The sequence below is a fragment of the Solea solea genome, chromosome 2 (genome assembly GCF_958295425.1).
Source record: "Solea solea chromosome 2, fSolSol10.1, whole genome shotgun sequence".
Lineage (NCBI taxonomy): Eukaryota > Metazoa > Chordata > Actinopteri > Pleuronectiformes > Soleidae > Solea > Solea solea.
Window position 1 is genome coordinate 19,630,609 of NC_081135.1, and position 144,179 is coordinate 19,774,787.

The 144,179-nt window shown below is 40.7% G+C and overlaps 6 protein-coding genes across 6 annotated transcripts; 2 read left to right on the plus strand and 4 right to left on the minus strand.

Moving 5' to 3' along the window:
* Window positions 1-6,779: 6,779 nt before the first annotated feature.
* Window positions 6,780-10,965, minus strand: gpr18 (G protein-coupled receptor 18). Its single transcript, XM_058622589.1, has 2 exons — window positions 9,835-10,965; window positions 6,780-8,570 (listed from the first exon to the last, which is right to left on the minus strand). The coding sequence occupies exon 2, from the start codon at window positions 8,561-8,563 to the stop codon at window positions 7,544-7,546; it is 1,020 nt and encodes a 339-aa protein (XP_058478572.1). The 5' UTR covers window positions 8,564-8,570; window positions 9,835-10,965; the 3' UTR covers window positions 6,780-7,543.
* A 1,658-nt stretch (window positions 10,966-12,623) lies between these two features.
* gpr183a (G protein-coupled receptor 183a) lies at window positions 12,624-16,729 on the minus strand. Its single transcript, XM_058622308.1, has 2 exons — window positions 16,526-16,729; window positions 12,624-14,908 (listed from the first exon to the last, which is right to left on the minus strand). Exon 2 carries the CDS (start codon window positions 14,883-14,885, stop codon window positions 13,755-13,757), a length of 1,131 nt encoding a protein of 376 aa, XP_058478291.1. The 5' UTR covers window positions 14,886-14,908; window positions 16,526-16,729; the 3' UTR covers window positions 12,624-13,754.
* A 4,441-nt stretch (window positions 16,730-21,170) lies between these two features.
* Window positions 21,171-24,250, minus strand: si:ch211-184m13.4 (uncharacterized protein LOC798560 homolog). The gene is made up of 4 exons (XM_058622713.1): window positions 24,209-24,250; window positions 23,720-24,105; window positions 22,355-22,869; window positions 21,171-22,275 (listed from the first exon to the last, which is right to left on the minus strand). The coding sequence occupies exons 2-4, from the start codon at window positions 24,048-24,050 to the stop codon at window positions 22,111-22,113; spliced, it is 1,011 nt and encodes a 336-aa protein (XP_058478696.1). The 5' UTR covers window positions 24,051-24,105; window positions 24,209-24,250; the 3' UTR covers window positions 21,171-22,110.
* A 15,156-nt stretch (window positions 24,251-39,406) lies between these two features.
* On the plus strand, window positions 39,407-95,597 carry clybl (citrate lyase beta like). Its single transcript, XM_058623015.1, has 8 exons — window positions 39,407-39,539; window positions 69,272-69,485; window positions 81,477-81,665; window positions 85,921-86,022; window positions 87,361-87,454; window positions 88,253-88,420; window positions 92,641-92,765; window positions 94,271-95,597. The coding sequence occupies exons 1-8, from the start codon at window positions 39,496-39,498 to the stop codon at window positions 94,361-94,363; spliced, it is 1,029 nt and encodes a 342-aa protein (XP_058478998.1). The 5' UTR covers window positions 39,407-39,495; the 3' UTR covers window positions 94,364-95,597.
* A 13,478-nt stretch (window positions 95,598-109,075) lies between these two features.
* On the minus strand, window positions 109,076-113,654 carry zic5 (zic family member 5 (odd-paired homolog, Drosophila)). The gene is made up of 2 exons (XM_058623321.1): window positions 112,339-113,654; window positions 109,076-111,195 (listed from the first exon to the last, which is right to left on the minus strand). The coding sequence occupies exons 1-2, from the start codon at window positions 113,387-113,389 to the stop codon at window positions 110,753-110,755; spliced, it is 1,494 nt and encodes a 497-aa protein (XP_058479304.1). The 5' UTR covers window positions 113,390-113,654; the 3' UTR covers window positions 109,076-110,752.
* Window positions 113,655-117,769: 4,115 nt separating this feature from the next.
* zic2a (zic family member 2 (odd-paired homolog, Drosophila), a) lies at window positions 117,770-121,607 on the plus strand. Its single transcript, XM_058623021.1, has 3 exons — window positions 117,770-119,203; window positions 120,272-120,435; window positions 120,568-121,607. The coding sequence occupies exons 1-3, from the start codon at window positions 118,231-118,233 to the stop codon at window positions 120,763-120,765; spliced, it is 1,335 nt and encodes a 444-aa protein (XP_058479004.1). The 5' UTR covers window positions 117,770-118,230; the 3' UTR covers window positions 120,766-121,607.
* The last annotated feature ends 22,572 nt before the right edge of the window (window positions 121,608-144,179 follow it).

The window sequence follows — 144,179 nt, forward strand, 5'->3', positions numbered from 1 at the left end:
GAGAAGCAAACCAAACAACATGGATCTGAGCCCTGCAGACAGACACACACACACACACAAATGCACACACACACACGCGTGCACACACCTCAGCTGCACACACCTAAACACAAAACATCACTTTATGTGACAGAGATGAGAGCTAGGCTTTTGTCATTGTATTCCCTTGTTGAAAGTGTGTGTGTGTGTGTGTTCTTTTTTTTTTCTACCTTTCAGCTAAATAAAGTTGGGTGTGAGCCACGGCTGTGAGATTTAGATGAAAGACACAGCCTGGATGGAACGTGATTAAGAGATATGTTCTTGAGGCAAAACAGGACTTGGCATTTGCTGAGACAAAACCTAATCAAATTAAAGCAAAACACGGCCATTGTTGTGGAGTGTATTCTCCGCTCGTGTCACGTTTGAAATGAAACCCAGTAAAGCAGATATGGGGCTCGTGTCTGCACGGCATCGCCACCACCGTGGTTTTACTCCGATTTACACACAGGCACTGACTAATGATGGTAGTGCCCAATGATGCCTGAAGCACTTTATAGAGCTGTCTGGGTTATAAAAAATGTTTACTATGATGGAGCTGAACGCCTCACTGAAGGAGTATTATTGTTTACAAGTTATTGTTTTAGATTAATTCACTCAGCTGAATTGTTAAATTCTTCATGGAACAGGCAAGGCCTCCTCCACTCCGCTCCTCTGTCAGTAAGGGTTTGCTGTGAGGTCCCACTCTTAACTGCTGCTCCATATTTATTATTAGCCAGTAATGAAATCCAAAGTCCGACTGTTTCTCATTTTGTTTATTTCGAGCGTACACAGACGGTGTCACGTTAAATGACAAGATGCCTCGTCTTCCTCTTTCTCTCAGTGAAGACATCTGTACGACATGATGAAGTTTCCTCTCTGAGTATCAATCCTGTAATTGAGCTCAGGGAGAGGAGACGTGATGTGCACACAGAGGGAGTGGAAGCCCTCTCTCACTCTTCTCTCCATCTTCCCTTCTCTCTGTCTCTCTTATGCACACAGGTTAACTCTGTCTGGCCCCCACCACTCGCCCACCCCACACTACTCCTCCACTCTTCCTCTTTATACCTGCTATTTACATTAAATGTGTCAGTCAGCTCTCCCTCGCTCTCTCTTTAGATGCACATCATCTCAAATGAGTGCATTAGCATTAGCCGCCACAATATCTCTCAGTGTTCAGGATGCACTGCACTGCACAGCCTCGGCCGAGGGGAAGTGGAATCTCATAATCGTGTCTCCGCGAGCTTCTCACAGCGCTACATCCTGAGTGAGACAGCGGCCTGGAGCTATGATGTCTTTACTCATGTCTCTTTATCTGCCGTGTACTGTCGCGCTCCTATTCTGCTCTTAAGATACCGTAGATCATGAGGAAACTGAAGTGAGACTGGATTAAATATTAACACAGCCCGACATAGGCCCCGCCGGAGTGCCGGCGCCACTTCACATGATACAATTAAAAAACATTCCCACATGCACTGAGTGGAACATGCTCCTTTACGGGACCGAAAATAAATCTTATAGTAATCTATGTAGAACCAAGAAAAGAGGAGGCCGCGGTTTCCACTTAGCTGAGTAGGAGAGTTGGGAGAGGGAGAGAGAGGGAGAGAGAGCGATGAGGGCCTTACATTATTTATACGCACTAATGGTAGTCGACTCTGTGTGCGCGAATCAGCAACAGAACAATCTGCTAAAATAGACACAGCTGTAATCAAGGCCATACATTTCCTCCTTTTCTCCCAGTCTCCGCTAACTGTGGGGTCAATTGGAGTCAGCTTAGTAGCATTTGAATCTCTTGCAGTAGATTATCTCCTTTTAATGGAGACAAAAGACAATGTGGGAGCAGACTGCCATTGCCAAAAGGAAAAGATTACCTCTGTAAAGCGATCCCGGCTGAAAATGTGTACAAAGAGGGACTACCTCACACAGTTTGTGCTGCGCCTGAAATACCGCTGTTGTTCACCTACCTGGAGATAAAAAACAACAGCACATGTGCTTCACTTGGTTTTTGTCTGCAAAAGGAACCTATTAGTCTCATTGTGCAGCCCCAAAGCTAAGCATCACACCCGCTGCTACGTCCACACACATGTGCCTCTCATTTCCTATAGCAGTCTGGGAGTATCCTTCAACATCCCATTGTAAAGTTTACCAGGGGAGAGATTCTCTGTATTAAAGTGCCCAGAGAGAAACGCTAAATGATGTAAACGCAGGCAGCTGCTTGTTTCTAATACCGTACAGTAGACAAAGAGGCCCAGGCGAGGCTTGATGTGTACAGTATCTATATAATGTTATGGGCTCTCTTTCATCTCCTCCTGCTCTAATTGGAACAATATGAAGACTAATGGTATAGTAAAAGTGTGCTTTCAACCAAACTGTGACATGTTCTGTTTCTGCTGCCGCTTCAAACACGTTTGAGTGGCAGGTGTGTGTGTTTTCTTTGACATTTAAGTATAAACGTGTTATAAATTAGGTCACATGTAAATATTATTGTGGCTTACACCAGTATAGATATTCAGCAAACTGGTGTTAACACATTATTTAATTTTACACCAATGCTACCTGACTTTTACTCCTTTTGTCTCCCACCTCCACCCAAGTATCCCGAAATCCCAGTTATGTTCTGAATATGAAAAATTATTATATAAATAAATATATGTTGTTACAGTAATGCAGCTCATATTCCTCCACACATGTTAAATAGCCGCTGCTTACTTTGCTTTGCTGGTACTCCCACAACAGGACATTTAATTCAACCATTGACTCTTACTTACTTTGAGCTGTTTCAACTGCTTAACCACGAAGTAACAATAACAAACATTTATTTATAACTCTCAGCTCTTTCACCATTTATTGCCAATACTTTACTAACACTATCCATCCATCTTCTACCGCTTTATCCTCCACAGGAAGCCGTGCCAATCTCAGCAGACAAAGGGTGATGGGCGGGGTCACACCCTGGACAGATTGCCAGTCCATCACAGGGCCACATAGAGACAAACACTCTCACACTCACACCTATGGTCAATTGAGAGTGTCCAATTTACCTAATCCCCATATTGCATGTTCATGCAGAAAGGCCTTTGTTCAGACAAGAGCGCTAACCATGACACCAACTGTGTGGCCCTTTACTACTACTACTGTGGAATTTAATGTATTGATATATGACTGGAGACCATCTATTTCTACCTCTTCTCACCATTTATTAAATAACTGTCTGTATTATGAAGTAGCACACACATTATACATACTGTACATTATACACACGCACGCACACACTCTCACACATACACAGGTTGGTGCAGCTAAGTCCTCTGCATTGATTTACATTTACCAAACAAAGCCGGACTTACCTAACTTTGACCTAACCACAATTCAAATCTTAGCCTAACGCATAACCAGTTACTCAGAAACGAGGTTGTGCCTCAACAGGACCAGGTTTAGACCTCCATGAGGACTCCTGGTCCTGACAAGGTCAGCGTTTATGCCAGAAAAGAGGTAACACACACACACACACACACACATATATTGGGGCTACGGTGGCTCGGTGGTAGAGCGCTGAGAAGTGTGTGAATGGGTGTAACATACAGTAGATGGGCTATATGAATGTGTGAGTGGATGGAGGGGGGGGTGTGAATGGCTGAATGGCAAAAGCAGCTTTGAGTGGTCATTAAGAAGAGAAAAGACCATTTACATACACACTTAGACACAAGTATGCACTTAAGAGTTGAGCAACACCTGTAATCATGATTAAATATTTAAATATTTTTTTACAGAACGCACTATTCAAAAACAGCAGCTACAACAACACTGCCTTTGATCGCCATTTGATGCTGTAGCGACACGCAAACTCTATTAAGCTGTCTTGAAATATGCAAAAATGATATGATTTTACAATGATTACATATTCACTTCCCCAGCTGGCTGGCTCCGAGCGTCTCCATTTGTCATCGACTATTGTGTCCAATTATATGATTAGCTTTGAACACTCCAGCACTTCGAGAGCTCTCGTGTGTTCCGCCGTGCAGAGTGATTCACAAACAAAGTCATTACAACATGTATTCACACATATCAAATAACAAAACAGATGGCCACTGTGCTCGCTGCCTGATTTGTTTTCCACACGAGTGGTAGGAGAAAAAAAAGAAGAAGAAGTATTTTGTCTGAGCTGTGCTTAATGCTGACTGTTTTTATTCCCAAAGAAGAGCAGCTGGCCGCCGCGCTGTTAGATCAGCTCCTATGAAAGACAATCTTGTTTTCATTAATTTCTCTACAACAAAGGCACTTGTTGGGAAGATTTAGAATTACAGCTGGTAAAGCTTCCGGATAATTCATCACACGGACTTGACAGGAAACTTAATTGTTTTAAATGCCAGTTGCTGTGAGCAGCAGTGCTGGTTGTTCTTTGATGTCTAACAGGTGGGACAGATAGATGACCCTCTGATGTTTCATTCAACCTCTGACTCCATGGTTATAAATCCACTCGGAGTCCGACGGCCAATAAAACCATCATCATGTGATGAACTGCAGTTCCCAGAATTCCATGTAAGACGGAAACATAGGAGTCTGCCTCTGATTAAACACAGTGTAAATCTACACCCTCTATGTCCTAATGTAGCCATGAGGATACAAACCAATCGAGAACCATATGGACACTCAGTGCAGCTTATCCTTTTCCCACTAACTCATCTCAGTGAATTTAACTGTGATCGCTTGTCATCCAGTGGTGAGACTGCAGACTGTGAGGAACAAAGGACTCCTGCGTCCGCCTTCCGTTTCCCAAGCGCATCAGGAAACTACAGTGGCCATCATATACCAGAAAGTTTCTTCTTTTTTTTAAGCGTAGTTCAAAAAAAACTCCTCAAGTTCAAAAACTTCAAAATGGCTTTGTTGTCCTTTTAGGCTGCTGTAGAAACATGGCAATGCAAGATGTTCTTGTGTTCTTTGACCACTGGGTTTTACATGTATGAATACCAGCAGACTTCCTCACATGATCTCAGGCAGGTTTCCATGGTAACTGTTTTCTATGTTGGCTCTTTTGACCCAAACAAGAGGACGCCACCAATTCGACTCGCAAGTGTTATGCGCTACATCTTCTATCTTTTTTTAAAATAGGCGCCCTTAGTGGTGCTGTCAATAACAGCAAGCTGGTATGTGCTTGATGTGTTGTCATCAAGTAGCTTCATTGTGGTTTCCACTGGCAGTTCGCCAGTTTTTTTAGCCCTAACCCTAATGGCACTAACTTGTGCCTAGTTGAGTTGAAAAATACTAATACTAAAAACGTAACTCTGGGTCGTATTCAGGGGTTGGCCAAAATGGCCCATAGTGGCGTTTCAGTTGGAGCACAGGTTGTTCGTCCACGTAGGATCCACACGGACTGTGTCAATGGTCAGGTGACAAAATGAATGTCCCTCTGTGGATGCACGGGCGTGGAGAGTATGACTCAGGCGTTATTCGTATTTTATTTTAAGGCGATTATCCGCTTATCTAAAAATACTTATGGGAAGTATGTTGTATTTCTGCCAACGAACCCTTCCCCCAAAATTTGACACGCTGCACCTTGAAAACATGAATAAACAGGTTATCCAGTTGCGTTTGCAGCTGATCTGCAGACACGATAACGCTTCAAAAAATTGTTATGGTAAATGTTGCTTACACCACGGGCAAAAAAGTGCATTGCCTGTCTAATTGCACAAGACACTATGCAGTTACTCAGCTACACTGACTCACTGTCTAATCCAGTTAGCACTGTGTTGGTGTGACACACACACACACACACACACTAACTTGATTATTTTGGCAAGTGGCAACACCAAATCAATTCTCAGCTTGGGTGAGGTTTGTGTGAGGCACCTTTCAATTTCTTTTCGTTCCCTCCTTCATTTCAATTAATCCTCATAGAGAAAGAACGGTCTCATCATGTGTTTGTCATTTGAGGAATAAATTGAAGAATCACCTGCAGGATGTTGCAACATGGTTCTTACTCTACATTCACAGCAGAGACCTGACTTTAAAGTGTTCCCGAGCAGAAAGGGTTTTCTCTCTTAAGGTTAAGGTTGCTTTAAATCTAGCCAATAGCCTCGCTGACATCTCTTGAGGATGTTACTGTAAATGCACTTCAAGTGACTGAATCATTTAACATCTAATCAATATCATTCGCATTGCACCATAAACACACTTCAGTCCCGGTGGCGGAAGCCGTTACGGTTGTAGTTAACAACGTCTTTGCAGCAAAGAGGTGGAAAGATTATTTCACAGCATTAAAAGTGCAAATATGTGCCCGCATGAAAACTGTTGAAATGTATTAAGTGCTGAAATAACAAGAACGAGGATAAGAAACTCTACGAGAGAGAGAGAGAGAGAGAGAGAGAGAGAGACAGAGAGACAGAGACCCAACACAAGCCATATTCGTCTTGATCTAGTGGATGGATGTGATCTAGCTGTGCCATGCTGCCATCACCTGGTCAATACATTTTCAGCAACTTTCAATGCATATGTGGTGTGTTATAATTATACATGACTACACATGCTATATATACTTAGTCATGATGCAACACTCAGGTGTTACTATGTCACAAATATAGTGCAGCAAACAGCAGCCGCCATTAAAAACCCCACCACGATTTCCTGTGGTCGGTCGCCTCATGAAGGCTCTTCATGGCTGTTATGTGATGTGCTGTGAGAAAGAAGAGTTTCAATATTTATACACAGAAACAAACTAAACACCAGGATACCGTCGGCTGTTTTAATTTTCTTTTTTTTTTACCAGCTTTATTTTTCGCCTGCGTTTGTTACACCTGAGCCACAGACGCGTGTGCCGTGTCTGCCAGAGCAAAGAGACGCAAAAAAGAAAAAGAAAAACACATCTCAAGTCTCATGGGTGAGTCAATCAGCTCTGAACACAGATGTTTTTGCCACAACAGCAGCACTCCCATACTGTGAGTGTAAATTACACCGTGGAAATTAATTGCAAATTTTGATCCTTTTGATAATGAAGTATATGTGTATGATACATTCTGTGTTCCATTCAGCCAAAGGGGGGGAAACATCGCATTGAATTATAATTAAACGTTTCCGCAAACCAAGAGAAATGTTGCATTTGTCCGACCCCCCCCCCACCCCCACCCCCATGTTGTGAAATCTGCCACATGAACAGAATACGTACTTAACATATCAACATTTCCCAAGTGAGGTATAAGTTCTCAAAACATTGGTTGTGGTGTTTAAACATTACGAGACATCTGCCAAGCAACACACAAAAGCTAAAGAGCAAAACACTGGAACACGGAAAAGCAAGCTCATATTTAACGTATCAATATAAATACACATATCCTGCTTATGAATACGCAGGAAATATCTATCTTCACCTTAATTTCGCTCTAATTTGCTAAAAAAAAGAAGCCCCACAAGCAGTTAAAACACTATCACAATCTGTGGACATGTTAATAAGAAATGAAAAGTGTCCGACAGCATGATCCTGGCTTTTGCCTGTCCATATACATATATACATATGTACAGTACATGCTGCTTTGCTTCATATCATGGCACTGGTCAGGTTGCTCATTGTTCGGATGCTGCCTGTTTGTGTGTGCCTGCTTTTCCGTCTCACACTTCGCAGATAGTTCCTGTACAGAATCACACTGATCACCCGGTCTTGGAACTGTTTGGAGACGATGTAGTAGAGGACAATGTCCAACACCGTGCTCATGTTCATCAGGAAGGTGGTGAACACCGCCCATGTGTTAAACCCCCCGTCTTTGAATTCTCCCAGCAAACGGAGAACCAAGCAAACATGGAAGGGCACAAAGCACACCAACACTTGGATGATGAGTGTGATGATGATCCGGATAGACTTCTGCTTCACTTTAGGTTTGAGCTTAGAGGTGCGGCCATGCACCAGATTATCCACTATGGTGATATAGCAGCCTATCATTATACACACGGGAACCAGGAAAAAGAAGATAAGTCGCACAAAGTTGACCGGGTTGTCGTGGCGTAAGTGGATGATGTCTTGCATCTTGATGCACGTGGTGAAGTTGGAGCTGCGATCAGGGTCCGTCTGAGAGAAGAGCAGGGGCACAGTGCCGCCCAAAGTCATGAGCCACACCCCCAAACTCGCCACCACGGCCTTGGGGATGTTCCTCAGCTCTTTGCCGTGCTTTGGCTGCACTATAGCCATGTAGCGGTCAGCGCTGATCAGAGCAAACAGCCAGAGAGCAATGCAAGGGTAGAAAATGGTGAGCGCAGCCATGACTCGGCAGAACAGATCTCCAAAGGGCCAGTTGTCCTGGTGGTGGTAAACCATCCTGAAGGGAAGCAGCAGGATGAAGGTGAGGTCCACCACCGCCACATTTATCATGTAGATAGTGACGGACGTCTTCTTTTTGGTGGTGAGAGCAAACACCCACAGAGCAGTGACGTTGACTATGACTCCTATGACGAAGACGAAGCAGTAGAAGATGAGGGCGGCCATGCGGTACTCCGCCGGCCCCTGTTCAGGCCTCACAGCACCGTACTCCTCTGACATGTTGGAGTTGTTCACATCCAACTTCATACTGAAACTAACACAATACAACAGAGAGACCATGAGTTATTGGCACACACTGGTTATAGGCTATCTATTTTGATAATGAGAGGTCTTAGTGATGGAAATCTTTGTTCTGTTTTTTTTTTTTGAAGTTGAAAATGTCCCGAGAAGCATAACTAATTCATTCTCTATTAGTCCACATGAGACTAGAATCTTGGTGAGGAAGCAAACAAATGAACACATTAAAAATGAGTGAGAATTTTAATATTTTGCAATGGTAGAAAATACACAGAGTTTGAAAAGGAAAAGACGTAACAAACAACTAAGTCTTTGAAAGGAAGATGTTTTGAGACAGACAGAAGCTGCTTCTAAATAAGCACAGATCCTGTATTCATTACATGTTACAGTGAGCAGATTTACTGTAAAATACAGAAGTGAGACTGTTAATGCGTTAAAAACTGATGCTGTATGTTGACAGAAATCATGTGACTTCTGGGTTGGTGTTTCACACAATTATCCCCCCCCCCCCCCCCCCCCCGGGTGCTTATGTGTATGTATATGTATGTATATGTATATGTATATGTATATGTATATGTATATGTATATGTTTATGTTTATGTGTATGTGTATGTATATGTATGTATATGTATATGTATATGTATATGTATGTATATGTATATGTATATGTATATGTATATGTATATGTTTATGTTTATGTACATGTATATGTATATGTATATGTATATGTATATGTATATGTTTATGTTTATGTTAATATTTATATTTATATTTATGTGTATATGTATATGTACATGTTTATGTGCATGCACATATTTATGTTTATATTTATATTTATATTTATATTTATATTTATGTTTATGTTTATGTTTATGTGTATATGTATATGAACATGTTTATGTATATGTGTATATGTATATGTATATGTACATGTTTATGTATATGTATATGTGTACATGTACATGTACATGTACATGTACATGTATATGTATATGTATATGTATATGTTTATGTTTATGTATATGTATATACACACTTTAAGTTGAGTTTGGTATGATTGTTAATAGTGGCAACAAAAACAGAAACAACACCATTACTTTAAATATGTGGAATAAAAAACAACAACTTTGTGATAAAAATCTAAAACACACAGGAACCAATATGCACATATGACATAGCTATAAAACCTGACAGGCAAAATAACTTTTTTTCCCCCACTCAATCTCAAAGGTCAAACTGCTTAGGTCGCCTTGCTCGAACAATAAAAAGTCGGCACTTACCACAGAAATCAAACAAACATCTTGTCAGGCTTGCACCAACAGGTTTATGAAGCGGCACAGCAATTTATCGGAGCGCTTTGCTTTAACAGCCAAAACAGGGAAGTGAATGCTTTCGCAAAGGGCAATGTGATGGAAATGGTGGTGAGACTGAACACTAGTGTAAAGCCCCCCCATCACTTCCTGTGTCAACCGTGGGCTGTAGTTTCTGTGCTTCAGATGCCTTTACAGTATCTACGTAGCTGGAACACAAAGGACTACAGCTTTCCACAGTCTGCAATTACACCCCCTTAAAGAAAATGATGTGCCATTAGAAGTGGGAGTGTGTTTGGCAGGCAGAGAGATGGCAGATTTAGGGCGAGTTATTGATTGGAAAAGTGGGGTCTGTCACAGCACATTAGTTCTCAGGGGAGTAATCCACAGCAGGTTGCTGTGAGAAGCATCTGCTGCTGGAGAGAAGTAATTAAAAACAGGATGTTGAGGCAGTTGCCATATAAACAGGAAATAAGATGGTGGTAATAGACACTTCACGCTGATGCTGTGAGATGGTTTTACACCACGTCGACTTAATGGATGCAACGCGCATACTTCAGGTGAAACACTCAAGGTCAGCCTGGACCTGGTTTGAATACAGATGAATGTGTGTGATTAATGCGTGTGTGAGCTGGTAAAAGCTAGGAATTGGGACATTTTGGCTCAAAGAACGTTGTGAAATCAAAACTTCTTCTCACAACTGGTACTTTTCAATCCCAGTGTAGGACTTACACAACAGGAAGTAAAATGGACTTTCCCATGACTTATATCATTTCCACTTCTACACTCTGACTTTCTGTTTGACATGCAATATAAGGTTACATCTCTTTGTCATATATTTTGTTTTGCTGATGCATATTTGCCATTTCCTCCTCTGGACCTTTGCTCTGTGCTTCCAAAAGCAGCGTTTAAAAGGAATTCACACATTCTGCTGAAGTCTTATTCCCGGGAAATAATTATCTATCGACTTGTCCGCTCCATGTGCCTTAAAAATCTCATAGCAGATGGTACTTTGTGTTCTTTGCAATATGTTGTTATGACAACAGTCTGTGTGATTTTTTTACTCCTCTCCTTGATACTTGTCATGTGTTGCCTCGAATTCCCCACTCCATAATAAATCCTGATAAACAATATAACGTTTTTACCAAGAGAAATCCGAGCATCACATGGTGTTTTCTCCTCCACAGCAACGTACTCACACTTTTGAAGAATTTCAAACATACAAAAGAACATTTTCAAAAACAGGAGAAATTAAGTGTTTGTGTCACATGTGTCAAAAATTGTGATAGCATGAATGATGTCTGTCAAAAGCCCATTTTACTTCCATTACCATCAGCTCTTTACCCTGTTTTACACTGTCCTCTACAGGTTAAACGATAAAACTGCACACTTAAGTAACCATTTTTGTTTTTGAATGAATTGATTTTACTGCATATAATTCTGTGATGTCACATTGTTAGCTGATTTGAATCTTCCACTCTGCAATTTAAAATCTTTGTGTAGCAATTTCAACATTTATAATCTGGCAACTAAATTTAAAATAAAAAAGTATTAAGAAATGTTTAAAGGTATGTTAAAACAATATGCTTTAATTAATAAACAGTGGTCTTATGTGGTGCATTCACTGCAATGTTCAATTGTTTATGTAACCTGGAACTGTGTCTGTTGTCACTGTGCCCTACAGCTTTGTTTCTATATATTATACTGTATATTGAACTATGGTCGACCTCCAACGCCCTGCTTGTACGTTTTCCTCCTTCATCGGATGAAAAAAAACAACTGTGAAGCTGTAAACGCACATGAACATCCTGAACGTCGTCGTTCACAGCGAACCTCCAACTGAAGCAGCAATACACAGCACATGACTTTGAGTAAAGACATTCACACAGGAAATGTGAAGAATATATCACTTCCTGTGATACATTCACACTTCAGTGGGGTGGATTGTTGTGTTCAAGAAATACTGTCATGTTAAAGCAGATCCATTTTCATAGATTCATGTAAGGGTGGAAAAAAAATTATATTCATTCTTTTCAGCTTTTCAGGGAATCATGAATCATGAATGTTAAAAATAAAGTGTTGTGGGACTCATGGAGAATTCTGCCGTGCCCAGTTTATATCAGTGACACACTGAGCTGTGCGTGTTAAGTGGCATTGGGGCATTTTGGGTGGTACATGAATAGTATTTTTTTTTTTTTACATAACCATACCAACGTTTGAATTCATCAACCTAGCAAAATATCCAATATGCAGCCTCATATAGTTGTGTCCTTTGTGCATCATATATTTGATATGTACCATTTCTATCTGGGGTTTCTTAGACTTAAATTAAAGGTTTGTAGGTGTGTAGGTTTTTTGTGACCTCCTCATCAAGTTACATATTGCAACTAAATGAGTGGCCTGTTACTCGTCCTCCGCATGCAAGAAGAAGAGAAAGGTGAGGTAGACCTCAGGTTACTTGAAAAGGCCACAGAAGACTTGTATTTGGTTTGTGGTGGTGCAACAGATTCAAGGATCAGGACCCACTGATCGTATAGATATGATTCACACATATACTTTGATTTACTTTGACCTTGGGTGAATGTACATACTTAAAATAAAAAGTTATTTTGGTCTTACATTACAGAAATAAATCAATGGATCAACTTAATCTATTGTGTTCTGCTGTAATGAGAATATGACAGTCACATCCACACATTGTAGAATTTTATTTAAATTCAAATATTGTTTTTTTTTTTTTTTTAAAAAAACGTCCAAACTTTAGAACAAAGATGGCAAAAAAAAACCAACAACATTATGAACTATTTACAAAATATATAAACAGCTGAACTTACAGTGGCTAATTCAATTTCTAATTTATATTATCCTTATCTTTCCCTGAAAATGTAATATGAATTGTATAAATTGTTTGTGATGGGAGTTCAGAGGGAAGGTCACAGAAAACAGAAAACTGCATTGCTTCATTCTTTTTACTGCAGTCTTTCTTTCAACATTGTGCATTTCCTAACATGTTATGTATCATCATGTCTTTTGTTTGTTTTTCTTTGGACGATTATCACATGTTTGGTCATGATGTACACACACATACATACACAACAGGGCATTAAAACCAAACTTATAAATCTAACAAGACACAGAAAGTGTAAATTTGTACAAATAGAACATATGAACAACATCATCGCTTTCAGCGCTGTGAACAAATGAAATGATAACTGATTTTAACACTGCACTGTTGTAACATTAACTGACCTAAAATGGAAGGTTGAATGCCCTTATTATCATAAAACAACAAAAACAGCTCCATCCACCAGCAATTACATAATATAGTTAAGCAGCCGAGACAGTAAGACAGAGATAACAATCAAATCTCAAACAGTATGTTACGCACTGTAAACAACGTGGTTCCTAAAACATAACATTGTGGGAGGAGGTCAGGCAGTTGTGAGGTCTGATTGCAAATATTCAGTTCACTTTTTTTTTCTTTTTTTTTACATAAATATGTTGCTTTTTGGGCCTTTTACAAATGGGTCAACATGGCAGTGCACTCAGTCCTAGCAGCGTTCATTTTGGTCATGCATGAACTTGTAGGTGTTCACCGTTGTCTATTTCAGCTCTTTATCAGGTCATTGTCCACGTTCACAGAGCGCCTCTTTGTGCTCTGCTTCATCAGGTTACAGCCAGGAAACGAGCGTGCCTTATTTTTTTCAAGAAAGCAGCAAAAAGTGGTTCTGTATTTTCCATATTAAAGTTGTGTTGATGTATTTCCTTAATGTAAACTAATGTGGTCTAATACGGTTGGTGCAGATGCAAGGTGGCTGCATGGGAGTCCACAATGAATGAATCCACTTCATTTCAGATTGTGTCCAGATTACATTTGATTACAAGCTTTCTCACATCCTTTGTAACTCATGGTGCCGTTCTGTGAGTCTCTCACTGGTTGCGACTGGAGTAGAGCCGTTGAGGTGGATCTTGTTGGACTCAAGAAAATCCTTTGAGGAGCCTTCAGGTGATGTTCTCACTGCACTGGAGAAGGACACACTGACCTGCAGCTTCAGAAGCTTCTTCAGTTTCCTCTTGTAGCCCTTACAGGCAAAGAAGTAAATGAATGGATCCAGGCAGGTGTTGAGGTTCATCAGACAGACTGTGATATGCAGCGACACCTGAAACGCTGTGAGGTCAGCGCAGCTCGGGCTTGACGCCAGCTTGCGAATCATGTACTGCAGGATGTTGATGTGATAGGGGCTGAAACAGACAACAAACACCAGGGACACACAGCAGATCACACCGATGACCTTGCGGCTGCGTCCAGACTTTTCTGTCAGATGGTTGGTCTTTGCTGTTAAGTAAAGCTTAGAGCACAGGACAGAGTAGCACACCAGGATGGTGATCACAGGCGTGACATAACCCACGAAGACAGCGCCAATCAGTGTGGTGGCGATGTGGTCAATCTTCTCAAAGGTTGGGTATTCCATACAGGTGACAAAGCCGTCGTCTTCCACCTGGGTCAACTGCATGCCGAGGAGGGGGACGGTCTGTGCCAGGACCAGCAGCCAAACGCCAACACAAATGTAACGCACGTTGCTGACTTTCCTGAGGCGGGCAAAGCGCAGAGGCAGGACCACGGCGATGAAGCGGTCTATACTGAGGCAGGTCATGAAATTGACGCCTGCATACGTGTTGATATAGAAGAAAAAGCCCGAGATTTTACACAGCGCCTCAGGCAGAGGCCAGTGGAAACCCAGAGCATAGTAGACAATCCTCAGAGGCAGAGACAAGGCGAACAGGATGTCAGAGACCACCAGGTTGAGGGAATATAAGGTGGTGGAGTTCATTTTCTTCAGATTGGGACGGATGACGTGGAGGGCCAGACAGTTCCCCAGCAGCCCCACAACAAACACAGTGCAATAAAAAATAGGCATGAGGACTCTGGCATAGTCCCGGTGGGCGTACAGGGTGTTGCACTTCGAGCCATTGTTGGTGGGTAAGTAGGTGAAGGTCATAGGAACAGCGGTGGAATCCATCTTGATATTTCAGGAACCAGTTACTGCAAGGAGGAAAACAAAATGTTTCAATCATTTGTGTGCATCAAGTTCAAGGAAGCTAAATAATGAGTGTTTTCTATCATATCACGTCTTTGGTGAAATGAAACTCCTGTCGACTTCAACGCTGGCACAATAGCCCACATGGGTTTAAGACCATGCTTTCAAACAGGAAGTCACAGTACTTTGCATTATTCCTCTCCAGACAACTTGAAACTTTAAGCAGATGTTTATTCCTGCACTTATTATTGTAGTGAGGTTTATTACACAAAGGAAGATATTGATACAATAACAACTATTATAGGTTCTTTTAAATATAACGAACCATAAAATAATTAAAACAAACAAATCAATAAAAAAAGAAGAGTTTTGTAATAATGTCAGTGTCACACGTTGTCCTCCTACATTAATTTGTGTTAGTGATAGTTGGTCCAAAAGGACTTGAATTAATCACATCATTACATTTGAATAAATAAATACATGATTGTAATTATTTATTAGTGTGGCTGTTATGTCCCTTCAGTCAATCAGGTAAAGTTATTTAGTGGTGTGTACTGCCACCTTGTGGACACTTGTGATCAAAGCGTGGTGGGATCAAGATTCGAGGCATTTTATTTAGACATTTAGTTTAGGGTCCTTGATATTTGTAAGAATAAGAAAATATAGTAGATATAAAAGTTGTCATATGTGCTGGGGTTTGGCTGAAGCTGTGAAGCAACTTGACCTTTTCCACTTATTATTGAGCATATTGATCAATAATGTTTGATCTTGCAGAGATTTTTTTTGAAACCATTTTTGCGTTGAGTACACATGAGTGTGACACCACAAAGAAAGAGCCGGTTTGTTAGGGGAAATACTGGCTCAACGATTTAGCACATCCATTCACTGTTTACCACCACGTGTTACTCACAGGACATAGATGTCTGTTTAACGATGTTTTTTTACCTAAAGTGAGTTGGAGGAAGTCTGTGAACAATGATGCTCAATGCAGCTGCAACATTCACACTCCGACTTGTGTCAGAAAAAAGAGTTGGTGTTGAGAGATGGCCCTGCAAATGAGGAAGTGTGCTTCCCCAGGGTCCTGTGCTTCAAAATGTTTGGCAGATGGAAAGTTGCATTGTTTGAGCCAAAATTATAACCAGCTCCTGCTCCGGCTGTCTCCTTGTGTAGTGGAGAAACACATTTCCTGGTATGTTTGGGGCAAACATACTGCAAAACATCAGGCTCTTTCTTTTTTTTTAATGTAAAACATTGTCGTGTACATCATTTTCCATAGATTTACATGATTAAAACATTGATTTTATAGGGTCAGCTAATGTTAATAGATATTGGTGGTATATACAAGATCCAAAGTCAATATATGCTTCCATGATGCTTTAAATGTCTGATATAAACAAAAATGTATTCTGAAATATCCTCATAAAAACATGTTATTTCATATTTCATATTTCATTCCTATCTTTAAGCGAGTGGCTATTGCATCAGAGTGATTTTCTATATTCCAAAATGCATCGTTGTAGTTTTTGTTTGGATAAATTAAACTTCAGATATTAGTTTATCATAATTTTTTTTTTTTTTTTTTAAGGATGGACTTAAAAATAATATATTAAAAATGGACTTACCTTACAGATGGAGAAATGTTTTGCTTTTTTTCTCCCACAGATTTAATGAAACCAAATTCATCCAGAGTGAAATATCTAAACTTGTTGTGTAGTTTATTTCATCTCTAGGAGCTGAGTTAGCGGGACGACTGGCACACTGCACTGACTGAGCGCAGCATAACATACAGAAATCAAGATCCGAATCTGCTGCCAGTAACCATAGTGACAAAATATCCTGTTGTAGCTCTCCCTCTCTCTCTTTCTCATGCGCGTGCGTGCGCCCTCTTTACACATTTGTGTGTCAGTGTCTCTCTACCCCACTACCCCTTTGCTTAACTTTTCAGACTCAACACTAAATTCTGAAACACTGACTATTTGCAATCAAAAAAGTATCTAACGCAATGTGACTGAACTATGTGATGTTTCATTTGAACATGCTTTGAGGCAGATTTTGGGTGGCATTTGGGTTTTGACTAATTCCACCGCATACTACAGGAAAAGAAAATCTAGATTTTATTCAACGTGCTATGCCATGTGAGTACTTTCAGCAGGATGTGGCTTCAGCTGAGTGGCTGACAAACATGTTTGATTTCTCTGAAGAAAAAGCTATTTTACGAATGCCACAGTTGCTCATTTTCATCAACCCTCTCTGAGATCAATTCAAATTCATCATCTCTTTTTCAGTTTCTGAATTTCCCTTTTGACAAAGGCAAATGAGTGACAGCAAAAATGAAGAACTTCCCCTTTGCTCCAGCACCACCTTTGTTTGAGATGCTTTCGGCTCAGAATGACGTTCAGAAAATGAGACTTAGAGTTCTGAAGATTTTTACCCCGAACTGATTCAACCTGAGATTGTTTGCTAATAAATGTCATGTGTGTACCAGTGGTGTTTGCAGGTGTGATGCCATTTCTATGCCCAAAATCCCCAAATGGGTTTCAGTATCAAAAGGCCTGAGTACAAGCTATATGGTTTAAGGTGTAGTAGAAGCAATGATGAAAACAAAAATGTGCTTTGGAGTGAGAGATCAGAGACGTGTTTGTGATATGTGAGATTTGACATTACAAAGAAGTAGAAACAGTGAGCCTACCACAGTAAAGCAAAAGCAAGTTACGCTTTCATTAAAGTTTTCTTAAATTGAGTTTTATTAAGTATTATGTCCTAAAAAACGAGTTCAGCTGTTATGTAGCTCACAGGTGGCTATAGACACACTCATGCTTTCTACACTTAATGTGGTTTTCACACCTTTCAATCAAACACAACATGTAAAAAAAAAAATCAACATCTGTATGATGTAGGCACCACTGTGTTTCTTATCAATCCACTTTTTTAGTTGTGATCAAGAGGAAACAAGAGGAACGTTTATGTGTACGATTTGTAAGCTGAAATGCAGCCGAATACAAAATAAAATACACTATTTATTGACCACAACTTTCCTTTGTTCAAAACAAGCAGAGGAAACAGTGTAACTTCCTCGTGCTCTGGCCTTGTGGGTCTGAGTCACTGGGCTTCAGACGGCCACATCACACCAGTCGCTGACAGACAACACGAGTGGTGTTCTGCCATGGCTATTCATAGAAGACAATGGGGAAAAACACGCATAATGTCTTTGTACTCTGTGACTTCAGATATTAGGGTCTCATTAGAACAGACATTAACGCATGAAATATTAATTATTCTTTCATTTTCTTTCTTATCAGTGTGGGTTGGTCTGTGAGACTGTGGCATTTCACGGAAATTATATCTATCAGTGTATGAGCTTCCTGTGGAATAAAAAGTTCTGAGAGAAAAACAAAATCATTTACCTCCGTCTGTTGAAACATGTGAGAACAGACCGAGGGAATTGTCATAATGCGTTTAAGGTGATGTTTTTAAAAGTGATTTGTGTGAAATATGTATTAAATTAAGAAATTCAATTATAAAATGACCATGATGTGTCACCAAAGATTGAGGATAAATGTTAAATTGGTGCACTGTTGCAGCCACTATATTCACAAAACAGATTTCCATTTGCTGCATACTGTATTTGTGTATTTATAGCATATTTACAACACATCAGATGCCATCGGGGCAAACAGGGTGCAGCTAGCTCCTAAGCTTCAGGAATACAGAATGATACTGAACCTGAAAAACCCTGGTACACCTTTCAAAAATGTCTTCACCATGAGGAGAAGGAAAAAAAAAACGAGGGTCTACAATGGAGACGTGTTATAATACAGGGAGATTAAAGTGGAGAGGTTGCTGTCTCTCTCAGACAGGGAAGCAACATTGGCAACTTTAGCCAAGGTTAACTTAAAAAGCCTCAGAACCACTTAAAAAAAAACATCTCAACCAGTGGAGAAGAAAAGTGAGGGCCTGCAGTGGAGATGCCTTCAAATACAGATGGCTGAAAGTGGAGAGGAAGCTGGCGACAGACCACGACAGACATGCTGGTGTAGAAACTATTCTCCTGGACACAAAAGCGACACTGGGAGAACCAGACGAGATTAGCCAATGCTCTCCCTCCCCTCTACACTTTGTTTGTCTTGTTTTCTTAAAAATAAAACAGATGATGAGACAGTCATGTATGTGGACCTTATACATATAAAATAAGTCAGTACTATAGTAGTCAGTAAGTCAGGTGCTTTTTATTTGGACTTTTTGTTGCAGTGTTGTTCTTTTTGTTTTGTTTTTAACCATGGGGTTTTTTGTTCTTTTTTTCTGGCTTTCTGTTTTACTTGTGCCACACAAGGTTCCAGATTTACTTTGGAGTTCATCAGTGTGTGGGTCTTGGTTACTTTTAATTTCTGTCCTGTTATCCCTCCTCTGATTATCTGCCCCAGCCTAATGTGATTCACCTGTTTTCTATTAGCCCTGCCTCCCTGGCATATTTAATCCCTGTGCTCCCCAGTGTCTTTGTTGGTGTATTCTGTTTAGTTCAGCCTGTTATTTCCTTATTTTTCTGTGTGATCTGGCCCCTGTTCCTGTTCCCTGTGCTTCGGCTTCATGTCTGAAGGTATTGTTCTGTTTATGTTTTACATAATCTGTCTCGAAATGTTGCAACTGCAGTCTAAGCTGTCTAAGATCATGCAACTGCGATGACCTTTTGCTTGGGGTTAGTAAAACTATAGTTCCACGTAGAGCAGAGGATATGTTGTAATGATGAAGTTGTGGCTCTTACTTCATGTAACAACGTTGTGTGATGTTGTAAGACAAGATTAGAAAATGTTTGTGTTTTAAAAAAAATAAATAAAAAAAATAAGTATATGACAGCAATTTTGAGCAGGAGAAGTTAACCAGGCACATGTTCCACAGGGGTGGAGTGGCTCAGTGGTTAAGACTGGTACCCTGTGTGCCAAAGACATCATGGTCGCAATGGTTGCAAGTTCGACTCCACCCCTGGCTGATTGTACTCAATTCCATTGTAAGTCGCTTTGGATAAAAGTGTCTGCTAAATGACATGTAATGTAATATAATTCCTGGAGGAATAGTTCTCTCTACTGGCAAGAGTAGAGTACTGCAGCTGTAGAGGTTCACATACAGTGTAACTCACAGTGGGGGGGGGGAGGAAAACGGCTTCATTCAACTCCTGTTTACATTATCCAAAGATCTGTATTGTTCTTACTCCATTGAGTCACAGGATGGCAGCAATGTCTTAATTGTTCTGTCAGAGGCAAATTGTGTTCTAAACAAATTTAACAATGGAAGCCAACAACATGCAACTGTATCAGATATTTGATCAAATTTCATACAATTTCAGATCAAATGAAATGTTACAAATCCAATATCATATGTATATATTATGTATATATATGTATGTATGTATGTATATGTGTGTGTGTATATATATATATATATATATATATATATATATATACATACATACATACATACATACATACATACATACATACATACATACATACATAATCCTAATCTAGATTCTCACCAGTGACCCTGAGACATGATTTGGTATGGTAATTCTTTCATCTCGTGCTTTTAACACCATTGTCTTCTCTTTAATGGGTCCAGCACCAATTCCTGGATTAAAGATGTTGTTTATTTATTTATTTATTTATTCAAGATGTTTATGTTGGCAATGAAATTGTATGTATTATATTGCTTTATATAATACTGGTTTAATAGTTTAAGTGTTGTGCTGTAGTTGAGTTCCTTGTCCCATTGAACCAGCTGTTGAGGCTAGGTTTTTATGTTGTGTGTGTATATATATATATATATATACGTACATGTGTGGTTTGAGCTGTGCATGTTGTGACATTTATTTTGTTTGTCCTCTAAAACTTTGTTTTTGTATGTTGTTCCAACTCTTTGGTTTAGTTTCTGTCATTGTTTTTTTTTTCCATTTAGTTGTATATCACTGTCAAATGTTAAAAACCTTATTCTATCTTGACCATCAATTTATTGGACAACTTTAGATCCATATCCACCTTATTTCGAGTTTATACTAGAGTATATGAAGGTGGGTAATTTCATGCTTACACAGCCGAGTCCGTACACTTGGCTTGACTGGATCCAAGCATGTTGTTCTTCCAATGGCATCGAAAATATGATGACAGAGACTCGTAAAGTAAAATAATTCATGTTTATTTGATTTAATAGTCTTGGCAAGTAAGTATTTATTTGCGTTGCTTTCTACTTTGCAAACTCAAAGGGAGGCTTCTTGACAAAGTCAGGAAATTAAATCTTTAAATATGGGACTTTGCACTATAAATAGACCATCTGCACCTGCTCAAATGTGGCGCAAGCACACACACACGCACACACACACACACACACACACACACCACCTTCAACCACAATATGTGGGACCCAGGAGGAATGAGACCTGTGTGAGGGGGAGCAGGAAAGGGGGTTGAGGAAGTGGTGTTTTATCTCTACACACCCACACACAGTCAGATGTGGGTATGGAAGGTAGCTGCTTGACATGCTCTCATTTTGGCAAAGTTTGTTTTTTTTGCAAAGTGTACAAACAAAGATACACTAAAACACACAACTAACAAACAAGAGGCTATAGACTTCTGTGGTAACAGTTTAAATGTCAACTAATCAGCATATTACATACGCACTTGGCTTGACTCATCGGTGCAACGATATTTGATCAACATGCATTTTTACAGAAGTGAAAGCTGCTGTTCCACTGCAACATTTACCCATTACGCAATAGGATAAAAAACTTTAAAAAAGATTATTCATCTACTCTGTGCTATATTCTTTCCTTTTTTTTACCCTGCTTACATACACATGAGGCTAGTAGTACACAAACACAACATCTTCATTGTTACTACATGGTCTTTACAGTCAATAATAAAAGTTAAAATGTAAAAATAGCAATATAATAAATGTGGCACACTACAGTATGTACAGGGATGCCATACACTTAAGCAGGTTATATAGATTTTGGGAGGGCCTAAGGGCATTTAAATTTTTGACTTTTCTGCATTCTACCATGCATTTTGTACACATAAACATGCTCAATTATCACAAAATCTAGTCATTTCATGACGACATAAAGTCAACAGTACAAAAATGGGCCTGTGTGAGCCGAAAACGAGTGAACTAGGCTTTCTCTGTGACAGTGGTTGTTGGCATATCTCAGCTGTGGTTTCGATCAGGTGTTGCTGCTGCTGTTCTCTGTCGTCATTTTGGAGGAAGCACCAGAGGTATGTAGATAGTCCTTAAAGAGGCTCAGCACCCGCTTCTTGTAGGTCTTAATGGCAAAGAAGTAGATGACAGGATCCAAGCAGCAGTTGAAGTTCATTAGTGAAACTGTAATCTGCACAGGAGAAGATGGATATGAATTAGAAAATTGGACAACTGTGCGATATCAATTTAAAGAAAAACACAGTTCTTACTTGTAAAGACATCTTAAAGGCCCTCAGATCCGCACAAGTGGGCTTATGGTGTATCTTCCTGGTCATAAACTGCATGACATTGAGGTGGTAAGGGCTGAAGCATGTGATGAAGGTGAGAAGAATGAGGAGAATGATGGTGTTGGCCCTGTGATTCCTCCTCGATCGACTAGTTACAGCGTTCTGCTTGGCTGCAGCTCGCAGCTTCAGGTTGATCTTGGCATAGCAACCCACGATGATGACAAGTGGGCAGCAGAAGGAGAAGGCACAGGCCAGAAGCAGGAGGTACGGGGTGAAATGGGAGCCATCGAAGTTGAAGTACTCCATGCAGGTCAGTCTTTTCTGGTCCTCATGGAGCATGCTGCGGAACAGCAGGGGAGCTATTTGTAGAGAGACCAGAGCCCAGACCAGGCAGCAGACCCTGCGTACCACCCTCACACTCCGTAAAGACTGCAGCTGGTGGGGATGCACCATGGCCAGATACCTGTCCAAGCTGATACAGGTCATGAAACCAATACCTAGTGGAAATATAATGGTTATGCAAGAATGTATGATTAACACATTAAAAAAAGGCTGAGAGAACAAATACATTTCGTAGAAAACAACCAAAGATAGGGATTATAAAAGACTATAATCTCAGCTAACAAGCAGCAACATTTTGGTCATCATTTAATGCCTATTTTATATTATGAATCATGAATTATTGTCAATTTTTAATTCATATATTCTCTTAAAATAGAATATATTATTATATTGTCCTATAGGTTACATCAGATATGTCCAAAGTCTGGCCCGCGGGCCAATCACAGCCCTTGGTGAGATTTTGTACGGACCACAGGTTCAGTTTTATACAATGTATTATTTATGGCTAGGGAGGGACTTGGAGCAAAAAAATCATAGTCGCAAAGCTTTAGCCACACATTATCCCATTAGCTCAGCTTGAAGTGACTTCAGCTTTAAAAACCTGAGTGTGGGGTTCATAACCCACCTGTGACAGATAGATGAATGTGTACTCATCTCTTATTATGTGATTTGACTCCAGATGTGAAAGTGTTTTCATGTTTTCACTCATGCATGCCGTAGATTTGGTTACGCTTCCATTTAAAAATGATAATTGTGAGAATGAAAATGACATTTTCATAAAACAGTGCATTTGTATGATTTTTTTGAAGTGACCATTGGCCCTTGAAAATCTTCACATTATCAAATCTGGCTCTTGTTAAAAAAAAAGTTTGGACACCCATGGATTACATAATGTGGATGCCTTTCTCACACATAGTTTGGAAAGCAAAAGAAAAGATTCAGTAAACCACATTCAAAGATTTGCAGATGCAGATAAAGACACACTTGGACCTACATGTATATTACCTGCATAGGTGTTTGCGAAGAACAGAAGTGTGCTCAGTCTGCAAAGAAAGTCCCCAAAGGGCCAGTCGAAGTGGCGGATGTAGTACGTAATTCTGCCCGGCAAAGTCAGTGTGAACAGGGTGTCAGAGAGTGCAAGGTTGACCAGATAGATGGAGGTGGAGTTGAACTTGTGCTTTCTCTGGCAGATCACATAGAGAACCAAACTGTTGCCGCACGCACTGATCGCAAAAACCACAGAGTAGAAAATGGGGAAAAGAACCACTGCAGCTTTTTGGTACACAAACACATCACAGCCGCTCTGGTTTGGAGAGTTTAAAGCCGAGGAGATCATGATGGTGATGTTGTCAACAGCCAAGCAAACCTGTCAGTTTGAGAAAAGGATCCCACTGAAATTCATAAATCATAACAGACAGGAGAGTAAAGCATGTGCAAAAGAGCCCACTGACTTCTTTAAAGAAATAAAGATTGTCACAATATAAAAATACTTACAATTACAGCTATGAAAGCTCAGTGAATGCAGCTGAATCTTCTGGTTGTGTTTGTCAACTGAGCTGCAACACAGTAAATCCCTCACAAAAGGTTGTATGCAGTGCTCAAATCCCACCTCTCCCTTTTGACATCATAGGTTTTGTTCTGCTGTAACTGTTGAACTTATCTGATGCACTGTTTTAGAGCTTTGTACATTCACACAAATCTTTCATTTAACTTTAGGGGATTAGTGGACACTTGTCATTTGTTTCCCTTCTATTACTTTTATATTTGATTATACTGTATATCTTGTTCCATTCCCCATTGTATTGCCTTTTCATGAGCTTTCATGAGAAAAAAGCCCAACTTTCTTTGCGAAAAGCAACAGTTGCGGTGGTGCTTTTACAAAAAAGTTGGAATGGATTAGATAATTTCAAAATATTAGTGGTTGTTTTAATATGCAACAATTAAAAAAAACATATTTATGATGCAAAATTAATCTATTCATTTAAAAATAAAAACATAATGACTCGTTATAACTTGATATTGTTTGGAGGGCCACATGAAATCGATTGGAGGGCCACATGTGGCCCCCGGGCCGCCACTTTGAGACCCCTGGGTGAGAATAAGATTAAGATTGTTATTAAACTGTAGGTAAGGAGAAGGAGAGATAGATAGATGAATAAACTAGTACAAATTGTGTTTCCTTTCCATTTAACTATTTAAAGTTAAGTTGCTGCATTGGAACATACATTTGATTTGAATGAATAAGTGCACCATTTGATCTAAATTATGATTTGGAACATAAATGCAATTCATTTGTGAATGAAGGTCATCGTATCTAGATAAGATCTAGATATTTAGCACTGACCATGTCACTCCAATGATTTATTGACTGCTTGTGTGTTCTCTATTATAATTTGTATTTTGACTCTTATTTCTAATTTACCAGAATTTAGTTTAGTTAGAATAAGAGGTGAAATGTCTTCAAGAAAACTCCAAGCAAACCCAAGGATAAATGCAATTGTCTTTTGACAACAGCACATAATGTTATATTAAAACTGGCCACAGTTTGCAACTGACAGCTGCTTTAACTGTTGCAGCGAATTAGTTAGTATTTGCATATTTGGGTTTTAAAGATTCTGAACTGTCAGTAATGTGATTTAAAATGTTTTTAAGTTATTTTACAAGGCAGCGGTTTGTGGTATAGTCAAAAAGACACTTGTCAGCCTCTACATTAATCACCGTTAAAGTTGTGGCTAATCGTACTGTGTGCAGTTTGCAGTGGGTGCAGCCTGAATGAGAGAAAGACGGTGAGGTTTCATATCATGCTCCTGCCTGAGGTTTCTTATGTTTGCACTCTGAGGCGAAGGCAGGCAGGCCTGAGGTGGAATTGATGGAAGATATAGGAGGAAGTTGAAGTATTTGCTGGCGCTGGCACAACACTATGATGTGTGAATGAATCACTAACAGTTTTAAGAATGTCACAGCGACACACGTTATATCTCAACCATCAAAAACAAAGAAAGGATCAACTATGCGAACAATCTCAACTGAAAAAAAAGAAAAGAATGGTGTTGGATTCTGAGAAACGTCACGGTGGTTAAAATGTGGCAATATGAGACTATTTCAAGTAAAGGGAAGTGCAGCAGCTTCACCTTTTGCGAACAAAACAGACTTTATTTGGTTAAGGTACCGCATAAGTACTAACTGTATACCTATCATTATAAGGACAGAGGAACAAGGGCTAACATATGTCATAAAAAAAGGAACAACATGAGTAGCACATTCAGTTTGTGCAACAAAGTAGACATAAAAACATAGATGATAATCACTAAAACTCTGACAACTGTAACAGCTGCAGAAATCTTCTCTATAAGTTCATGTAAACACACTCCTGGAAAACCATTAGCTTCAAACCGTTTGTCTTGGTTTGTTGGTATCCATTTTGTTGGTGTCCATTATGGACAAAAAAAAAGCAAATAAACAAACAAAAAACCACTCAAGAGTTCTCATTTACATAACCTGTCCGAGATGTCATGTGACATATTCCTATAGTGTAAGACCAGTACAGTTTGTTTTGCAGACTGACTGCAGAGTATCTCATCTCGATTTCCCACCAAAGACGTCCAGGTTGGTGTAATTGAAATGGATGGCTGCTGGATCGGCAAAAGGTCAGTAATTGTCACCAGTCAAATGTGGTTATAATACACCCCGCTTGGGTCACAATAAGGCCTTCATGTAGACGGTGTCGCCTGCAGGTTGGGAGCCTGCTGCACTTTAGGCCTACATTTCATGCTCCATTAATTTTGTGCACAGAGTTAAACATCTCATACCATCTGAACAGTGTGCCTGGAAAGGAAAGGACAGTTGTTTGTCGAGCACTCGCTAGGTGTCCTGGGGGTGTTTCAGAGTTAAATACTACAGGCACACAGGAGGACATGGGAAGAAGGAGACGATCACTTCTGCTCATGCACACCCTGTGAGGGGAAATAATGGAACATAATTTGCATGGGATGTCCTTCCCCAGAAAATGGGCTCTGTCAACGATGTCCATCAAACGGTCCGAGAGAGTGTTTTTGTGTACGTGTACGTGTGGACAAGCATTTATCCCACCAAACTGTTCTAGGACTGGGCAGCAACATTAACAACTGACACTTTTTGTGTGTTCTTGACAAGTGACAACCAGTCATGACATCACCATTTGGAATTTGAACACTCAAGTTCACAGTCACAGTAACATATTGGATAATACCAGCTGTCTAATCATATGTGATATACTTTAGTGTCTCATTTCCTCTAAATGAGAGCCCAATTTACTCAGGGTAATGCTTACTGACGTTATAAATCAAATGGGACATACGCTCACATAGAATTCCAAGCAAACCAAATTCCTTTTGCAACCAGGGGAGTTGTCTCTTGCTGGTTGTTCAATATATTCTTATTTCCTTGTTGGCCACAGGAGGAAACTGGAAAATTACAGTATGTCCATTCTTTATATAGGTCTATTCCACTTCTTTATGTTTTCAGTCATCATCCAACCTTTTGCAGTCGTCTCACTCTAGTAGCACAATATTGCCATTGCCTGCATCTGTCTTGACATAAAAAAAAAACCCACTTCCTGTGTGGGAATGTCACCAATCCGGGTGACATGAGCTCTGCTACACTGAGAAATACAGAGAGAGTCATGTGGAGTTGATAGGCACTGTGTGAACTCATTTGACATGGGTTTGAATGTAGTGGACTTTTGTTTATATTTAAAAGTTACACGCTACAAGTTTGATCACATTTCATATTTCCATAATACAAAATCTCAACTTTTCAGAAACATTAACGAAGGAGAAGAGGAAAACTTATTAACATCAATCATACAAAGAAGACAAAAAGTAAGGCTAATGTAAGAATAACAGTATGCAATTTCAAAATGTCCAGTTACCAATGTCCACTATTCCACTATCACAGAGAGAACTGTAGTCCTTGTAGGATACAATGTCCACATTTTAAATTCTGTTGTGCTGGGAACACATCCTCAACTGCTGTTCACTCAGATTAGTGAAAATAGTGAATCGATTACAAATAAGTGATTTCATTCTTGAACATCACTGCGTTTTAAACAAGTTAAAACTAAATAATATGAACTTTATTTTCTTGTTTCTAGTTCCCACTGTCACTAACACGGTGGAAATTTGAAATGGCACATGGTTGTGTGCAGCAGTGTGTTTGTAGTTTTTCTGGGTTGATGGGTGTGTGACACGAAAGGTCTTAGGAAATTGAAAGTGACGACCCAGCATGGAACATGCATGGAAGTCACTTCTCAGAAATGTGACCTTTTTCTGGTCGTTGTGTCAGGGGTGGGCTAAAACGGAGGAGTGAGGTGTGTGTGTGTGTGTGGGGGGGGGGGGGGGGACTGATTCGAAGAGAATGATACAATCTTCACTGGTGCAACTCCAGCCTATAAAAGAACACCCCAGAAGGCATATCGTTTTAAAGGCACCCTCGTGGTGGAGGGGTTACCATGCGGTGAGTGGGTGAGTCAAACTGAGAATGACTTGTGGTGTCCACACAACATGTGTGGAAAAGCCAGCATGGTTTCACAAACAGTGCCTGACCAAATTTGAGATGTTTTTTTCTGCCAAAGTGAATTGTGTATGAACCCAAACCACCCCCCCACACACACACACACAAACAGAGTTTAAATAAAAACATGTCTGCTTTATCATGAGAACTTCACTTAGTTCACAAAAACTGATGGATGATGACATTTTCTTTGACAATTTCACATACAGCAATATTTCTATTTATATATGAGTGCATACGTAGTGTGTACTGCATAGACAGTACTCACTGTTCATGTGTGCAGGTTTCCAGAGTGAACTGCTTTAAAGCAAAGTACCACTAGAGGGCGGTCAATGATTACAAATCAGAATAGTCCAGCACAGAACAGTTATTAATTGGAGCAAAAAATTTTCCAGGCTTATATTTTTTTTCAATAAAATTTGACAATCACTGTAGCTGTTATATATATTTTCCGCTTTAAACTACTTTTATGAAGTCAATGTAGTAGTGTTATATTTGTTTGCATGAATGCATGCATCGGTGTGTGTGTGTGTGTGTGCATGTGTGTGTGTGTGTCCACCACTGGACATATACCGCAGGGGACTCCTGCATTGTCAGGGGGCCTCATGTGGCTCGTGTCTGTTCTTATCATCACCATTCACCCCCCCACATGCACCAGCCGCCGCCTGCCCCTGCTCACGGCCTGTTCCTTGCTCCACCATGATCGTGTGAAGGCTCTCCGTTCACACTTTGCTTCACGCTTGTCAGCTTTATTAGTGATAAACTACTTGTTGTTTTCCATCTATAGCACATTGAAACCCACTGCTCCGCAGAAACAAGTTCACTGCTCCACGCCAACGTCTGCGACGAGAGAGAGGAAGCGCAGAGGCTGGGTGAGTGTGAAGAACAGCCACCGTACACTGTCACAGGTGTCTGTGGAAAGCATCGTGAAGGGTGTCTTCACTCTCATTCGTTTCATAGTGCATGTGTGGTGCACTATGCACTATGTGCTCCTTCTCACAAGTTCATTGGGCCTGGTGTCTTTTTAAACTCTTCATGACTTCACACCCATTACCATCCTTCGCCTACATTTAAGAAACATCTCAACGGCACCCATAGATGGTAGGCCCTGAATGTTCTGTTACAGATTGAGTTCAGTGACTTAAATATCTGATCAGTATAGTTAAGTATCTCAGAAAGTTTGATGCTTGCAGTAAATAAAACATTAATGTTTCAGTATTAGTACAGCGTTATTTCCTTAAGCTTTTACTGTGTTTTATTTCTAGTGGTTAATACTGGTCAAAACGGAAAAGGTTTAATCTTTAATACAACAAAATGTGGACAAAAAGACCACTCAAAAATACCACTCTTGAAAAAAAAATAGATGTTCAGCGCTGTGCTATTTAAAGTGAGGTGAAGGCTAAGTTCACTGATTTACATTTGCCACACACGGGTACAGCAGCTGGGAATTTGTTTTCGTGAAAGAAAGTGCACAAATCACAAAAATTAACCCATGCATTTTGAGTTGCTGAAAATATAAGTTTGATAAAATCTAACATTTTCATAATCAAAAAGAAAAGAAAATGTATATTGTCAACTCAGACACACGGTTTACTTGGTAAAGTTTAAGACCACTTCATTATTAAAATGAAAACCCCTGTGCACTCCATAGGTGAATCTGAGGTCAGAAGTTTGAACAGCACCACCCGTGCTGTTAGGCATTTAGTGCGAGTTTAGGAACTTTAAAGCAGCATGAATATTTTGCTGTTACTCTACGCTCTGAAACCACTCCACAGGAGGTTTCACAAAACTGTCCTTTCACTGATGTGTGGTTTGGGGTGTGTGTGTTTTATTGCTGAAACAAAAAAATATAAAATAAGAAATGCATATCTGCATTCAAATAATCCTCTCTGTTTGTTCTACACCCTAACCTTTTTGTCCCACTGTAGTACATTTATATTAATACGACTTTTGCTGTCTGTTTTGAATAGGAAATATGTAGTGATTTTTGTTTTGTTTTGTTGTTAGTTAAGTGATTTGTTTTCCGATTTATTGAAGCCTGAAATACAAGCTAAAATTGCAGCAAACTGTACTTCATGGTCACATTGTGTGAAGCTCAAAACTCATGAATACAAGCTCAAACAAAAGATGTTCCGACCACTGCTGTTTGGTCAATGTTTCTCTTCACTGATGTTACAGCAATATATACAAAGCCTATTCACCTGTGGCCTCTGACTCTGACTGCATTTTTACATTGTTCCAAAGTCTGAGCCATGGCAGGTTCTCAGGTCATCCAAGGCAACGTGCATATTTTCAATGCCATCTCTGCTGTTGCATTATTGTTTTATTTACAGGGCATGGACTAATTATTCCAACAGCTCTCTTAATCTGGGAGCAGACTGACAGTTGCCATCATCGGAGTGATCAGTCTTTTGCTCAGACTCGGCTGAGGCTCTTTGATGTATATTAACAATAATTGGTGCCACCGCCACAATGATGTTTAGTAAACCTTTGTGCTATTTTCCAGGAGGGTGCCCACAAGGAATTTATGTGTAGCTGCACAATCTACACAGACGCCCTCGGAGTCAGGACAGATGGGAGGACTCGCAGTCCTCTGTGGATCAGAGACGCCACGACCTTATCATAATTATCACCTTAAAGGACATACAGTCCTCCTCAATGTCTTGTTGTCTCTTCTGATCAACAGACACGCTGATATCAACTTCTTACACTCAACTTTCATTACTGTTACTTCATCTATATATATATGTATATATGTATATATATGTGTATGTGTGTACATATATATATATATATATATACATATATATATATATGTATGAATTATATGAAGTGAGTCAATGTCATATATATATATATATATATACTGTATATATATATATGTATAGATACTGTGTGTGTATATATATATATATATAAAATACATGCAGTATATGTGTGTGTATCACAATTTATATTAAAATATTAACTGTCAAATATTTTATTCAATTATCTTAAAAAGCCAAACATTTTTGTTCATTATGGTTAACAGCGGTTTAAGAATATGTTACATGGACATATCACAAATGTCCCTCAGCCATTCAAACTTTTTCTTCTGCTTGTCAGCTTCAACAGTTTAATCGTTCAAAGTGGATGATGAGTCATGGCTCTAAACGTGTGTGTTAGTTGTCGTGTCTGCCTCATGTCTCTTGTGGTTTGAGAACAAGTTAGTTTGCTCGGTTCCCTGTATTCTGCCAACCACCACGCTTGATGCAGTGACAGTGGCGGTGTCTCGAGTTCCAGCATCTTGCAGTGACTCCAGCAGGTTCCGAGTCTGCCAGATTCTACAAGTGAATGAGAGGCAGATGTGTGGTGACAGCGCAGCGCTCATTAGGCCGAATCAGTGTCACACTGTGACAACTGGCCAACTTGAGGCTTCTCCCATCACTCAGTACTCACTCCATTCAGTTAAGACGAGCTCGGACTCTCCCAGACTTCATTTAAAGCCATTAACTGTTCTGGCTTGTTTCTTTCTTACCAAAACCAGGACCTTAGGTTATGTCAGGTGTCTGCTACACTGTCTTGAATCCCTTGAATACATGATCTCACGCCACAACATTCCTCGAAATCTTTAACCAACTACTTCCTTACACCGATCTTTGATCCCTGTGGTATCCCTGACCATGACCACTGGTCAACCCCTGCTCTTAAATCTCAGCTGTGTGGTCAGCTCTGGCCCCTCTGGGCCTCCATCCCTCGGCTGAAGTTGTGATATCTATTTCAGTCCACTAGAGACCAGACAGCCGCCACAGTGGCTCCAGAGAATTCCCTGTCCAGCGATTAGGGATGGTAGCACTCCGTTCATATGCTTTAGCATCTCCTGTGTCCAAACTGCTTAGCATCTGATGGGTCGCTCTAAGCCATTAAGGCCAGTTTGCAATTATAGATGTGTGGCTGCTGGACACAGAAACAGATGTGCTTTGATCTATTTACGGTACGATGGATGGGGCGGGGGTTTATAACAGCTTACTTCCATGCGTGGGTCAAATCACGCACCACTGACATCCCTTCTCACTCAGTTCGTTTGACATGCACTTGTGTTTTTCAGTCAGGAAAAAAAAAAAACTTTAGTGATGAATGGGCATTAGCAGTGGACGGCGATCGCAGCTGCTATGAGAGTGTGTGTATAGATGTGTCAGCACACATGCAAGATCAAGGATGTGTGAATGGTTTATGCCTTAAATATGTGTGCGACAGCCACCACCAATCATGTGTGGAGGTGAGAGCTTGTTGAATGGAAATTTGCACAATCCAGTTGCACCAAATAAAAGAGAACCAATTCGGGCCCCATCTGTTTAAGCACCAAAATCCACCAAGGGGCAAAATAGTTAGTGTAGCGGTGCATTTTTATCACCTTGTCTCCTTTCCCCCTCCCTCAGCTTGAAGTGCTTTGGGTGGTGAAAAATGGAAAACAAATGTTCTGTTGACAGCTTTCTTATGCCCTGGGTGTGTGTGTGTGTATTTATATCATAAAGTTGCCAACACATCCTGGATTTACAGGCTGACCATCGCTAGGGGGAAAAAGGGGGACAAGGGGTGGTTATCCCTTAGCTCGCTCTAGTAATTACAGGATCAGCAATGAATAGGTCTTGATAGGCCTGTGAGAAATTAGCATAGTTACAACTAAGTCTGCTGTAGTATGAAATTCATATTCCCTGCAGTAGAGCGAATTCACTTCTAAAGTGGAACCTGCTGATTGCCTGTTTTGGGGTCGGGTGTGACAACTGCTCACTTTGTACCTGGACCACATCAAAACAGAGTTAACGGCTGAGCACACTGTTGCTCCTGTTGCTGATTCAGGCTTGATCGCAATAGGACTCACCACTATTATTCAGTCCACTATCATTTTTCCTCCGTGTCACTTATCTTATTGTCATCACTTTGCTTCTATTAAGAATTCTCAGGTCACTCATATGGCATTTAGTGCTTGCCTCCAGTGTACTGCATGCTCATTTGTGACCACTTCACTCTGTAGGTAAACCATGATTTCATAATGTTTACACTGTCAGCAGGCAAGCCTGATGGGAAAATGGTAATGACTCCACCACAAATATGAATAATGAATTAACTCATAAAATTTCATGAATCCGATAGGATGCACAACATATGGAAATCATGTTCTTGCTGCTGAGATTCAGTGTTAAAATTAAGACAGCTTTTACTGCAGCGGTGCTGCATCCTATATGATATCGCCTGCAGCATGCTATGAGAACACTGCCTGCTGTACCATCACAGAGGTGCATTCCATAGAGCGCACAGAGGGAGTTCGGCACTGACATTGTGCTGTAACCGCGTCTGTCCTGAGGTGAACCATGTGTACACAGCTTTAGGTCCTCTATGATGTCGGTGTTTCTCTGTCCACCAGTGATGTGTTCCAAGGCCACCATCCCACTGTGTTTGCACCACGTCAGTGTGCTGAATGGAGTACTACGGCAGCATTCATTCATAAACTTACATCCGGCAAACAGCACATGTTGGATTCTGATTTTAAAGTATATTGTTTTTCCTTGTGTTAATCCTTATTAAACTTTCTTGCAGCTCATCTACGTCCAAAATGAACGGTTTTATTTATTGTGAAATATTCCTCACATTAATTAAACAACAAAAGCTAAGTTGTTCAACAAAATAACAGACGGCCAAGATGTTAATATTCTGAGGTCTGGCTGGACCTGCTCATTAATTCAGTTAAATGAAGTGAGAGAGGGGAATCAGAGTGAACCGAACAGGAAAAAAGCCCTTAAAACCATTTCCTGAGATTTGGGTAACATGCAGAAAACTCAGTGGTTTAGTATTTGTCTCCCCTTCATTCATTCCCTGATTTCCTCACACTTCAAATGCATATTCATCTTATTTTTCTCACTTTGCTTTTCTCCAAAATTGCTCCATTGCCTGACTCTGTGTGTCCCTCATGATTGCTGGGTCAATAATCGGGTGGTGGACTGGGTCAGGGGGCACAGTTGGGTTTTGTCCACCAGCTTTGGGCTGTAAAGGTTAATGTTTCCTGACACTCTGAGGTCCATCAGTCCTAGACGCATCATTCTAGTAATGCAGAAGTCATCAGGGCCCAGGATTGCGTGGGGGCTCTGATCTGGAATCCCAAACAACCTTAACCTCACTGAATTCCTGATGAAGAATGCAGGACAGTTAATCATTTCATTAAGATAAGGATTAAGCTACTTCTTATTGGATTGCAATAAGAAGGTTTGCAACAAGAAGGATTGCAGTGTTATTTTGCAAAATAGATGAGAAATATTTAAATAGATTTGCTCATGTTAAAGTCCATAAACACAGACCACTGTGCCAGTTAAAGGGATGTTGTACTTTCTGTGCAAAGGCCAAAGTTTAATCTGGATTGTGTAGCCTCTTTAGCTGGTGTGCTGGTCTTTTCCAACCACACTTCCTTGCAGGCACTCAACTGAATTGTTGCTTAACCTGCGCAGTGACCCTGCCACATGCTATCTACATCCTTCTACCCTAGATCCACCCCTGCACTATTACCCTTGCAGGCAATGGTTTTGCTATAGGCGTCAACCAGAGACACAGACTTGCGAAGAGAAAGCCATAATCCTTGTGTTGGGGCAAAGAAAAAAAAAAGTCAGCACCAGTGCTTACTCATCTGTTAAAAACGGAGTGATCTGCGAAGTTTGTACGAGAGGGTTTTTGACGGTGCCCTGCTGCTTTGTCAGTGCAGCACATGCTGCAGGCACTGGCATCCCCTATTGCCTTCCAGGTCATTGGCCAGGCTCAGCAGGAGGCGGGCTTCTAGCCCCATGACACGTCCCTGATTCACAGCTGGATTCGTAACAAGGTATCATAGCAAATGAGTCGGTAAAACATCACTGGTCTGAAGAGCGTGAAAAATTGTCATGATATCATTTGTAATTCCTGATTCTGGACTGCCGTTTGTCGCAGAAAGTGCAGTAGAGAGTGAGAGAGGGATCTGGTAATGATGGGGTTTTATTCCCCTTCACCATCTCCACCACTCTCGACCCCCCCACCCCCATCAAGCCCACACCCTCACCCCAAAACTCATGCCTGAGGGGGGAAATCCAAGCTAATGTAAGGAGGCAATAATTAAACATCTCGTGAATCTCAGCCAAGTGGCTTATAGGTGTTGCACTCTTAACATGAGGGCTTTATGACACATTGTCCCGTTCTTGAACTTGGCTCTTGCTCTTCATTGCACATGACTCTGAGTGGATGGGTTGTGTCAGATTGGGCCTGTCATAGTGTGCTGTAGTGATGATGTTCAGGGGGGTAATACGGGGTAAGTAAGGAGTAAGTCAGAGGTTTCAGCACAATCGCATAGTTTCTTTCTTTCTTTCTTTAAAAAAAAAAAAGACTATTTATTTATATACTGTACAATTTATAGTCAATTTCTGGTGCCTGTGATCTGCTGGTGACCTGGCTTAGTGCTGCTGCTCTTGCTGCTGTTGCTACATAATCAGTGTCATGTGTTCTCAGCATTTTTGATTTTATGTTATACCTGGTCTTACCTACGTTTTAAAATTCTTTATATTTTATGTTTTGTTTTGTTTATTAGGGCAGAAGCAAAACTCATTTGACGGACAAGTGCAATATTCGTCTTTCTATTCTGTTATTTACTGTATGCTCTGCAAATTTACTGTACGTCCTTTGTTGGTTGTTTTTCTTTTCACTTTGTCTTTGATTTTACCGTGTTGTTCTGTTTTAACACTCCTTCCCAACAAAAAATCTCCATGTGGGGACAATAAATCATTGTATATTTGATTTAATATGCTTTAACTATTTAACCTGACTTAAATCAAGATCAAAGAACTTGAAGTTCACAATATGAATTGCTTAATTGTGTCCTTGTCTTTAACCAAAACCTTTATTTGTGCATATGTCATCCTATTTCGATAAAAGAAAGAATGAAAATGAAGGTGCTAACACATAATGTATTATGCAATAAAATAAGATAGATAAACCCTGTCTAACCTTTCTCTAGTGAGAGTACAGTTGGCTGTGAGGCAGTGTGCAAGTTTGATGGATGCAAAGAATGGACAAACATCATCTCCCGCTAAAACCACAATGGAGACCTTGGATCTAAATGTCATGGTTTCATAACGGATACACTGACATTTGTGTGATGGGATTTAGCCATGGGTTAATATAGCCATTGCTGGCACACTGCATTGATGTCCATCTCACTCGGGCTGTGAAGTCTATCTCACCATTTTTTTGGTGCTCTCACAGAAGTTTCATTCAAAGGGATGAATTGGATTCTATGCTGGTTAAAGCCAATTATTTTATCAGAAAATAAAATGTTTGAAATGTCGGTTTGTTTTAAATGACGTTAATGTGCCTCAGGAGCTGTTCAGATCATTCTTTTTTTGGTGAGTGTTGGGCTGTGGGTGGGGGCTGTTCAGGAAGGCAGGCGATCAGCATTAAAATCAGAGCCATGTAAATCTAATCAATTATACAGTTTTTCAGATAAAATGTTGGTAAATCAAAACACATTTTCCAAAAGTCACAGTATAATGAGAAATTTAAATTGGAAAGAGAAACCATTTGTTTATTATAAATGCCAGGGCGAGGTGGTGACTTGCCATCCATAAATTTCGTTATCCTTTCATATTCCTTTTATCTATGACTACAGCTTTGGCACTCGTTCAAGATTTTAATGAACCCAGACTTCTGAGGCATCAAGGCCTAGTGATGCATTGTCCATTTGGATCAGGGAGTACAGAAGGGGGGACAAAGGCAAAAAAAGCTTTTGCCTTTGACATATTATTTTATATTCTATTGCCTTACTGGGGGGTCATTAGGTGACTGCAACATTTAACAACATAACAGACTGACAAGAATAAACACATATTCAGCATATTTCTGGAATTAACTACCAGACATGATAATTTTGTGCAAGTGTGTATGTGGCAAGGGGGTGACTTGAATCAAAATAATAATTTTCTGTCCTTTATGGGGACACAGAGAACCCCCCTGCTCTGGCGAGACCTGGTGTCGGCTGCTTTCTTGCGCTCAGAGGTTCCTAGGGGAGACCAGAATGGAAGTTGAGCATCTTGCTGTGATCCAAAGAAAGTGTGCCAAATGCTATCAAAACTGGATTAGTAGACAACAATTGTGTTCGATGAACGGAAGGGTGGGGGGAAGAAGTAGTTTCCAAGTAACCGATGGATGGAATTTCCCAACTCCACTGCATTTTTATCCCATGTAGGAATTGATGTGCACATAAGCTCCCTTTGTTCAGGAGTAAAGTCTATATTGAAAAAAGTCCACTTTTTTTTACCTGAACATAGATAGACTGGAGAGGCAGCAAGCATGCTAAGATGTATTTCACATTTATTGTAAAAACCAGTGACCTATTTATACGTCGAGGTCATGTAAGATGTGGTGTAATGAGGGATCACCCATGTCTCTGTTATTTGTGATGAAATGCTTATGGGCCATTGGTAGAGAAGGAACAGCGTATATTAAGAATATCACTTATCCAATACAAATGAATGGGACTGTAAATAATGGCAAATAGTCACCCTTTGCTCAGCCCTTAAAAGTGATATTATGGGTTGCAAGGGTTGTGAGTAAGACAGGTGTTTCCTTCTCACAATTCAATATTTTTTTGGAAACCTTATATCAGTAAGTGAAAATAAATGAAATGTATGAACTTTGAGAAAGGGGAATCCTTTGTTTTATTTGCTTTAATGTGATTTGTAATATTGGACCAGAACATTTCCTTTCAAAGCAAAAACAAGAAATTGTCATCATAGGAAATGAACTCTACCTTTTTTTATACTCAAGGTCGGCCACCAAATACCTTTGACTCCACAACACTTCATAAAGTATAGTGAAGTCCAGCAGCATGTGCGCATTTAAATACACCCACAACCCAATGGCTGTCTGCTGAATGCTGACATTTGGAGCAAATCCCCTGCTGACTTCATCATGGCAAATATTGCGTGTCATTTGTGCACCACACTTGGACCTGGCTGATGGTAGTGGTAGTAATTCACCACTGCTGTGAGAGAGAGCCCCTGGGGTGACGTGCCGTGTGCTCAAATCTCTCTTCTCTCTTTCCTTTGATTCCCCTTCGTTGTGAGCCTCAGCCTGTCTCTGTTCCTTCTGTCTCATAGAGCAGAAGGACACCAGAGTCATTGTAGACAGAGACCATCTGTGATGTAAAAAAAAAATATCAAAAAAGTCAACTACAAATAATATCACTTAATCAAACTACATAATTTATCTTATGTAGTTTTAAATAAATTACAGCCAATCACGTGGCTGAAAACATGTAGGCATGTAGACATGGTCAAGATGACCATGTGAAGTGCAAACTGAGCATCAAAATGTTTAAGATGGGGATTGAAGTGACATTGAATGTGGCATGGTTAGTGGTGCCAGGCAGGCTGTCCGAATATTTCAGAAACCGCTGATCTGCTGGGACAAATACAAATATCCAGTGAGTGGCAGTTCCCTGGGTGAAAATGCCTTTTCGATGCCACGAGGTCAGAGGAGAATTGCCAGACTGGTTCCAAATGACAAAAAGGCAACTGACCCTTGCAATGGTAACTCAAATGACCACTAATTTCCACAAAACTATGCAGAAGAACATCCCAGATGGGCTACAGCAGCAGAAGACCACACCAGGTGGCACTCCTGGGACTTTATTGTGTCCTGTGTACCTAATAAAGTGAGCAGTGAGTGTGTGAGAATGTTTGTTTCTTAATAATAATAATAATAATAATAATAATAATAATAATAATAATACATCATACCATTTTCTTACTGGTTGGCTTCTCTTGTGTGATTTATACTTGTGTTACATATGAGTACTTAACTGATAACTTGGGATTTGTTATGGTCAGACTGCGTTGTAAATAAAGATGGAGAAGAGAAAAAAAATCGTCCATAATCAAATATGTTTTCCATGCATTTCATTGTTTTGTTTCTGTTTCCCTTCTGTTAAGTGATGTAGTGCGTGTGTTTAATCTTGGACAATGTATAATAAAGTTGGAGAAAAACAAAACAAAACAAAACGTTGTCTCTATTGACACCGCCCCCATTACGTTCTTTCTATTTACGTTCCCATGTGCTATCCGTCTTCTTGACCACGCCCCTCTCTCGAAGGTGACCAATGGCGTCTCGCAGGCTGCAACAAGGAACAACTTATGCAGCCAATCGCCGCGCGCTCCTGTTGACACGTCAGCGAAGCAATCATGGCGGCTCACATGCTCCGAGCTGGAAGACGACTTGTCCCACAGTAAGTGTGTGATTTCTTTCTCCTTCCCCTAAACACGAAACGTGCCCTGTCTCTTGCTGAAGATGTCACACTATTAAAGCTCGGTTAATCCTCTCTGTTGGTCAAATGTGTGCGCGCTGTCGAGTGGGGGAGATGTACTGCAGCTATCAGCAACAGCAACACTGTTTACAGTTATATGTTTGTTAACTGGCGTTATTAACGCTGAACATGTGCACAGAAGGTAAGCACGGGCAACTGTGTGCTTCCCTCAGCTCTGCAGGCTCCGAGGCAGTCGTTATTTATGTAAGAAACATGTCCTGACATGTCATTTTGATTCAGTTCAGTCACTACACAGTACATAACTTATATATATATTTATACAGTATATCACAACATGACATGACTTATGGTGTGTGAAATTGTGTGAAATTGTGAATGAATCACACTTAACTTTAGGTTGTTGTTATAATGGACGAGCTGGCTGTAATGGTGTCCTGGCTGCAACGAGATCAATCAATTTATCACTCATCACTCAGCATACTGCACTGAACATCCAGACTCTGTTTCGATTTTAATTACACTGTCTAATTGTGGTTTTTCTTCCACATATTCTTCCACAATAGCCAGTTGATTCATAATATTTAAGCTGAGATTCATTTTAATAGTCGAAAACGTGATGGACCTATGTGGCATTAGCTAGCATTCAAATATTAACCACTATACATTCTAATGTGAGGAGCTTTTAAATCCAGTGTGTGAGATTTTGTGACATCTTCTTGTGACGCTGCAGATTGTAACAAATGGAGGACCCACGCTGCGTTGCTGCGTGACGTTGATATGAAAAAAATTTTTTTGTTAAACTCTAATCCAGCGTGCATATAGCAGTGACAAACTAATTTCATCACTGTGAAAGTATTAATTACACAATAAATAATATGGCGGCCAAACAGTGCAGCACGTGGCTAGCACTACTGCCTTGCTGGTTCGTGTCCCAGTCCGGGCCTTTCTGTGTGGAGGTTGCATGTTCTCTTGTGTCTGGGTGGGTTTTCTCCAGGTTCTCTGGTTTCTTCCCACATGTCCCAAACATGCAGAGGTTAACTGGACACTCTCAATTGCCCGCAGGTGTGAGTTTGTGACTGAATGATTGTTCATCTCTATATGTTGGCCCTGTGAAGGACTTGCAACCTGTCCATGTTGTACCTGCGTTTCGCTCCTATGTCGGCTGCGATTGGTGCCAGTGGCCCTGCGACCCTCGTGTGGAGGATAAAATGGTAGACAATGAATGAATACTGTTAAATTGATAGTGTAAATTGTGTAAATAGAGTAATTGCCATACAGAAGAATCCTTTAATTTGCGATCTGGTCATTTTGTACTGTTTGCATTACTCAAGCCTCTGGGAAGGCGCTGTACCAGGCTGTACTTTATGCCCTCAGTTTACCATATTACTGGCAAAACTGCCAACACCTAATGATAACATGTTACTCATTACAAGCATTTTAGTGTCCGTTAGAAACTTTTGTTCCTGGTTTTCTGTATGCCTTTGTGTTATCTTTTCATTTAGTGCACAATATTATCGGCATGATATTGGCTTTAAAATTAATTATTGACTTCTATGCTAGTGCCCCCTACAGCTTATTTATTTTACCACAATAGAGACATTTTTTATCCACATCTGCTGCGACATGAGTATGAAAAACATTATTTTTAATTGCACTACAGAAGAGACTAAATGACCTTTGCAATTGGGAAAAGGGAAAGTTGTATATATCCGTTTCTGTTATCGTCCCGAGCACTTCCGACAGATCTGCTTGTTGGATATCGGCAAAAAGTCCAATATCGTGCATCCTTTGGATCAATTAAAATTGATCCATCTCTGCGGTATACATATACTTTGCTGTCCAAAGTACATTTTCTGAAGGATTGTCAATTATATCATTAGGCTAAACTGTTAATATAATTTTTGTTAATCAGCTTTTAATTGATTTTTTTATTTTTAATTTGTGGCTTTAATAGTATTTTACAAATTGTTGACAGTCTCTATATCCAGTATCTTTGCTGGCTACTTTGCCTCCTCACAGCTCTCCATAATTGTAGCCCCCAAAATCCTTTTTTTTTTTACTCAACTGAGGTGAAACTCGATCAAAATATGATAATGAAGGTACTGATGCTGCTTTCTTGTGTGATTTTAAGCAACGCAACTTTAAACCACTTGAAAAGTCAAGTAAGTCATAATCCATTCCATTACTCAAGCGGTATGTCATTTGAGCACTAAAAAGTAAGGGTGCAGAGTTTTCTGCTTTCATTTTGCTCTTTCTTTTTAAAATCTGTTTCAAGTTTCTCAAATTGATGTTGGTGTCATATTGAGCTGTTGGAGTTCTCCTTTTAAGAAGACACAAAAATAGAAATGTTTTCATGTGTTCTAGTCTTCTGCGCATTTCTGCAAGTTTAGCTCATGAGATTCAGCAACAGATGGTTAGCAGTCAAAGTTGCGTAGTGCCATACTACTTTTTATAAATTGTCACGCAAGTCTCATAGGAAGTATAATTAGAAACTTCAAACAGTCTTGATTGTCTCTTACAAAGAACTTTATATTCTAGTAATGTGTCTGCACTGGTCAACAACATTGTGACATGTGGCTCTAATTCAAGGCGCATGAATTTCCAGAGGCACAAAGCTGATGATCCTGCCAAATTAGAGTGTGAAGTGACTGTCACGTCAGTGTGTGTGTGTTTTGTGTGTGTCTGCTTGTGCTTGGTGGTAGCCTAAGCACACTCTGTTATTCCTCGTTAAACTTGGCATTTGACGTTTTTCTTGTAGTATTCTACAGAAGTTTAGAAAGTGAATTTCCCAATATGTGAACAGTCTTTTTATGATATTTATTTATATGATGTGTACACCTGTTAAAGATAAAAAAAACCAAAAAAAAAACAACTATCATTATAATGAGATTCATATTTACTTTTGCTAGTTTTTCTTGGAGGCGGTGCATTTATGGTTAAATGCAGCCCCTCTCAGGAGGCTGGAACTTGGCGAGGAATGTGTGTGCTTGTTTTATGGACAGCCTAGAGCCCTTGCTTTGTATTGGCGGCAGACTGCTTTTTGTCACAAACACCCTTGTGTCAAAGATGCAACAGCATCCTGGAGGAAGCATTGACTGCTGCTATGAAGTCGACAAGTGATGAAAGTAGCCTAGAGGTTGTCAATTAAGAGAGCCAAGGCCTGGACCTTATAAGTTAATGGGCAGTTTCCCCTCTCAGGGCCTGCTAGGGCTTTATAGCGTGGCTTATAAAGCCCCCAAGTGTAATGCACCCCTATAACGTTTTCAATTAAGAGAAGGGGCATAAAGCAGTGCAGACACTTGGCACTCAAGCTAAAATGTTTATAAAGTGGCATTTGACATAAATTGGGAGGGGGGATTTCAATTGCTCCAGTTGCTTTAAAGCAGCAGCTACTGTGCTGAATTTTATTTTGATGGCACTTCATGCTGACTGGAAGCATTACCGACTTCCTGGTGTCTTCCCATTACTAGTTCCTTTAGCTTGGTCATATGGACGCACAGCCTGACATTGAAAAGCCCCGTCTTTCCAGTTGTAAAAGAGATTAAAAGCAAGAAAAGTCATACTTTTAATGTACAATTGTAATATTATACACTGTTAATATTAAAACAAAGTGTCATTAAAACTGCATTTGTTTTTTTGCAGCAAATTGGCTAATTTGCATTTATTGTCTTATAATACCAGAGGAATTCACGCCTCACCTCAAGTTTCTAGTTTGTAATGCTCCTGGAAATGAGCAGTGCTTAAAGAAAATCCCTTCACTCATCTGGTGTCTTCTGTGGTTGAACCAGCACTGGCTTCTGGTAGATAAATAAATGAGTGTTGAATAAACACCAGTGTGTTGACACCTCATTTCCTTGTTGATTGGTGGTGGAAGCCGAGCTTGAGGTGTGTGGCCATAATCCAATCAATCAAGAAAACAACCGTGAGGACTGTGTAACCAAATTCTGCAGCTATGGGAAGGCGTGCAGGTTTACAGAGTAACCCCAAACCTTGTGTTTTCCTTGTGTTATTTAATGTGTTATCATTTTTTACACATTTTTGGCATTTGCATCAGGTTTTTGAATGTTTTGATGCTCTAAAAAATTGTGAGACTCATATGTACTATTCTTACTCCCTTATATTGTGTATGGGACAACTATAGTCATGGTTAAATAGGACAGTTTGTAAAAGATGACATACACAACATTAGCAAATAGGGGTGTGCAGTATACAAGTTAACTGATACATTTAATGGTGTCACAACATGGATTTCACTACATCACAACACCAGATTATAGGCAATAGGCCTCTTAGGTGCTGATTTACCATGATACACATTGGACTTACATCAGTGCAAGCTGATTAGAAACCTTTTCCAACTACTCCTGTTGGTGTAGAATTCCACTCTGTCACTTGACATTAAAACCTCACAGCCATGAGTGAAGCACTGCAGTCGCTCTCCTCCTCTTGCACCAGGAATCACCTCTGTGACGACAAAGCTTTGCTTTAATTGGCTCGAGGCTACATTGATGTGTTTTTGTCTGATGAAATTCAGATCAGTTATTGCTTATGGTTATCTCTCCCAAAGGGCATGCAATGTATTTGATCTCATCGTTCTCACAGCTCATTATTTACATATAGGCACAAACACTGTGTTTAATTTTCAGCGGGGAAGCTGTAAAAAAACAGTTTGGTTTTCAGAGTTTGCTTTTGCAAATGCAAACTAGCTTGTAATGCCTGTTTTTGCAAGTGAAATGCAGCATGTAATCATTTATTTTAATGCTGTATTTTTCCTATTTGACAATTGCATTTTGTGTTTTTTTCCTCCAGTGTTAAATCATTGAGAGTGTTGAAAGTATCTTTCTTCATGTGAGTTGTGAATTGTTGGCTGATTATAATTGTGGAATGTCAGATACATGTATAGGTTGCTCAGCAATACAGTTCACTTGGGTTCATAACCACGGCTTGGATAACAATTGTAATTGAGTGATACGTTATGGTCACAGTGAAAACCATATAGCCCTTTATTAGTTGTGCCACAACATAACTGTATGTGGAAATTGCCCAGGGGGGTCATGTTTCTGGCCATGGCCTTTTTTGAGGCAGTGAATCAATAAATCGCTCTGTTACCTGTTGTTGACCCAGCTAATCTAGTCTTTGAAATCTGTTACAGAGCATTAAGTTAACACGTGTTGCTTAGTGAAAACAAAACCCTGGTCTCTGGCTGGAGACCAGCTGAGTAAACGTAACTGAGGGAGCAGTGTGGGGTGGCAGAGAAGAGAGGCCTACACTTGTCCCAGTGCTGGTGGATCCATATGATCAACAGATGGATATGCTGCCCCTTATCCTTGAAGGGGGAAACAAAAACAATCAAAACAAGTGTATATGCTCAAGTACAGAAGCCTTTGATCAAGAGCACATCTTCGGCTTCAGGGTAGAACTTCTAAGGACCCCCCGAGCGCGCATGGAATCGCATCTGTATAAACATGGCCGGCGAGGAATGTGTGAACAATGCAACCAAAGAATTTTGTTCAAGAAACATGGGGTGGACTTGGCTAACGGGTGGTTTTTGTGGTTTCAAGTTTGAGCGTGGTGGTCAGATTGAATGAGAAGCTGGGGAAATATTCTCTGTTTTTAATGATAACATAAGTGGGGAACCTGTGATTCTACAAGTGCTGTGATAAAATGATTCTATTGAAGATTAAAGCATGGGCTCCCATTCTTGTTGCATTCATGGGTTTCTGTAGTGAAATGCTCCAAACCTATCCTTAATCTATACTCTCTGTCAAGTTGCATAGACTCTGAGACCACTCAATGTTGTCTTTATTGTCATGACAATTTACAGCCTGTGCTAATCTATTTATTGAGCTGTATTTGAGTCGAGACTTTTATGGGAATACGTAGGAATTTTCAATAAACCAAGACTTTGTTGGTCTGTTACAATTAAACTTGTGTAGCATTAATCAGGTAGCAGTCAGAGGTGTGTGTGTGTGTGTGTGTGTGTGTATGTGTGTGTGGGGTGGTTGGGGGGGGGGGGGGGGGGGGGGGGGGGGGGGGTTTGGAAGGCAGGATATTGCTTCCAGGTTTAGAGTCAGCACTTCTGTCAACAGGCTGAAGGAGCTCTCTAGCTAATAAATACATAGGTTTACACCTCAGAAACCTGTAGGAGTATCTGTGGCATTTTTGATCATTTTGATAAATTACTGGAAGAAACTATGCTTGTGTTGAGACAAGGCTGTTTTGGTCTTCTCACGGCATTGCACCGAGGTTGGCTCATTGCCATGGTGATGGTTGGCTAGTTCCAGGGCGATGAGGTGTAATTTACCCAGCATTTCCTGTCTGATTCACGGCATCCTAATGAGTAAGAGTCTTGCTTTTGCTTTTATAGCAGAGTGTTTGTTAACCAGACGCAGTAGGGGGGATTGTGTGTGTGGGTGGTTGTTTTCAGTGTGTGCGTGTGTGTGTTTTAATATACAGTACTTGTATATGCTTCCCTTTGCTTTTCTGCCCTAACATGCTTGCTTTAAGTATTATGTTCACCTATAGTGGGGACTGTCTATTATAGTACATGGGTACATGCTGTGGCCACGTGGCTGCAGTTCCTGGTTCAACCCCTCGGTGTCAGTGTTGACAGTATGCCTTGTGATGAGGTCTCAGAGCAGCTTAATGTATGTTTCTTGTTCTAGTACCACTAAAAGCTTCATCTTATTTATTTACCCCATTAAATAGTGCCACTTGGTGACCATCCAGAAAACATGGGTTGTACTATCAACCGTGTGTGCACAATAACGTTTTCCTGCAGCAACAGGTAATAAAAATAAGTAAAACTAGACATATTAATGGCAGCTACAAACCTAAATTAGAATAACTATTACATCATGGCTCCCTGCTTAAAGATTAGTCATGTAAGTGAACGTTATCCAGTATAGATTAACATTTGCACAGATGTACATCTCTGCTCTTTATATTACTGCAATGTAAATGTGTTGAGTATTTTATAACTTGTGAAAGCAGTTTGAAGTCATTGAGCAGACATATGCATCTGTCAATCTCAACATACTAGACATTGTATTTATCTGTGGGTAAATGATTACTTATCAGCAGCTGTCCTCATTGGATTGTGCATTTCTCACTAAAAGCACAACATTATACGTTGTAATATATAATATATATACAGCTGTCACAAAAGTGGGGCTTAAAAAAGATAGGGGAAAAAAATGAACAGCTGTGCTCTTGAAATTTGTGTGCATGTGTGTGTGTCCAGCAGTCCTAAGAAAAACAAAAAAAACTAGGGATGCATCATTTTATCCAGCTGTACAGTGCATGAACATCAGATGATTATCAGCAAATAAGATGCCATTTGCAGAAAACTGACACCTCAGCTTATCTGAGGTATATGTTTACTTAAATAAAGCATAACCATTTGTATCAATATTGATAATTGGCCCACATTGGTGTGTCATTAAAGTATAATTGATGTTGGCATTGTAGCTCCTCATTAACGCCTGTGTTTTGTACATTAGGAAGAAAATCAGCTGTCATTGACCAGTCTACATTGGCCAGCACATTGATAACAACTATTGGATACAAATGTGACAACTGTGATGTGACTTCATAAAGTCATTTTTTGAAAAAAAAAAATAATAATAATAAATGAAAGGAAAATCACATGTGTGATTTGTCTGGGCTTACAGAGATGAGTTGGCTGGCTGCTTTTGGTATTTTGCCATATTTGGAAGTGGTCACTGGCACAAGTTGCAGACAGGCATCCTCCTGTTAGCACTACACTTCATTAGAACCAGGTTTCACTGTGCTACCACACACATTCAAACAGCAGGGCCATCTCCTTAGCATCAAAGGACATTTTATAGAAAGGGTTGTCTCTGTGTCTGTCTTCCCATCAGAGTCTGGTAATGATGCATGCTGCACATGTTTGTGACACTGACACCCTCTTCTCCCTATCACTCATTCACACTCTCAATCACTGCTCCCTTCTCTCTCTCTCTCTCCCTCGCGTTCTCTCTCTCCCTCTCCCTCTCTCCTTCTGCCCATCATGGTGTTTGTTTGGCTGCTGGGTTTTGTTTGTTTATTGTTTCCAGATGGCAGATGCAGACTTCATTTGTGTAGCTTTCAAGTTCCCAGAGAGCTTTTTACTGCCTTGGCTCAAGCGCTTATCCTGTTTCCTCTAGCCAGGCTTTATGATGGGCCCTTTATATGTAGCAACTGGAAACAACTGTCACTACCAGTCTGCGTTAGGGAGACGAGGAGAAAGCAAAGAGAGGAAGTTTTTTTCTTTTCCTTTTTTTTTGCCCATCATCTGAACATCTTCATTAGTGAGAGAGCCGTTGATCCACAGAAAAGGACAATGTTTTTTTTTTTTTCGTTTTTTTTTTAGCTTCATAGAGGAGACCATCGATCATGTTTACTACTCTCCAGTACAACTGTATCATCAGCGATCCCTGAGAGAAATAGAATGAAACGTGCAAAACAAATTCTTTGTTGACATGACTGTTATGCAGCGTCCTCACAGTTGTGATGAGGCTGGTACTATGTTGTTTTTAAGGCTTTGCTGAGTCGAGTCTGGGCATCATTATGTGCTGTGACATCACTTATTTACAGGAACCCAGGAGGGCAACTCACCCTGTAAATGTGGGGGAGGACCAGTGCATGTCTTTACTCATCGGATGCGGTTTTAAGATGGAGCAGTAATCAAAGCTCTCAGCTATATAAAATCTACCCCTTTTCCTGAAGGAGGCCTTTTCTTCTGGCTGCTGCTGAATGAGTGATTACCCCGGCATTCCATCCTGCCTAATCCCATTTCTAGCAGTGTTTTAACACTGTTTTTGACTCAACCCAAAAACTAGTCAATGGAAAGGACATGTTAACTTGTTTGTATCGTATTTCTTTGTTACATTCATAACAAGAGGGGCCAAGCAAGCGGATACTTTCTCCGCTGTCTGGAGGATCCTCAGAAGCCATCTTGTTTCACCGCCTCAGCTGTCATTCCGCTGAAATCACATAGCTCCTCTCCGATGATGTCAGCTCTAATCACAGGGATACTTATGTTTGTTTACTATCTGTCAGGGTTCATAGTGTGTGCCAGGATAGAGGTAGCGCTGCATTACACGATGGGAGTGGAGGCACAGTCATTACACTAACCTGCTCGTGACCCTGCACAAGGGAATCCAAGCTGAAGTGTGAGGGGATCGGACTTTAATGTTCACGTAATCAGTGGTGTTTGTGTTTTACCACCACTGAGCGCTGTGCTGGCCGGCTAATCTCATCAGGTTTTGGGCTGTGGTGATGGGGTGAGCGAGAGGACAGCCTAGAATGACCCATATCTCCATGCCAGCGTGGCCACAGCACTCCGATTTTGATGTGTAGTTCCATCAGAGTTGAATTCAAGGCCCTTTACCGGAGTGTTTACTACCGAACTGTCTGGCACAACAAGATAAAGCCTGTACTAATGCCCTCTAAGGACACAGCCACTATAGAGAAATCTGGGCTTTTGCAACTACATACACTATAACATTGTGGAGCAAAAGTGATAATATATAGAGAGCATTTACAACAGCTGTTCATAGTGGTTATTCATCATTTGTTTACTTTATGTAGTTAAATAGGATGGACAAAATCTATTCTGTCAAAAACACTGGATTTGTGCAGTTTTCATCAAACAGATTTTTGCCAAGTTCTTCAAAAAAGAAGAAAAATAAGTATGAAAGTAAGAGATATGATATTATTGGTGACATAGGTTTACACAGTCCATTAGACAGCCTCACAGTGTGTTGCATCTTTTAGCCTACAGCATTCTACAAACTTCTTTTTGAATCTGTTATTGTAGCCAGTTGTGCAAAAAAAAATAGCTTTTTTTTTTTCAAAGTTTTTCCTTTCTTGAATATGAATGCATAATGCCACATGACTGTTGAGGAAAGGCTACATGTGCAGTGACTTTACCACTCTCCCCTGCATCCTGATTATCTCCAGTTGTATAGTCAAACATCCCAATCTCAATGTCTACATCATGAACATTGTCCTCATTTCAAAATAACAATAATACTAATAATTATATTTCAATTGAATTTGCTTATTCAAGTTGAACTGGTAAGTTATGGTTCATAATGATGTTTCCCTTGGACGTTAATGGCAGTCTCCCAGTAATCTCCAGCAATTGGCTTTTAATCCCCACCAACATGATTAAAGCTGTGTTCAGACTGACTAAACCCAAACAGTATTTTTACTATTAACCTTGCAATCCAGATAATATTGTGCTGCCAGTACACTCTGCATGTTTATTATTATTACTACTAAGTTTAAGATAGTAATATATACTTATTTTTATTACAATGAATTGTAATTTACAAAACATCATTATTCATCGTACGCCCTGGTCAGTTGATTGTATTGTTTGCTGGTTGTGTTTAAGTCTGTTTGTGAATCACTTTTTATTGTTCAAATTAACTGTTATGCACTGACAATGTTGCTTACGTGTGCCGTGTCCATTGGCAGATAACTCTTCAGTCAATTCAAACCCCTGACGTGTGTGCGTGAGGACACTGGGGCATTATAAAGGAAGTTCCATTATGAGAGGGATGGATAGTTTTCCTATTTTTGTGTTGAGGTGTTATTCTAAATATTTAGCTTTCCACTGTAAAACAATGCTAGTCATTGATATGGATGCCAGGAATGGCTGCACCACCCTTTGGTGATCTGCAGTTCACATTTAGTCATGTTTCCTCAGCCTCACTGGGCTCCAAGTAAAGCACACAGTCCATATCTATTCACACTAATGCGGACACATAATTTAATCATCGACCTCTGATTGCTTATTATTCAATATGTATGATATAATCCCACATACTCTGTAAATTGTGCGTGTTATCATTACGTCTACCTTTCCAAAAGCTTTGTAGTATTTCTGTTCAGTGGTGAGGGGAAGTTCATTTCAGTTTTTATTATTTGAAATAATTAATAAAGGAGGATACATCCAAGTGAGAACATGTGTTGGAATCAAAGGAACCTTTAAAAACTGTTGGAATTGTCGCCTATAGGCCCAATTATCACCTAACAGCTGATGTGGCAACAAACCAGTAATTATTATCTCTTTTGCTTATTAGCCCAGCCCATGAATGGAGGCACCTCGTATTGTGAATGGATTTGCGTTGATGAAAGTTGACTGTGAGTGCTAGCAAATTTAATTTAGATTTCAAACTGATACTTCTTAATTTAAGATATTTGGTGACCTGCTGTTGCTGTATTTTTTTCCACATATTTACCAGATGTTTTTGCCTGTGAATGTTCATCACATAAAAGCAGACTATCCTCTATACAAAGCCGTCAGGTTTTTAAACTAAACGCATGTTACCTATATACTCAAAACTGGTGCATTTTGTTTATGCAACAGCCAGCTAACTAAGCTCATTAAATCAACAGATACAAATATGCCTTGCTGTGACGTGCAAGACTGGAATACAGACACACATGCATAGACATACAAACACAAACAGCATGATAAGTTGTCTTATCTTTGATGTGAGCCGATTGACAATGAGACTCCCACCTATCAAAGGATTACAAATAAACGCCATTGAAAAGACTTGTGCACAAAAGGTGGCCTGTGTTCTTGCCATTTGTCATTGTTTGAAATAAAGACTGTTATGTATTATTAGTTTATATTCCTGCTTTTGATCTAAATGTACCACTGATCCTTTTATAGTGGAATTTGTTTAAAGATTTACTCCCAGTTCAAGCTCATGTATTTGCCATTGGGCTATATTTACCATGGAAACTGGACTAAACACATAGTTAGATGGCGGTATAGGCCACGCCACAAGCAAAATGCCATGCCTTTTAGTCCCGTCTTCGATGATGCGGTACTTCCTCAGGCTTTTGTCTCCAGTTTGGGGCACAGCTGTCAGACTAGGTGCTATCGACGCTCCCCTCCCAGAAACCTCAGGCCACGCGCCGCTGCACCCCAAACACTAAATAGGAGCATTAGACACAGCATGTTAAGGGCTGGTGGTGTTTGAGCTGTGGCTGTGGGCGCGTATCTTGTCCCATTGCCAGAAAGATGCACATTCTCTCTCTCTCTCTCTCTCTCTCCCTCTCTCTCGGTCTCTCTCTCACACACACAGCTGCACAACACACTGCTAAAGGTGCCCTTTTCTCCATACTCTTCAATCAGACAACAGATTTATTCTTTTGTGTTTAATGTCCCATTGTCCAATTGCTGACTTCTGTTTTGTCTTTTGCCCACTGACCCCTATCTCTGCTTTTAATTTCCACTGCAGACCTGTGCTGTGAAAATACCCACAAGGCCTATCTACCCGTATGTAGTGTTGCAGATTTTGATTATACACCACCAACATCACACCTCAGCAGGGTATATCCAAACATGAAAATTAATTCACAGCTAAATGCTGCTGTATGCAGTCTGAGAGGGAGAGGAGAGCAGAAATCAAACACAGGTTTACACTAGTGAACAGCTTCCAGCATTAAGAAAGAGAGCCTAAAGGCAGGCAGAGAAGGCAGTGCTCATTAATGTGCAAAGTAAAGGGAACAGTTACACTCCCCCACCCCCAAATCACACACACACACACACACACACACACACGCACATGCAGTGGTCATTTCAATGCCCCTTGATTGTGTGGGGAAAAAAAATTTGACCAACATGAAATGGGTGTAAAATATTCCTGTAGCCACTTAAAAATTAGGTTAATGAAAGAGAAGAATAAAATCAACATAATGAGTTGAAACTATAAACTGAGCTAAGCACTCAAAGGATGGTCACATCGATCAGTCTGCAGTGAGAAAGTCTGGCCAAACTCCTTTTCCGTGACAACAGAGCAAACTTGTTACCTTTAAAACATTTCCCATGCCCACCGCCTTTGTTTCACTAATAACACCAAGTGTTACTTTATTAAAAGTGTTGGGAGCGTTAGATTATTCATTACAACACTTACTGGGATGGAATAAACACTATTTGTAATGTAGGCTTGCATCTCTAATGAGGCGCATTTCCACCGGCTCTACTCACCTCGCCACGCCACGCCACGGGAAGGTTTAAGTAGCTTTTCCACTAGCATAGTAGCTGGTACCAGGTACTATTTTTTGTGAACTTTAGCATGGAAGTGCATTGGCATGATTTTGTCTCAGAGCAATGCAAATGGAATTGCCCCCTGATGGTTCGGAATGCACCCAGCTGGCCTTTAAAACGTGATAATTGGAAATTACAGGATGAAGCGTCAGTCGAAGTTGGAACCTTTTGTTATTCTGAGTCGGCCGATATAAAGATGGAGTAGAGAGAACTGTAGAGATGTACATGAATATTCTATATTTTATCTTCATGTATTCTCATTTCAGTGTCTGCCATATGCATTCTGGAATTTTGGTGTCTCTAAATAGTTATAACAAGTGTTGCAGATTGTTAACCTGTCTAGTCAAGGAGGTAAAGCTATCATGCACGTCTCTACTAATTTTTAAAACCTGACTCAGCATTCCTTAACTTCACAGGAAGGAAGAGTGGGACGGTCAGGAGGCCTTAAAGGGAGCACTTCCCTTTACAAGGCGACATTGAAAGCATTTCTTTGCTCCTCTCCTTGTTTTGGCATAGACTAGAGTAAGTCTGGGCATCCGGTCTCCATTACTGTGTGTTCTTCTGAGAAAATATGACAGTGATAAGACTCTGTTGATGTCCTGCTCCGGAGAGACGGACCAAGTGGCCAGCTGCTACAAGAAAGGAAACACTTTACTTCAATTCTGAGTTCTGAAATACATTTCTACTCAAACATAATATATGTATTAGATATTTTAACACATTTTTAAGAGGCTCTTCCTCCATTTTTTGGAGAGTCCTTAAATATATATTTTTTAGTTATACATGGGGTTATGTTTTCATGTGGATAAATAAAGATGTCTGCCAACATTTTGGAAAACACTACACTTCAGTCAAAACACTGCAACATGTCAACCATCATGCCCTGTGTCAATCAGCAGACATTTCCACCAACACTATGCCAACACCCACTCTGCAATATGCTCAGGAAACCTTTTACTATCTCCAAATGGAATCTTCTTAATGACTTCCTGTACCTGATGCCTGCTGTCGCTATCAGCATTTCAGTAATGGGCCAGTGTAGGTGTACTCCTGACTTTTGACCTTGACATTGCATTTCTGCTGCGTTCATGACCACTGAGAATAATGTAAATGCTAATGATGAGGTCAGCTCAATGCCCCGTGCGTAGTACCAGTGAGTGAATCCCAGTTGAACTTGCATCTGAGTCTCCATACGCAGAGTGCTTCACACTGGGCTTTGACAACATTAAAGAAAAAATTACAAAATGGACCTGGATTAACATATTGTGACACATTGATTAAAGTAAATTCTGTATTGTTGTATTGTTCACAAGTTCATTTAGAAAAACTAAACAAAAAAAAAACTTTTTTCAATCCAATTCTCCTTGATTTCAATTGGGTTAAGTTTAAAAAAAAAAAAAAAACAATTATTGATTTTCTCAGCCTTAAATAAATGCAAATTGTATATAATAAGGTGATTCAGCAGTAGCATCACTATACAAGGGTCACCATGATAGTAAGATGTTATTTACAGGTTTAATCTAACAACCTACTAGTAGTCAGACATTTTACAAAAAGGCCAAATAATACATTACATTTTTGAATTTTTAAAAACATGTTATTCAAATGTAAAATGGACTTAAATTATGCACAGCTGCTCCAACATATTTCCAAACATACAGTAGTTTGTTATTAAAAAAACAAAGATCTGCTCTTTTTAAATGGGTTTTCATAATGTCATAATATATTGATGTTTTTAATACATAAATTTAGGCTGAGTTGGTTCTAGACACTGAGTTTAGTTTCCATGATCCTCCCAGAAAGGGAAGGAAGGGGCACTGGTTGCCCACTCCACCTCCACCACACCCAATATAGGCCAAGGTAGGGTCCTGCACTTTCCCCGTCACTTTCCACCACATGGTTTTGTCTGTGTTTATATTTCTGGACGTTTGAACCACCAACAACATCATTAGGTTTGCTTCATCAGCTGTTACAGGCAATATGAAAGTTTCACTTCATCCTCAGACCAACGTCTGTGCCCTATGAGAGCTATCTCATATCTCATTGTGCGTTCTGTAGCGAACTAGAAGTGTTTCTGTGTATGTATTCTTTTAAAATGTAGGATACATTGTGTAATACAACTGTAAAAGTCACATAGGGAGAGCGCTATAGTTACAGATACTTAAATGAGCTGCTGAGTTAACTCAGTGTGACTTGACTGTAATCACACTGTTGATAAAAATCGTGTGTGACATCCCATTAGCCCCAAATCAATCCAACCATTTACAGCTAATAAATCACATTTGAATTAAACTATTGAAATTATCATTAATTGTTATAGTTATTCAAGCATCTTCAAGTTGTTCACAGATGACATAAATGACTTAAATGATCACACTGCAGTTCTATGGCTGACTGAAGTTACCGACAGCCTCTTTCTGCCCAGGTTGAGACAAGGGTCAATGGCAAGTGTCTGATTTCGACCATTAAATATAAATGTTTACTTCTGAATGAATATTAAGGAAACCGTGTCAAAATGTATGGGCACAAAATTACACATTTCACAAATCTGAAGTAAAACATAAAGGCAATTTTACTATGTGTTTCATCTAAAGGTACATTTTTATTGCAACTGAAGAAAACCATATTGTGATATTTCTTGTTTTTTTATGGAATGAATATATGGGTTTATTTGTATCATATGTAAGTGTTACCTTTTTATTGTGTCCACATCTGGAGATATAATGCTTGGATGCTTGGCAGGATTTCTCCTCCAACAGATCAGAGTCTTAAACTCCTCTTAGCTGCAACAACACACTCCTCTCCCTGGACATGTCCAAGCTCTTCAGATTGTCATGTGGAACCTCTGTCCTGCTGTGAGTAGTCTGGGTGGTTTGTCTCACATTTACATTCACTTGATATTTTAGCATTCTGTCTAAAGTGTGTTGTTCACAAAGAGAAGTGGCAATAAAATAAACAGGGTTTTTTGCGTACAGTAAACAATTTTTCAGCTCCTGAAAACGCAAGCCGCTTAATGTCTGATATTACATTTGGTGAATTGCAGAACACCATGTGCAAAGGCAGTGGCTCTGTTGTGGTGAAAGCCAATACAAGAATTCTCTCCATGTGGTGCACAACACCTGCAGCACAGAGCTCTGACAATCAAACAATCCCAGCTTCCTATTTGCATCACTGTTGTTGCTACAGGAAATGTACTATTCATTTAAAGTTGTCATATGCTTTTTGTTTTTTGCCCTTTCCGTTATTGTTTCATACATTTTTTGCATGTAAAATCTGTGCAAACATACAAAGGCTAATGTCTGCAGAATACTTTACCTTGACAACACTGCTCCTCAAGTGTCTGAAATGCTTTTTTCTTTTAAGCATCTACACTACATCGTAACATACCCGCTCAGATTTAGTTTGACTGTAATTTAGAGACATACATGTATAATGTTGCATATGATATAAGAAAAACTGCAAAACTTCCAGTTCCAGTCATGCTTGCAAAGGTGATTTGGCAGCATTGGCTGTAACTGTAACTACAACAGTATTTACAGCTGATCAGGAGGTGGTTTAAGGTGTTGACAATGATTGTGCATTTTGGCTCAGGCCAGAGTTGACAATAACTTGGTGCATGGATCATCTTGCTGTTGGTTTATGACTTCTTGTCACCAACTTTGCCTATGCTGGCAGTTTTAACCAGGAAATGGGACATAATAGATTACTGTGTGCCACAATTAGGAATTTGAGAAAGCAATATGATGGCTGCAACATTAGTACATGCTCCTGAATATAGTATAAGTCATCAAACAGTTGAAATTGTTTCACAGATGTATACACAAGTGAGACCTGAATACCTTACTCATGTAAGGTCCCATTGACAGACATGGGCTTTCAGCTTTCAGACCTTTTTATGTGGCATGTGGTGTAGGGGCTGTGGGCTGCTATGGGGGGTTATGGCCTATATAATACTTCCATGGTCAGATATTCAAGGAACTTCCTGGTGTGTCAGGATCAATCGGGCCTAAGCCAGTCTTAATTAAAGGCTTGGGGCTGGGCAGAAGTTGAGGGCAAAAGGCATCCCCGTTGGTTGAAAGAATGAAGCATCTGTGATTAAAACACTACAGGGAGCATCAGCTTTATTATTCAAAATTCCTCTATATTAACTCTTACTGTTGAGCAGTGATAACACAAGTGGTTGTTACATATTTCTGTTTTTCCACAGTGTGAATTTGGGGAAGCACGTTGGTAGCAAAGAGTTAAAGTCACCTCATATCTAGGTTATTAAGTATTTACCACCAACAGCAGACTGGTTGCCTGCCATTTATGTACCTTTTGTTAAGACTAGGTTTGGCATACGGTTCCATGTTTGATCTCTGGATGTACCAGTGGTGGCACCATGACATGATTACTGGTGTAATGGAAAGAATTGTGTAGTTTTTCTTTTGGTACTCTAATTTCTCTGTAATAACACAAATGTTTCAAAACATGTGTTCAAACTGCTCCATTTTACCTTCTTTTCACCTTTTTATATTTCACACAGCAAACAAAAACAAACCCCTGCCAAATGCAAATCCCTGTCAATCTGTCGCTGGGGCATCAAGTATATTGTGTTGGTAGGAAATTGAGATAAGGTGTTGGCTAGTGTTAGTGAAAAAATGTAATGTAGCTTGCTAATTAATTACTTGAAGTTGTTGTCTAATATCTCCATGGAGAGTCTATCATCTAATGTTATGCTGTTTGCTGAAGCTGTTGCAGAAGAAGTGGCAACATACACTTATTAGCGTTTTAATATATTTTGCAATTAACCAAGTGTTTCTTCAGTGAAGTTGTTTATTTTTTCCAGTTTGGAACGATTTGATTAAATATCAATTGGTAGTCAGAAGTGCCGATGTATGTCAGTTGTTACCATTAAAAGTGTTTTACGGAGTTTTAGTTCTCACCCAATTTCACTCTCACATTGTGCGGATGCTGGGCTTAGGTTGAGCACTCGATCATAAAATAAAGCTGACTACATTCAGCGTGCATAATTATTTAGTATTATTAAGTATATTACAGTTTGGTATGGAAATATGTTCCAGTGCATAATTTTAAAGCCTTTAGCATCACCTCCAGTTTGAATATGATTATGGCACAAGGAGGTTACATGGTTAAGAAATGGGAATTTTAAAAGCCCACTTGTTTCCTAAGTTTTAAAAATATGCATTTGTAAAAGCAATGCAGTTATTGTGGTCAACCACTTGGGGGCACAGGCAACTTACAAGGGAGAGAGGAGGAGCTGTGTGTGTGTGTGTGTTGTGTGTGTGTGTGTGTGTGTGTGTCATTAATTAAATGGACTACGATCTGAAAGTCAATGCTCACTCATGACATCATGTTCCACTAGAGAGGAAATAAGACAAATGTCACAGATGTCCCTTTTTTCCTCTTCCCTGTTTTTCTCTTGCTGTGGTTGTCCTCCGAATCCAAACGTTGGACAGACACGGCCTTAGTATGTTTTGGTCTCCCAAATGGATCTTTCCAGTACAACCATCTGTCCAACTTTTTTCGGAGGTCCAAGGAGGGGTACGGGGCATGTGTGTGTCTGGGCTCAGATGTGAGTATGAGTGAGGGCAACATACCAGGCACTGTACATATCACATCGTAGGCCAAGTATCCAAATTGTCTGATCTGCTGACAGATCTAATGTTATGTTCCAGTCTCATCAATATCCAGGGTGCATCCAAGCACACCCCAGCTTAGATTGTCCCATGCAGACTTTATTGTGAAACACTTACTTGGGATGCTGAAAATTGGATGACAGGATGGCAGAGCACACTGACATAGTGGCTCCAAGCTCCCCTCCGAGTACTTTTATACCATATTCAACATTGTGTGTGTTTTTAACTAGCTGAAGTTCTTTTCAGTACTTCCAGTACTTTTTGGTAAATGTGCTGTGGCGGCTGAGCTCTGTAATATCATTCAGTATGTGTGCATGCGCAGTAAGGCCGTAGTCTAAGACAGGTAATGTGCAGAGTGCGAGTATATATGCGGAGGAGAAAATTGATATATTGGCTGCCTACGCCTGACTCCGTCTCTGTAGGTGGCGCTGTATCTCTCCTTACGCTAGTGCATATTGAGTCAGTTTCCTGTTGACTTTAACGTCACAGAAAAACAAACCATGAATGGATGGATCATGCTGTGTCTTTTTGACAACAGTACTGTAGTTTATACGTCGTCTCCTTCTACTTCCGGGTCAAAGACCGGGGAGGATATTTTGTTGAATGTGCAGAATGCTAAGTCCTACTCCAGTCTGACTAAGCATTTACATGCAGGAGTAATCGGACTATGAATCGCATTATCCAGGTATGTTACTCCAATTAAGACTGGCTTGATTGAGTCTAAATTGTTTACATGACATTAAGAAAACCAAATTATTGTCTTAGTCTGACTAACATCGGACTTTTAAAATGCATGTAAGCGCACTGATAGTTCTTTTTGTTACAGTGACAATAAAACACTTCTACTAATACTGCTCAAGTAGGCCTTGCCTTTTATTTTCTTGTGTGCTCTATTTCCAGTGTTTTAAACTGCTGAAGCCCCCCAGTTCCCTTTATTATTCTTTACCCCCTCTGTGCATTATTTTTTCCCCATGAGACGACCCTTTACACCTGTGGGGTCAACTAAGCATGATCTCCTCTGCCTTAACCCCAAATCATAGTAGAATGGATATATAAACATGTAAAATTGTGCTGTTGATAATGAGTAAATGCTGCTTTTTTACTTATTTTAGGTGCTCTCCCATGTTTTTGTGTATCTACAGTTGTTTTGCCTCTGATAAATAGGTGGTTTAACATCATGCAGCAACATTAAGCATTAAGTAAATGTGAGGTGGTATCATTCCTAAGTGTTCTCAACTGCGGAACTAATGCTGTTAATGCAGTCATATCACTGGGTGTTATGTAACTGTGCTAGCTGAGACAGAAAGCGCAGCCACCTTGCCAGTATTAATGCATTCAGGCTGCACAGTGTCAGATGGCCCCAGTGATCCAGGGGGCTCAAGATGGCAATGCTGTTTCACAGTCCAGTTATATCCGTGTGTGTGTGTGTGTGTGAGACAGTGTTTATTAGATTAGATTCTTATGTGTTTGTCCATATGGTTTAGTGGCAAATCTGGCGATGCATTGAAATCCTTCTGGCCTTTTGCCAAATGTGTTTAATGGATATTAAGTGTGTGTGTGTCACCATCTTTACATTGAACCCTTCCTTTAATGATTTTTTGACCGGACATTCATTTGCGTGTTTAAGATATATGATCTGTGTAAGTTTATATATAATAACTACATGGTCAGTTTCAGCAGCTAGGGATGGGTGTCATAGCCAAAAAGGTTGTCATGATAGAAACTGTAAAATTTGTTACATATTTTAATTATGACAAATGCCACATTATTAAGATTATTTGTTCCAGAGTAAAAGTTTAACCAGTTTGTTGTCATTTTCTGCACAAATAGAAGTTTAAAATCACACAAAGCATACACCATACACTGACATTTAATTTTGGATATATTACTATGGGAGAAGATTATATTATTGATTAACTGGAAGCCCATTGAAGTCCCACGACAGACTGTCAGTGGAGGACAGTCCTAGAAAATGCCAGTCTCTCTGCATCATCACTTGTAGAGAGACTGATTTTGTTTTTTGAAATGAACACCCATCGATCCTGCCTCGCTCCCTGTCTTGTTGTCTCTTCCTCCCTTTGCTCCTATTACATACAGAGACCCGGCTGAGAGACATGAGTTGTGGAGAAAGCTCCCCACCTCTCCTCCGCCCCCTTTCTCCCATGCACTGTAATCCTGACACCAAAAACCGCCCCTCAGAGAACAAGTGTCAGCCTCAGAATAGAGCACGCAGTCAGTTGCCTCCCCCTTCCCCTCTGGTAAGCGTGTTTGAGAGTGCTAATGTTGATGGAGGTGACAATTAACTATACAATGATCACAGTGATGCTGCTTGTACGGCTGCCTCACAGCCTTGCTAAAGAGATAAGTGACTGATCTCAACACAACTGGGACTAGGCACATGACGGATAAGCACATAAAGGGACAGTTACTTTGGTGCACATAGTGTAAGCTTGCCTATACCAGATGTTCTGCAAGCATTATGCTGCATATTTGACTTGCTAATATAAGCAGCCTATTTTTAGTGCTTTATTGGTGCTTTGAACCTTAATGGCTACATATTAATTATATGTATTTGATAATGTGTGAGAAAGACAATTCTCCTTTTGTTCATCAACACATTTTACCCTCAGAAAAATATGAACTTCTGTTTGAAATATGTCGTTTGCGAAATAACGAGTTGTGTTTTGAAGAACAAGGTCTCTCCTTATTATGCCCTAACACTGGTAAGCACACAGGTACACCTCGTGGCTACTGGTGCTTCTGCTGTGGCTGACTTCTCTGCCAGGCTGCCGTGGCTGACTCTGAAAAACAGGGGAAATGTTTTGGAGACACAACTTGAGATAATGACCACCTTGCAACCCCCACTGTCAGGTTGTGAAACAGCCCAGAGATATTTGCATGAAATAAATGAGAATCTTTCTCACGTCCGGCCCTGCCCCGGCCAAAGGTTTACTGTCGCAGATGCATGCTCCATCTGGCCCTGTTCTCCTGGTTGTTTTTTTTTTTTTTTTTCTTTTTTACTGGATACACAATGATGGTTTGTTCTTGATTACGGTTTTTATATGTTAGAGGCCTCAAATTATGATCTTTTAAGGGTTATCATTTTTGTTAAGTATAGCAGAGCATTAAATACTGAATTTTAAAGTTCACAGCAGGCTACCAAAGTTTAAGAAGTCTCATTTGGCTGAACTGTGACAGCATCTCAAAAACTGAGTCATACTACACTTTGTTTGTCCTGCTTGGGTTTTTTGGGGGAATGCAGAGTTGGCGGGAGTCAAGTGGTCCTCTATCCTGAGCAAACATGGACATGGTGACAGCCGCTGGGACAACAAACCGTCACGAGAACCAGGCTGTCCTGCCAACAATCTCTCCGCCTCTCCACTATACCAGCACAACCCCCCTCACCCCTCAGCCCAGCGTTGTGATCCTGCATAGCCATTATAATGAAGCCATATAAGCCTGTTATTTGCTGCTTTACGACTTGTTTTATGAAGGTGAGCTGACAAGCAGCTCCCAGAATGGTTCCTGTCACTTTAACAGACAGCATTACCAAGAGAAAAGGCGCATTGGGGAGGGAGGGCAGGGTTGTCCAGAGAATGGGCTGGGGCCTTTATGTTAGTCCTGCCATAGCTTTGATGGGTCGAGGTCTGGCTGCAGGCTATCACTGGTACATTTTACGTCTTCCACCTTTTGTCAGAGGGACATTATTGACGTTTGACCTATGTTCTCATTCCCACCTCCTCTTCACTAATCAATTACCACATCGATCCATTAATCAGACAGTGTGATGGCCAGTTAAAGGGCCCGTGGGTATGTGTGAAAAATTGTGGGAGAGGCCTCAGGCTATTGAGGAGGAGGGCCTTCTACCTGTGGAGCGTGTATGACTTTACAAGTCCAAGAAATACCTTACTTTAAAAGTATATATTTTTAAATTTCCATATTCAGTGCAGAACATTGCTGTATTTGTGTGAAAAAATATATATTTTTGTGCACAAAATAATGGTAATCTATTAAATTACCATAATGTCTTGGCTTCTTGCATGGATATAATATGCATTCAGACAAATCATCAGTCAAAGATATGGCACGTGCAAACAAAGACATAGCTTTGCATTCCTGCAATGAGATATCAAAAACACAATTGTTCCCAGTTTAAATAGCCAACCGGGGGAATATCTTCAGGAATTGTTGTCATTTACAAAATGTTGTTTAGAATGACATTTTGAAAAAAAAAAAAAAAAAATCCTAAAAGATCTCCAGCAGTTACAGTGTCACTACATACATTGACAATTTTTGAATGGAAGGAAAGTTTTTTTCTCCATCTGACTGTTTCCACGGGGGTTACACTGTAGTATAATTGTGTTTCGGGTAAAAACAGAAACAGTTCAGACACACAAAGACAGCCAAAAGATCAAAATGGAAGCTGCGGGAGCGGATCCCACCACACTTTGATTAGGTTTGGTTTGGTCTTGGGTTTGGTGTGTGCAGACTAAAGCCATCACCCCAGTGTGTCTTTGCCCTTGCCAAGTTTTTTGCCAAAACAGGGAAAGATTTAGGAAAGAGGGTTGGAGAGATGGAAGATGCGGGCAATTATTGTCCACCCCCCTGAAGCTGACCACGGTCCAGCCGACAGTCACCCAGCTCTTGTGTGTTTAAGTGAATTGAGAAGACACTTCTTGTGTGGATTTTTCAATTCTTCAACATGTCATTTGGCCGGGAGTGCCATTGTCCCCTGCCCCTTTTCTCCCTGCTCCTTCTGCCGAGACGAGTTGTGTCATCCCCTCGTGATCAGCACTTTTGTTGCTTTTGTTTTTGGCCCTACCTCAGAAGTCCATCTTGTCTTTTATGTCCCTGCCTTTCATGCATAAGGGAACAGTTGTGGCCTGTTGTGGGGCTGTTCCACTGCATTTCCACCAGTGGGGTTTCCTTTCATTCTCTTCAAAGTACTACAATGGGGCTCTGAAGCCCTGAATGGCCAATGCAGAGTGCACAATCCTACAGAGCCCGCTCATTTTGTTTTGCCGGAGTCAATAAAAATGCTAAGTTAAAAGCTAACCCCCTTATGCCCTCCTCGAATGGAGTGACTTGTTTGACCTTTTTGAGTTCCCCTCTCAATTAACTTTTAAAGATAAATTCATTGTTTTGAATTTAATTTTGGATTATATTAATAATTGATTTATTTCAACTTAATTCTGACTTTATTATGTACAATGTGAGCGACATAATGGGCAGATTTTTCTGAGTTGACTTTATTGAGTGAAACAATTTGCAGAAAATAAAACATATTATATATACTCATACATTTGTTCCCCTTTCTGACATCAGGATGAAGATATTTCTGTTCTTTTAAGGAAGAGCGGGATTTAACTAGTTTCAATGTGAAGGGATAAGGAATGGAACAAAAAGGAAACAAAATAAGTTATCAATGGGCATTATGGCAGAGGCCTTGCATAAAGGCATTGTGTGCCGATTTGTGAAGCCGGGGACTTTGAGAAGGATTACAGGTGCACAGACATTAGCTCCTGAAGATAACCGCCAACACTCCATCCTCATTGTGTAGATTAAGGCATAAAACCCATGCTAATGAGACCAGAAAGCGGGAAAGACAGATTACAAATTGAGGATGAGTAAGGGGTTTTGTTGATGGTGAAAGAGACACGGTCACTGGAATTAGCTTTTTAAAGTGAGAAAAGGAATGCAGGGCCACATGGTAATATAATATGACGACGTAAAACAAACATATACACCCCAAACGTTGCACCAAATATGAAATGTCAATTTCAGTTAAATGTCTCGCGGTGAAAGGATCATGCATCGTGATATCGGCATTACATTTTTATTTTGACAAAGGAACACATGAAGTGGTGTTTCTGTTTCAACTGCTCTGAACTAGCTGATATAAAACAGCCTACACCAGGAATGCAGTTGTTTTATTGTTAACAGAGTACAGTAAGTACACTCGTCATCAAGAAAAAAGTTAAGTCCAGTATGCTATTGTCTGTAGCCTCCAGTAAACTCTGCACCCCCACTCCTGATCTAATCTAGAGGGGAATGGATTGCACATCCCAAGCCTCAGTTTGCTGGAGGGCAAGCAATGAAAGCAGGGGGCAGAAAAGAGAAAAAGTAGAAGACAAGTGTTTGATTCTTTCCTTTCCCTGTCTTGGGTGTCTCTGCTTAATTTTTCAGAATTTCTTTGCCATCCAATTGTGTCCTCAGACCTCAGGCAGTGGGAAAAAAAAAGAAAACATACACATACAGCGTCATGCTGTGAGGAAGGCCGTGTGTGGGGAATCTCTTTCATTGTGAAAAACAAAAAGAAGTGTCAGACAGGCAGGTGGACATGAAGCTAGGTAAATATTAATGACTTTTTGACCATTTTATTTCCCACCCGCAGACAGCTTTCTGCAGACAGAGAGCCTCTCAATGCTTCAGCAATATCGATTTCTGACCTACTCTTTATTCATCTCTATTTTCACCAAATTTAATCAGGAATCTTAAGCACCACAGACCGCAGAATGTAGTTTGCATATTAAGAGGTGGCTGATTATCATGGGGTAGAAACACAGATCTTTAATTTTGTGCATTTTACACACAGCTTCTGCTCACACCACCATGCTGGAGATAATTGTGGAAATCTACATATTGAGAGGGAGGCTGTTGTCAAGGCCTGGTTCCGAGTGGTTCTCTGGTTATCTGTTATGATTCATGTGGTACAATGAATATTATGACCTGAATTAGGCTATTATGCTGCCAGGTGGAGGCCAGTAGAGTTACAGGAAGTAGTGATCATCATGTCATGATAATGAAGCAATTACTACGGGCTATTTGTAATACAGTATTTACAGCCAGACCACAATCAGTTGTCTTATTTCAAATTCAGTATTTATCAAAATATAATTGTATGCTGCTCCAGAGGAAGCCTGCTCTCACACATTTAGTATAGCTGTGTCTTCTGAGCCCATCCACAGGGACACTGCTAATAAAACCAAAAATACAGTTCTAGTGGTGTAGGCATTTCTCAGGGCAGAAAACATCACATTAAATTTCCAAATTTGTCAAATAAGATCCACTACAAAAAAGTTTGCCTTCCTCACATAACCATGAACTTTTGAATGACACATATTTCCCATGCTCACAAAACCCCCAAATGTGAGAAGTGCAATATAAAGTCAAGTTCACACAACATAGCAGCAATATTGATGTGCAGTTCCCTCCCGATAAAACTGCATTTCGTATACAGAGCAGTTGAGCTGTTTGTACATCCATCCATCTTCTACCCCAGCTTTATCCTCCACATGAGGGTCGAGGGGGGTGCTGGTGCCAATCCTGTCTGACATAGGGTCGAAAGGCAGGGTACACTCTGGACAGGCCGCCAGTCCATCACAGGACCACATAGAGACAAAGAACCATTCACTCACATTTTTGGACTGTGGGAGGAAACCAGATAACCTGTAGAACCCCCCCCACACACACACACACACACACACACAGGTAGAACATGCAAATTCCATGCAGAAAGGCCCTTGTTATGACTGGGTTGCGAACCCGTGTTTTCTTGCTGCAAAAGGCAAGAATGCTAACCACTAGCTTGACAGAATAATCGATTATGAAAATAATCATTAGTTGCAGCCCTAGTCAGAACTGCAGAAGCCTGTACACTTTTGAAGATGCAATGAACCCAATGACTGAGAACCTTCACATGCAATGCTTAATTTGTACCTTTTACAACTTTTGACAAACGCAAATAATGGCGTATTGTACTGAACTGAACTGAACTGCAGCGCTTGGTGAAAACATAGCTTACATTTCAGTATTGCGGTCACTGAACGTTCGACCTAGCGACAGGTCATCCTTTTCTCTTGACCGCCGTTGTCTTTCTGTTTGGGTGTCTGAGGCCACATGTCTATGGTTACCTCGAATCGTTGCACCAACTAGATTTCTAGCAGGACCTGGAAATGTGTTTGAAACATGTTTGCAAGCCTCGCTAATCATGTCTCCACACATAGTGACTAGTGACTGCCAATTGAGAACTGGGGCTTTTGTGACTGGAAAATTGGGCTAAAAATCATAGTGTGAAGTCACCTCATGAAATATTTTGACCCTCTCTGGATTCTATGACATGGGACTTCAGAGATAAGGAGATGAAACTGGAGCCGAGTATGGCAAGCATGTACATGAATCAAATAGTCGTCTGAGAGTGGTGAAGATAAGATATGCGAAGTTCAAGGATGTGTGGTTCAAGGCATATTTATTGTAGTTAAGTGCTACAGACACCAAAGGTGACTTTCAAACCATCAGATGCTGCTCTGTTAAAGTGAAGATCAGTTGACAGTTGATATGCCAAATAACTACTTAGTCCAATACACTTTCTAGTGTTGGAGGGAGATGGACTGATATTTGCATGTAAAATACTGTTCAGCCAGCATGGAAACATTCTACACACTTCATAAAAAGAATTCTGTGGCTGTTCTAATATGTTCAGATATGACCCACTGTATTATTGGGTCTGAAATACTTATACTAATACTGTACTAATACTAATATAATAATCCTGGGAAAGCTCATGTAAAATCTAACATAGTGTTCACCACATTCCTTGCTTTCCTCATCCTCCCCCTTTTCAGTGCCACTGTAGGCCTCAGTCTGCTGCTGCCTCTCTCTAATGAGAACCATTCCCATCCAGCACCATATAAACCCACTAACACACACTTCCCTCTGATCTCAGACCAGTAAATGTTGTCACTGTGGCTAGGTCCCACCACTTTACAGCTGCCAACATAACCACACATCCCTATGTTATCATAACCTTTCATGTAGGAGAAGAGAGAAAAGGGGAACCAAAGGAGTTGGTAGCGCTGGAGTGTATGTTACTGTGGGGACTGTTAATTATACAGAACACAATGGTGATTTAATAATGGGAAACCAGATGTGGGATGGTGTAAATAAAAATTTCCTGGCTACATATAGTATGTGTAAGTAATGTATTTATAGACAATCCCTAGATCCCTTTTGGATTATGATGTTTACAGCTACTGGACCAGCAACTCCTTTGGATCTTCATGGGAAAGATATTTTTGATATTGCCACACCAGGCATGTCATTTAAACACCAGGTTAATCTTATAAAATCGGTTACATTATAATCTACATGTGCATGACACAAATATATCGAAACCTCTCTCTTATAACCCTTAATTTACTGTAATTGTAGATGTAGATGACAGAATGAAAACCACCCCCTCTTCCTGTTTCAGTTTTTCCCCTTTATAATGGAACATATTTTTAATTACAGAATGATTAAAATTACTGCCTTTTGTATTTCAGCTGTATTATACTGTATTTCCATTTTAAAGTGGGCACTTAATTTGACCTTTCAACACCCCCCTCATGAGCAGCATGAACTGAATAGACTGATTTTGTTTAGAACAGTCACCTCTTGCCCCCTACCACTCAGCATTACACCTATTTACCATTTCCCTTTCTAATATGCCTTCCTTTTTTAATTTCTTGCAGATCAATTCAGACCCTGCTGTAAAATTACTGCAGCTTTACCTATTTTCAGTGAAATCTGCAATTTGCGTTGCGTTCCATGTTTGTCTCTCCAGCCTTTGCCATATTTATCTGCAAGCTTTTTATAAAAAAATACAGACAAAGACCCTGAGTACCTGGAAGCACTAAAATGCTGGAAGGAACCTGAATTGGATTTAATGGCCAGCTCCAACTGCAACATCCTAGGTTATACTGTATTAGGCGACTATTGAGACTGGAGGGCACATTGAAGCGTAGTTGACAGGATTAAGAGGCTATTGATGTGACTTTAGCTCCCTTTGGAGAGCAAAAGACAAGAAAAGAGAATTATTAACCTCCTCATTTAATAGAGGGCATACCCCAATTCTTTTCTCTGCTGCGTTCAAAATGATTACTTTTACTAAATTATTTGTCAACTATTTTGCTAATTGACTATTGCTTTTAGTGTATTTTTGGTGAATAGCAATTCATGAAAGGTATCTCTTTTTTTTACAGCTTTTTAAATGTGTTTTCTGGTTTCTTTGGTCCATAAAGAGTACACACTCCAACATTGTTTTGGCTTCATACTAATGAGTACTGTATGTCAGACATTAGTGATATTCAATTTCATATTTCATTGTGCTAATCCAACAGCTATTGTGTTATACTATAAAAGTTAAACTGATTGTCTAAGAGAAACAAAATCAAATCAAAATGGTCTTTTAATAAATGTAACTGTTATTTAATTAAATTTGTCACTGCAGTTTTCAATTTACTGTGCAATTTTAAGCTTTAAGCAATTACTTTTACACTAAAATTAGCAAAGCTCCGAGAATCACCACTCATGAAGTTATATTTAACTCATGTTCAACAAATATTACACTGCACTAAATCTCTGTTGCATGTTTAAATTCCTTATTTTTTTTTTCTTGCTGTTATGCATGTTTATCCATTTGGTAAATGTGTATCTTAAACTGCTACCCACTGCGTTGTGGTAGCTAGTCTTTTTAAAAGACTAGCGACACTGACAAACTTAATTTCATGACTCAGCCACTGCCGACACCCCTGCTCATTCACTTTCAGTCCTGCCTAGATATTCAGCAGTGTGGCTACATTAGCATATGAGTGGCTCAGTGTTTGGGTAAGTTTGTTCTCAAAGCACAGGTCAACAGCTCTCACCACTTCAATGAACCGCTGAAGGGCAAACAGAACTCCCAAAATGAAATGTTTCCACATTTTCACTCTTTAGTCTGGAGGGCGCGGCCTCCTATACTGATGCAGCAACAGTCTTTAATTATTCACTTCCCTTACTATTGATACTGATTGCACTCATGACTAATGTATGCACCGGAAATATGTACTTTTGCATTCATGACACTGCAACCTGTGTTGTACCTATTTGCATGGCATACACTAACATGTATGATCTGTGTGCCACTTTTTCACATATGTATATATTTCTGTTGAAAGGGAGAGCAGCTGGCTCCTGCCCACAGCCTGGCAGTTGTATCCTGAAGCATGCCGTCATCACCATCACTCTGCAGGCCCCTCACTGCGCTACATACCCCGCCGGGCGGTTCTCTACTGCCCTGGCAATGATGAGCGAAAATTGAGGAAACTGGCCTCGTTGGATGTTGACTGTGCCATCTTGGACTGCGAAGATGGCGTAGCCCTGAGCAAAAAGGTACCTAAATACACAGATGCACATGTATCGGCTAAATGCGCCCTCATTTGAACAGGTCAGCAAGGAGCACACAAACACACGGACAGCTGTGTGATCCGGAATGATTATAATTCCATCTCCCTCCGTCAGACAGGTGTTAGGTTCTAATCACTGAAAGAAAAACTACCTAAGTGAGATGTTTAAAAGAAGCACATTTCACCCCATTATGATGACATAATGGCATTGGTTCCCCCCATCGGAGTCCTTTAAAACAAGGTGACCATGTCCCACTGGGTGAGCAGCGGGAAAGCACCAGATGCATCAGGTTAAAAGCATTCTCCTCCCGCCCACACGACCTCCCCATTGGCCCTCCTGAACTGCCCATGAAATTGTGATTGGTGAGTAGGATAAAGAAGGGGCCTGGGTAAAAAGTTAACTAACAAAGGGTTTTAAGTCATGATAATAAAGATGATTGAAATGGCTGGAGGCTGTTCCTGTAGTAGACAAAGACAATAAGATGATGCTCTGTGTGACTGACAGGCTAAAACTGTGACCCTGTGATGGAGTCGGTGGATGTCAGAGCTTCTGTCTTTATTACATTTCAGAGGAATGCAGCCCTGAAACAGGCATTCAGGCTTGAGAATTCAGACACTGCACTCTTGAGCTGTCAGCATGGGACAGGTTCATATCTCTATCTTAGTTTCAACAAAAGTGACCTTTTTCCATCCACTTTTGTTCACCAACCCACTCAGTTCACATAAGCTAAAACTAAGGATACTAGATGCATAGATGTTAAATATGTAATAAACATTTTTTGTATCATTTTCAAGGGCCTTTTTGTTAGGAATTAGCTGATGTTTAATTTACTATGGAGGATATTATCAGAAGCTGCTATTAACAACAAAGAAATTAGCATTAACCACAAATGAATTTGGGCTCGCTTAATGTGCAGAGGACTGTTCCTCAGCTGACTTTCCACTCCTTCTTCGACCTCTAGTCATACAAAATACAAAACAATACATTCCTGGAAATAGCACTGCATAAGTTGCTGTTGTATAATCACAATGCTTTGTTCCTTTCTGGTTTCATCCATTCATTGACACCACAGAGGGGCATGATGGGCAAATACGCTGTGATCTATTTCATGTTTGCTTGGTCAAATATGAAAAAAATTGACTCAATAACAAAATGCACCTTTCCTCCTGGCACCCTTCCTTTGTTTCCCACACCCCCAGCTTATTCCTCCACTGTGGCAATTAGATATCTATGGGGCTGTTTGTGACGGTGTGTGTGTGACGGTTGCCAGGAATTCCATTACGACAATTGTTTTGGATACTAATTGCAGTGTTTTGAAAACAATTTGGCAACATAATTGTTGTACTATTAATTTCTCTTCTGTCCAATTTTGTGCATACAGTGCATCCAGAATGGAATCAGAACCCTGCACCGGTTTTACTTGTTTCCACTCGTTTCCACTTGTTTATTGCATCCTGGTGCTAAAACATATCTGTAAAATGACACATTTAAAAACTGGAAATGTATTTAATTCACATTGACATATGTCCTCAGCCCTGGAACTCAGTACAGAGTTTGAAGCACTTTGGGAAATGATTAGAGACTTTCTACCATTTTTCTCTGAAAATTCTCTCAACTCTTTCGGGTTGGATTGGGTATGTCAGTGGACAGCCATTTTCAGGGCTCTGCAGAGATGTCTTATTGGGTTCAATTGGCTGGGCCACAAAGACATTCAAAGAGTTGCCCATAACCGAGTTCTGCATTGATTTGACTGTTAGTTTTGGGTCACTGTCCTGCTGGGAGGTAAACCTCTGACCCAGTCACAGGTTTCATGAGGGATATCTCTGCACTTGGTTCATCTTTACCTCAACCCTCCCCAGTTTCCCTGTCTGTGCTGAAAAACACTACCACAGCATGATGCTGCCACCTTCATGCTTCAGAGTTGGAATGGTATTGAGTGGTGTCTGGCTTCCTCCAGACATGAGGCCAAACAGTTCAATCTTGGTTTCATCAAGAACAATTTTTTTTTCTCACTGCTTGAGAGTCGTTTATGCAGAAATTCAAGGAAGAGTGGCTTACATCTGGCCACCCTATTGCAAAAAAAACCCACAAAACTCAGCCATATTGTAACCACTGGGTTCTTGGCCACCTTGTTTACCAAGGCCCTTCTCCCCTGATCTCTAGCTTGGGTGGACAAGCAACTCTAGAAAGAGCCCTAGTCGTTCTACTTCTTCCACTTAAAGATTACGGAAGGCTCTTGACGTCCTTGGGTTTGCTCATTTTTGTAGCCATGAGTGTGACCAATACAATAGCCCTATTGCCCTACTGAATGAATCCTGCATACGCTGGTGGAATACTGAAGCTTTGTGCTACTAATGAACAGCTTCCTACCCCACCTGTGTAGACATGGTGTAAAATCTGCAGACAGTTTTGTTAGGTGAGAGACTAGTATTTGGTGGAAATTTTTGAAAATTTTAACCCTTTTTAAGGAAGAGTTCCTAACAAGACTGAAGTGACACTTATAAAGAATTATGCAAAAGATTAAAAGATATGAGGTCACCTGTGATGATTAGTCCATTTAGGACCACAACAGCGTTGACCTCATTACACTTTCCTCCAGCATCTTAATTTACTTTATCCTACTGTTATAAAAGCAGCCTCCTAACAACTTAAAAATAGTGTCTTGACCTGTTAATCTTTATTTTATTTGTCCCTTTTCTGCTTCCGTGATATAATCTTTCACCCAGCTGCTTCAATGGACATCCTTCTGATGACATTGTCCTTCTGAAACATCTACATGCTTCCTTGTTTTTACTCATTCTGAATACACAAAAAAGCAGGTCTTACACCATGTTATTTACATACGCTACAGCTGAACCTTACTATACTATACTATAATATACTATAATACTATACGTATTACCATATAGATGAAACCACGGTGCATTTTGTAAACGGTAAGCAGCATGGTGCTTGCCCACATGGTCAAACAGTGTTTTTGCTAGTGACAACTGCACAGCTGTAGAGATGACCAATCTCATCAAAGGACTCTCAATGCATGTCTGGTGCTTTCTATGCAGACAGAAAAGAGAATGTGCTTAAATGCCATCCTAACCACTGTCATGGTGAGGGAAACAATGAGGTTGGCCTAAAGTAGGGTTACTTCACCAAGCCACCCTGTTCATTAATGTATTCTTTTTTTTTATTATCTTTCACCTTCACCTTAAAACCGGGAAGGATTTTCATGACAAAAAGGTACACAACGAAGGTCAGTTCACCCCCTCCTGTTGAAATCTGAAATCCGGGAGTGCCCGCTTTAATTGCCTGGCGCTTTGACTCCAAAAATGTCTGTGTAGTTGGCAGTAATGCTGGCTGCTTAAGAGGCAGGGAGATAAGAAAGGGAGTAAAGGGTAGGAGCCACCCAGAGCTTGCTAACTGTCACCATGGACCCAGAGGGGAGAGGAGAGGAGGGGAGGAGAGAGGGGAGGGAAGACAAGGCTGACTGCTCTAACACTCTTACACATATCATCATATCTGTATGATCAGTGGGGCGGAGGAAGAGGGAGGGCAGGTTGAAACCCCAGAGCGGAACTGACGGCTACACCTGTCCTCTGTTCTCCTCTCTTCGTTGCCGTCTTGTTCTTTCATTGTCCCTCTCTCTCACTCGTCCTCCCTCTCTTGGGTCCTTAGGGTTAAGATTGTTTATCTCTCCCTCTCATGTTCTCTCTCTGTCTCTCAGTGCCCTATGGTCCAGTATTCCTCCTGGTGTTTCTCTCTCTCTGGCTCGCCCTCTTTTCCCCACATGGGTTCCTCTATCCTCCCTGACTCCCCCCTGCCTCCCTGCCACAGAGATTCTCTCCTAATCCCTGGAAGTTTGGAACTAATGAACTAACTGCTGAGCCACTGCCACGGAGCTTGGTCCCAAACTATACTGTACTTCACACTCGATTTCCTCTCCAGATGGCATGGTGGAGCGCCCGACTCGACGGGGAGCAGCGCGCGCCTTGCAAAGGCACACGAGCACAGGAGACATGTAGACCACAAACATGCACACACTGAAGTGTGCACATGGAGACACATGGGCAGAAATTCACACGCAAAAATGTGCACATTAGAAGGCATGTACGCACACAACCTGTTACAGTCGACAGCCAACTGTGCGTCATTCAGGTATGACACACTAGTTTTCTGTCAAAGCACCTGTCAGAACCAGAGACACTTAGTTGTCCTTAAAACAAGTTAATTAATTCACCTGAAGGTATAAACCATCTAAACTGCCCCAGTTTCCCCTACTGGGGAAAATACAAAAACAGAAACCAGTCTCGTGGAAACAGGGGTGTGATTAGAACAGTTGAACATATTTTATTTGACACATTTTATGGAAACAATTTGTGGGAAAATATCTAGTATGGGTCGTTTGAGCAATATTACAGAAATAAGAGAGATTAGAGATGGATTTCTAGATTGTGCAAAGTCGTGCACCTGGTACAATTCAATCGCACAGGGATTTCTCTTTTTACATTTACATTGATAAAAACTTGCATATAGCCATTGCCTACAAAGATATGTATACACTGGGCTCGTGGACATGCTGAGTGACCCTTTGTGAAAACTACTTCCACATTGTAAACAATCACAATAAGACCATCAAACCCTCCAAATTCAGTTGGTCCAATACAGTAACTCAAAGTTCTGTTTGAATCTTTCCATTTAGCAAAAGTACTGTTTACATCTGGTCCATTTGAGCTGATAATTTCACGTGGTCAAATAGGATTTCTCATTCATTACATTACATTACATTACGTGTCATTTAGCAGACGCTTTTATCCAAAGCGACTTACAATAAGTGCATTTCAACATTTGGGTACAAACGAGAAATAGAAGTCAGTTCCTTTCCTTTAATGAAAGATTGTTTCAAGTGGTTAATCTGCCAACCTTCTTAGTTTTCTTTTTTGTTATTTCACTTGTTTCTCCTTCCTTCAGTTACATTATGTACCAGAGCTGCAGAGATAAATCTTTCTGAGCAGCCGACGGAAGAGTAGAGGACACGTTGGATGACATTATTAACGGTCCATTACCTTTAGGATGTAGTGCAGTCAATGTATGAGCTTTGGTCCATGCATGAACTATGTCTGACATCAGAGATTTTCAATTTAACATAAATTATACGGCCAACTGTCAACTGATACGTGACCTCAGTTCATTGTCCACTGTGTTATTTCAGAGGACACTGAAAGATCTGCTCTCCATCTAAGTGGATTCAAATGACTAAACTTGTGACAGAAGGAACTCCTGGGAAATAACAGCCATTTGAATTATGAATACTGAACATTTGTATTAAGTTTGTCAGTACGTGCATGTATTTACATCTCTGTATATTTGTGTGTGTGTGTGAGAGAGAGAGAGAGAGAGAGAGTCAACTTGCGATCAACACCTCAGAGAACCCTAGAGACTACAGCGAAACTCCCAGTCAGGCTGCCAAGACTCACAAATGGGAAGTGAGCTGCTCAGCCAGAAAATAGACCCTGTTCAAACCAGATCAGAAAGAATGTCCATTCCAAAGTCTGTCTATCAAAGTTAAAGTGGGTGTAATAAAGCAAGACTATGTAACGTATGCTAAGCAGTCCTCTCCAGTATACTGTAACATGACCACTGTTCTCCCAAAACTTAACTGAGCCGGAGAGAAAACTAACTGAACCTTTTTTATGTTCAAACATAACCTGACACAAGCTGGGTTTCTATTCAAATGTATTGAACATTTAAATTTAATTTTCAAAGTTTTGGTAAAAGAAAATGGGAGTTAGTGGAACAAAGGTCTGTGTCATCACAGAGGGATAAGAGGGTGCAACTTGATGACATAAATAGTGTTGGCTGTCTGCATTTTGTTGCTACTTTCATCTGTTACTGACTCATTCATTGTCCTACTGCATTATCCTCCACATGAGGGTCGCAAGCAGAGCTGGAGCCAATCCCAGCTGACATAGGGTGAAAGGCGGGATACACCCTGGTCAGGTCGCCAATCCATCGCAGGGCCAACATATTCACACCTACAGTCAATTTTAGAGTGTCCAATTTCCCCCTGCATGTTGCATGAATGTTGTGGTTTCCTCATCCGATCACACATGCCTCCTCTCGCACATTGTAGCCACCATTTCTGCTACTTTTCCATTGCTGCAAAATGCGGGACAGGCATTTCAGTTTTTGTGATTTCTGAATGCCCTCTTCTGTTTCTGTTGCACTTATTTACATTTGCCTTTTATTGATACGCCAACCTTTCTACCTCCTTCATGCGTGAACACTTTAATGCAATATTTGAACACTTGTTTTGAACCCAGTGCAAATCAAAAATGCACATAAAACAGGCTAATGTATACACCCATAAAATAGACTCGCCCAGCCAACAGGACCAAAATTATATCCAAACCCATTGAATATCAGGTTGGAGTTTCTTTTCTCCAGTCCCAGTTTGTAATCCAGAATGCTGGTGCCCTAAATTGTGTTGTCTGAACGTTTAGGGTTACTTAAGGCAACATATCCTCAGAAGCTAACTGCCTATTTAAAGAAATCAAAGCCTATCAATTGCTCCCTATTACAAGTGGGTGTCCCATCAAAATGATTTTTACACTGTTATTTTATGCTAAAGTATAGTTTCAAGTCTCATATGTCGGGTATCAAATGAAGGCCTTTGGGAGGTTACTGCAGGCGAACAAGAGGTCACGGTGCTCTGAGAGGGATGAGAACTTTGTGATTTACATTCGTCGCATAGACATCTCTTGTCTTGTGTTAGAACAACAATCGGTATTTTGAAGTATACCGATTTCTGAAAAGGATTTCTCTTGTGTCTTTTTAGATCAGAAGTCATATATTTAGTTTCAACTCTCTCTGTTCTTCTGGCTGCTTTTTGAAACACATTTTTGCAGCAGCTCCAGATACCTTGGTTTAAAGGTGAGGACTGTGGCCAAGTGAGGGATCAAGAAAATGCTGAGACACAGAGAACAGAGAGGTCCTCTCTCCTGCTCTCATTATCCTGTTACACTCTTGTGTTTTTACTGGCAGAGCCTCAGCCCACACTGCTCTGTGCTACGTGGGCTGTGAAACACACCCTACACTTGGATCCGAGCCCTAGTAGGAGGAGTGATGATGGAGAAGGTGATGAGCAGAGGGAAACATGAAAGGATGGGTGGAGGAAGAGTTTTGGAGCAGATGTTGATGTCTGAGGGAGAAAACTGAGCAATGGTTTCTAGCGTTTCTATTAAGACTCAAAGTTGTTTAAGAAATGTATTGAGTTTAAATGTTTTGTTATGATTTCAAAAATTATTTTTTGTGTAAGACATATAATTACTATTTTTGATTAAAAAGTCTATGCTGCTTTTTCTTAGCAGTGAGTACAGCTAAATCTGCAGGCTGTCAAAGCTCTGTGCATGGCTGTTGGAACTTTAACAAAAAAAGAAAACCTTCAAACAACTTCACCTTATTAGCACCTCGGTCACAAGCACTGATTGTGATACTAGGCTGGGTCAAGGCCAGACAAAAAGGACAGGAAAGAGATCCATCCACACTGTGTAATGAGGGGACTTAAAAGTATCTCCCCCACATTACACAGCTTCATTTTCATTTACACTGGCACCAGGACCTTACAGAAAATTCTTAGACTGTGTTCTTAAGGTAATGAAAGCTTCTTTGCATTTCAAAGGGCCATTTGTTCTTTGATAACATGTTTGCACTAATCTTATTGTCCATCTTGGTGAGTTTTGTCACACCTAAATATTACACAATTTTTCTAACAATGATTTTCATTTTATTTCAGTGAAATTGAGGAATTACCATTCACATGAGTTTCAACCACTGACTGTGCCATGATCTGCAGATTGCTTCATACTGGGTTCAAAGTGCTAATAAAGCCTTTGAGTACTTGCATATCTATAGGAAACAGAATAACTGTCTTAAATCCAAGCATTCATTTGGGAAACTGACTCAGAAACATGAAGTAAAACATAGCTAGTCTTGCGCTAGTGTTGTAAGCAGTCAGGACACAGCATAATAGTAAATGAAGATTGCAATGCAGCTTTTCGGTGAACCTTGAATGATATCTTTTTATCTAATTATTTTGTGATAATTGTTTTCAAGCTCAGGCTGTCAGTTTTGACCAAATTTTACACCTATTTGTTCAGATTTAGAAAGTCCTTCTCTCTCCTGATGGTTGTGTCTTGTTTTCTGCTCCTGCCAGGATAGTACACAAACACACAGAGTGCTACCAACTGACAGAGTGAATGCCTGAATCTTCTCCTGCCACATCTCAGTTATCAACATACCCTGAATTAGTCAGTCATCCCGCTCTAGCTTGCTGGAGTGCAGCGTGTCACTTGTCAAAACTCATCCATGATGACTCGGAGCTTGTTAACGCACACCCCAACACACATACACTGACAAAGACAAATGAACAAATGCGTGCGCAGTCACACTTCAGGCAGGCAGCCTTCACCTACGATAGTCTGCAGCTCATTTTAAGTGGCACCGCAAGTTGCACAGTAGGGTGCAAAATGGCAGCTCTCAAAGGGTAAACAACACAGAAAAACAACTATATGCTTATTGTGACATGTGATAGAGAGTATATAGTGTATATACACCTTCACAATAAAACAATACATCACTATACAATATAAAGGCACCATGTCAGTGATAAAAGGGGCAGTGAATGCACATACATGTAATTTTTTGCCATTCTGTCTTTATTGCTGTTTCACTTTGAGTCCATATTGTTCCTTTTCTAAGACATGTCACACCTTTTTTTGTTGTTGCCACCTTCATACGCAGCGTATTCAAGTTGGAAAAATTATTCCACTCTGCTTGTTTACTGTGTAAACCTATAAACAAAGAATCAGGGGCAGTGTTGTTTTTGCCGCACAGGTAGACACCGAGATGAATCCATGTCTGTGTATAAAGGTGGGACAAACTGACTCTGCTGTGCTACACTGGCATACAGCACTATGTAAAATCATGTGTGGATTGGTAATGTCTTGGCTTGTTTGGTTCAGTGTAAACAACCAGGGGGAATCTAACAAGGTGTCCTCAATATAGTGGGATTTCTGTAAAGAGCTATAACTACCACTTGCCCTGACGGTAAATCTCAATCAAATGAAAGGACAGAGAGTGCCAGTTTTCACCCAGAGCCTTTCCACAGGCGATGTTTGACGTTGCTTGTTTCAAGCAGCATGGCGGCAGCTGGAGAGGAAGGTGGTCCCGCTGTGGCCTGTACACACATCAGTTTGGATGCTCCAGTCTGATGTAGTGTCTACAAGGCAGTACCCATGCTGGGTCACCCATGCACACCACTCTGTAGGATCCTGAGCAATCCAGTCTCAGGCTGTGTGTTAAGGAGCTGCCCTCGCTCTCCTGGAAGGTCAGCCTCTCTGCACTTGAAAGCTTCATGTGTGCATCTGTGCGTTCAACAGCCATGCCCGCTTGGCCAACTGCTCGCCCGCCTGCTTGCCTGTGTGTCAGCTTCTAATGATGAGCATGATGGAGGGAATCAAAGAGGAGATGGAGCTGACGTTGGGGCGAGATCTCCATGGGACACCATGTGATTGGTGAGGGAGCTTTGAAGCAACTTGTTGGACGGCTGTCCATTAATGTAAAATATCTGTTTTTCAAAGGGCTTTATTCAAGCTCAGAGTAGTGGAGCCCATAGGGGTCAAGGTGTCTGGCAGAATAATCTCACTCTCACTTTAGATGGAAAGAAAGATAAAAAGAAAAGATGGTGAAAAGTGACCTGGCCATCTCCTTAACCGTTCCTGGTGTCACGGTTTCAGGAATACACCCAGATAAGAAAGAAAGTGCGGTAGACAATTAGCAGTCTCTGTTTATAAAAGAATTTGATACATGCAGGCTGCCTATATATCAAGCTAAGGTTGGCGCTGGAGACATGACTGTCTCGACTATTAGATCTGTAAATTTCATAAACAATGCTTTTTGATCATTTTGATCTCTATTTATCTAGTTTGGTCAGGGATCAGTGTGACTCGCGGTACATAAAGCAGCCTGCAGCTCTCGCATATCAATTTTCTCCGGTCACCATGAACGGCAGCAGGACAGACAGAATATTATCCACCAAGTAGCAGGTTTATGAATAGTGAATTATAGCTGCGTAAATCGCTGCCTCCGTTTTAAGTTACCAAGATACAGTCACGGGTCTGTCTCGGCTTATGAGAGCGACAGTAATAGAGAGCAACAGAGAGGTTACAGGAAAACGGGAGTAAGACTCAAAGATCACAGTGCACTCATCATACGGCGTGACAATCCCCCTTGTCTCATTCAATGAGGTAAAAGGGAGACATGGAAGACACACAGCGGTCCAGCCCGCTCATGACCCCTATTAAATCTAAGCAAATCTTTGATATGTACTTTGATACCATATTTTATTGATACTAAAGGGGTGTTCATAATATCAAGTAGAGTTCTGCATGTCAGGAGATCAGACGCAGGGCTGTTTTGTCTCAGACGATGTCCCGTGACCTTTTAGGGGTCCCCATAAGTTCTAATACAACTCACCCTGGGTCAACTCTAGTCCTTTTACAAGAGATTGTGATGAATGGGCTGTCCATGTTTTATCTGTCTACAGTTTTCCTCCTGCAGTCACTTTACTCCAGTAATCAACATACTAATGATCTGTTAGTTTGAATAGCTTTTTCAGATGTTGCAAGGCAAAGAAAACGTATTGCACTTGTTGTTACGTTATGCTACATGTTCACCACCCATTGGCATATTTTGAATTTCATTTTAATGGGTGCACTTAGCAATAGGTGTCAGTTTAAGAGTAATGTTTCGTGGAATAATAACAAAATGAAAAAATAGAATCCCTATCTGAGCATCTTCAAACAAATATACAGGCACTCAAAGGCTTCAGCCTCTGATCTGATCTGACAACTCTTAAGCTACTATTTCCTCATGCTGCTTTAACTCGGACCACATTTTCCCAGAGAACCTATCTCCTCTCACTATAGCCAGACTTCTCCTCATTGCGTCCCCTTTTCTCCCCATTCCTGTTGCTCAGCATCTGGTTTGAATATAGCATGTGTGCCACTGTGTTACTGATAGAAGTTGGGACTGTAGGCTTCTCTTTGATTTTTTTTCATCTCCCTCATCTCCCTTCCTGCTCAGCCTGCATTGAGGGAACAACATTGAGTGTGCAGCCTCCGTTTTGTTAAATTGGGAGACAAATATATGCACACTTGTGCCTTTTCCATGTTCACGTTTCTAATTCCATATTGATTTATGCTTAATTTAAGTTCCCAATCAAGGTATTGTGTTCTGAACACACTAAAACACAATAAAAAAAACAATACTACTAATTGTCCTCCTGTTTTATTTGCATCCATTATGGAGTAAAGCATTTGGATTATTTTGGTTAAAGCTGCTGTCAGCAATGTTGTGATTAAGTTGATTAAGTGATTAAGTGATTAAGTTTTGACTCATTTGTGATTGGATAAAGTATTGTGCTACACATAAAAGGCTTTTTTTACTTTCTTAATTCTGAGACAAAGATACATGTCACTGACCAAATACTCTAAAACTGCAATTGAACACAGATTTTAACAAAAGTATTTTACTAGCGGCAATCTTAACACCTTGGTACAGTGTGGAGGCCATACAAACTGTTTTATGTGTAAACAAACTATAAAAATACTTTTCCACACCACTTTCCTCTTACACCCGGAAGGCGATAACATCACTTTATTGTAGAAGTAACACTGTAATTCCTTTTCACACAGCACAACTTCACTTGTAGCCTTGTATCCAGGCCCAAAATGATGATGACTGTCAGCTATCTGCAAACCCTAACCTGCAGCTTTCAACCTGTCAGATGCTTATTAGGTTATTTATGCCCCTGTCTTATTACTCACATGCTCTGTAACCACACTTGCTTTCAAAATGTACAGTTTTGAATCTTACGCTTTCACTTAGTTTGATCTCTGTCTGTTTTATGCTTGTGTGCTGCAGACCGAGGCCAGAGAGACCATTTCCAGGGTGCTGGCGGAACTGGATCTTGGCCGGACGGAGAAATGTGTGAGAGTGAACTCGGTGTCCAGTGGCTTAGCTGAAGCTGACCTGCAGGTCATTCTGCACGGCAAGGTTCTGCCTCCTACCGTCATGTTGCCCAAAGTGGAAGACGCACAGGAGGTGCAATGGGTAAGGCACAAACTAATCCAAAATGAGTTGAATGGTGTCACTTTGAAAGTGCTTCTTTTTTTTCCGGAATCACACAAACACCAACAAACTGTTGGAATACATGCAAAAACAAAACAAGCCTCAAAATACCCACGACATTTCACTCTTTCACCTCTCAACGTCTTAAAATAACACAGTAGTGCTCTTATACAAACTCATGAAGTAAGAGGACACCACGGGAATCTTCAAAGCAATCATAACAAACCTTTCCATTTCCCAGTAAAAGTGGGAATCGATCCCTGTGGCAGGACTCGGGGATGGACTGAGTGTTTTTCTTGGCTGCGGCTCAAGAAAAGGATGACATTTCTTCAGATTAGCTTCAGAGGCCTGAAACGTTTCTGTAACAGCACAAAATAGTTTCTTTTTCTACTTCTGAACTTACTGGAGACTGCCTGGAACAGTGTCATATGCTGTGGCTAAGAAATTAATTCAACTTAAAGCACTCAGACAGCTCTGATGAAGTTGTATGTGCAGCAAACTTTTGTCACCTTCTTTCTGATTTTCTCACATCTTGGTAAGTCATGATGACGAGAGATGAGATAGATCACACAGATGTATCACAAAGTCATAAGCCAGATTTGATATCCCATATTCCAAGTTTTTGCACTTTTCCAGTGGCTGCCTGGAAAAAAAAAACTGCATGCATAATGACTTTTTTTCTTCTTCTTATGAAATTAATTCTGTAATTTGTTCAAACTAACTGGACCTGTGCCCCAGTTAAAAGGTGCTTGCCTGGGCTTGACCGTCCCTCTAGCTTTCTATAAAGGGGCGCTGTACGGATGTCAGGTCGTTAAAGGTCAGGAGACAGTGACATCATTAATGCAAGCCTTTCTGATCAACTCCATATGGCTCACTTACCAGGAGGAAACAGGTTACTGTCTGTGCATGTTGGCAGAGGAAGACCACAAATGGATGATATACTTTTTTTTTTTTTAAATGTGTATAATTGATATGATAATAAGAAAATGGTCTTTGTGGTTTTTGGACCCCACTGTGTAAATAAATATAGTCAAACGACAAAAAGTGAGCAGGAAGCTTCTAACTAGTGGTTTTAATTAGAACACATCTATTTCCTGCTGCCCTCTCTTTCTTTTCTTCCAAGTGTAATTGCTGACAGGTGTTCACTAATTCCTTCCCTGAGCTCATTCATGTCTGCTTTTGCAAATTTTACTCACTTAAAAAGACACATTTATTCTAATATTCTTTGGGGAAACATACAATATTATCATTATTATTATTGTTATTAAAATTGCAGTATACACATTTAAGATCTCTTTTATTTTTAAACACTGCAAATACACTGTAAATCGGTTTTAATTTTAGATCCTCGGTGTGTTTCTGCATTAGCAGGTGCGTGTGTTCTTCTGACACAAAGTCAAGTTTCTGGACGGGACCTTGATTCTTTAATGTGCGCCCATGTGCGCCCACCCCACAGCTTTTGCTGTGTCTGCTTTGCATATTCTTTTCTGTGTGTCTGTTTGTGTGTTTATGTATCGGTGTTGTAAACATGATGTGTCTGATGTTTTTTGTTTTTTCTTCTCCCCCCACTTGTAAAGCTGTGCTGTAAATCCTTTTAATTGTTTATTTTTCTCTTTTTATTGATATTAGCACAAGAACCTCCAGACTGATTTGTTGCTAAAAGATGGACTTGCTTGTTTCTCTTTGTGTGGAAATCTTTAGCTCTGCCTTTCTCTTCTCCCCCAGCCCTTGTGTGACTGACAGGCCTTATTGGGCTATAACAGGCGTAACTCCCTCCTTTGTCTGAGGACAATTCTCACACAGATTCGGAGCCATGTGCATTCTTCGCCCACCACACTATTTGGTGTGCACTGGGACCAAAAGAATCGCACCCTGTCCTGCTCCTCCTCCTCTACTCCTCCTCCTGTCCCCTCCCCTCATCCCTTTCTCCGCTTCCCCTCTGTGAAATGAACACTTCAGCAGGCCGGAAACATTTAATCTGGCCCCCTTTTGAAGAAAATTAATTGAAACTTGTCCCACTATAGCGTCCTTTCTCTAGCTCCATCTCTCCCTCCTTCTCTTTTCATGATTGGGTGGTGAAATTGTCAGAGGGCTTGTTTGTAGCGTTGCTTTGAATGGCAAGAAGAGGTGTTATTTCTTCTTTCTTTTTCTTTTCTTTTTTTCTATTCAGTTGTGAATAACAAATTAAAGGGTCCTACATTTGAGAGCCATTGACAGCTAATGGTTGCTGTATGCACTAGAAGAACAATGAGCGAGGACTATAGTGCCTCTTATGCCGTGTAAATCAGGCCCTCAGAGTGTATAATAGCTGGAGAGTAGAATACAGCAGAGGGACAGAAACACGTCGTCAAAGAGCATTGGAGGATTTTTAGTCAGTGGTGCCGCATTGAGCCGTCATTTGTTTTCCTTCAGGTGAATCTAAATAGCCCCCTTTGCTCGCCACAGCCTTGTTGGGGTTTGTGACTTTGCGTGGCTCAGTGTAGTGGTGGTAATCTCCGTGTGTAATATCAGCTAGGTTTCCCCACAATGGGCCATATCTACCTTGTTTCCTCTGTCACAGAAATAGGTTTATCAACACTCTCTTTTCACACTCCTCCTCGGACCCCTGCTCCCACCCTTTCCTGTGTCTGCGAGGAGGGGGGGGGGGTGTATTATGCTAAGCCCACAGCGTTAGTTTTTATGTTGCCATAGCAGCCTTGCTCCCACAGGGTTGTGACCTCAGATGATTACAGTACAAAGCCTATTGGTCTTGAAAACCTCTTTGAAGATGAAAAGTCTTTGATGGTTTGTATTTATGCAAATCTCTCAGATATGATTTATCCAACTGAGATTGAATGGAGAGATGATTAAAATTGCCTCTATTTTTTGAAATCCTTCAATGGAGGCCCACTCTTTCAGTTTTGAGAACAAGAGTGGTGAATGCAAGCGCAGGGGTTATTTTGCTCTTCATTTAGGAAAGATAGCAGTGCCATACCTGAGGTTATTTATATCTGTCTTTTTCCTGGTGTGTCAAAGAGGGAGCGAGAAAATGGAGAGGAAGCGGGCACATGGAGTAAAACATTTCGAGTCTGCTTTTTTTTATAACTCTTTTTTTTCCCCTTTTTTCTTTTTTTTCGACTGGCTTTGAAAGGAAATATCTGACAGAGGGGGCTTTTGTGTGTTTCCAGATGATAGATTTAGGAATTTGGGCTACCCCACTGGCAGTCCAGGGCTAGCTGTGAACTGGTCTGTTGGAAAAAATTGGAATGCTTTGGTCTTCAAAGAATTGAACTTGGTTTTAAAGCCCTACTTAGGTGAGCTTGCATATTAGCAGGAGTCGTGCAGAATAAAGGCCTCAGCAAAGTGTCACATCACACTCTGATTGTTGCTCCAGTCTCCCTGTTCCCGACCATGGAGGGAGGGGGGGGGGGGGCGCATAATAGAATAATGTAGGAGTACAACACACTCACCGACATCTCAAAACTTGTTTCTTCTCCCCTTGTCGTTTTTTTCGTTTCTTCTGGGGTTTGCCGTGCTCGTTTGTGCATGTGCACATTTACATGTGTGCACACTGTCTCGGGGGAACGCATGCTGTAGTTGTGCAGAGCCTCTGAAAGAAGGTAGAGCAGAAGACTTCAGACGACGGGGGAAACCCTGGTGATAATGTAAAATATTTCATTTCATTTCACTCGCTTTTGTTGCCGCTCTCCTCTGCTTCCTTTTACTGCTATTTGAACCCTCACAGATGTGTCTCTGAATAAGGACTGCACTGGGGATGGTGTAGGTAATAAAGGTGTCAAGATTTGTATCAAAAGTGAGTTTTTGAACAGTAAGATTTGTTTTTTTCCCTTCCCTCTCTGTCTGTCTTACCCCTGCAGTGGTTTTTCAAAGATGTGTCATTTACCATTATCGCAGCTGAACATTTTTTGTCTCGTATTTTTAAATTCACTTTGGCATAATCGCTCCAATGCTTCGGCACTGACACTTAACCATTACGGTGAACAGAAATGGTCGTCAATGCAAAATGTTCTCCCGAAGCACATTATCAACCGTACCACAAAACGATCCAATGTCTGAAAAGGTACTTGTACACATGAGAGTAATACTACAGTATGTAATGAATGTGATGACTGTTATCGTGGGAAGTCGTGAAAACAAATGAATTCACTGTGATTATTTAGAGGTGTATTGTCTTCCATTCGAGGAAACCGTGGGTGTTGTTAATGAGCCGTGCATGAGGTTGTCCTTGTGTGTTAAGTTTGTTGACAGGTTTCAGCACAACTTGAAAGGACAGACACTGACAGAACCCATTCGCCTGGTCACCTATGTGGAAACCGCTGTGGGCCTGCTCAATTTTAAGGTAAATTACAAACAAACCACCCCCTCCCCCTCCTCCCAAAAAAAAACTGCATGCGTAAGACATTTAGCTGTTTCTCCATTGTTCACCTTAGATTAAAGACGGCATCAGCGAGCCGAGCATAGCGCTCCACGTGTCCAAAATGAAAGGCATTCAAAGCTTTTGGACAGTCTCTCAAAATCAGCCTTTTTTTCTACTTCCCTTCTGTCTTTATGCATGTGTGTGTGTGTGTGTGTATCCCTGTTCCAGACATGCTGACATGTTTTAATTAGAGCAGTTTTAATATCATCATAGTGGAAAAGTTCTTAATGATATTTTGGCAAGCATCAAAGCAGTTTCTGTTATAGTGCAGCACGACCTTCAGCTACATGGGGAAAAGGGCATGGTTTTTCTGGGTATTTGGAGAGAAACAAGCTGTCCTCCCTACTTTTGATTTGTCTTTTAGCTCCCTGCTCTCATTCTGTGACAGTGTTTGTGGGCTGTGAGTGTGTGCCTGTGTGTTTTGATGACAGGGGGTTGCCTCTGTGTGCTTTCTTGAGAACACCCTGCATCTTTACCCAGACTGAACCCAAGGTTACAAGCATGAAGAAAAAAATCGCTGTGGCACAGCCAGTGGTGAAATTAATTTGGAGGCCAACAAAAGCAGGAGACATGTTCTTATTGTTTCACTCTGTACACAGCAGACAGTGGCATTCCACATGTATTTTTTGTTATTGGGTTTTTTTTCTTACCCGCTAGTTATGGTAGCCATTAGTTTAGACTTGTGTTTCAGGGTTTCACCTTTAAAAAAACCCAAACATTTATTGTATTATTTTAAATTGTGTGTTGTTGTCTTAATCTTAAATAGCTTGGAATCTTAAAGGTACATTCTTTAATTAGCCAAAATAACATTCGACTTTGTAAATATGTGCTAGAATAAGTATAAGGGGTTAAAGGCACGACTTACCAGGCAATGCCTGCTTTTCTCTACTTGTTATTCATGTCTTGAGTCAGCCAGGTGTCTTGAGACATCTCTTACTGCTCCTGTTTGTGTTGGTTTATGTTCTAAATGTTTACTTTATGTGCCAGGTGGTTGTCAGGGAGAAAAAAGCTGCTGAAGATTATAGTTTGACACAGTATTTATTGGCAGATTTGTTGGAGAGGATCTGGTGTGATTATGCTTTCTCTGTCTGTAAAGGAATCACAGAAACCCACATTGTTTGAACTACTGTGGGAATATCGCAGTGTAATTAGATTTCCTCTGCAGTGTGTATGCCAACATGTCCAATATGTCGTTTCCCCTTTGGATCTGTGTCACTTTAGTCAGTCTGTATTATGCTAATATACGTATGCTCTCTGCAGGCGGTGTGTGAGGAAATCCGTCGACTTGCTCCCAAGGCTGGTCTTCACCATGACGCTGTAGTGTTTGGCTCTGATGACTTCTGTGCCAGCATAGGTAGACTTTTTACATCTTAGCCACAGTTGTTCTTTTCTCTTTTTTCTCCCCAAATAATTCATTATATAGTGAAATGTAGAGAAATATGTTTATATACAACTACAGAAAAAGTAGTCTTTGTGGATTTATTATGAGAGAGAGTTCAACACGAGGTGAAAGTAATGACACATCTTGTTGGCAAAGCTCAATTATCTAATATATCACAAATCCTAGAGATTTTGACCACCTGCAGCACAGTAAAGCAGTGTTTAAGCTGTGTTTAAGTCATTATCTACCTTGCCTTCCTTCTGTGTAATTTATTTTATAAATCAAATGCAAAACTCTCTTGACACAACTGGTTATATGAATTTAAAGCACTTGTTACGTCCTCCAGCTTTAGAAAAAAAAAAAAAAAATACCATGTACATTTACAAAAAATAGAGTTTTGTGGTACTTAGAGTTTAATTATTCCAAGTTATACTACTTTGTACTTCACCTCTCCTGTTTCAGAGGGAAATATTATTCACTCCCTTACATTTATTTGAGAACTTTAGTTACACGTTACTTTTGATATCAATATCGATTTTGCACAAAAAAAAAAAAGTATTAAGCACAACATAAAGTTAAGGAGTAGACCAGTGGTTTTCTAAATGTTGAAGATTCTAACATCTGTCTGAAAAGCAGCCAGGCTATCATTTCAGACATCTATGCATAATTAAAATATCCACCCACCAAGAGTTTATGTGATTTTCCCACCTACACTTTTAATTGTTATAGATACCTCATCGTAAAAAAAATATTCCTATGCTTTCTCTCAAGGTGCCTCGCGGACTAAAGATGCCAAGGAGCTCCTTTATGCCAGGCAGAAGGTGGTTGTGACCACCAAAGCATTTGGGCTACAGGCCATCGACCTGGTCTACATTGACTACAAAGATGTGGAGGGGCTGAGGCTGCAGGCCAGAGAAGGAGCTCTCATGGGCTTCACGGGTGAGGAAGGTTCCTCTTATTTGCATTTTAAACATGTCAAGTCCTGATCTGAGCATGTCTGTCTGTTTGAATGAGATTCCTCTCATCTCTGCAGTTACTTGTTATTCATGTATACTGTATATTCTTTACTTCTCTATGATGCGACAGATTTCCATCAACTTTTTTTGAGGCAGGCATCTTTCAGTCAGTCAAACAGTTGCCATATCTTTGGTTGGTTGTAACTTGCTCTTCTGTCTTGCTCTAATATATAAGGAAGACGTTTAGGTAGGAGCAGGCTGCATCTTATTTGACTTATTTTTTACTTGTATTGCACATTGTACTGAAGATCTGACATTTGAATGACCATTATGTCTCATTTTAAGTCTTTGCTTGGCGGTGTCATTTTTTAAACACTTATACTGCAGGAAACTTCCTGTCAGATATTTGTATCGTGTCTTAATGGTTTTGTGTCAGTATCTGTGTACTTATATACCTACTTTTGCTTGTACGCAAATGGGCATTGTGTGCTCACCTCTGTAAGTACGATTAAAGGGCTTATTAGCCAAGTGAGGTAGCGTCTACTTTAGCAGCACTCTGTGTGTGTGTGTGTGTGTGTGTGTGTGTGTGTGTGTCTGTAGCCAGGCAACCCTCTCAGAATGTGTGTGTGTGTGTGTGTGTGTGTGGGCACCTGCAGACTGCATATAACAGCCTGCAGAGGGACAGACTGTCTCTTCCAAAAGTGGATTTTTCATTCAAATTGTCTCTCTGTGCTCAAGTCAGTCCCTGTAAGATTACCACTTAATTCAAAATGTCCTACCACAAAAAAAGTGAAAAATAACTATATGTTTCAATTTTTAAAGTGTTAGGGTAATTTGTGAACACACACACATTTGTATGAACTTGAACTCAACACCATTGGACCATCTTTTCGATGACGCTTGCTACTGTCTCCTACAGAAACCTGAATTTTCAGGTGATCTAATTTGCTACTTTTACACTCTTGTGTTACAGGCTTACAAGAATGTTTCTCAGTTTACATCAGAATTACATAGTACATTTGTATCCTAATGGTACATTTACCCAACGACAGCAGATAAATGGGCTTAATTGATGCTGTGCACAAATATGCAATATTTGTAATTCAACTCGCTTAATGGTTTTTTGAATGATTTCTGCCAACAGAAAGTCACACAGTAAAGCACGAGTTGTTGACCAGCGCTAACAGGGTATAAAACCCAATGAATACCGGCAACAGCCGCTCTATGAAATAAGTGGTCAGATTTAATATGGAAAGCACCATTCAAAGTGTTGGATTAGTGGCTTACAAGCCATGGGCACTTTGTACAGTATAATCTTAGTAGCTATTACTGGCCTTGGTGTGCTCAAGCAGTAATTAAGTGCTGCCAAAAGCCTCTACCTGTGCAGTAATTGATCTTGGCATTGCCTAAGCCACATGCAACACCCATTAGCACCAAGAAACACTGGTGAAACGGTACAACCTGCTTGTTAAATGTGATGGTGTGAAGGTAAAATCCTACAAAACTATATAACTATTAAGTCAACTTTCACTCAACCTACCATTAGCCATACATTGTTTTGTTTAAACTTAATGCTCCCAGTGAATGTGTTCTCCCCAATACACAAGATGGTAACACAACATTCACTGCATTTGACTTCCCATCGCTGGCCAGAACCCTGTCTATCATTGGTCTGAGAGCACTTTGCTAAATAGCAGTCCTCCAATGAAATGCCAGCACTACATGGATGGCAGGCCAGGGTTGGTTGCAATGAATGATGTATTGTAAGAGAACCAATGGCTTGTGACCAAGGGTACCTGAATATTCCTTCACAATTCCATTCTCTTGTTGTACTAGACACACATACACACATTTGCACATCATTCGTAGTGAGTACACTCATAGACGTAACGCATTCCCTATAGCCCCTTACCTTGACCTAAACCCAATTCTAACCCTAACCCTAAACTTGTCTTAACGCCTCAAAAACCCCTTTTAAGGGATGATAGAATGTAAAGACCAGCCAAAATATCCTCACTTTCCTAAAACGTCCTCACTCCCTATGGTTTATACATGTTTTGGTCCTCACAAAGATACCAATACAAGAACACACAAACACATACACCTTACTGTACATTTATTCCTGCCAATTTTGTTGTGGAAGCACGTTCCCATCTTTAGCCAGGAGGGAATACACACCTCATTCCTCAATAATAAAAACACTGGAGAAACAAAATGCTGCTTTTAATTTAAATGCTGCCGCCAACATGATGCACTGGCCCGCTCACAAAATCACACACTTTTGTGTGTCTCCACTGTGGCTCTGGGGAGTCCTCAGGCTGTTTGTTCAACAGAAAATGTGCAGTTACAGCACAGGTGGATGGGCAACGTTTATTTTTTCCCTCCATCAAGAGTCTTTTCAGTTTTATAGCATCCTTGGTGAGTCACACTGGATGACTGAACACATGTATCACACTAACCCCTGTAATGCAGCTGCTTCTTTTTGGTGCGGCATCTGATATCAGATGATGAAGATGGTACTCACTCCAGGTTTAAGTCAAAACAACAGATCTTGATCTTCGGTGGAGTCATCTTAGGTGGTAAGATAGCAATTTCCACCCCCCCCGCTTGTCCACAAAACTACTTTGGGCAGTGTTTGTCTCTTGTGTCATCATAGGCCGGGGAAAAGTGTTGTTTTCTGTTTGTATGTGTCCTTAAAACTCTCGCGCCATATTAATCATCTGCTCTGAGATGACGAACTGTGATTTTGTTCTTTCTCGAGCAGCCACAAAGCACTTGTTCATGAATTCTCCCTCTGAGGCTGTGGTTTCAGCCTCTCACCAGCTGACTCACCACAGACCTGCCAGCATAACATTGTCTCTTGTCACAACGCGCTGCTTGTTTGACACCCAAACCCAAAGAGCACTTTCACTTGCACTTTTCCAGCTGTAAAGACCCATTTAAAAACATTATTTCTCTGTGTTACTGCAAGCTAAGGGAACTAATCATGTATCCATGTCAAAATACAACTTTTTTTTCTATTTTATTACACAGGTAATATTACACAGGTAATACCCTATAGACACATATTGGTCTACTCTATTATTTTTTTATTTAAAATAGTTGTTTCTTCTTCTGTGTTTCTAAATTGTCTTGTCGGCTGAATCAAACTCTCTAGGCATTCTCCAAACCTGAGTTATAGTCTTTCTGCTTGACACACACACACACATCATTTTTTGGGGGGTAACTTATACACACAAGCAATTTAAAGCTTTGTTGTAAATTGCAGTTTATTCATTAATTATGTTGTAATGTTACTAATTGTTGAAGCTTTTAACTGCAGCGGGTTGATTGTGTAACTGTGGCGTGTATTATTCGGAGGTTAACTGGGGTGAGCAGAGCTCGATGAGGGGAGTGGGTTCTCTCCTCCCCTTTCCTCTCCTCTTCTCCTCCTCTTTCCTGGGCTAATTTTTTTTTTCCCCCTCCCATGCAGCCCGCCTGCTTAGCCACCTTGAAGGATTTGTTGTTGGCGACAGAGCTAAGCCCTAAAGTGTCGAGTTCCTGCTGGCTGCCGCTGAGCCATCGTTCTCACCAGACATTTCATAACCTTAACTTATCACTACAAGTTTGATCTGCAAATGTACACGGGATTATGTCTGTGGCGTTCGCCCACGTTTTACTGAGAGGGAGTGGGAGCATGAGGGTTGGGGAGAGAGGGGTGTGAAACTCGGATGTTGAGCTGCGGTTCCCGCTGGATATGATTATATGCAATTTTTGAAATTGTCTGAGGAAATGTATGCAGACATCAAGCGCATGCAAATCTGAATTTGTACAGTTTGGAAATTATTTTTTGTGTTTGTCGTGTTTTTGCTTGTTTCTCTGCTTAAGTCCATCCATATTGATTTCTGTCTCATATCATAACTAGATGTTAAGCAGAGTCTCTCCTTGACAGCAGGGCTGTGAGGAGACATGAGACGCTTGACGTCTCTTTGACTCACTTCTGTGACAGAGTTTGGTCTTCAATTCCTATTTTTCCTCTTATTCTATCTTTGCCCTTTTCCCACAGGAAAAGTCTAAAAAATAATTAGCTTTAAAAAAAAAAAAGATAAATGACACAAATTGTTTTAATATTAACTTGTGTGAACAAGTAAAAAAATGACTCCTTCATGCGCTTTAATAAGATTTTCTGTTTCTTTCCCTCTTCCTCTGTGTGTCTGTGTGTAGGTAAGCAGGTTATCCATCCATGGCAGATCCAGCCTGTACAGGAAGAGTTCTCCCCCAGTCCGGAGAAGATCCAGTGGGCTGAGGAGCTCATTGCTGCTTTTGAGCAACATCAGAAGGAGGGCAAGGTAATGTAAACATCCTTTTCCAAAACTAAATCTCATTAATTTGTAATTTTAAAGGGAAATAAATAAAATAATTTCTTGTATTGTAGTGTTCTGGTCTAAAATAGTAGACCTATTTGCTTTTTTTGAGTTTATGTAAAAAAGTGGAAGAAAATGGGTGATAGATCATTAGTATTATTTCTATCATATTATTATTCAAATGTAATTTTACAGAAATAATATACAAATACCTCAAATAGAAACCTAAAGTTCTGCTCATTATCATTTTCTAGCACTTGTCCAGGTTGTATCTGTTACATTTTCAGTAAGTTTATATGCAGTAACATCATGGAAATGTCACTTTATTTAAAGACATGCAGGCCCTGAGTAATTCTGTTTGAAAACAAAACTTTCTCAGAGGAGAAAAGCACTATATAGAATGTTTGTGTTGAGGCGACAGGAGTCTGTCTCCGCTGTGAGGCTGATCCTTTGTGTGTCCTCTCTTGCACCTCTGTAGTTTCAGAGAATGCACATACTGTACTGTATATCCCTGGGTGACTCTCAGAGACATCACAGGAGACGTCTCTCTGTGTGTGTGTGTGTGAGTGTGAGTGTGAGTGTGAGTGTGTGAGTGTGAGTGGGTGTGTGTGTGTGTGTGGTGGTGGTGGTGGTGGGGGGGGGGGCATTTGAGCAAATTAAGTGTACAATATTATTGTTCCTAATTTAGTGCATGGTTGGATCCTGTGTGTTGAGCTCTGTGGGCTATCTGCTGAGGTAATACACAATCTGCCCACACCTCTCTTCCTGCCAGGGCTGCTCCTACTAAGCATCGCCCGAGGGATTCATATCCAACCCATCCCTCTGCTGTAGTGTGTGTGTGTATACTTGTATTTGTTACCTCTTTGGGGCCTTTTTCCTGACATAAACACTGACCTTGTCAGGACCAGTAGGCCTCATGGAAACCAAAACCTGGTTCTAATGAGATAGAACAGAATGTCTGAGGACCTGGTTAAGTTTAGGGCTGCACTTTGAATATTGGTTTGGTTAAGGTTAAGGTTAGTGTTGCGCACTGACTGGTTATGATTAAGGTTAGGGATGAGGCATTGTCAAGGCTATCCAAATAAAAGGAAGTCAATGCAGTGTCCTAAGAAGAATAGCTGCGCTAACCGGTGTGTGTGTTTGTAATGGTTTGAACAGAGTGCACGGTCAGTCTCTTTGTCTTACAACACGACAGGTGCCTGCTTTTCATAATTCTCACCTCCAGCCAGTGAATACATCCAATATCTTTAGTTTGTGATTGTTTTGTTTATTTTATAATAGTATTTAAAACCAGAAAATATTATAATTTAAACACATTCTTATTTGCCTTTTCCTTTTCGAGCTAGAATGAATGAAAGTTTGAAATACATTATGACAGAATAAGAGTCTGAAAATGTCCATGTTGCATTTGTCATATCCACAAAGTACAATCACTGTAAATGTCTAATGTCTCTCTTTCTGCTCTTGCCTCTGTTTGCAAACCTGTTCAGGGTGCGTTCGCCTTCCGCGGCAGCATGATTGACATGCCCTCGATGAAGCAGGCGCAGAACATTGCAGCGTTGTCCAAAGTGATGCCAGAGTAACGCAGAGTGCGGGACAAAAAGGAAGCTCACGACTAAAGTGGGACCCACAGTAGCACTTGCAAAAAAAAGTAATGATTGCCAGACATACGGGAAGACTGACATTATTGGTTTTAATTTCATTTTGTAATAATTGTTGGTGCATTAAATTCATCTGTGTGTTATTGCAGCTGCAGATGACTGTTTTTTCTTCTGTCGAGGCAAACACAAACTCTGCACATAGTGAGAAACAACGTCAGCAAACCTTTGGAAACCAAGTGACGGAGATTATTACTCTGTTTAGGCACTTTCTTGGCAGCGCATGCACCATCATGACACTCTCCATTGTTTGTGTGTGTGTGTGTGTGTGTGCGCGCGCCTCTGCCTCCCATCACTTCTAACTCATGATGAATGCTCTTGCATCTCCACGGTCCAGGCAGCTGGGCAAAAGGGTAAACAAACACAACAAGCCACTGTTGAGGATCTATTCATTGGGCCCCAGCCTTCCAGTCAGGCCTCAGCCCCCTGCCCAGGGCCTAACTCACAAACATCAAAGTCCTGCTCGCTGAAAGAAAAAACAAAAACAAACCACCGATGGAAGTGTGTTAACTCACGATTTAGCTTTTTTGTGTCAGTCTTTTTAGCAAAGACACGCAGCTCGCTCTGTGGAAGCTGCGAGCCTGTGGTCTTGATGGAGAAGGCGTGCAGCGTCAGACACACCATGACCTGCACGCAAAAGTAAACACTGCATACATTCACATGCTGCGGTAGAATACTTAACCTGATCTCTCATTTAACACAGAGAGTCTACCTTGGATTTCCAGCCACTGTTTTTGAGATGACTTAACCCGTTTTTCTTTTTTATAGCGGCATATTTAAAATAAAACGGCGTTTAATCAGCAGTGAGTGGAGTGAAGTAGTTTGTTGTGCTGTCATTAATAGAAGCACAATGGTGCTCTTTGGAGCGCTTGTGCACATGTGACTTCCAGAGACAGTGAAGTGGATGTGATGTAAAGACTGAGACAGATTAGTGACCATGTTGCTCCAGCAGACCAGGACCGAGGCTTTGTCTCTCTGACTGTGGATGGGAGGATAATTGGGGGGGTGTTGAATGGTTAATAGTGCCATTGGTGACCATGGTAATGAAAGGCACCATACCTCCCTTAGCCACCTCATCCACTCATCTCTCCCCTTCTCTCTCTCCCCTAATGTATGATCTATTGTGTCTGGGGCAGGACTGTGATCTGTGCCAGGCCAGGCCAGACAAAAAGATCGAACCCACTCCTGCAACCCGGCCAAAAAACCCACAACAGTAAGCTGTCTCTCTGGCATTTGGCCACATATTTTTCTCACACTGACAATATTGTTTTATTTAAATAAATCTTCCTGTCATAGATTTTCATTTTACTTATATTTATATTAGCAGCAAAGCTATACTCTTAACACTGCCATTATAGCTGACAGCACATTATTTGGGTGGAGCCATTTTGTGAGGATCTGCAGAACACTTGAACTTGGAGGGACATAAAGGATAAAATTATAAAATGACAAGTGCCACAGAAACACTGTGTAATGATTGTTCAAATATAAATCATAATAGATGTTTGTTTTTTCATGAAAAGGCCCATTCCATTGTGGCTTTTTAAATACATTTTATTGGTGGCAGCTACATTTTGTTGCACACCAATCTTAAATGAATAAAAGAACATGTTTTTGAATAAAACTCTTCTTCTCCCAAATTTTAAATAATAAAGATTAAAAAAACAATGCTAATTGTCAGATTTGTATTTTCTTCAAACATGAGTAAGGGCTACACCTCATGGACTGTATTTAAAATAACATTGCTGTTGCAACCAGGCTATTAAGAGTAAAACAATACATAAACGGTTTAGTGCAAGAAAAGCCATTAAATTAACAACAACTAGGAACTAAAAGTGAAGAACAGGGTGGATGGCTGCTGTTAAAAACACAAAATAATCCAAACCTAAAGAGAAATCCAAAAATGGAGCCTGTGTCACACTAAATAAAAAATCAACAAATAGAAAAAAAGTATGAATGGATTGTTTTATTATTAGAGCGCTCAAACTGATACACAATACAGTGCATATTGCTGTTTGGTTGCAGATTGTCATGCTAAAGAAACAGCAGTTTCAGTGTGTTTGAGGAATGTCCATCACTCCGAGTTCATCAAGGGTGAATGTTATTGTGAAGGAGGAGATTAGTCCTGGCTTTTCCCAGCAGCTCTGCGCCAACAGGTGTCCTCACAAACGGGAAGGAAGGAAGGAAGGAAGGAAGGAGGATTTCAGAGCAGAGGAAGCAGCTCAAAGAGGCAAAACTACCAAAGAAGGACAACATTTCTGAGGATGATTAGGAAGTAATTTGGTCACTTTTAACAAAGCGCAGCAGCGTTTAAATGCGCCACGTATATTATCTTTATCTAATAAACTCACACTTGAGTTTCCACTTATCCCCCCCCCCCCCCCCCCCCCCCACACACACCCTCCTCTCAGGATTAAAATGAAGCAAACTTTGTCCTTTGCTTCTTAAAGAGCTCGTTATTTCCCCCGCACCCTCATCTTTTCTCTGCACCTTCTCCGTCCTGAAACATCCAGAAATACTAATAATAAAAAAAGGAGTCAAAGATTTCAGTGACATCTCTGTAGATTAGAGTAATGCATCCCTGTCTGCCTCCGCTGTGTAATTCTACATGACATTTCTATTATGTGTGGAACTGATATAATCTCCCCATTCCACTCGGCGCTTTTATTTAAATACATCTCTCCGGTTTATTCCCTGAGAGAGTAAATTACAATTAACACGATTATAACCTCACGAAATTGTGACGGGAATCAATTAGGCTGCGAGCTGCAGACTTCATAGCCCCTGTAATGTGTTGGTCGAGATTGCTTTCATAAATTATGAGGGACGGCGCAGGCGGAGAAAATGCATGTATGCAAAACACCGTCAGAGGAAAATTAAAACGAAATGTTTTACATATTTTTCCATTAATCTAAATGGGACCCGTGTGGCAGAGATGGTTTTATTCTAATTCCCCGCCCGGGGATTCCCCAAATAATGACTTGATGTTTTAATAGACTTCTAATGACAATATATGACAAACTAATTGCAGCAAAAGATTATTCCGAGGCAATAATATAGCTCGTTATTGTAGCTGCAGCACAGTTTGAGAAGTGCAAAGCTATTAGCCAACGCTGGAGTGCAGAGCTGATCAACATAAAACATTTAGTTTAAGCTAATTAACTCTGTTTCAATATTTAGGAATGCAGCTTAAATAAACGACAGCGAGGTTTTTGCGGGGCGGATCCTGTCTGAGGTGACGTGACAGAGCCGTGACGATCTCATCACACATACTCTTCACTCTCAGTTATTGATTTGTAATAATACTACTAATAAAGAACAGTTAATTAATTTAAGTGCTATAATTAAAATTCAAATGTACGGATATTATGTCTGCTTGTGTGTAATTTGAAAACAATTATAATTCACATTTACACATTTTTTTAAATTGAATTTGAGACTGAAACCATATGTGTAGCGTTTGCACCCAAAACATTGAATTATTTAAACTAATCTATTAATATAAATGTTCTATATTTACTTTAATCCATCTTGTATGAATGATTTTCTGTTACAAACACGTCAATGGCTGTTTTTATTCACTTGTATCCCGCTGTTTTATTTATTTATTTATTTGAATGTGTAGAGAAATATGTTTTTTTTTCTATATTTTTCTCAGACTCCACAGCGCGTATTTTTTTCTGTTTTCATTTTTATTCCCTCGCTGCTGACAGATGTATATGTCCAGCTTCTTTTATTCTTTCTTTTTTCTTTCTCTCGTTCTTTCTTTTTTTTTTTTTTTTTTTACTTCGTTTGCATGATATGAAATTCACCGCGGCCTGCAGTCTCTGTGCTGCATGAGTGATCTGGCACATGTGGACCATTACTAACTTAATTTGAGGGGGGATCCTTTTGTCTGCTTGTCTCCGTGGGGACAGAGCTGCGTGGCGTGAATCACTATCCGAGGTTTTTAAACCCAAGTTTTATTTTTCTCCCACTCACCTTTATTTTATGACATAAGTCGTCATACAGTGCATTTATAACAACACCTCTGGCCATATTTGTTTTGCAGTTCTTTTGTAAGATTTGTAATATTGTGCATATAACTGCAGCCCACCTGCTCAAGGTCTGTTTCTTTTTTTTAACCAGGTTGGGTCAAATTTTTTTTTTAATGTAAATTATTATAAATGACACATTTTTGTTCTCATAAACTTAATAAATGTTGCTAAATCACTGTTGATTTTCAGGCATAGGTTTGTTTTAGTGTTTTTTTAACACCTGTTTCATATTTACTATTTAGTTTATAGATATGTATATAATAAACAGCACAACCTTTTTTATTTTATTAGAATTAAAGTAAAACAAAAGAAAATCAATAAAAATGGGCCAACCAAAAACATGGCATCATTATCGGCCATCTGCCCCGATTTCTAAAAATCTGCATCAGCCATAGAATGACCCATATCGGTCAGACCATAGTTTTATCCTATGCATCAAACCAAAGGCCTCTAGAAGCCACTTCAGGTCTCTGCCTTTTTCTTGCATCTTTAGGTTCCTGAAGGTTCTGCACCCACAGAGGTGTTGAAATGTAGCCTCTTTCCAAATCAAGAATTATGTCTCCAAATATGTAAAAAAAATAAAATAAAAGAGAAAGTAGAAATATATATATATATATATATATAGGTGACTTTTCCTGCACAGTCTTTCTCCCCTCCTCCTTCCTCCCAGACTCTCTTCTCCTTAACGGGCCCAGATCAAAGACTCACCGGCCCCGGCGGAGACCACTAAACCCGCCCGCTTTGTCTGCTGTTGGCAGGACGGAGGAGGAGGAGGAAGAAGAAGAGGCTGACATGGTAATGAGACTCGTTACGCAGCGACAAAAAGTCTCTGCAACTTTTTTTTTTTTAGACCCTAAAAAGTGCCCATCTGGCGTCGGACATGACACATTCCTGTGTCAACGTCACTGCAGGTGTTCATGTGTAACCCTATTTGTTTTTAAAAAAAAAAAAGAAAAAAAAAAAATGTTGTGACTCCTTATAAATCCAACTTAAACAACCCACTTAAACTAAATGGCTGTGCTTGTCCCTGAACGCACCAGTCGAGACACAGTGGTGGAAAGTTCACGCGGCTGACACACACACACACACACACACACAGTCACAGTAAATTAAAGGGCGGGACGAAAGTAACAGCAGCTCGTAAAATGAGCAGGTCAGCCGTCAAACACACGATGGACGAGGTGAGAAGTATTAGTGATGGGATTTTTTCTGCCTGCCACCAATGAACCGTTTTCATATTCTCTTAAGAGATTAAATACACATTTTAAAATATGTACTTGTACCAACATGGACATAAATTGACCTTAACCCTTCAGGGTCGTTCAATGTATATCTGTGATCCTGCACCTCCAGTGCCCGGTTTATTTAGACTGTCAGTCACACTCTTTTATATGGAAAGGCAACACTTTTCTTTTATTATTTATTAATTTGTTATTGTCGTTTTTCAATGAATAATATGCCAACTTCATACATCAGTATATAGTATGTCAAACACAAGATGCTCCTCTTAAAAAGTAAAACTACATATTTTTTTAGAATCGTCAAAAGTTGTCTTCCCTTGCTTAAAAACTGCACAATGGAAATCTCGCACTCTCTTTCTCTTTCTCTCTCTCTCTCTCCCTCCCCTCCCCCCTCTCTCTGAGCAGGTGGAGGCCGCGCACCTGCACGCACAGCTGCGCGCACCTTGTTATTGCCGCCGCTGCTTGACGCACAGATGAGCGCAGCGCACAGCCAACAACACAATCCTCACCATCCAAAGTACCACAGGTCTCAGTCTGCAGCGTCTCTTCCTTTGTTTTATGCAAAGACACATTAACTGCACTCTTTAAATGAGATTACAAACGCGCACATCAAATAATTGCACTTTTTTTGTGTGCGTTAATAAACAAATATTTTTTGATTGGACGAGGATGTAGCCCTCGCGCTCCGGACTTGAACACGACACCGCCCATAATCCAATTAAACATGATAACCCTGCACTCGCGTATTATTCTCTTCTCCCTCTCTTGTCTCTCCTCAAGTTGCTGACAAGCACTCTCGGTTTTCTGTGAAAGAGAGAGAGAGAGAGAGAGAGAGAGTCAAGGGCCCTCTCCTAATCCCGGCCACGACTAAAAGTGATTGAAAAGTGAAAGAAAGCCCTCATTGGTCCTCGAGATCGACGGTGTTTTGTTTTTTTCTTTTATCAGTCCATTCATTTAAGAGGAATCACCTTCACTGAGCTGCTGACAGTTATTGGTTTGTGTCTGGACCATTGAAACAACATATATAAATGTCAGTGTCTGTTTAGTTGAATAGTTGAAACGTCTTGTAATCTAAGTAGGCTGATAAAAGACAGGTTTAACAAACAATTAGAGGCTATAATGATTGTGTACACTGAGCGCGTGCCTGCACTCGTTTGTTTCAATGGTTTAAGCAGGATTGGCCGGTGCCATTTTATAAATAACGACTGTGCATGCAGTCATCCTCTCTCTCTCTCTCTCTCTCTCTCTCTCACACACACACACACACTTCATACAAATGTAGAGTTCACAGCAGCTGGCACTGCTCTCGTGGTCAGTTCTCGTGGTATAAAGACATGTCCTAAACATCTAACCACACACACTATAATACTCCTACAAATAAAACTTTATTTTTCTTCAACTTAAAAAAAATAAAATAAATGGTTGCACACCACAGTGCATATACCATGTTTGAGGTGTTACAAAATGACAGGGAATTGACATTAATCCCCTCTCTCTGAGGCTCGAGGGGGATCTGAAGTAAATGGGGATGCGGTTAATGAAGCACCACTTGCCCTTTGAATCTCTGTCACAGTGTGCAGCGTGTGGAAGTTTCCAGAAACTACTCAGGTTTTTCAATACGCTTTTACTATAAGTGCGTCATAAAGGATGTGACGCAGCACGGATTCTTTCTTTATTTATGTGTTTGTTTTGTCAGATTGTGGACGTTTTACTTTTTAAAGTGATGACTCAGTTTATTGCTGTTTGAATGGCCCCTCAGAGGCAGCACTGAAACTGATGCTCGCTCAACTTGCTCCCAGTGATGCACCGTTACCAAACAGCCTTCGGTTGTTGCGCATGCAGTAGCCGCGGCGTTGTTATCATTATGCTTATTATAATTCATATTAGGAGTCTTCCCTATAGGAGCTGTGACAGACAGGCAGAGGCCAGGAGGGAGAGCGGAGACTCTGAGCGCAAAGAGTAGCGCCTCTCCTCTCCGTGCGCACGCCGCGCAGTGCTACGGGGGCCCTGCGTAATGAGGGCACCTATGGGGCCCCTCCTGGATGGAGAAGTGTCCTAACCTCGCACCGGCCGGTCAGAATTGAAGTACCAACACCTGCGTGTCACCTCCTCCTTCTCCTCCTCCTCCGTCTGGCTCTCCCCGGGCAGCGCCTGCCACAGGCAGCAGCCCCCATCACCGAGAGTTCATACTCCGCGCTCAACTTTTGACAACGATAATGATGCGCGTGGTGATGCTGAAAATCCAAGGAGGGGCTGCGGTGTAGGGAAATAAGGATCCTCCGTGTCTGTTGTGGAGGTGGGGCCCTTTCAGTTTCTCCTCAGGACCAATTCACTCCAGGTGGAAGAGGCTTCACTCTGTCTGCAGCCTCCTGAAGGGAGGAAGTCTTCTTTTCTCTCTCCTGCTCTTCTCACAATCCACATAGAAACAGCCTGCATATAGATAGATAGATAGATAGATAGATAGATAGATAGATATTCATTTAAGAAATTAAGTTCATAAGTTTTAAAGTAAAAATGGGATTGAAAGAGAGGGAGGCCCTACTGGTGATGTTGACATGCTCACCCATTCAATAACCCTGAATAAATAAATGAACAAATACATTAAATTGCTAATCAGTAAAAATAAGGAAGATTCTAAAGGATTTATTTCAAATAATCAACTTGACTTTAACTAACTAGTAGTAAAGCAATCTAGTTTAAGTCTAATCAGCAAACTATCACAAGCTCAACAACTTATCCTTTCTTCGTTCAAACAATATGAACCATCAAGTCGGGTTAACTGAGGTTTTTATTGCTGCAGGTGAACTTATGTTTCTAAGTTCTTGGGTCATGTTACGTGTCGCTCACACAAACAGACAACACATCCACAACAGCAAAAACGTGAAACAAGTGCATAGGGATACCTTCTATAAAATATGTATTTAATTAATGTTTCATACTGAGCAGATTAGCATATGGTCCCACTATAATAATCACCACCACACATTAAACGTGACAAACACTCTCAGGAGTTACAGCTTAGATTTCTTGGGGGGCCATCAGTCACATTCATAAAATGTTGCCATCTCTCAAGGTTTAGTGTCATTAAGATGGATACGCTTTGATAGTTGGTGAGAATATACTGTCATTTACTACGGCAAGTGTCTGCGGAAGGCCAAAAGGTGCCCGTCCCCAACGGAGCTGTCCTAATTATACAATTAGTCTTGCGATTGGGAGAGTCCACAGCTAAGTGTCCTGTGGGACAAGCAGACACATTATGGCTGTCATCAGCGTCTTCACAGTGAGTAAAAAGAGCTTGGCTACGTGATTGTGCTGCTTATGTGTCTTTAGATAAAGTGGAGTGTTGTGGTTGCTTTGATTCAACGTGTTTTGTTTCAATGGTAATCAACTCTGGTTGAAGCCAAACATCTACTCTGTGGCACAAAGAAGGTTTGGGATTGGGTGAGTGGGTGGAGAGGTGCATCATGGACACCATTATAGGTCATCTTGGTATTCAATCATTTATGTCTTAAACCTCATCTGGGGCCTGAAACCACATCTCTTTGAAGCCCATCGGTCAGATTGAGGCCCCCATATCTCAATCTCATTGCCTATCCAGCCATATTTCCTTTCTGGCTTATCCCTGGTCAGTTGGAAACATCAAGACACCACATTTTCTCCTGCTCATCCAGAGCCGTATCTGCCACTGCCAAACATGCAGCTGTAGGAAAGAAATGGGTGTGAGGCTTGTGATGTTTGGGGTTCACGCATAGACACCTCCATGAAGTCAGAGGGTGGTCTTTGCCCAGCATGGTTGAGGAGACAGTGTTGCCTCCACCCTGGATACTTTTACTCCGCATACACTGGTTTATCACATTGGATTAGAGCTCCTACAGGGAGACTAGAAGCTGAGGATGATTGGTTACCAACTTGACCAGTTTGCTCACGATGAACATGCAGTGGCTTAACATGTGAAGGCAGTCAGGAGTGGTCCAACTCTTATCTGCTGTTGGCACAGATGGCCTCTCGTCTTTTGCAATAATTTGCGACTTCCTTCTGCACGCGTTGCCTGTCTTCTTCAGATGGAAATAACCCTCATCCTTTCCTTCCCCTCTCTTTTCCGAGGTTTCCCCCCCCTTTTGCCCTGCTGTGATAGAATGATCCCCCCCCCCCAAAACTGAATGCTGACCTTTTCTTACAGTGAAACCAGGTGCATTCAGGGTCATTCTTTCAGATGATGCCCATGTGATACTTCTGCAGTGGCAGTGATACCAATCATGGAGAGAGTTATGATGGATTAAAATGGCATGTTTCTGAAATCATTTTGATCTATGGATATACATTTTGTTAAAGGTGAAGTGTGTAAAAATGAGTGACCTCTATAGGAGAGATTGCAGATTGTAACAAACAGTGGAGCTCTCCCTTTTGCAAGTGTGTCGTGGAGCTACACGACAGCCTTTGCATACCTGCAACGATGTTATATTTCTACCTTTGTGGAGTGAGATTCCTCTTCACGCTTTGGCTGGTTTGTCTGTTTGGGCTTCTGTAGAAAAGTAGCTTTTAGCAAGATGTTGACCTCTGAAATGCGTTATATTACATTACTGCCAATAACCCCCCCTCCCCCCATATTGAAAACTTGACCCTTAAGAGATATGTTGGTTTGAAAAGGAAGAAAATACATGGATTAGAATTGTATAGTAAATTTACACATAAATAAATCAATAAACCATAGTTACCCTGACCCTGGCTAGTTTTATTTAAGGAAATGAATATGTATAGAAAGTCAATTAAAATTGGAGTGTATGGGTCTACTTGTTATTAGTTTTTTATCTCTTCTTATATCTACCTAATGCACATATTGCTTATTTTAAATTCACTGAGACTCTGGGAGGATGTTCTTCCTGTGCCAAAAATGAAGCCGTTTCTTTTAGTGCACAGTCTAAAGTACCTGGTAAGCAGCATATCACCCCTGGACACAAATCAAAAAAATATCCTACTCTACAAAGTCCATCTGGTTCTCTTTGATGGCGTATATAGTTCACCATTTCCCCTCCACCTGCTCAGCTGTAGTTTCCAAGTACGCTGAAGCCTACATCCTGCATTTAGAGGCTTTTAGGAAAACCCTGTCATTCAATAAGAGACTACTGTGGCAGCATGCTCACGCTTATCTGCACTTTAGTTTCTACTTTCTGGCTGGTGGGCCATATAAGGGCCAGGTAGCAGGGCCTGGCTCATGCAGTTGTCCGTGGACGACCTTGCTCTCCTCACCTACTGCCTTGGAGTGGCTCCCAGTCCTGGGATGGGGCTTTTGGACCGGCACCAAGTCTCTACCCCCACAGATGTTACAGAGTCACCAGATATTATGTCAGTTTCTGAGTGATGTATCATGCTCGTCTGTGCAGAGCAGTGCATGAGTGTGGAATGGCTGAGGTGTGATGACAAAAATAAATCAGTGAGGAAAGCTCATTTCCTATAGAAGTTTATAATCATCAGATATCTATTTTGTCACGTATTGAATGTTGTATATAATATATTTCTTTTACAACAGAACAACAGCTTATATTATAGATTTGATTTGATTTATTTGAAAGGGACCATGTGCATGTGATTGTGAGGATATATGGTTCAATCTCTTGTTGGCACCTGTCTCTTTAATTTCCTATATTATTTTCTTTCATCTCTTTCTCTTAAGTCATTTATACAGTATTATTTCACTTTCTTTCTTTTTACAAAAACCATTCCACTAATTCTAAACTCAAGCTCAACTAAAATATGATTTCACTTTTACTTTTTTCTTTTTTTTTTTTAAAGAAACACATTAAAACAAAGCACATTTTTAATTTGGATACAGAGTCATAATGATGCCTGCTGTTGTGGCTGCTGGAAATCTTAATCACTGCCACTTAACATGAGACGGAAAGTTTCAAATATCACATGTCCAAATGCCAGAACAAAAATAAAACAATTTCCCTTCACTGTGTGTGCACTTTGCTCGCACAGGTATAATTGCATTTATTTGCAGACGCGCCACATCATGCAAGACACAGCCATGTCTCAATGTGAAACACGAGAAGGAAAAGTCATATTTGAGTTATTAAAAATACTGAAATAGCAGTGTGCTCAATAGGTAATTGATTTAATGAAGCTCTTGTATGAAACTAAAACCAAGTACAGGTCAGCCGGGTAACAACCCCCCGGCGTGCTCAGTGACAGATGTTTAACTCCCGCACTCCTTTAGGGAAGACATCAGGGCTAATAGGTGAAACCGCAGCTGCTGAAGTTTCTCTGCAGAGGCGCGACATTCTTCCTGTACATGCACGTCCGAGAGTCCGAGTGTAAAAACCCGGACAACGAGTTTCCACATATCCCCTCAGCTTCCATAATCCACGAATCAAGGGTGATAGAGTTGTTCCTCTCCTCAGAATAACAGAAGGCTGCAGAAGTTTGGACTCTGCTGATGTCTTCTCCTGCAGCCTGGGACGTGTGAGCTGCACAATCTGCTGCTCTCAGCTGAGTCTGACAGGATTCTGTTGGAGGAAATGTGGGGGGGGGGGGGGGGGGGGGGGGAACAGCAGCTCCGAGGAGAGGTGGGAAAAGCAACTGGACCTTTTTCGTTGTTTTCTTACTTTGGTCGTGAAACTTAAGATTGTGGACCAGGTATATGCGTGGGAGCCTGGAGCAAAGCTGGCAGAACGCCTGGACGAGCACACAGGCTGTGTATAGGTGGCTGCAGTGTTGGGAAGAATAGGAGAGTGTGAACAACAGAGGCGTCACACTGTGACAAAGTTTAGACTTGCGTGTGCGCACGAACAGGTGCGTGTTGTCTGTGGCAAAGACAAACTCCAATCATGCAACTGACTGGACATCAAATGCATCAGCGTAGTTTGCTGTCTGTGTAGAATCGAAGCTTGGCCTTGGTGTAATATTCTAAAGCCATTACATCCAAACCATATTTGCTCAACTTGTTTTTGTTTTACTGTGGATTTCGGAGGTAAAATGGACAACAGCAGTGAAATATTCACCAGAATTTCTCAGTTACATCCACATGAGAAATTAAACTCCTAATGGAGGCACAGATGACCCACAGCTGGTGCTCTGCCCTTATGCCCTCTGAGACTCTATTGAAATTTATATTCTATTCATTTCTTTATCCAATTTTATATTTATTTTTATTGCCTCAATTCCCAATTCCAATAATGTCCAAATGAATGAATTTCAATATTTCTGTAACAGCACTCATTAATTTTCTTATATTTCTTACATATACATATATATATCGTATACAGTTTTAATAAATCATGCCTATTTATAACATCTTTGTTGATAACAATTAATATATAATTGTTATTAAATGGTTTGTCACAGTAATGTTTGTTTAATAAATAATTACATGGGGTGTTCTTTTTTCACCTGAGCCCCTGTGCACGTCACGACTGGTTTACCAAATCATATCATGTTGTATATAGTTTTGTAAAATTGTATTTATTTTTTCTGCTACAGCTGAAATATAAGCTTCGTTTCCCCCTCGTTCATTTTCCCATTTTAAAGGAGGATTACACTCATAAAACAATATTCAGCAGTTGTGTTTTTAGAGCAAAAAGAGACTGATTTATTCAATCTATTTAACATGTTTTGTGACCAAGGGGAAATTATAAAAAAACAATTGCAGCCGTTCCCCTGTTTATGATTTAATAATCTTCACACAGTTTGTTTTTAGAAATAATAATAGTAATAATAATAATAATATACATATCTATATCTATATATCTCTCTCTCTAAATATATATATATCTTTATGCATATATATATATATATATATATATCTATATGCATATATATATACATATATATATAAAACACATCACCACACCCTCCCCTCTGAACATCTCCGCTGCTGTCAAGGTGAGCCACTGCCAAGTCTCGGGCGCAGGTGCTCGGATCAAGTGTTGACAGGAACTCTTAACTTTTTGGTGACCAAAGAAAAAAGGGATCACATCACAAGCCATTTTCGTGCGCATTGTGCCAACAGTGTTCAGGAGATGGATAAAGCTTGTAAAGTCTGACAAGTCGGCATTTGTTTTGGCTCTACGCTCGTCTGAGAAATTATCATTCAACCCCTTTAAAGGGCGCAATTGAGAGGCTGCGGCGTTTTCACTGCGACTTTTCGCTTTGTCCCTCGCCAAAGTGGCGTCTGCATGTCTGACTCCGCCGGTTACTGATTTGCAGGCAGTGTGTTAAGGTGGCCCATGTAAGTGATTTCCACGGGCGTCCCACTAAAGGAGAACAAATCGCTGACAAAGGAGCGCCTTTCCCATTCAGTAGCGTCGTTAGGACAACCAAAAAACTATTTCTCAGATAATAAGTTCTACTTCAAAGCGTTTCTCACTGAAGGGTGACTGCTTCACTCCTTTTATTAAGTCCCCCTCCTCTTAAATGCCGAAGGAACTGTCTCTGCTTATTCTCCCCCGTGTTTATTTTGCAACATTCATTGAGCACTTGTTTCCAAACAGGAGCTACAAGAGCGGGCTCCTCTTTAGGCCCTAAACGTCCACGCACAAAACGAGATGAGGCCCACGGCTTTTCTTACACCATGAATGCAGCAGCAGATTAAGTGTTTTTTAGAAATCCTTATAGAGGACAGCTGTAAAACTGATAAAGGAAAACCCAAACCTGCTCTTACTGCTTTTAATAAAGCCTCCGCATGCTGCAGGAGTGGTTCCTTCCTTGGGTTGTAAATGGTTAATATTTGTGATTGCTCGCACTCCAGTGCTGATTGTGTGTGTGTGTGTGTGTGTTTTATGACCACTGTCCCAGCATCTTCCAGGTTGACCCGAGTCAAGTGTCCCTTAATTGGTGCAGCGTGGAAGCTCATAATCAAGTTTTTTTTTAGTTTTTTTTTTAATTACTTTTCTTTCTGTTAAATAAACATTTAATCCAGGTCTTGCGAGCAAATATAACAATGGTGTGTCATCCACCTTGCATTTGCGATGACACACATCTGCATCCTTCGCTTCGATTATAGTTCATTTAATGGCAGTTAGTGTGTTTTGTGTGCTCAGATGTGAGCGTCTCACCACCAGATTGCCATAGAAATCCTAACGCACCATGAAGACTTGTCAAAGCAGGGCCAACCTTCCCCTCGCACGAAGCTGCAGCCTTTGAAGTGGTGCAGGACTTGCGTCGGTCCATTTTAATTCTATGGACTGGACAGGCAACTCTTTGAAAGTGAGACGGTGCGTTTTTAATAGAGGAAATAAGAGGGGGAACTTGTTTTCTACACTCCATACAAGGCCCTGCTCATTGTCAGTTTATCTTTTATCTTTTATTTTTCCCATGAATGATTCATGCCGCTTCTGCTTTGTGCTGTCTCGCGCCTTTCAGAAGGTAGCGCCATCAGGGGGCTCTAAGTTTCCCCATTAGCTCAGTGATTAGTTTATACCAGCCTTCTTTGGCCCGTTATAGGCCCAATTCTCAGACAACACGGTGTAGAAATGTCAGGATAAGCATTAAACAGAGCCACTCTCACGTTTGAGGTGAGTGACTCTGATGCTGTAATTTACACGTAAAACCTCAACACATCTCAAAAGCACCAGCTCCATTTAAATCTTCTTTGTTTGTTTTGTCAAAATGTGAATAAAACTCATTCATAAATCATCAATGCCACACGTATTATTGTTTACTATATATGTCCTGGTATTTTTTTTTATTTTTAGCAAGATATTTGTATAAATTTAATTCTGAACAACAAGGCTCAGCACAATAATCATCTCCTTTTTTTATCCACCATGTCCAACGGCACCATGCACCTCAAAGAGAAAGACGGATCACTACAAAAAAGGCATGCGAGGAAGGGATTTTTCACATTACACAGCCTATTCAAGTTTTTTTTTCCTGTTACAGAACACAATTAAAATATATATAAAAACAAAATACAACAGAAGTTAAAAATAAAGATAAAAATAAAAACATCAGCAGGGTACTACGCATCACCAAAACTGATATTATTATTCTTTGGTGTTTCTGTAATTCCAGTACAACATTGATACCAGCAAATAAATTACAATGTACAAAACAACGTTGTTTTTTTTCTTCTCCGTAATTAAAACTACACAACATTCACAAGCATCAGCACAATGACATATATACAAATCCTACAGGGTCAAAACCTGTCAGTGTAGACATTTAGGGTCTCCAGGGACTTCACTCATACTCTTTAACGAGCATAACACGTGTGTACTGTGCATAAAATATAGACTTAAATAGTTATTAAATATTACAAAAATTCCATCCAAACACATGTATTGTATAAATCTGAAAAGATAAACGAGAACCTGTAAGACACACAGATGTCTGCCTCCTGTTCCCCCCTTATCCTTCGATTATCAAAGTTTTGTACAATATCTCATCAGAGAAATAAAATAATAATAATAATAATAATAATACTAAATTAAAAAAAAATCCTCCACTATATATCCTCACTAGATTATGTCCATTAATTATTTGTTGCCAGTTTGTTTGTACAAGGAGTACCATTTATCTCCCTTGCATGTCTGGGACTTGACAGTGATTGATAGCAGCCCAGTTATTAAACTGCAAGGGGAATGATGGGAGGTCACATGAAAGATGTCACTTCATCACACCAGTTGAGTCCTTAGACATGCAGTTAATTAAAAATCAGCAAACTGCTCTTGTTGGGGGGGGATAATAATTTTAAAAAGTTATAGTCAGAAACCATTTTGAATGGCTATTTAAGATAAGGGGTTCGAAAAACGTTTAATTGTATTTCTAATGCTCTATAAATGTTTTATTTTGTAAGTTCTGATCTGCATTTTATATATAAAAAAGAAACAACAAAAAAGAAACAACCAAAACCAAAAGGTCAAAGTCTCTTCCCTCTGACGTAACGAGGCCAGCATTGCATCCACGACATATGTGTGTGTTACTGTATCACTGTCGTTTAATCATACTACAGTGAGAACAACTGATCGATATCCTGATGTGGCGCGGGTCAGCATGGATGTACACACTTTAATGGGTCAACTATGACCGGGGGGGCATCAGAGCATTGTCCTCGGGTCTGAGTTCCTGAAAGTGTCCTCGTCGTCTGAGTCAGACGTGGGTAAGTCGCTGGAGGGCGTGTGGAGGTGGTTGGGTTGTCCACCGCTTCCCTGACACACGTACCACTCGTTGAGGTTGGTGACCTGAGGGGAAAGGTTCGAGGAGCGGTTCCTGTGCGCCTCGGTGTTGGGCGAGAGTGGGTCTCCGTGGGGGTTTGTGGAGGGGATGTAGGCGACGTTGGTGGAAGGGGGCGGCGGGGACTTGCAGTGGACTTTCATGTGTTTCCGCAGAGAGCTCGGGTGCGTGTAGGACTTGTCACAGCCGCGGACTTTGCAATAGTAAGGCTTGTCGCTGGTGTGGACGTGGGAGTGCTTCTTCCGGTCGCTGCTGTTTGCGAATTTTCTGTCACAGCCGTCAAACTCGCACTTGAAAGGTTTCTCCCCTTGGAAGGAAAAAAAAAAGAAGCAGTTAGTGTCATGCGCATTAATGTCAAAGTCTCCAGACAGGGATTTCACGTTTTACGCACATCCTCCTCACAGTCACCTGATATAACTCAGTGAACCACAGCTTCTCAACATGTCACCTTAAATACGACACGATGATTTCTCATTAGCAGCTCCTGCACTTCTCCACTGAAGTCTCCTCTTTACACCAGAGCTAAACATCTACCACACACACACACACACACACACACACACACTTGTCCAAAGCATTTCCCCGTGTGGACGCGTATAAACATGCCTTAGGGCCTTGTATGTGTGCATATGGGGGATAGAGGGCACTCTAGGGAGACCACCAGGAGCTGTTTGTGTACTATGGTGGGCTTTGTTAAAACTCACACACTTAATAAATTGCACATTTAAATGAAAAACGTGTCGTGTTTAGATGTGGTTCGTGCGTAACCACATGACACTTTTCTGTTTATTTTAGAGAAATACTTATTTCCCTCTGGGTTAAACATCATCCACTGCGGTGTAGAGGCATTTATCTATATCGGTGCCATGCATGAACGATCCCCCCACGCCCTTTTTAGCCAAAATACACTCAATCTGTATGATGCCAACATGTCTCAGCTTGGTGCAAAGTTTGACCACTCGAGAAGTTCTCTCTCTTTCTCCAGCACCAGCACCCAGACACACTATTATATTTATCCACTAACACTGTAATCTCATACACCACATGGTTGGATATCAAAGTTGTCGATATATAGACTTATAGACTTGCGTGAACATCCCTACGCCTCAGGATAATTGCGTTTACGCGTGTTCTCGCGCTGCCCCGCATGTACAGTACGTAAGCACGTTTTACAAATCATATGCCATAATCCGCTCACGCCTGCTGCAAGCGTTCCTGTGAGTTAAACGTGGCTATTTCAGAACGGAAATGAAACACGTCTACTCGCTGTGTGAATGCGTCACTGAATAAAATCGTTTTACGCGCCTGTGCGCATAATTACGCACGGTTGTGCTGTCCACGCGTTTGGAATGTATAGTAAAACAACATCGTATCGAGACACGGCTTCAGCACCACGCGACCGAGTGATATTTTTCTCGTCGCCACTCGCAAGTGAATAAGAGGTACTGACCTGTGTGAGTCCTCTTGTGTATCTTTAAATTCTCCGATCGAGCGAACACTTTTCCACAGCCCGGGAAGGGACACGGGAATGGCTTTTCTCCCGTGTGAACTCGGATGTGATTAATCAGTTTGTACTTCGCTTTGAAAGCTTTTCCTTCCCGCGGACATTCCTCCCAAAAACAGACGTGGGAGCTCTGCTCCGGTCCCCCGACGTGCTCCACCGTGACGTGGTTGACCAGCTCGTGCATGGTGCTGTACGTTTTGGAGCAGGGCTTCTTCTGACTCAGCTCCTGGTCAATCCACTTGCAGATGAGCTCCTGTTTGATGGGCTGCCGCATGTATCTCAAAAACGCCCCCGCCGCTCCGTGAGGAGCTGAAGCGATGTTCACATTGAGGTTCATGGAGTTGTAGCTGTGGAGAGAAGAGGGTCCATAGTGTTCTGGCCTGTGCCCGAAATGCTCTGGCCTGCCGTAGATGTCCCCCGGTATACCCAGGCGCATCTGCCCGTTAAGGGCATGGTGGTGGTGGTGGTGGGCACCTTGGGACGCCTGGTCGTGAAGTCCAGTAAAAAGTGAATGGGCCCCACTATCCGTGTGCCCATAGGCACCTGTTGGGGAGATGAACATGCCATGGTGATGAGGGGAGGAGGCGGAACTATGCTGGTCGCCAAGTGCATGCATAGCAGAGGCTGAGAGTTCTCTCCTGAGGATGAAGTCCCTGCTGCTTGAGTAGCCTGAGTGGGGGTGAGCCACGGGGAAACCAACTGTGGTCTGAGTGGAAGTGAAAGATGCCGCGGTCTGGGCTTCGTGATGGCTCTGAATGTGCTGAGATGGGCTAAGTTTGAGAGCATTTGTCTGTGCCATGTGCTCTGGTCCAAATGGAGTGAGTGCCACTCCGGGGTCGTTGCCCAGCTCCCCAGGGTGGAGGTGGGCATGGTGGGAGAGAGGGTGATGCCCCCCGAGCCCCGGGAAGCCTGTCATATTCTGATGAGGATGGGGTTGAGTCGCTGCCAATTCCGCTAATCTTATCGCTGTATTCCTCTTGCTTAAAGGGGGTTCCATAACTACACTGACAAGTCCATGCACACTCACCGCAACTGTTTTTCCAGCACACCGCGCTCCCTAAAACATGAGGAAAATATGTATATACGGGTTCTATAAGTTCTTTTGTCCGGCTTCTAACTCTGCTTGCTCCTTTTCCCACTCTGTCCTCAAGCGATTGGCAGAACACACAACAGTTGGAGGACACAGTGGGGAATACAGTTTAGAAATGGCACTGCGGGTATTGGACGGATTTCGGTGACTGGCAGTTAGGAGAACGAAGCGATTGGCTGTCGTTCAGCGCAGGGGCTCAGCAGGGTTCCGCCCCCTCACTCTCTTTATCGCTGTTGACTCCAAAAAGTTGTACTCACAGAGTTAGCAGCAGTTGTGTTTGTGCGGCTTTTCTGTTTACTGGCGCTGCTGCTGCTGCGTGAGGATGACCGACATGTCAGTGCATGTGACAAGTGCAGCCTATAGAGTTTATGGCTCAGGTTTAGTGCGTCCAAGTGTCTTTCTGATTGATTGTATGTCAACATAAGCGGGGTAGAGGGGAGAAAATAAAGCCTGGACGTGTTGTGTCCGTGTACACAGACATCGGTGCTGACTTATTTGTTGTCTGCACTATTTAAAGTGGGAAAATATGCCGCTGATACTTGTCAGGAAAAGGCAAAATGACAAGAACGCAACCTGTAGTAAATATCACAGAAAAAAAATAAAATAATCCAAACTGATATTTTTTTTAATGTTTTTTAATAATATCAGGTTGGACGTGATTCATTCATTCATTCACTGTTTGCATTATTATTGAAATAATTTTAATACGGAATTTAAAATAGCTCAAGGGCTATATACGGATTCGGGTCTGTTATGACAACCAACCATTTTTCATAATGCGTCATTAAAAAAAACAATTAAAGGCTTAAAAACACACATTACAATTTAAGGTTGAAAAGTACGACAGTTAAAAACGTTCATCGGTGAACTGTGACAACCATATTACAACCTTCTTTTTGACGGCTCCTATAAAATATGTTTTCCAGCAAATAAACAAAAAAATATGAAGACATTTTTTCTAAATATATATTTTTTTTGTCATGACTTTGTCTCATATTCTACGAAAACTTCACCTCAGATGACGGATCGAGCCATTTGTATAGTTCCCTGCGTGTTGACAGCACGAGGTGCGTGTCTGTCAGTGATATGTCTTCATTCAGACACCTTTCCAATCGATTTGTGATAGAAATGGCCCCCCGTACTATAGACGAGTCACCTTGCGTCAGCTTCTGTGATGCACAGATTGTGTGTAACGTGAACAGGAAGGAGATGCGTGACTTAAAATAAAAAAATACAAAAAACATTTACATAAAATATATGAATCAACACAGATGAAATCAGCGGGGGAGGGATGATGTTATGGGCAAATTGTGTTCTCTTCTACTCATTCATGGACTTGATGAGTGAAGGACCTGAATATATATTTTATACCCACTTGTAAAAGCGATATTCAAGCAGTTATGAACCCACAATATATATATATATATATATATATATATATATATATATATATATATATATATATATATAATCTACTGTTAGAGTCGATTTCTCTAGAGATGTTGCGATAACACCAGTCTGTACTTTAAGAGGGTGGAGGAAAAAAAAACACCCAGAAAGTATTTTCTTAAATAAATATAATAAGAATGTCATGTTCCAGTGAAAATTATGGAAACCCATAAAACACAGTAGGGCAGTGGGTGCATTGTTCCTGATGTGTTTAAGGGCCCCTAGTTCGTCATACACATGAAATGAAACGCCACATGGGACCCGATGAATCACACATTGATACATTTAGCTTTGAATGATGGGCTGGATTTTATATCTCTACATGATTTTTAGTACCAGCAAAAAATAACTTCATAATTCAATTCTTAATGTAATAAATATAAAGTTTGTATGTAATAAACTACTGTTCAAATATCGACTTGCGGTTTTCAAATCACCTAAAGCTGTCGGTGCCTCAGACGAAGGGGAGGTGGGACGACGACGACGACGTATTCAACCTCCCTCTCTCACTCCCTCCCTCCCGTCAACTCTATCTCCCCTCTCTCTCTCTAAAACAAAGATGCTTTGTCATAAACAGGGTTATTTTACCAAAAGGAGTCAAGAGGGCAACATATGTGGTCTTAACGGGTCAGGGGCCAAACATCCATGAAACACAAGTGACCTTCCAGTGTGTCAACATATTGATATTGTCATATATCAGAGGGGGGAAATATGTCTTTGCGTCCCCTCTCATTACAGGCAATGCGCCTTTAATATGTTCACGATCAACACTATTGATTTTATTAATAGTATTCGCTGCAGAGTTAGTGCAGAGGAGCACTGTGACACTTTCACATCACATTCTGAGTAATATTCCACGTGATTCACGTCTCAGTGTGTGTTGCTGCTCCTCAAACCTGTTGAAATATTCGTCTTTGTTTTTTTTTCTCAATAGACCCCCCTTTCTTTTCCAAGCACAAGAGAAAAAACCTTCTATACTCGATTGATTTTTGTCTTCGACTCTTTAATTCACCCCCCCCCCCCCCTCTTTTTTAACCCCCACTATCTGGGGAAGGTTTTGTGTTTTTTTTTTCTTCCAGAGAAATAAAGAAGTTCTTATAGGGGTCGGCAGACGTGACTTTGAACTTGGATCAACTCCTGTGTTTCCTGCGGTGCGGGTTGAAATAGACTTGGAAGAATGGCACACAACGCTCAGCCTGTCCCACTCCGAGCTAAGAGACACATTTTCCCCTGGAACAAAAAGAGGAAAAAAAAAAAGTTTTAAAACGTTTCCATCTCCTTGGACATTATCTGTCGCTGACAGAGCAGTGGAGAGGAGCTGGGAGAGGCAGGGAATTATGTTGTGTTTCGGACCAGGAAAGCTTGTGGGATTTTGATTTGGTGCAAATGTAAGTATACTTCCTTTGACTTGTGCTTGAATGGGCAGCTGTGGTGTGTGGCCTGTGTTTCCCCCCTTTGAAGGCGGATACAGTGCATGTCTGCTGTAGGAATTTGCCTGTAAATGAAGGAAACTTGTTTTTTTTTTTATCAAGAAAACTCTATGTAGAATGTAACGAGTGTCAGTTAACAGTGTAAAAAAAAAAAAACCCAGTGCCGGTGTGTGTATCCCGCTGTTTTCTTAAGGAAGAAGCTGAGAAAAAACATCACTCATAACACACTCACTTGATATCAGCCAAAGCCACTGTATTTATTACTGGAACTTTATGATTGTGAGCTGCAGGAAAGACACGACCTTATAGGTCACTAATGGTTTACTCGGATCTAAAGCGCAGTTCACCACCATAACATGTCACTTAATTGGTGTGGTGAATGTGAGAACCACCGAGGAAGCAGAACCAGCAACATATGGAACCATTAAAAGCACACAGCAACCGCTGCATGGCGGCTGCCAGTGTGTAGCAGAGCTGCACCACCAAAGGCCCAGTTGTGGTTCCAACGACAGTAGAAAAATAACGACAACAACAAGAACAACAAAAAGCAAAACACTGAACGCCATATGGAGCCACACATGCTTTTTTCAGCTGTGAAGATTTGAGTGGAACGTCAATTCTGAAAGATTTAATAAACCGTAACTATATTTAGTTATGGATTGCCATGATATATCAGCATTTAAAATCAAATGGCATGTATTAAGATTTATTAAAACAAAAACAGGTGTGTCAGCAGTACATTTTATTAAATATAAACTGTGTTGTATCATTATATGAATGCACGCATTGTTTACTGTGCACTTTTACCCCTTTCTGGACGTTAAAATGATCATTTCATATACAAGTAGAAACGTGTGATGCGCTTAAATATATGAAGATGTTCGTGCGTAAAAGGACGTCAAAGGAAGTACTGGACGTGTCCGGCACACGCGCTGTCATCATAGTCTTATGATCATGAATGTTTTCATTTATATATGTTTTTAAAACAGCCTCCATGAGATAAAGAAGATAAACAATACGATACAAAGTTTTGCATTACATTAAAAAAGACCACACATTTATTGTCTGTGGTTTTTAAAATACATGCACCCAATGTCGCTGTACATCTATTTCCAACATATTACAACTTGGCACGTATGAAAACATAAACAACAAAACCGTGTTCGCTCCTCTCCCGTGTCGTGTTCGCCTTTGCCTGTATATTCGCCCCCAAACGTTCTCCCCAAAAGTAGGCGGTAATTATTAGTGGAAAATGGCGTTGCACTATTAAGTCGCCAAAGCGCATCTTGCTATTGGAGGGGCACCTGGGATTGATGAGGCGCAGTGGCCAATGAGGCTGCGAGGAAAGAATGAACGGGCTCCAGTTAAAGGGGGCGGAAGAGGAGGTAGAGCCAGTCCACGGAGAAACAGGGAGCCTCCGCGTTAAAGGCAGGCAAAGCCACAGAAACAAATACAAACCCCAATCGGAACAGCGATTTTTTGAGATGCTCCTGCTACTTTCGCGCTGTGCACGCAGAGGACACCTAGTAAGATAATTATTTAATTCTTCCTGTGCAATCTGAACGCAAACCAACTGTCGCAGTCAAGAGGAGGGGACTCGAGGAAACTCTTCAATACATTTGGATTTTTTTTCAGTCAAGTTAACTAGAATCAAATTCAGTCTCTGTTAAGCCAAGCTGATTTTTTTTTCCCTCCCCATGATCGGAGCTCCGTTTTGAATCACACCTGATATGGTGTTTTCAAGGTTGGAAGTTGTATCGTTGCATGCCAGCGTCAACATTTGATTTGTTTTTCTTTTAAGTTAATCGCCGTAGCCCTGAGCTGTGCTGATTTAAGTAAAAAAAAGAATATTTTTGTTTGTTGAATAAAATGTTGCTGGATGCCGGTCACCAGTTCCCCGGACTGGGAGTGGGCTCGTTTGCCAGGCATCACTCAGCGAGCGAGATGCAGGACAGAGACTTGAGTTTGGCACAGAATAGCTTTGTAGACTCGGCACACATGGGCGCGTTTAAGCTCAACCATGATCTGTCTCCGGGACAGAGCTCTGCCTTCACCTCCCAGGCGCCGGGTTACCCCGCTGCGGCTCTGGGGGCTCACGCCGCTCATGTCACGTCGTATGCGAGCTCGCCTTTCAACTCGACCAGGGACTTTCTCTTTCGCAGTCGTGGCTTCGGTGAATCCTCTCCGGCGAGCAGCCAACACACTATTTTTGGCCCCACGGCGGGATCCCTCCATCACTCCCACACAGACACTCAAGGCCACATTTTGTTCCCCGGGATCCACGAGCAACATGGGTCCCACGGATCCCCGAATGTCCTGAACGGCCAAATGAGGCTCGGACTACCCGGTGAAGTTTTCGGACGCTCCGACCAATACCACCAGGTCTCCAGCCCGAGGACCGACCCGTACTCGGCCGCGCAGCTCCACAACCAGTACGGCTCCATGAATATGAACATGGGGATGAACATGGCAGCGCATCACCACCCCGGTGCCTTTTTCCGCTACATGAGGCAACAGTGCATCAAGCAGGAGCTCATCTGCAAGTGGATCGACCCCGAGCAGCTCAGCAACCCGAAGAAGTGTTGCAACAAAACTTTTAGCACCATGCACGAGCTGGTCACGCACGTAACCGTGGAACACGTCGGTGGACCGGAGCAGACGAACCACATCTGCTTCTGGGAGGAATGCGCCCGGGAGAGCAAACCGTTCAAGGCGAAATACAAACTGGTTAACCACATTCGGGTGCACACCGGAGAGAAGCCTTTTCCCTGCCCGTTCCCCGGCTGTGGAAAGGTCTTCGCACGGTCGGAGAACTTGAAGATACACAAGAGGACACACACAGGTAATTATCTTATTTATTTTATTTAATTTTTTTTTTAAATAACTTGTTGGTGTTAGTGTTGTTACTCCAAAGCTGTAATTGTTTTTTGACATGCGCCATGCGAACATAAACACACACTAAGATGTGCTTATCAGCTGCTAAAGTAGATTGTAAGAAAACAAAAAACAGGAGCACAGTCAGGGAGTGGATGAGTTTAGAAAAGTGTTATCATTTCTTGTTTTTTTCTATCAGTAAACAGCTACAGGGACAGTTGCTGTGCGAAACATTTTCCAAACGTGCAGGAAAAAAACTGAAGGCTTTGATGTTTTGGGTTAAACTTAAAATGGGTCAAAGAGGGCTGTGCGTGCACTGCAGAGCTGCGAGGCTTGTAGTAAATCATATCAGTTGCAATTATTTACTGTATTTATTTATTTCTTTTTTTGGCCCACAGCACTTCTCCATTTGCGCTTGCATTCTCTTAAACAAAACAGAAATGCTTTGGGTACAGTTCAGAATTGGGGAGTTTTCTCAGTTGTGGTGTAGAGTCAGCACAGACACAGGCAGAGCTGCTGTTTATGCCCGAGGATTTGCCTTTTGTTTTCTGATGCGTCCTCATAGACATGTGCCTATAAGGTGCTAGACGGGGCCATTACCAGCCTTTCACATTTCCACTTATTTTCTTGGGAAATACACGATGGTGTCGTGCCATGGAATTGGTCAGGTGCTAATTAGATTTTTATTGTCTCCCAGCAAATGGTACGCCTTCTGTATAAGGCCTGCTGAGGACGGCCTTGTCCCCCCCCACCACTATCTATCTCTCCCACCCCCTCTCCAAATCACTATGCGCATTTTTCAGGCTTAATAAGACGCACCAACCCCCTCCTTCATTCTTATTTAAAAACAACTCTTCAAACTTTGAATATCACAAATTGAGTTGTTTGAAAACCCGATTGCTGTGATTTCCATGCGCTCAACTTTTCCACATTAGAATTGCACCAATTGAAATGGTGAACACTTTTACGCACCCAGGAGAAAAGAAAAATATCTGACCCTTTGCTTCTTCTTTTTCTCCATTTAATTTCCCTGCAGGAGAGAAGCCGTTCCAGTGTGAGTTTGAAGGCTGCGACAGAAGGTTTGCAAACAGCAGCGACCGAAAGAAACACATGCACGTTCACACGTCGGACAAGCCTTATCTGTGCAAGATGTGTGACAAGTCCTACACACACCCCAGCTCCCTAAGAAAACACATGAAGGTAAATGATAGTTTATATCAATTGTCATGTTCTTGTGGAGTTGAAATACATAATTCACATTTTAGTTCACATGATTTTATTTGTGTCAGATTTTCAATATCTAATTGTATTTTTTTTTTATTTTCCTTCCAGGTCCACGAAGCCTCCCCACCAGCATCAGACTCATCACCAGCAGCCAGCTCTGGGTATGAATCATCCACACCCCCAGGCCTGGTGTCTCCCACCACCGAGACCCAGAGCAACACCACCATGTCCCCAGCCTCAGCTGTCCACAACAGCAACACCAGCCACAGTGTCCTATCCTCCAATTTCAGTGAATGGTATGTGTAGTAGGACTCAAAGATGAAACGAAGCCACACACACACTGGCTTCACAGCACTGGAACATCCAGCAGCAGATCTGGGACACGTGCACACAAAAGAGGCACACACACACAAAAAAAAACATTTATTTTTTATTGTGTTACTTTTGATTCACCAGGGATGATGATGATAACCAACAGAGGAAAATATGTATAATAGTCGAGGTGTATTTCATATTGTAAATAATTACTAAAAGCCCACTTTTCCCATTGGTTGTGCTAGTTTGTCAGTCTTTGGTGTATAGATGTTCCTTCAATGGTAGCTATTTCTCTAACTGGACTTTTAGTGCACATATTACAATGAAATTGTACTATACTGTTGAATATTGTGATCTTAAGGCAAATTGATTGTACTATACTTAACACCTATAAACTGGAAAGAGTGCCAAAGTTAACATTTAACTCAAACAGACCACAATATTATGCTTGTGAATGTATATTTTAGTTTGCTGGGCTTAACTTGTGATGTTTTGTGCTTTGCAAGTTTGAATTGTGAAATACTATCTGGAAGATTGTGGGGGAAAATAAACGTTGTGCCGTTGGATTTTCTGTAACTACACCCATCCTTTTTTTGTAAATATCAGCTGCCATATTTATCCATTTGTAATTAAATTATGGTATTTACTTGCTACAGATGAAACAGTATTTATAAAGAATGTTTCTTAACTATAAATATGTACAATTACGAGCTAAACATGGGCAGTGGTTTCGTTTTGTGCTTTTGTTCAAAGTTTTAAGAGGTGTTTCCTTCCTTATTGTGATAAGAATTTTACTGCATACAAATATAATAAAAGGTGTTGCAAGTGCTAAATATTTTTCCTTTTTTTTGCTTTTTCATGCTTTGTGTTGCTGGAGCAGTTAAATAGTCTTATGTTGGGGGCATTTAGTTGAATGAATGGTGCGATACGTGTCATACCAGTTATAACTTATTCATTAATGCCTCGTAAATTCTCCAAATTGAGGTGTTTTACCTGCTGCTTTACAAAGCTTACAGGCCCAAACTATAAGGCTGCTGTGACACTGTAAATAAACAAGAGATTTAAAGAATTTTCTTGGAATATTATAGTAAGAGGTTTATTAAAAATTTTAATATAAAAACGGGAATTGATTTCTGGTCACAATATGCCTTTGGGGTTTTATTTAATTTATGTATGCACTTATTTAAATTATATAAATAAAACACACCACGGTTTGTGGCTTTCTCTCATCCACATGATCACATCTCAACGCTTTATATTTCCTCAGGTCAGTTACTGAGTTTATTTGTAAACAGAGCCTGTAAATGCAGAGCCTGTCCCATGGGGGCTGCGTGGACACTGCCGTGAACTTGAACTTGACTGGTGCTTGTATATGTTTGTATGGGAGTCTTTTTCCACATGCGCTGTAGTTGTGAGCTTTGCTTTGACCTGTTGGCTGCTGTTACTTTAGAAAGGAACTTCAGAGTGGGTTGTTTTAATTTGCTTTGTTATGAGTGACAATAACAAAGCAAATTAAGACAATAACTCGGTAGCATTAAAGCATCTAAGACTTGTTTTTCTGTTAACATCACAGTCCGAGCAACGCGAGGCCCACAAGAAGGAAATGTCACCGTCGTCATTTGCATGGTGTTGTTTTTTTGTTGTTGTCGTGTTGTGCCAAATTGCGCATGCTTGCTGTTCTATGAGTCATGTTTCATGGATGTTCACAAACAAGTAGTGGGACTTGTTAGTGATGGTGGATATGGCTGCACACCGACTCTCCTCCGCTGCTGTAAGTGGCACTCAGTGTGTCTTATGGAGCTGCTGCCTCCTGTTATACAAGCTGCTCACATTACTTGGCGCACGCGAGCATGTAGTAAATAAAGAATGTGGCAGGATCTTCATAAGCGATGCTGATTAAGACTTTGAAAGCAAGGGAATACGATCACTTAAAATCAGTTACAAACTATTAAATAATGCCATCTTTCTTCTTTAAAATGTTACTTGAGTTTTGTGTGTATGTGTGTGTGTGTGTGTGTGTGTGTTTGTGTCGTTTCCCATGAAACAGCAACATATTTACACAATCAGTCCATCGATTTCATTTTGTTTAGGATAAAGAAAAGGGGGATATTTTAATGTTTATACGCAGTTCATTTGAAATCACCTGCTAATGTCACCTTTATACAGTGACTGCATGGCCCGCTGACCTCTCCGGCGGAGGAAGGTATATGACCTGTTGGGAGTGGGAAAGGTCAGCTCCACACAGTGCGTCGATGCCGGTTCCTGTTCTGCTCCTGCTGCGCTGATATTGATCCGCGGAGGAGGAAGAGCTTTTTTTTTCCTCCCTCCCTCCCTCCTCCTTCCTCTCCCCTCTTACAGCTGTTTGAGTATTGTTGACTTTACTGTAAAGACGTGGAGCTAAACCTGCTCCGCATTTGTGCTGTTTCTTTTTAAGGTTTTGATATTTGACCTCGGGTCAAAGTTCAGGGGGGAAATCTTTGAAGTCCAGTGAGAAGTTCACTGCGCTGTTTGGTTCCGCATCTGCGGGAAACTATAGTTCAGCCACGTTTTCATTTTTCACACTGAAAACAAGCACACACACACACAAGACACCTGTTTCAGGTTCTGTGTTTATTTTCAAGACACAACAGCAGAGTATGACAATTGAATTTTTAACTATGACAAGGATCAAACTGACCAAATCTATTTCACAGACAAATCCCACAGCAGTTATTTTTGTTCATATCCGGATTTAGAGTGTGAAAAGAAAAACAAAGGAAGATAAATTAATAAATAATGGGGTGTAACAAGAATGAAGGTAGGATTTTGTTGTGCTATATTTCCTTATTCATCTGGACATAACAGCGATAGATGGAGCGGGTGGGTGCTGGTAGTGCTGGTGCTGGGTGTGTGGGATGTGTGTGTTGGTCTGCGTGTGTGTGTGTGTGTGTGTGGGGGGGGGGGGGGGGGGAGTTCAGGAAGGGCAGCCACAGGCCACATTTATGATCAACAATTCACCAACGCTCTCTCAGTTATTAATTCTGGTTATGTTTGTGGGGGTTTGAGTGCAGAGGGTGAAGCAGTCACGGGGCGGTGATGATGATCGCGGGCCTCCAGGGAATGAAATCTAGTCAGTGCGTTCAAGTGATGCCACAGCGGCCGCCTGAGTGCTGGTGTGTCCCACCAGCCTCTGAGCCGCGTGCACAACCACAACCAACGCACCATAACTGACGAGACATGTCACTCAAGTTATGTTTGAAACGAAAAAAAAAAAAACATTTTTAAATAAATAATTAAATATATAGGTATATATTATTATTATTATTATTATTATTTAAAAAATAAAAATAAATAAATGCACTGTGTATAAATATCCATCCTTTCAAAGTTGGAATTTAAAAATTGACCAGCAGCAGATTGAACAGTCTAGTTAAATGCCTTGTTGCTCAAAATACATGTTAACAATTTAAAGGGAAAACTCAATATTTTGAGTGCTGCTGACGATGCAACACCTGTTTGGAAATGCACGTCAAGTCCAGAGAATGTGAGTGGATTTACCTTCAGAGGTGTATGTATGAAGGTCAGGATCATTTTTTTTTGTATGTATGATTTGGAAGGACAGAGAGCTTTAACAACCCAAAATAGCTTGCTGTCAAATAAATACAATAATATTTAGTGTTGGCACAAAAACTAAAATAAATTAATTATAATTAGCTGTAAAACGTCAACATCAACAATGATCTGTGTTTCTTTTTAAACCAACGGGCAAGTTTCTAAAAATAATACTTACATTGATTGTAAAATATTAATCTATAAACACGTTTTGCCTGGTTTAGGATGTGCTTATCTGTCATTTTTTTTAAATTACATATAACAAAGAAAATGTCTGTACAATATATATAGATTTTAATTTTCGTGAATACATGCGTCATTAAATAAATAAAGGAATTGGATTGATGGACTTTGAGGGGGAACATATGTGTCAAGGCCACAAAACTTGTCTCACTTTCTCAAACGGGCCTCGATCCTCGGCAGAAACAACACAGTTCATCCGTCACCGTGTTGTGAAAGAAAACTTTTAAAACAAACGCCAGATCCTCTAATTGAATTTGACCCGCTCTAATGAAACGAACGTGTCCGTTCGCCGGCCTGTGTTATTTATAGTCACACACCACTGAGTGTCACTTCCAACAGCTTGTCCCGCTCCACGCCCACTGCAAAGAAAAGTCATGGACATTGAAATGTCACACAACATGTCTTAAGTAAATAATTAACATGGACACAAATAAATAAATAAACATTATATTATATGCATGTGTTAATATAATTTGGAGGGAGGAGCTTTGTGACGTAGGACTTTTAAGGTAAACAAAATGTGTCCATTCATATCAGTCCATGGAGACAAATTATTAATATTGACAGTGGGTTTCTTTTTCTCTCTCTCTGCTTCTCCTTCTCCGCCTGTCTGTCTTTTCTGTGACATGATGGCTCGTGTTGGGTTTGCACTGAAGTGGATGTACAGTCTGTCTTCCTGTGCAACGCAGCTCCCGTGGCCTTTCATCTGAGTTCAGCGGCCGCCTTTTCTCACACAACAGATGAATGTGTTTCTGTGAAAGAGCCGGAATGGCTGTCACTTCTCCTGGCACGGCGGAGAAACAAACAAAACCCCCTACTCCTTTTTTTTTTTTTTTTTAAGGAAGCTGGCGCAGGCACCTCCCATCGGACACAAACACTACAGAGTCAGAGGCACAAATAGCCTCAAAAGCTAAACACTCTCCCTTTCATGCAGAAAGCTTGGCATGACTGGTGCTCTCAGGCACACAGAGACACACAAAGTGGAGAGGTGCAGAGTAAATGACATACTTGAGTTTGACTGAGTATTGTAGTTATTGTTGTGCAACCCCCACCCACCCCCAGCCCCATCTAAAAAAGAAGAAGAAGGAAAAATGTCAGTATTCAAGTTCAAACTCGGCATCCTCCCCTGGCATTGAAGTTCTCAATATGACTTGCCACGTCTGTGTGTTTGCCACCGTAGGTAATGTGCCATGTATGAATAAGAAGTGTTTGCAGGTAACTTTTATTTGCTGCAGACCTTCTGTCCCATTAAAGGCCCATTGTCTGCAAACACAACACAAACAAAAAGTGGGAACACAGTATATAGCAAATACAATCTCCTTAATAGAAGTATTATAAGTTTGAAAGATTCACAATTTAGAAGGTTTATATATCCTGGTTAAGGCAAAACATTGAGATTACGGTTAAGACATTTTGTCATGGCTTCCCCCCTTACACTGACACCAACACACACATATAATCGCAGACTTCCTTTTCCATTCAAAAGCACACTCAGTCAAGGAAATTTTCAATTTCCCAACACCTGTAAACATGCTGTTTTACCTCAGCTTCTTTGATCTTCAAACAGACCAGAGCCGTGCCCTGAGGGACACACAGTGGAAAGGTGACTGGGTGGTGTGTGTGTGTGTGCTGCTCTGTTTTATGGGAATGGCGGCAGGTCCTAGAAGAAACCTAGTGGCCATTTTGCGTTTTCATGTTTTTTTCATGCTCCAAAACGTGTTTGATTGACCCTAAGATGAAGCAATCATCAAGTTCAACGATATGGTCAAAACATGAAGGTCACTAAAGAGCTAATCTTTGATTTTTTAAAACCAGTGTGTAACATTTAGGACAGTTTATTCAACATGTTTACACAAGAGTTAGAGCAAGATGGAGGTAGACGATGGTTGTGGCGATCCCGAAAGGAAAAAAAGAAAAAAACCTTAGTGTATATTGCATTAAAACACCAATTGCTTGGTTTTCGTAGCCTAAAAAGAAGTTGTTCATGTACTTCAGGCAAGGGCCTTGTTCTATGGAGGCCATGTTTCTACAGTGGGCCGAGCCAACAAACCAGCCACAGCGTGCATGCGCCTTGTGATTTGAAGCGGAAGCTTATTCTGCAAACAAATAAGGACAACATGCTTTTTGGTATAGAAAATAAATTGTCCTTTTGTTGCAATCTGCAGTCTCACCATTAGATGCTACTAATTCGTACACACTGGACATTAATGTTGAAAAGAGTGTGTGAAACGTTTCATTTTGAGATCAATTCGTCTACTGTTGTATGAAAATGAAGCCTGGACTTCATCCTCAATCAGACGTGAACCCGATTATTGTCTTTGTTTGAAAAGACAGCTGAGAGAGAACGAGTAAATGAGCAAATTAACAATGTTTGTCATCCAAATTATGCTCCACTGACAGTGACAGCACACTAAAAAGGTCAGGGCTAAAAAAGTATAAAGATGTGAACATTTGCAAATCATCAAAAATTCATTCGTCTGCTTGATCTTTCTCTCTCTGCAATCATTTTGACACATTACAAAAGAAACTGAAGGACCATTAAGACAAAAAAACAAAAAACAAAAAAAACAACTAGGTGTGAGCACAGTGTTCGTGCCCCCCTCTGCTGTCACTCACATTCAATTCAAGAGTGATCGGAAAACAAAAAAGCTCATACTCAAAAAGATTTATGTGACATGACACAGGAATGAGTTGAATATGCCCCCAACTATTCCCAACTCACACACACACACACACACACACACACACACACACTCCCATCTGTCGCCTGCTTTACTTTTTGTTCTTTTCAGGTGTTTTTCATTGTTCCACCCCCCCCTCAAATATTGACAGGAGCTTAATCTAAAGCAGTTTGTTTCATGATGTGTTGTGGCATGACATGTGTTGAATCTTAAAACACATCTGTGGTAAAAGGCTGTCTGACTTCCACAGGTTTATCTAATGAGACAAAAATGAAAGCGGACAGGGATCAAAACCGGCGGCGGTCCCCGCGATGCAGACTCTCATTCAGTAAGTCATTATCACTCTGATCTTAACAACATTTTCACTGTCTGCTTCCCTCCAGAGGGTTCCATTCACCAGAGGAGACAAACAAATAACACACCGGCGCAGGCTTTGTCACATGCAAATCGGGCCGCTTATTTTTCCAGCATTTCACTTAAAGCCATCACTCGGTCTTGTAGGGTATCAGTTGTAATTCCAAAATTCTATTAAATATTTTTATTTCATTGGAAATGTGAAGGAGTGAGGCGTTTATCAGTGCTAGCCTCTCTCCGCAGGGTGCCGCTCAGATTGCACCCCACAGACATTGTCAGTTCTCTCAGAAGAGGCTCTGGTTGCTTACCTCCGCTTCTCGAGTCTAGTGGGCTGGAAGGAGCTAATTTGATTGACTTTCACCTCCAGTTTTTTTCCCCTCTCTCTCTTTTACTTATACCTCACAGTCCCTTGACAGTAAGAGACCTTTCTGGTCAGTGAATGTATTGACAGGCAGTCATTCAGCACTTGACATGTCAATGCCCTGTCCACTCGAGTCCTGTTAGACCCAGGGTGTTTTTGTATATTTCTCATTGATGGGATTGATTCATCTGACAGTGCTATTCACTGTGTAATGCTCCCTAAGGTTGTACCCCTAGTGGATAAATACTGTACATTAAAGATTTTGGTTCCTACATCCCATTGTGTAATTGTTCTTGTGTTGAAATGATGCATTCATGTGCATGTAGAGCATAGTAAAGTGCAGTCGGTTACATTTAAGACTTTGTTGCAAAGTTGTTACTTGCGGTTTAATTCTTGCAATTTGGCACTGAAATATGTAACCTACCAAAGTCGATCAACTCTGGAAATGGAAAACAAGGTTATTTTGATTTTAAAAAAAATTGTCATGATTCTTTCAGATAGTCTCTCTTCCAGTTTTCAAATAATACAATTGTTCCAAGAGAGAAAAAAAAGTGTAAAGAGTGTCTTTACAGGACAAAAAAATGCATAGTAGTGGCATAGTAGTTTGTGTAGAAAAGTGTCAAGGAACCACCGGTTTGTCAGTGCGCTTCTACGCTTCTCACTGTCAGGTTTGCGTATATATTTGAGATAAATCCATATTTGTCATGCAGGAACATGAATATAAACATGACTCAAAATAAAAAAAAAAGCATCACATGCAGCTCTTTTCAGAGCCCTTTTTACCGATTGACATCCTCTTTTTCTCTGCACACCTGCAAAGGAGGCGTTGATGGGTGTGTGGCGCCCTGTTTCAGGAGAGCTGGCGAAGTTTATTTCTCACCTCGAGCATTCGGTGCTGGGGGCGGCTGAGGCTTTGCTTGCCCCTCTGGAAGTCCCTCCTTTTTCTGGCTCACAAGTGCCATGTGGGAGCCGCTGTCCCACCAACACTTGAGAAATAAATCAGACACACTGCTGACAGCGGCTTACAGTGAAGCAGGAAGATGGGGAATGACTTGAAAAGAGTGGCGTTTATGACAGATATTTTCACGGCTGGTGGAAAAAAAAACAACAACATACAATTTATAGGAGGGTGAACAGTTTGCAGTTTAAATGCTTTTCAGATTGAATGAGAAATTCCCCCAAGTGCTAAATGTTTGGAAAGTGTCATTGCTGGCAGTAAAAGAAAAGCCAATGTTGGATCAGGGAGCACTTTAAAAATGACACATGGAGAAGCATTCTTGTTTTTGTCACATGCACAAAGACTTTGACTGACAATGAGTACGATTCCATGTACAGTTGAGTCAAGCTATGGTTGTAGAATTTGCTGTTTGCCGTTTACTTGGATGACTCCTCTTGTCCCAGTATACAAGTGTTCACTGCTGATCAATTGATTGAATGAAGTGTGTCTGCCTCCGCTATTCTCGGTGACCATATGCCCCCTTACTTCTTGTCAGTATTGGGCAGTTTCTGCTTTAGCCAGCAGCTAGTTTATAGCTGATGGTCTTCCTACCATCCATGAAGTTAAAATGATTAAATCCTTTGACGTGGCACAGCATAAACTCAGTCTCAGTCCAAAGAAAATGCAATGGTTGTAGTACAATTTCACTACTAACATGTATTTTAAAAGTCTGGTTTTCATCTTACTTACACAACCTGATGTCATTTCGACGACCCGAATCACAGCTGCTCTACCGTGTGCTGTGCTTTAACGCATGTATCCCACACGGCCTAAGATATAACATATTTAATGGAAATGCTATATAGACAGGGTGGTGTGAAGCTAAGGGTGGAATTACCAAAGCTTTAACACTGATACCTTTGGGACTTAGGCCTTAATCAGGTGGCTGAGGTGGCAGAGCCCAGGGCACAAGTACACTTGTGACGATTATGGCATGTTAGCACATGTCTCGGAGTGGAGTGGACGGACAGACAGATGAGTTCATCAGTGGCAGGATTAGTTAGCTCCCATGCTGCTCTGTAACTACCACCTGGCCCATGCTATGTCCTCATGCACAGTGGCCTCTCATTAACAGCGAGGGGAGAGTAATGATCTTTGTGCGTGCAGGTTTTTTCCTTCAAGGATCATTTTGAAGGCACTACGGAATGAATGGGTACACGTGTACAAGATGGACGGCCTGGCTTTTGATGTTTTTTACATAAACGAAGTGAAGAACGTCACACACATGGGAATGTCCTGCAAACTGGGGAGCATGTTAACCTGCCTCATATAATGAGTTTAAAAACACATACATTCAGCTCTGTAAAAAATCAACACCTGTCATCCACATGACCCTGGTGTTTTAGAGCCGCCCAAACATGGAGGATTAAAAATGGCTCTGTTTTTGGGCTGCGTTTGTCCTATGGAAGACATCTTTGTTGGTCTACGGCCGGTTTCTCACTGGTTGCATGAGCAGTGTGTGATGCTGCATCTGCTGTGAAGCTTCTGCTTTGTTTTACATAGAATTCGCCTTTGAAAATCCCGCACGCTCATGCAGGCAATGTGAACTGTCTCATTAGTTGACATGTTAACATGCTGCAGCTGTAATGCATCCTGTGTGAAACAGGCCTAATAAAAGAATTCCCTTTTTATTACCTTGTTCCTTGTTGACAATACTCTACAAGTAACCAAGGAACTAAGCATTCAGTTTGCCCAGCTTACCTGAATGGTCATGTGGTAATGTTTTTGTAGGTGCATTAGTATGGACAGAGATTATTTATGAATTGGAGCAAAAACACTCTTGTGGAAGCTGACCCGTTTTTATCTGGAAATGCCATTTTTGCATGGAAACGTTGTCTTATCGCTGTGACCTTAAACACGCCATAAAGGTCAGATGTCACAATGTTGCTTGCATAAAAGTGACTTTGTGACATGACTTTACTATTTGAGCGGTAGCCTTTTTTTGAAGGAGGCTCTTTAACATTGAGCGTTTCACTTGTCTTTCAACATGTGTGTGAAAACATTTCACGCTTTCTGACCATGTGTGACCCTGCATTGTCAGAGAAAAATGCACTGTAAGCTGGTAGGCATGTCAGGCCACAGTATGGGGTCCTTACTTGCGCTATAATCCCAGCCATGGCCTTTTAACCCTCGATGGCTCGCCATTCTCTCCTCCACTCTCCCCTCCACCTGCACCTGACAGTGGAACATGAAAAAACAAATGGAGACCTTGAAAACCATAAGGTGCTACTTGTTTGCCCTCCAAGTTGGGGTTGTTTTTATTTTTTTTAAAGCCCAGGTAGAATCACAAGTGGTGTTTGTTTTCTAGTTTTGCTTGTGTTTTGTTTCGAAATGTAATATCTGTGGTGCAAAATCCACACACAGCCTGGGGATGATATTGATTTGCTGTTCACAGAGTCCGTCTCATCTGAGGGAAGGCCCGCATTTTTGTTTTATTCAGGTAAATGTTTCCATCCTGTCAGAACGTCTGCGCATGATGAGATCCCGTGTCACATTAAATTAAATCTTTAGATACACACTTGTCTTTTACAGTTTTGTCCAAACACACGGAAATATATCTTTGAGCTTATTTGACAAGTCTCTCTAAAAGGACTACAAGAAATCTGTGTTTATGGTTTGGACGCCATTTTATTAGTTATGTTCACTCCCCCCCCACACACACACACCCCCCCCTCCACTAATAAAGCCACCTTCCCTGCTGATGGAAAATTGTCGGTTTACCTCGAGCTGCGGGGGGCCTGGCAATCAGTCCTTAGAAAAGCAGTGCCAGGTTAACCTGCTGTGATAGTGGACTCTAGGGACAGTGCCCCACCTCTGCTTGACATGCAGGGGCTCTGCTCACCAATAAGAGGCATGCCTAACGCACAATAGACTTGCTCCCAGCCTCTTCACTTAAATATTATAAGCAACAATCTTTTGGTCAGACCTGTGCATGTGTAAAATATTGTCATTATTTTTCTGTTTGTATTTCTGTGGCGGGGATTTTGCATTTTCTTCTTTTCACTAAACCACCTCTTGCACTTCCTAATTTCACATAGATGGTCGATGCCTTGCTCTCCAGATAAGCTATCAATAGTGCCATACATTAGAAACACAAAAGGAAAGCTTTTGAGATTCAATCTCACCCATCTCCTACAGGAACTGTTAATGGGACACTTACAGTATGGGGGTTCACAAGTCTACAGTGGAGATGCGCAACAGCACGTCACTCCTCTACACCTCTCTGCTGAACGAAAGGGCCAGGCTGAATACAGAGAACTTCATGACTTGAACAATAGACTGTAACCGAGAACTGCTTCAGCTGGTAGTTGAGCACGCCAAAGCATTTCTAATGCAGATGCACTGTGAATCACACTGGAATTGGGCAATTTACCTGTTGTTGGATCCCCATTCATGTTTATGCAAATGAGCATTTACATCACAATACACAGGCATCGATGAGTCCACAGTGAAAAAGCATTTTCTCGCGAAGCAGGGGACATGAACGTATGAACGTGTCAGGATCCTCGTCTATTGTTTCCAGTTTGTGACCACAGAAGAGGTCATTTCAGTCAGACTCCCCAAAATAAAGCACTCTTTTATTCAGCCTCTTGCTAAAACAAAATCACACATTCTTTTCATGCAAACGACTATTTCCCAATTTGAACGCATTTATTGTAATGCTGAGAATTAATCAGAATTAATTGCAGTGGAGAAGTCCTTTGGATTGTTTCATTTCTGTCTCATTTGTAATCGTTTATAGGTCATTTTGAGCAAGCCAAAATTAGCATCAACTCAATTGATGACTATATCTAAGTATGTAATGAAGGTGTAAGTATGGCTGTGTATAAATTGCATTCATAACCGCTACATTATTTTGTGGAGGCAGTACAGTGGCAGGATATTGGCTGTTTAATCAGAAAACTAATATCTGTGATCATTCTGCTGTAATATTCAATAATATCATATTTGTGATTTGCCAGTTTTTTAAATTAACAGCCCATATTTATTTCAGTCACAATATATAATAAACACAGTTGTTTTCTAGCAATTTTTTACTATCCCTGATTGCCCTCATATGCAGCCATTAAAACACCTCACCAGCCTCGAGTTCAGAGGAAGTTGCAGATACAGCTGGATGCGCGCACACCTGACGTTTGTATGAATGGGTGGAGGCTTTATGTTCGAAGTTTTTTCACCAAAGTCAACACAGAGTTAAGGAGGAAGCTTTCTCTCTCTCAACATTGTTGCACTTAGTGAAAAAAAAAAAACACTTGACGACAAGGGGCTTATAAAGCGCCGACACTGCGTGCTACTGCTGTTCTGATGAAGTTGGTGATAGGCTTCCCAGAGTATGCCTCCCCTGTGTGTTGTTGTCTGTCATTTAATTAGCTTTCACTTTTACCACCACATGCTCCTCAGGTATATTTGTTTGTATTTGTGAGCACGGCTGAGAGACGGCAGGTGCTGTTTGTGGCATGAATTATAATTGTGTTTATGTTTGTGGATGTACAGCCAATTGCCAAGTGAGTTCTCTCTTGGCATAGAGATTAAAGAAGACATTTTTCTCACGTATTCCGACTGAATAAATGTATAAATCACTGTGAACATTTAATTTTACAATGAAGAACATTGTAAAACATGACACAGGAGTGATGTGTTTGTTTTGTTACTTAAATAAAATGATTACATGCCTGACCAAAATAAATATAATGAATGGCACATAGGATGAGTCCTGAATGCATTCCTCTGCTTACACTCTTCAGATAAATTCATGTTTACGCTCTTTGGCCCCTGGCTTTAATTTGTGAGTATGGCCGACCTGACACTGTGCTGGGATATTCATTGCATCCCTTTTAGTCAATTCACTTAATTATACCATTCTGCCCAGGGTGCCAGCACAGCGCTGCTTCTCCAATCTGCATGTATAAACAATGTCAGTAGCCAGGAGGGGCCAGGATGACCAATAGACACTTTTTCTGGCACATTGGATTTTCTTGCAGGGATGTTTGTGCAACGCCACGGAAAAAACTGCCAAGTTTCTTGTTGGAGAACTAACTTGATCCATGTGTGGAGTGAAAGGCAAGAGGCCTTCTCTGCACCACAAACTCTGTTAATTGGGAGGAAACAGCAGTTGAAATTAGCGTGGAGAAGAGATGAGCGTGTAACCATTAAAAGGCCCCCCTAGCTCTTTTCTAGATCTCGTAAAACACATTGCTTTCACACTTATCAGTGACACAAATTTTTTTTCACTCGTGTTAGCGTCTTTTGTGACATATGTGAGATCATACAGTCGTCCTCCTCCCAAGACTGTATTGCACATCTGTGCGGTCCCGCTGTTCAGTTCAGTTCACACGTACGCGTGCTTACCGCAAATTAAATTTTCTAAAACGTAAAAATAATCAAATAGGTAATAACTTGCAGACAGGTTGCAGCAACGGGAAAGGTTGTTGTGAAGTATATGGTAGTTAAGTAAGTGAAAATGAGTTTGCGAGATCTTTTACTTTTCACTTAAAAGCTGTTCTTTTTCCGCTCAGAAGTTCAGACCTTGAGCTTTAGCGACTCAAAGCTTCATGCCATCAATGTCAGCGTAGTCCTCTTCAGAAATTGCATTAACATAGCTGACGCCAACCATCTTTTAAAGTGCTGCCTTTTTGACATTCAGACGTGTAGGCGACATTTAATGTTCCTTTAGGCTTTAGACATGACGGCACATTTAAGCAGAGTCGTGTGTTTGAACATGTTTTGGCACCTTGTGCACGAGAGGAAGCGGGGAGCAGTGAGAAAGAACAGTGGGGAACCAAAAATGATATGATAGCAAGGAAGAAGGCTGGTCTCTGCTCTTACAAGTTGCATTCATGATGTTATAACTTCATTTTGCTGTTGAAGCCTTTATTTAAGGATAGTTGCGAGGTTGAAGGACGCTTGAGGAGCCCCATCTTCTCATGGTAAACCCTCTTACGCCTTAACTTGAAGCAGAACCAAAAAGTACTCTGATGTGTTTATTTGTCAGTCAGTCAAAACTACACCCTTTCACTCACCTGAACCAATGTACATAAATGACTTCTGTCCACAGATAGATGTGAACACTGGCCTCTAGTTCATTTTCTATGCTCATCATCCACCCCAACACCCTCCTGCTGTTTTCACTGCCAGTGACAAATGTAGCACTTCATTCAATAATTTATGAAATACTACTATTACTACCACTAGTGCTGCTACTACTACGACTAATAATAATAACTGTAATATTAATTAATAATAATTTTATAAAAATTCTGAACACAATCCAGACAATGATTCCATTTCCTGACAAGCATATTTGCTATTGCAGTTTAGGTGTTTAATAATGTCATTTTGAGTGCAAGCATAGAAAGTCACGATGTGACGTTAAAATGGCAGCACTCATTTTAGACTTGCTAAACAGCGATCCCATTTGCATAAAGAGGTTCATGTCTGAAAATGGCAGAGCGGTGTTTTGTCAATAATGCTGAAATGCCGTGAAGTGTTTTTGGCAGGGATGAGAAATCTCTGGAGCTTTCTCCTCTTTTTGAACATCTATCATGCAAAGGTTTCTCAAGCAGATATAGTGTTACCTGTGCTGAACTATACATGCAGACTAAGTACTATAGATCTATAACTGGGAAAGCCAGCGATAACTGCCACCTTTTGATAGAGGGTTTGTCATAACTGCTCCAGACTTTATACCCTTCTTGGAAGTAGAGTTCCAAGAAATTCACACCTACTGCCTCTGCTGTAAAGTGGGTTTTAGTTAAAGTTCAACTTAATGTGCATTTATTTTTTCTTTGCCAAACCTATATGCACTTTAGCTGAATATGCACATTTTAAATATACATTACCAGTTATACATTATTATACAGTTATACAATTTCATTTAACCATATTTCTACGACTCCTAGACGTTAGCTTGAGGAAATAACTGCACGTTTTGGAATTTGAATGGAACCCCTTGTAATAAAAAGTTGTGCAATGATCTGACTATATTTTTTTTATGCCACCAAATCCCTTGTTCTATGAAGAATTCAGTGTAGATGTTATCCCAAAATTACCTGAATTAAGTATTAAATAAAGACAAATTAAAGACAAAAAAATTAGTGAATGCAGAATAAAATGAACATTGTTAAACAAAAGTAGAGTTTTTATTTCCAACTAACACCCATGATTTCCAGTGTTTGCCACAGCTGCAGGATTGGTGGTCACGGCTTAAAAGAAGTTCCCATTCATACAGTTGCAATAAAAGTAATTACTGGACTTGTACATGTAGTACGATGGATATTATGCTTTGCGATTGGTAAAATGGCGGCAATGGTTGCTCCGATTGGCCCGCACCCAAAAGCCTCTTGTGGCTGCCACAACATGGAAGCTGATGAGAAGTAGGAGGTGATGGGAGGAGGCGGAGGAGGAGGCAAAGGGATGAGGTGGAGGAGGAGGAGAATAGAGACAAGCACAAGCTGTGAGTCTGAAAGAGGCCAGATTCAGCTCTCAGTCAGGCAGCGGCTTAGACATACCCCAAACTCAAAACCCTGGAAACAGCCTGGAAACATGGCTGTAGCAAAACAAGGAACAGTAGGGAAAGTGAGTGAATAATATTAGAGTAGAGGGATTTGTGGCATACCATATTTGAGAAAAAACATGAGGTTTTTTAACGAGGAGCTGTGGATCAGTTTTCAGGGCGACAAAGGTGTAATGGAAGTGGGTATTGTTTGATTTGAGTGGATAAGAAGGTGAAAATATCACTACTTCACGAGGGGGAAGAGAAACATGATGGAGAACAGCAGATGGATATAGTTGTGTTGGTTGTCCACTGAGGTTTAAATGGATAAAATGAAATATTGATGACCCTGGGGCCCCTTTGCACATCATAACCCATGGCGTAATTCTCTTATTAATTGTCTAAGAAATCACGCTGCAATCCTGACCACGTAAAAGCCCTCCACAACCACCTACTCGTTACCAGAGACTCATGAGTACATTTGCCATCTTCCTTGTCCCTCCTCTGCATGCAGAAAGGTATATAGGAGAGAATTTTAAAGGCAGAATAAATTATTTAACAAAACATGGGGGAACGTGGGGGGACAACAAAACCACTGCAGGTGGTAATTCAAAGCAAAAGAGAACTGAGACCAGCTTGTGTTAACTGAGATTATGCTCCGTGGCTGAAATACAGTGCAGAAATTCCACTGTCTCTTGCTTTCATGTCGAGGATGAAAATGAGATGTGTTGAACCAAGACTTGCAGTGGTAACATGGTGATAAACAAACAAAACGCCACATGAATACCCAATTAGTGCTTTAAATGAAAGCCCAATAGCATGTTTGGGTAGTTGGAGTAACCAAAACCACTGGTTGGCCACTGTCTATGACCTCGTCCCAGTTCATCATACACTGTGGCTTATGCAGAGATTTGACGCTGTTCTGTTACTGTGAAATTTCTGCACACGATTTCCGTACAAGCTGTTGTATCAAGACAATACGACGTGTGTTAAGTCTAATTTCAGATGTGAGATCAAAAAGAGTGCTCTCTCTCTCTATGTCTCGTTCTCTGAGGAGGACATATTTGAATTGGTGGATTTGGGCTGTATGTGTCTGTTGGCTTTGTGAATATCCTTTTTTGTGCTCAAATGGTCCCCAAGCTCTTTTTTCAGTCTGCAGTTTCCTGATGATGACTCCAGGGAACGAGATATGTATGTGAATGAGTGCTTTTCTCTTTTTCTGCAGCTGTCTTTGAGCCAACATTGTAATAGGGGTCAGACATCATTGTTTTTTTCTAATTAGTCAATTAAATTTTAACCTAACTCTTACAGCACACGTGTCTCTGTTAAATGTGCATGTGGGGAAATGTAAAGCCTAATAAACAAACAAACAATGTTAAAGGGATGGTTCATGTTTTTTTTAGGTGTAATTGTGTGAGGTAATAATTGTTTCTGTACAAGTTTGTAAACCACTTATTTTCCTGCACTAAAATCCATAGAAAAAATCAAAGGACACAGGAGTTGTTGATCCACTGCTGCCTGCATCACTCAGTACAAACTTGTCTTGTTATCTTGTGAGCTCAGTGTTTCAAGTCCCTCCTCCAAATGAGGCAGCAGTAGTCCAGCTGTTTTTATCCAGCCAAAGAAGGTTGTCAATCAGTAAGTAAAAGCAGCAACAAACATGTTTGATATTTTACACTTAAATAGACTTACAGTTTATAAGACAATCAGTTTTCCCTTCTGTCCCTGTTGGCGGTCAGATTGTCAGTGAGAGCAAGTGTTGGGCTACCAAGAGGGTCCATGCATATGACGTCACACGCGGCAAAGTCAGTGTATGTTGGTACCTCATACAACCGCACTTCAAAAAGCCTCAACTATGCCTTTAACCTGGCACAGTCACTGCTGTCTTTGTAGCAGACACATTCATGTTAAATTGTCTGCCGTGCCTCTGTGAAGATAACCTGTCTCTCCAGAGGTGTTCTAATGTGGCAGATGGTACTAATTATCAAGGGTCACACGCAGGCACACACCCACACACACACGCACAATCTTTAAGGTTATTCATGGAGTGACGATGCCTAATAATACAGCTTCCGATATATTTTGTGGAAACCTTGCAGATGTCAGAGTTCACACGTAAGACTTTTTTAATTTTCCTGGATATTTTCTCCGACTTCTAGCTCTGCACAGATTGAGCACAGTTCTACTTCCATGTACTGGGCACTGTCAAGTTTCATCATTATTATAACAATATCTGTAAATCACTTTCTTGCACCTCCAAGGGGAATTAAGTGAATTTTCCTATTTTTGAATTTTTCACCCTCATTTCCATCTCTGATTTCGCCCCTGTACTCGTACGCCTGCGCACGCTCACACTTTCACAGTGTGAGGCATATTCTCGGCTGTGCTTAAATGTCCTCCACTTAAAGGTGTATGCAGTTCCTGGTTCTATACATTAACCTTTGCAGTGGTATTTAATTAAAGGTCCACACCTGTACCACTACCTTCTCAACCCCCATCCCTCACCTCCTCTTCCTCAGCAGTGCCAGAGCTAACCTAAGGCATGCTGTACATCTATAGCAATTAGCATGACCTTAAAAACACCATGAGAGCCATGGCACTCACCCCCTGCATATTCCTCTCTGCCCTGTGGACCACTCACTCTGCCTGTCCTTTCGTCTGACCCTGGTGTGCTGTGGCTATGCTCATACTCAGTGGGGTCCAACCGATTATTGTAGGCCTTTTGCTCCATGTGGCCTTGGGGGTCCACATCATGACACAAGTAGAGGTCACAAGTTCCCTAGGTTCCTTAAGGGACCTTCCTCGTGTCCTAACCCCAAATCATCATTACCGAAATGGGGAGCACGGGAATCCACTGCTGTTGGCTTCAAATGGTTGCCCTTTAGCTCAGTCCTCTTTCAGGCAAGCTAAGGCATTTAGAATTGTATTTTTACGGCACCAAAGGGGAGTGAATGGTTGTTGTATGTTGGCCCTGAGATACACTGGGGTCCTGTCCAGTGTGTACCCCGCTCCAACTCCAACCTCAAGTGAGGAATAAAGCGGTAGACAGTATAGCAAAGGGGTTCCTGCATCCTGCTCCTATTTCCCTGAAATGACTTTATAGCAGTGAATGCTTGCATCTCAAAAATAACAGCGATCTCATAATGTCACTGAACTCAAAGCTCTAAAAAGTAAACCTCTGAGCTTGGATTATATTGGTGCACACTGTTTGCACAGGTCACGACTCAGTTCTTTGGGGTTTCGGCAGCAAGTTAGAAATGGAATGTTCTCTTATTCATGGATTTAATGAGAAAGACTTGTTAAATGTTTAATAACATGTTCTGTTTGTTTCCATACTATCTGCTGTTTAAATACATGATCGGCCAATAGCTACTAAATCCTAATAAAAAAAAAAAATTGACATTTATTGTATTTGAGTATAGATCATAGTCTTATGTGAATATTAATTATTATTGTCTGTATAACAGAGAGCACAATCCCCATACCTACCCAATAAACCAGAGTAATAGTATATCAATGTAACTTCTAGGACACATGGTTGATGATAAAGAATAAACCTGTTACTAGACATTTTTTGTCTATGAATGCAAATGTTGCTCTGGACATTTCCAACCTCCCTCTACAGTCAAATTTATGGGAACTGTCCAAGTTGACCCATTCTGCAGGATCATTCCTACAAACAAGGATCCTGCCTCCTGCATGTTTGACCAAGGTGCCATCCCTCACTTGAATCTGAAAATATTCTTGCTGTTTTGAACGCATCTGAGGCCCAGAACACTGCCCTGGCAATTGGCGAGCATGTGTTGGGGGGAAAACATTGCACTTGAACAAAATGTTTTGACTATAGCCAATAAGCAACCAGCATGCACATTCTGCACTTGTGTGAGAGGACACTGCCTTCCTTATCAGCAGGTGGAAGTAGTCTGTAATTGTCACTGATAAAGGCAAACCCGAGAGCTTCTTGAAATTCAGCATTCGTTCATCTTGTTCAGTCATCACACAGATGGAAGGAGCGCAGCAGTCTCATGTCGCAGTTGTATTACATCCTGTTAAATATTCAAATAAATGATTAATCATTTATGGGAAAAAGGTTCATACAGTATATATGAGCAATTGTGTGTGCTGTTGTGTGCTTATTTCGTCATTTCTGTCTCTTCTCGTCTTCTGATTGGCCAACCACAGTGATCTCTCTCGTCATCGGATGCCGATTCAACATGTTGATTTGGCAGTAAAGACATGGACATGGGGCCTGTCGATGCCGACAAGGACCAACAGTGTCCGACACACTCCCCCAACAAGTGCTATGGACGGTCACTGCACGATGGCCAACCTTCAGAAGCTATTTGTCTCGGGCTTAACCCCAACAGTCTCCACTATTCTTGGTATCGGAACAGCAAAGCCTAGAAAATCTCTACACCCAATTTCTCAGACATTTTCTGGACAGTTCTGGAATAATTAGTCTCCTCGTATAATGTGCCAGTTAATAAGTGGTCATTTCTACAGCAGTGAATCTATAAAAGTGCCTTTTCAAAACCGCTTATACAGTGCAGAGGGCTGCCATAACAGTGATGGTTATTGCAGTTATTGAACAGATAAATGTCTCGAATAGAGTCACAAGCCCACACATGATTAGCCACTCATGTGTGCACCCATGCACACATGAGCATACACATATGTCCACACATACACACATGCATACACCTTGCGAGCCTCTGTGGACCCCCTGTTAGGTCAGGAGCACCAGTGTCCCTGCGGTTTTCAGGCCTATGGTATCATGCTGTGCAGATATTTCTGTCTGCTTGGATGACTCCTTGACATGGTGTTTATTTGGATTGGCAACTTGTTTTATTATGAATCGATACGCCACAGTTTGGGGCAAAGAATAAGTTGGCTAATGAGGGAAGTGACGATCAGGAGGAACGAGGACAACATGTGTTGACAACATACTCCTGAATGATGAAGGGAGGGAGGAAAATGCACATTCTCACATGGATGTCTTAATTGTAAAAAAGAAAAAACATTATTGCTATCTAACGTGCCGCCCTATCAAATGCACTGAAAAGCACGAGTTAGCCCCCAGACTTGGACAGCCAGCGTTTGTTTTGTTTTTGCTTTGTATTCACATTTATTATTTGTATTTGAAGATAATGAACAGTACAAATAATTTGTTTTCTATGGATCGCTTACCTGCCAGCACTGCCAAGGGAAGGCTAATAAAATGTCATCAAAGTGAAATGAGAGTTAAGTGGAGGGGAAAAAGCTGAATATTCACACTCATTTGGCGGACACCTGGGGGCCTGCAGTCACTCTTGGCTGCATTGATATGCATTGTATTATGTGCTCCTTGCCCGTTCAGAGTGACAATCAACAGCTTTAACACCTTTGCTTTAATTTAATTAAAGCTGTGACTGTCAGGGTGAAAACTTGATTTGCACACATACATGCATTCACGCGTGTGCTTGCCCACACATACACACAAAGCGCCACGGTCATCATGTTACAGTGCCAATTATTATTTTGTGATATGTGTAAATATATATACACAAAATCAAGTCTGCTGTCCATTGTTTTTACCTGACAAACATGTGGGACTTTTCTTTTCAGTTTGTTGCCCTGTTTTCTGTTTTTATAGGCCTCTTTGTATATGTATTATTTCTTCCCTTTCTCCTGTGATATGCTAGGGCATATGTGACTATTTCATCCCTTAGGTTTTGTGCTTTAGCTTCCTTATCTATATATTTTATTATGTTTTCTTGTCATATGTCAACTTGTTTTTATTATTTCACTTGTCAAGGGGATCCATGTGTGTCTTTTCATTAGTTTTCTGTCAGAAGTGAAAGAGGAGACAGCATCCTAAAAAGACCGTGGTCTGTCCCTGGCTTCTTACACTGTGTGACCACATTGGTTACAATGATTCATGGAGGCGAGGGAGATGGCAATTATTCCTGTATGGATAATTAGACAGCTTAAGCAAACATAGAGAGTAAAGTGTCTTTCACTCCAGGGTCAAATGACTCTGTAGTGCGTGCTGGTTTTTATCTGATCGACATTGGGAGGGAATGCAAAGACAGAGGTGCACCTATTCATTTCCTCTCCTTCAATTGAATGGCGTTGCACATTCCTGCATCATTTCCGTCTATCACTATGAGATGCGTTCGTCTTCCGGCAGCATGTAAATAATTTCAATAAAAGTCATACAAATGGATAACGAGTCCCTCATACATCATACATGATTTAGTTTTGCCTGGAACATGCAGAGAAATAGACTTTTTTGTTTTTACTTGGCACAAGAGGCTATACTCTCATTAAAGAAACAACAATTTGAACTTGCAATTGATTTGCCTTGTAATCTACTGAACTATCAACTGACATGGTGATAAACAACCATGATGTCACCCATTGGTCCGTGTGAAGTCTGAAAGTTGCAGTCTGACCAGCACCTTCTTGTTGTTTAAAGTATAATTAGCAATATTAGGATTAGGGTGGACCTGAATTTAGAGCATGAGGACCGGCAGGTCTTTCAATCACACACCTTAAAGCATGCATACAAAATGGATCTAATGCTTGTATAGTAAGAAAGACCTGAAACTAAACTCAAGGAAATGTTAACTTGTTTTTATAAATCTAGTGAATACATTTTCTCATAGACTTGCATAGAAACAGCCTTGTTTTTGTAACTAGTCAATATAATAGTCATTTAAGAGAACACAAGTTTCAAGAACTTGCACACTGGCTTCACTTTCTGGAACCCCATTATGTATGTACAGTCTATGGTTATTACCAGATAGAAACAAACACAAATATTTAAACCTGTAGCTCAGTTATCAAATGTCTAACTTAACAGATGCACAGCATGTATTTCTAGTTGTAGCTGTAAAGTGAATATACAAGGGTCTTCTTCTATTTTCCTGAACAATTAATGAAAATATAGAAAAAGACAACAGTCAGTGTAGTTATAGTCTGTTTGATACCAGCCAAGGGAGAGTGCACATATAGTGTCCTATAAACATTATGCAAAGCAGCAGAACTAAGCATCTATCTATTTGTAAAAACCAAACCTCATCTTTTAATCTTTCCTTAAAACACGGTCTTGGTGGCATTCGTGGAAACTTAAATGATCACGGAAAGAAAATAGGCAGCGAGGTGATGAAAGTCAGTGAGGTTTTTCTGAGTCAGTGGGATAACTAAGCTATAGTTTCTTCATCCTCTTTCATTACCGACCGGACTCCTAGTCCTTAATGACCACAGTTGCCATATTTCCATGTACCTCAGTTTTGTTAAATAAACAAACAAATCTTTGCATTTGGGATTTAACAATTCAATATTTTACTTTGAAAAGTTCCAAGTGAAGTAATGTGTACATTCAAGAGGAAACATAAGCTACATATACATTATTATTATTATTATGTTGTGTTACTCCCTGATACAAATGACTGGCAATGGGTTTATTAAAAGTTAGTGTTCTACAGAAACTCTGTCAGCTATTTATCTAAATACATTTATTTGAACTTATGCATGATTTAGGTTTGTTTGCATTCATATATCAACTTCTAAACTCTTTAATCAACTCCATATTCTGTCCGCCTCTCTTCTAATTGCTTGGTGTTTCGATCAGCAAACAAATTCGAATTTACTTCAGTTTCGTCTGAATTTAAAATATTAAACAAATCCCAACGCTTTAACTCT

Excerpts from the sequence above, each read along its gene's own strand:
- gpr18 (XM_058622589.1), bottom strand. The coding sequence starts at position 8,563 with ATGAAGTTGGATGTGAACAACTCCAACATGTCAGAGGAGTACGGTGCT.
- gpr183a (XM_058622308.1), bottom strand. The coding sequence starts at position 14,885 with ATGGATTCCACCGCTGTTCCTATGACCTTCACCTACTTACCCACCAAC.
- si:ch211-184m13.4 (XM_058622713.1), bottom strand. The coding sequence starts at position 24,050 with ATGATCTCCTCGGCTTTAAACTCTCCAAACCAGAGCGGCTGTGATGTG. Across the intron at positions 22,870-23,719 it reads CTTCGCAAACACCTATGCAG|GTATTGGTTTCATGACCTGT; the intron begins GTAATATACATG and ends TATTTCCACTAG. Across the intron at positions 22,276-22,354 it reads CCTTTAAGATGTCTTTACAA|ATTACAGTTTCACTAATGAA; the intron begins GTAAGAACTGTG and ends TCTCCTGTGCAG.
- clybl (XM_058623015.1), top strand. The coding sequence starts at position 39,496 with ATGGCGGCTCACATGCTCCGAGCTGGAAGACGACTTGTCCCACA. Across the intron at positions 86,023-87,360 it reads TGGGCCTGCTCAATTTTAAG|GCGGTGTGTGAGGAAATCCG; the intron begins GTAAATTACAAA and ends TGCTCTCTGCAG. Across the intron at positions 92,766-94,270 it reads AACATCAGAAGGAGGGCAAG|GGTGCGTTCGCCTTCCGCGG; the intron begins GTAATGTAAACA and ends AAACCTGTTCAG.
- zic5 (XM_058623321.1), bottom strand. The coding sequence starts at position 113,389 with ATGGAACCCCCTTTAAGCAAGAGGAATACAGCGATAAGATTAGCGGAA. Across the intron at positions 111,196-112,338 it reads ACACAAGAGGACTCACACAG|GGGAGAAACCTTTCAAGTGC; the intron begins GTCAGTACCTCT and ends TTTCCTTCCAAG.
- zic2a (XM_058623021.1), top strand. The coding sequence starts at position 118,231 with ATGTTGCTGGATGCCGGTCACCAGTTCCCCGGACTGGGAGTGGGCTCG. Across the intron at positions 119,204-120,271 it reads ACACAAGAGGACACACACAG|GAGAGAAGCCGTTCCAGTGT; the intron begins GTAATTATCTTA and ends ATTTCCCTGCAG. Across the intron at positions 120,436-120,567 it reads CCCTAAGAAAACACATGAAG|GTCCACGAAGCCTCCCCACC; the intron begins GTAAATGATAGT and ends TTTTCCTTCCAG.